Here is a 144179-nt window from a genome sequence, read left to right as displayed (position 1 = left end):
GAATAGAATTCTTAAGATTACTTATCTAATGAAGAACTCATTTCTCAGGATAGTGGACATTCAGACAGCCAACTGATTGGTTTAACCTGTTTAAACAATGACATAGACTAACTTTCCAACACTAATTTTCATGCTAGAGTAAAATGACCTCTTTAGCCTGTTATTTTGTGGGTCAATTTTGTGTAAATACATAAAAAATAGACTTTGATTTTTTTTTTTTTTGGTACTGGGATTGAACTCACAGGCACTTGAGCACTGAACCACATCCCCAGCCCTATTTTGTATTTTCTTTAGAGACAAGATCTGATGAGTTGTTTAGTGCCTCGCCATTACTGAGTCCGGCTTTGAACTCGTGATCCTCCTGCTTCAGCCTCCCAATCCCCTGTGAATACAGGCATGCACCACCATGTCTGGCTAACCTTTGCATTCTTTACCAATTAAAAAAGATTGTTATTTGGCTCCAGCTCAATGTCCCTAGAAAGAGGGTGAGAAAGAAAGTTGTAAGACACCTGGTATAAAGTCAAATTTTGTAGTTCCATTTCTTTAAGTCAGATAGGAAATACTTTTCTAAATGTATTATTTAAAGCACCACAGGTTTTCAAAATTGGGGAGGTCATAAGTTAAATGGAAAAAAATAAGAGAAAAAGAAAAAAGCAGTAACAATACTGACACAAGTCAGGAAATACAAACTTATATTTTGGCAGAACCATCTGTTTCATTGCTCTGAAATGAATTGGTATCTATTGCAGTTATGCAAGAGAAACACTTCATTACCTCCACGAGTACTGGCTGAGTGACTGTGTGGTTGCGTGAATTGATAGGTGGAATACATTGGATATTGTTCTGTTTACTGTTACATTTCTAGGGATCCATTGAGATGCTGGATAGAGATTCTCTGATGCAGTCAGCAGAATAAGCGAGGATGGTTTAGAACATAGAGAAATTTGACTGCCTGTCATTATTCTCCACTGGTTCAGAACAGAAGAAATCTGTTAAAAGTCACAGGGGAAAATTGAAGTACTAAATTTCATTTGGCTTCAAAGTTGGAAAAAATAAAGTATTAGTCACACAGAGAAAAAAGAGAATGTAGGATGAGGAATGGTCACATACACAGAAAAAAAATTCTTGGGGATTACTAAGGCTGATGGATCTGAAGGTTACTAGATGCAATTAAAAGGATATTTTGTCAATTTAGTAGAGAAGACAAATTTGAATTTTATTCATCTGTAGTTAAATTAAACTACTGACCCAAAAGAAATTTCCTTGTATTTCTCAAAAATATGAACATCAGAAATATCTGAATAAGCATGTACATTTATGAAAGAAACAATTTTTCCCTCCCTCCCTTCTTTCTTTTCTGCTTTCCTTCCTTCTTCCCTTTTCTTTCTTCCTCTTTCTTTTATATCTCTTTTAGCAGGAAGTCTATTTGTTAAGGTCATGGCCTCTAGTGTCAATTTAAACTGAACTTAAATCCTAGCTATTCCATTACTAGTCAAACAACCTTGGGCAATTAAATTGACTTTCTTATAGTTCTAATATGTAATTAGTTAGTATTTTTTATTTCTAATTCTACTGTTTTTAAAGGGATATTGTAAGAGTTGAACAAGTACATGCACAAGAGGTATTTATACATGTTTATGGTGTATACACACTAACCTTAGTCTCTACTTGACCCAAACCTTATACTTACATAAATAAATATGGTTGATCATCCTGATCTCCACTGTTAATAAGAAAATGATGTCTTGTTAAATATTTTAGTAAATTATATCTTGACGGTTTTACTATAACCTAGTAATAATCTGATATAAGAAGCACGGTCCTCTGAATAGCAGCAAGTTTACAGAATAATCTTTCAGTAAGTCCTCATCAGAATTAAAGCTCCCTCTATCACTATGAGAAATGTCTTCTCACTCAGAGAACACCTGGATTTCTCCTATCAGAGGACATCTGACACTTCACCAAAATTACTTTAGTTGCAGTGTGTCTTTATGAGAAGTCATTGTGTCATACTGTGTTCACTGGGCTACAGATTATTTTGTGATTAACTTTGTGAGATAAATGTTTATCATGATTACAGTGAAATAACTCTTCAAGAGGGTATTTGTGTAAGAAATGCTGCTAAAAGTCCCTGGACACAAAAGTATTTACTGTATTAACTACATAGTCTTCAAACATTTTGGATATTTATATGTAATGGTACCTGAATAGAATTCTTCAACTCCAACCAAAAGAACAGACGTCTAGTGTATCCATGCTCAGTAACATAACTGAGTGCTAGGTACCACAGATGCACATGTATTCCAGAGTTGTACTTGCCACATAGCTATTAAGCACCTTTAAAATGTTTTTCCAGGTGAAAATTATTCTAAATATAAGATACACTGTAGATTTTTAATTATATTTCAAAATAAAAAAATGTAGAAAAATAATCTATTTTACACGCCAAAAAAATATTCTGATCATTTTGAATTAAATAAAATGTAAAAAATAGATTCTCTTGTTCATTTTGCCTTTTTCACAATGTGGCTACTACTAAATTTAAAATTGTGTATATGACTCTCATTATAATTCCATTGGACAGTGCTGCTTTTGAGGATAAAAAGTGGATTTTGATACCAATTACCATTTCTCCTTCACTTCAGAATTTAAAGCAACACTTAAGCATTAGAGCTAAGAAGATAGCTTTGATGTATGGTTCTTCAATTCTGTCTTTCTAACTTGAAAAATATTTTCTTCAATCTTTTCTACATTTACATTATCTTTAAAAGTTCACTGGATTCTGTGTAAAAAAAGGGGGGGCTTAAAACTTTACTATCATGATAGGTTAATTTCTACTTGCAGTAGGAGCTGAAACCCATTTTCCCTCTCAGAAGGACCCTGATGCTTTCATAAAATAACAGCAAATGTTCTCTTATAGATGAAATATAAGGAGTTTTCTAATTATTATTCCTATCATCATTGTTACCACTACCACTAGCACTATTAAAATTAATAATAATACTTGCCATGTATTAAATATTTAAGAACTTATTGTGTTAAATACTTTAGATTATGTTACTTACAACAATGTTATAAGGTAGTTATCCAATTTCTGTCACAAGAAAATAAAACCAGCTTGCATAATTTAAATAATTTGCTCAATATCACGAAACTACTATACAATAAGAACAAAAATAACCCCTCAAATCTATGCCTTTAGCAACAATTATTTCTTTTTCACTATTACTGTGATGATAAAAGTGATTGAGATACTGAACTCTAACTTTTAAGACTATATGCTAAAATTATCAATTGTAAATGTATTTCCATTGTTAATGTCTGATTACACATCATAAAAAGGTTTTTTATATTCCTAATTCTCTATGAAAAGTTCTAATTGTTGAACATATATTTATTTATCTTTCTCACTGAATTTATTTATTTACCCAACCTGAATATATTGAGAACCGCATTATAAGTATGTAGGATACTGAATTCTTCAATTCCAGAATAGAATATATGCCAAGGTAATCCTACTTAATTTTAAAAGTGCTTCTGCTGCAGTCTGGCTGGGCACAAAATCACGAGCTACTCACAGCCTTGTAGATTCAAACAGCAACTCTTTATTCCCGAACTCTACACGCACATTCTGCTAAAAATACACTACCTCCACCTGGCTCTGCGTACCAAAATACCCTCTGAATCCCGTGAGAGCTCAATGGGAACTCAAGGAGTGGGCGCCTGAGGCAGCAGGATAGGCCCTATTCCCAGCAGGATCCACCTTAAACCTGGAACCGCCCTATTCCCAGCAGGATCCACACCCTAAACCTGGAAACGCCCTAAACCTGGATCTGCCCTGGTCCTTGAGCAGGGTCACCTTTCTCAAACATTCATGCAATGTCACTGCCAATGACCTGGGTCCATGGCAAGCCCACTTCCACAATGGAGAGTCCTCCCTCTAAGCAACATGGGGTAGGCTGACAAGGAAACTGCCATGCGTCATTCCTACTTGGCTATGGCTCTCAGCATCTCCCCCCTTCTGATTAATTAAACAACAAGCAATGTGGCTTAGGGACCTTGCCTGTTAGGTTGTCCAATTCAACATATGGTTCTTACCCATCATAGGATGAACTGACCTCTAGGCGTCAGCCTCCTGTCTTAGGTTGATACCACTGCAATTGGATCATACCCGACACTGACTACCGGTCCAGCATATAGCCATACTTGTGGATAGGCCTATGCACCAGTTGGGGGGTGAGGTTCTTTGCCTCACTTCTGTTGGCCCCAAAATTTGGCCTTGGTGCCAGTGGGGGGGGTGAGGTTCTTTACCTCACCTCTGTTGGCCCCCAAATTTAGACCATCACTAGTAGAAGGGAGGAGGATACAGAAATGCCATGATACCAAGCCAATTGACGGCTCCTTTGGAAAAATTGGATCAATGGTGACACCATCAGCAAAGATACGCCAGCACTACCACAATTCGCTGCACCAAACAATAGTTCACAATGCATATAAGTGATACATAGTCCAGGCAAGTTCTGCAAGCAGTTCAAAGCAGAGGAATCAATCAATATGTCCATTTCCTCCTAAAGTAAATCGACTCCTTGATTGAGCATTACTTGTTGAGTTATTATTCATTGATGCATCAGTTTATACAGTTTACTGTGATAGCTATCATAGAAGCTGTAGTTTGGTTTTATCTTTGTCTTCACCGGCATCGGGATGAAGATGGGAATTCTGGCAATGATGCTAAAAGGTAATTACGTAATATTCCAACAGGTACTAAGAAAACCATTTTTTGAACAATTTACATTATCCTGAACAGAATTATTAAATATAATGAAAACGAAAGGTGAAAGTAAACAAACAGATCTGTTAACCTCCTTTTTAGCATGCAGGCCCCAAACATCTATGTATTTGTCCATACCCTGGTGTTAGGGAAAGAAGCAGGGAAAGGGGTAAGTCTACATTGATTATCAATGAAGATCTGATTCAAATATTCACATTTAAATCCTTATATTCACAGTCTTGCTCTTACAGCTGAACACACGTAGACATATTCTTAGCTGGCTTTCTTAATTTCTGCTTTACACAGAATATAAACCAAGTCCACCTGGGAAAAGTTCACCACTTTAACTTTCAGATTTTTTTTTGTCTGCTTTTTAAACTTTGAAGCAATTACAAACTTGTAGAAAATTTGTAACAGCAGAAAATCTCTATTAAATTATTTTCCTAAACTATTTTTAAGCTGTCAACACAATTCCTTATCACCTTGAAAATGGAAATAATGAATTGCCCATATGTGATGTCACTACATTACAAAACTAGAGTACAGCTATTAAAGTGACACAGATTTTATTTCCAAAAGATGATTGTAATCCAATCCTTCTTCCCTCTCAAGTGTTCCTGGTACCAAGCAAATTTCTACTCTCTCACTCAAATATATGGTTTTGACTTGTGGAAGAGCAGGCAGGAAGGTTTTTGCCCCCTAATCTTGAGGGTAGTGTCTTCTGCAGCTAAGTCACAAATAGTGATAGGACCTCTGCCTGATTGCCATGGGACATCTCACTCTTAAGACCCTGAGTCACCATGCTGTGGGTGAACCCAAGCACTGACATGGAGAGCCAGATTCTAAGTCCACAGCCAGTATCAGTCATCAGACATGTAGTTAACCAACCGTGAGATGAGTCCCACTCTTAGTAAGCACAGCTTTTCAGCTGATGCCTCCAGTATCATGGAAGAGAATCAAATCACCTCTTCTGAGCTCTAAGTTCCTAACCCACAGGAACTGTGAGCATGATTATTTTATTCCTTTGGGTGAGAAGTAATTTCATATACAGAAATTGAGAATTAGAACAATGCATTATTTTCATCTAGTCTTCAAACCTCATTTCTGTTTTGTAAATCATTGCCCCCCCGCCCAGAAGTATTTTTTTTCTAACAAAAGGATCCAGTTTGAAAAATGTGACAAATTCATCTTTTGAACTCCATCAAGTTGGAATAGTATTCACTTTTTCTTTCTGTGATCTTAATATTTTAGAAGATAACAAACTAGTGACAATAATTGGATTTCTCTAAGATTTGCTTGCACTAGGGTTATATATTTACTATATATTTAATGCCACAGGAGTCATGCTATCTTCTTATCATCTGACACACAAATTCTACTTGTCCCCTTATTGGTTATATTCACTTTGATACTTAGAGCCATGTTTCCTTGGCTTTTTTACTCTATTTTTTTTTCCTTTGGTGATTTGTGAGAAAATAAGTTAAAACTATATAAATGCCTCGTTTCTCATCAGACATATATTCATGTTGTTTAATTTTTACATGCATATGGACTCATGAATTTTATTTTTATCCTTTGATCTAATCCATTATATTTATTCATTTTGATGTCTAATTTGTTCTGAGACCTTGCCCATTTGATTTCCTTAAACCTGTGTTCTTCACACTTTTGAAAACTCTCTATCATTATTTGAAAGTGTTGGTTTATTGATTCCTTAATTTCAAGTATTTCTGATTGGTTCTTTATCAGAACTATATTTCCTTATCAAAGTGATTTTTCACTTCCTGTATTTTCTCTCTGATTTCATTCCTTAAATCATCTTTTACCTTGAAGATCAGCTTAACTATGAACTTTCTAAATTTCTTCTCTGACATTATTTCCACTGAGGTGTCAGTGGAGTCTCTTATTGAGGCATTCTTGGTTGTTTGGGATGGTTTGCTCCCTTGCCTTTCATATTGTTTGCGTGTCTACCCATGTATCAGTAAGAATCTGAGGCAGCAGAGTTTCTCACTTATAATTTATAAGTGAAACTTATAATTTCCCTGACAGTTTCCAGTACCTTGCAGTTTAGGGAGAGAAAAAAAATAACAACCACCAATGCAAACAATATCTATTGTATTGTGAAACTAAATATTTATGACATATACAATGTTAATTGACACAATGAACAGAAATTATATGATAAGCAGTTGTCAACAATATACACAGTAAGTTGCAAAAGGGATTGCAATTTCACAAGGTGAACAGGGAGGATGTAGAGCATATATAGAATGTGACAATTATGGTGGATGAGGAGAGAAAATAGAAGTAAAAAATTAAAGGAACAGAAATCAGAACTCTGACATTGGAATGAATCTGACATAACATTCCTATGTACATATATGAATACACCACAATGAATCCCACCATTGTGTACATCCACAAAACTGAGATCCTATTTAAAATAAGACATATTCCATGCTCATGTAAGTATATCAAAATAGATTCTACTGTCATATATAACTAAAAAGAATCAATAACAAAGACGTTTGCAGAAAAAATATGTTTTTTCTCTTTTAATCTATAGATCATATAACTCTATCCAGATTAAAACACACACACACACACACACACACACACACACACACACACTTCTTATGTCACAGGTTATTTCTCTGACAAAATGAAGAGCAGTGTTTGGTTAAACACATTTTGAAAATTAATATCCCAGGAGAGTCAATTGTGCAAATCAGTTTTATGTGATAATTGACCACGTATACAACAGTATAGATTGATTTAGAATTTTATTTAGACAGTCCCCCAGTGTCAACCAAAAGGGAATTAGAATTACTCAATGGAATGTTAATTTTCATAAAAATGCAGGTTCCTAACTAAGTAATATTTTCTAACACAATTCAGAATGAGGTTATGAATACAAATAGTGAAAGATTTATTGAGTTGAATTTTATGTCAAAATAGTGTGAGGTATTGGGAACACATAGATCTAAGCCACGTTCCCTACATCAAGGAATTCACTGTTGAGTGAGAAGTTAACTATACAAAGAATTATAAATCAGTGTGATAAAAAATGAAGGGTGTAAAAATTCCATCTTCATCCTGTTAGGATACTGGCTGGCTTTCAGAATTAAATTGAAATAAGTTAATAGGAGAAAAACACAACACAAGTTTTACCTGGCAAGTGAGTCCTAATAGGGAAATGAAGACCCAGTTAAGTAGTTGGAGTCTGTTACTGATATCTGAAATAGGACATAGAAAAGTTAGTTGTGAAGAAACAAATTATGTGGGTAGGCTTAAAAAATATGGGATGTACAAAATTGTCTGAGTTTTGACTCCTCACCTTCTAGGATGAAGATGTTGCATCTTTCTAGTATCAGGATCATCTCTCACATGGAAGTTGTAGCTTCTGCTTCTAAGGAACAGAATGGAAATTAAAGTGATTCTTTTGCACCTGATGTTTTTCAAGTGTCCTTAGCTTAAGCCTTCAATATGCCCCAATAGTGAACTTTAACCCCTTTAAAGGTAACAGTAGTGAGGGGCACACTGTGAGTGCATACAGAGAGGCATTTGGCAGGACAAGACTCCCAACTTGCTTCTGATACTAGACTAAGCAATACAAACACTTCCTACAGAATGCAGTTTTCCTACTATGGGTGTGTTTTTTACCTAAGCAAACTGATGCCAACACAATCAAGTTGTAGAGTCAGAAATAATTTCAAGAGCAGCCAGATTCATAAGAAGGAGAATAATGTCAATGTCTGAGCTAGTAGAGTCTGAGGAGCTCTTGTTTTCCTTTAGTCCAAAAAATGCAAAAGCCTTTTAATAATTTCTCATCAGAACTATGAGTAAAACAAAGAAGGAAAACAAAAATGGAATAATTATTTTAGCCTAAAAACAGATAATTCGGCAATAACTTATCTTCTGCTAATGTAATTCATGTTCAGATCAAATCATTTAAGGATTTATTTACTTGTATTTCCATACCAGCAGAGTGTATAACATAGTTCTAAAAACTCAGTTAAATGAATTGACCACATGAGCTCAATATGGTGATATATGCCTGTAAACCCAATGGCTCGAGAGGCTGAGGCACAAGGATTGCAATTTCAAATCCAGCATCAACAAGTAACCCAGGCCCTGAGCAACTTAGTGAAACCCTGTCTCTAAAAATAAAAATAAAAATAAAAATAAATAATAGTAAAATGAGCTGGAAATGGATATCAGTGGTTATGTGCCTCTGGCTTCAATCCTTTGTACCAAAATAAATAAGTAAATAAACAAACAAATAAATAAAATAACCAATAAATAAATAAATAAAATCAATTTACTTTGTGTCCTTTCTATGCTTGTGAATTACGTATAGTGATGAATTCTATTTAAAAGACTTCTCTATTTTTCTACTTTGGCTTTTATAAATATGCATATTTCTTTAAGCCTGATAAATTACACATAGCCCTGATTTTAAGTTTGACTGTCTTTCAGAAGTGTTGTCTATATTTAAATTGATGCTTTACTGCATTCTAAGACAAGAAGAAGCCATAAGATCTTCTGAATTAGTTTGTCACAAATTTAAATAAAGTGAAGCTGCAGATTACTTTTTAAAAATAGTTGTTGTCCTTTGTTATACCAAGTCCCAGGACAAACATCACAGGATAAATACACTGTAAACATTTATATTTCTTTACATTAACAGGAATCACAGACTAAATCCCTCTGTATTGTTCTAAATATTTACCCTCCTGTGTTAGTAAATGCACTCAAGGACAAGAGCAATCACTCCCAGTGTTCACAAACAATAAGAAGAGTTGCTTAATGTAGAAGAGGAGATATTTCTTTATATAACAGGAGAATGAAGAAAAATAGAAAAAAAAAACTGAATGTTTCAAGTTTTGTCCCCATGTGCCTATTATTAATTCTATGTTCATAAAAAACAAGTTAACTGATTAATTTTATGTAGGTTTTGTTTATTTGTTTGTTTTTATATTTTAAAAGACCAAGTCATGGGAAAATTTTAACTTCTGCTGCTGGTGAAGAATGTGATGAAGAGGGAAGTCAGGATAAATCAGAATCTGCATAGAAATGAGAACAGGGAGATTTAAGTCACCCTGACAAAGACTTTCTCACTCTTTGGAATATCCTAGCAACCACAATGAAAAGAAGATTTTCCTCCTTTAAAAAGCTGATTAACTTTGATATCAAGATCTCTCTCTCTCTCTCTCTCTCTCTCTCTCTCCCCCCTGCCTCCAATTCCTCCTTCTCTCTCTAATTATAATAAATACCTTTCCAACTCCTTCTTTTGTTTTTTATAGTGTATCAGTATTATGTGGGCTTCTGTTGTAAGTAATTATTCCATTTGTAAACTCCTTTTTGCCCCCAATTTTCTGAGTCCAGCTAATCAACAAAAATTAATGTTTAGAATATCCTTCCTGTATTCACTATAGATGTGTTAGTGAGATTTTCATCACTGTGACCAAAACACCTGACCAGAAATTCAAAGAGGAGGAAAATTTCATTTCTGTTCAGGGTTTCAGAGGTCTCAGTCCATGGTCAGATGACTCCATTGCTCTGGGCCCAAGTGAGGCTCCTGGCAAAGTCAGGCAAGGAAAGCTGTTCGCATCATGGCAGTCAAGAAGCAATGGACATCGGTGCAGGGGAAGAAGATATAATCCCTAAGGTACATCCTCAGAAATCTTCTTCCATCTATACCCCACCTGCCCACATTTATCACTCAGTACAATAGTCTTTTCAAATTATGAATCCATTAAATGGATTAATGCATTGATTAGGTTACAACTCTCATAAATCTAGTCATTTCACCTCTGAACCTTCTTGCATTGTTTTTATGAGCTTTTTAGGGAACACCTTACATAGCCAAATGCACTGCCATTTACAATGTGCTTTTAAATGTCTAGAATTTTCACAAATCAGTATAAATTTCACTAATCAAACCAAACATAAACAAGTGTTTGGAAGAAAGGAATTAGTTTCGGAATACTCTGTACCTTAAAATATGAACTAAATTTATTCTTTTCGATAGTATACCCAGTCGTGGGTTTGCTGGATCATGTGATAGTTTTATTCCTAATTTCTTTGTGGAAATTTCCACACTGCATTTCACAAGGGTTGTACTAATTTATATCCTGCCGGCACTGTGTAAATGTTTTCTTTTCTCTACATCTCCACCAACACATGTCAGTTGATCCTTGGCTGGACAATGTGCTTAATTATAATGATAAAAATTATTAATTTTAAGAGTTTGTATTTGCACCAGTTCTTTAAGGGCTTAGTCTACATTATTCATCTTATACTTTTTAGTGCTGAATATAAGACACATATCATTTTACCAAGAAAGTCTTCCTGAATAGAGCTTAATTGAGAACCAAGTTATCATTGGTTAACTTTTCTACATACATCATTTTAAAATCAATACTGCGTTGGTGTGAAATGGAATAAAATAAAATAACAGATAACAGTTAAACCACAGTATATAATTAATTTTTCATTGATTTTTTCTACCATTATTACAATGTAGCCACAAATTTCTATTGAATATCTATCTACTCTATGGCAAGCTCTATTCTGCATGCTGGAATACAGTGTTGACACAATCTTGGATCAGTGTCTAAAAAGCACAAAAGTCTAGTTAGGGAACAGAGTAAGAGGGTAATTCTAACACAGTGTTTCACATTCTGAGATAGAAGTAAGTACATAAGCACATTGAATTTTCTCTAATTCAGTACAGGAAAGGGGAGTAAATACAGGTTTCCAAATAAAATATATGAGATAACACGTCTTGCTCTATGTATCTTTAGATTCTTATAAAATGGCTAGTAAAAAGACATATTTAATGTGTTGTTGAATCTTAAATAAGATGATCATTTCCCCTGTTTTGTCCTTTGTTATTCTGCTTGAGGGTTTTTTTGTTGTTGTTGTTGTTTTTTTTTTTTTTTTTTTTTTTTTTAATGGATGGTCCTGGTGATTGAAACCAGGTCTTATATGTGCTATGTTAAGCAAGTAGTCTAGCCACATCCTCAATCTCTTCTTCAGCTGGATTTAAAATAAAAATGTTCCATTTACTTTAAATCAGGAATGGTTTAAACTCAAAATATCATCTGTCCATGAACTATGAATGTCTTTTAAATGTGCAAAGTAATTTGTGATACAGGTTCAAATTTAAGAATTTTTAAAAAAGACATCTTAAGAAATAATTAGAATAAAATTAATATGAAAAACCCCCACATAGAAATTTCCTTTCAAAAGGATTCACAAAAATATTTGTAAAATGCCATTATTTAGTCTCTTTTATTAAGAGAATCAATTTTAGTAAAATTGAGAATTAACCCTGCCCTCTAGTGGTGACTAATAGATGTTAAAACATGCTGAAAATGGTGAAAACACCATTTTCTTGTTGTAACAAAACTCACATGGATTCCTATTTGAATAACCCTGTCTTCAACAAATTATTTAATCTAATGGATTTTGGGGTTATTTACCAACTTTGTTCCCCTAGAAATTTAATAGATCAAATTTTACTAAATGAAAAGTGTCACCATACTGTTGGTGGTATTACCAATGTAGAATTAGATTCTTCAAAGGAATTCTCTCCCCATTTCAACTTTGATTAAAAATCCACCATCTATTGAAAAACATAAAATGTTTAAATTTTTTTTTTATTCAACTGCCTGTCAATCTGCCCCACCATCTAGTACTCTGGATGCCCCAAGAAGCCCTCCTTACATACAGATTATCTCTGCTCAAAGCGTGGATAAGCCACTTTTTTTTTCCTGACATAGAACTCTGAAGGATCTGGTTTTAGAATGTAATTTATTATCCCTAATTTAAAATTTCTTTTGATACTTGAAATCTCTAAATGCCTAACTATATGTAGGGTGCCATACATTTGTTCCCAAGGGCTCTTAGTATAAAAAAAATACCCTCTCTTCAGATAAACATACCATAATCATACATAAATTAATTCATGAAAGAAAATACATGTGTGTTGAGATTTTTAAAAATCTTAAAATTTAGACTGTTTTAAAAATCAGTGACTATTTTTTTTACCTGTCATAAAATAAAATGTTTTCAAAAATCTAAGATAATCTCTATAGTTAGAGAATCACAACAGTAAGAAGGATTAGATACTTTAGCTACAGCTAAATCCATTACTCTATTTACCATGAGGTAGGTGTTCAAAGATGTCTGTGGACATAGTGAAGGATGCCCCATTGGTTGTTCACTTAAAAGTCAAAGTTAGATGGAACAACATGACTTATTGTTGCTTTCAATTTACCATGATATCCAGAAGTATGATTTTCCCATGGTTCATAAATATGACATGCTGTGTCCTAATTTGGCCAATCTCTGAATATGATAATTTGCATAGAAAAAAAAATCAGGCATTTTGCAAGATTATTCTGGATTGTTTGCTGGGTCCAATGTAATTACAAGGTAAGTGAAAAGAGAAAGTCTGGAGGATCAGAGTGGGAGAAGGAGATGTGATGACCAGAAGCAGAAGGGAAATGGGGAGAGACAGACTTCAAGGCACAGCACCTTGGAGTTGAGGCCATGAGCCAAGGAATACAGCAGAAAGTGTGTCTTCTGCATATTGAAAACAAAGTCTCCCCTAAAGCCTACAGAAGGAATACTGCCTTCCTATTTATTTTTGATATCTGACCTGCAGAAATGTAAGGTAAGAAATTTGTGTTGTTTGAAGACACTGAATTAATGGTAACTTGTTACAGCAATGGAGTCCTAATGGGAACATAATAAGGTTTTAAATTCCATGAACAACGGAATTATTTCCTGTCATTTTATTTTGGTGATTGCCATTATATGGCCCCTGAATTCATAGTCTCAACATCAGCTGCAAATTTCCTGGGCTCCAGCATAGACTTATAGACACTATGGGAGTCCTTCAGAAATCTGTTGTTTAATAATTCTACTAAGTTATTAATGCTAAATTTGAGACCCACTGACTTCAAGCATTTCTTTTACCTGTTACAAGAAAGAACAGAGTAGGAAAAAAATGCTTATTTTATTGCTGAATTTTTAAAGTGACAACTCATTCTTAAGTCTGGCCTTACAACATGATTGCTAGATTAGCACAATTTAAGTGTCCCAAAGACTTCTTCAATAAAAAACTGTAGACCAAGAAAATTACTCTCTTTAGATTACCCAGCAAGCTTTCTTTGGCCCACGTCCTCTTCTGAATGGGAAAATGCATAGTGCAAAGGTCAAAGTAGTATAGGTAACTCTTTGAGATAGGAATTTGATTCTTCTAATTAAATGCCTAGAAGTGGAATTGCTGTATCTTTTGGTGGTTTGATTTTTAATTTTTTGAAAAATCTCCACACTGTTTTCTATACAAATTCACATTCCTACCTCAGTTTCCCCTTTCTCTATATTCTCAACAACATTGGTTCTCTTGTTACTTTTTGATAATAGCCAATATAAGAAATGCGAGATGGTATTTCATGATTTTTCATCTGTATGTTCCTGATTTACCTTTTACCAGTTTGCTTGTATCCTTTGGGAAAACAAAGTCAGTTTCTTTTCACACTTTTTCATATATTTTCTTATTGAATTGTATAAGTTCTCCATATACATTGGACATTTCTTTAATTTCATTTTTAATTTTTAGATATCCGTGACATATATGGGGTGGAACCCATTACAATTTGATCCCATTTTTGTGGTTGAACATGATGTGGGTTACACTGGTCTGTTCATGTATGAGCACAGGAAAGTTATGTTCAATTCATTCTACTGTCTTTCCTATTTCCATCCCAGCTCTCTTTCCTTCAGTCCTCTTTATCTAATCCAATGAATGAATGTAGTTTCCCTCCCTAGCCTCTCTTGTCATCATAGAGAACATTCGACCTTTAGTTTTTTGGGATGGCTTATTTCACTTAGCATGATAGTCTCCAGTTCCACCCATCTACCAGAAAATGCCATAATTTCATTCTTATTTATGGCTGAGTAATATTACATTGTGTGTGTGCGTGTGTGTGTGTGTGTGTGTGTATCACATTGTCTTTATTCATTCATTTGTTGAAGGGCACCTAGTTTGGTCCCATAGCTTATTTTTGTTCATTCTCTAGGCTCTTTTCATATTGCTGATTTCTTTTTTGCTTCCCAGAAGCTTTTTATTTATTTTGATGTAGTCATATTTGTTTATTCTTGCTTTTTTTGGCTACATGTTTGGCATTATATCCTAAAAAAAACACTGGGATCACCTTTATGAAGCTTTTACTCAATATTTTCTTCTAGGAATTTTATAGTTTTAGATGTTGTGTTTAAGTCTTTAATCCATTCTAATATGACTCTTGTGAATGGAGTAAGACAAAGACCTAATTTCATTTTTTTTAAAATATTGAAATCTGTATTTTCCAACACCATTTATTGAAGAAATTATCCTTACTATATTATGTATTTTCAGTGTCTTTGTTTTTGACACTTTGGTAGCACATGGGTGGGTTTATTTCTGGTATTTCTATGTTGTTTCGTTGGTTATGTATTTTTATTCCAGGACCATTCTGTTTATTATTATGGTTTGTAGTAGATTTAAAAATCAAGCTGTGTGATTCTTCCAGCTTTGTTCTTCTTGCTCAGATTGCTTTTAACAATTTATTATCTTTTGTGGTTCAATATGAATATTACAACTAATTTTTATCTTTCTGTGAAAATCTTACTAGAATTTTGACAGAGAATTTCCTTGAATCTCTATATTACCCTTCATAATTTATATATTACTTTTGGACATTTTGACAATATTTATTTCTCCAATTCATCAATATAGGATATCTTTCCATTTGCATTTGTTTTGTTCAATTTCTTTCATTAATGTTTTATAGATTTAATTATAAAGATCTTCTACCTCCTTGTTTAAATTTATTTCAATGTTTATTTTCTTTTTGATGCTATTATAAATGAGATTTAAAACATTTTTTTTGATAGTTTCTTGTTAGAAAATAAGAAGTGCTACTATTTTGGCAGTTAATTCTATATCTATATCTTGCAATATTACTATTTTGTTAATTGGTGTATGTATGTGTGTGTGTGTGTGTGTGTGTGTGTGTGTGTGTGTGTCTAGTCCTGAGAATTACATATCTATAAAATCACATTATTTCAAGCAGAGATAATTTTGCTTCTTCCTTTCTAATTTAGACAAATTTTATTTCTTTTAACTTTCTGATTGCTGACTAAGATTTCCAATAAAATATTGAATAGAAGTTGCAACAAGAAGCATCCCTGTCTTCTTCTGGCTCTTGGAGGAAGCACTTCCAACTTTTTAGCCTTTAGTATGTTGCTTTCAACTTTTTAGCCTTTAGTATGTTGTTAGCTATGGGCTTATTATATGTGGATTTTACTGTGTTTATTTTATTCTGTTGACATAAGTTCTTATACTTATTTTGTGAGTTTTTTATCATGAAAGGATGTTGATTTTTATTTTCTTGTAGTGATTCAAAAGGTCATTTAATTTTTGTTTTACATTCTATTATAGTGAGTAGTGTATCACTATTATTGACTTGAGTATTCTGAACCTTCTTTCTTTCCAAGAATAAATTCCATTTGATCATGGTGCATTACTCTTCTAATGTTCTTTAGAATTTGATTGGCTAGTGTTTTGTTGAGGACTTTTGCATTTCTGTTCATCAGAGGTATTGACCTATAATTTTCCTTTCATGTAATGTCTTTGTCTTTGGTATCTATGATGCTGGCTGTATGAAATTAGTTTGGAAGTTTACCATCTTCTTCAACTTGGGGGGACAGTTTGAGATGTCTTGGTTTATTGTTCTGTGAGAATTTGTTAGAAATGACCGGTAAGCCACCATGTTTTGTGCTTTTTCTGAAACAGATATTTTTGATTACTTACTCAATCTCCTATCAGTCAGTGAGGATTTCCCATTTCTTCATGATCATTTTTTATATTTTTTCAAGGAATGTATCCATTTCTCCTAATGTTATCCAACTTGTGGGTACATAATTTTTCATAGTAGTCATTTAGGATTCTTTATATTTTTGTGGTACCAGTTATAATAACTTTTCTTTCATGTTTGATTTTATATATGAGACCTCTTAAATCTAGTTCAAAGTTTGTCAGTCTAATATTGTTTTCCTTTTCAAAACCAACTTTCAGCTTCATTGATTTTTTTCTAACTTTTTTCTAGTGTCTACTTCAGTTTTTTCTGCTGTGATCTATTTTATTAATTTTTTCCTATTAACTTTAGCCTTAATTATATTTATTTTTTTCTAGTTCTTTGAGATGTAAAGTTATGTTGTTTGAGATTTTCTTTTTTCTTCACTTAGGTATTAATTATTGTAATCTTTTAGAACTGATTTTGCTAAATCTAATAAGCATTGACATGTTGTGTTTTCAGTTTGTCTCAAAACATTTTCAAATTATTTTCTTGTTTATATTATAGTATTTTATGATTGTGTTTTTTAATTTTTATGTATTTGTGAATTGTTGAGATTTCTCTTGATTTTGATTTATAATTGCATGCCAATTTTTGTTGTAAGAACTATTTGATAAAATTTGAATCTTAAATTTTCTCAGAACTGATTTGTGGCTAACACACGATTGATCCTGGAGAATATTTCAGGAAGTCTTTGGAGGAATGCATATTTTGCTGCTGTTAAATGGAATGTTCTCTATTTGTCCATTAAATTTATTTGGTCAACGTGTACTTCATGTTCCCTATTTGCTTCCTGACTTTCTCTCCATATATCCACTATTGAAAATGGAGCATTGGGGTTCCCTATCATTTTATTGTGGACTTTCTCTCCCTTCAGATGTATTAATATTTTCTTTATATATTTAAGTAATTCACTGTTGAGTGCGTATTGTGTTTATAATTGTTATATGTACTTGGTGATTTGGCCCCTTTATTATAAAATTATCATTCTTTGTCCCTTTTTACAGTTTTTGAATAAAACTACTTGTTTGATAGAAGTATAGCTACCTTTGCTCCCTTTTGTTTTCCATGGTGTCCCTTTTCCATCCCATTACACTCAGTCTATGTGTATTCTCAATGATGAAGGAATTATCTTGCAGCATAAAATTGGGTATTATTTTATTGATCTATTAATCCCACTCTATTTTTTTTTTAGTTTATATTCAAGTAATCAGTGGTAGACAAAGAATTCCTATTGCTATATTTTTTGTTATTTAATGGGTGTTTGTGGATCCTTTGTTTCTCTCTTGCTAGCTTTTTTGGTAATTTGTGGGTGGTAGGCTTAGTGATATGCTTTCTTTTCACTCTCTTTATTATTTTTATATATTTTACACACTTTGCTTTATGTTTACCATGAGAGTTATATGAACAAAAGTATACTCATAGCATTCTGTTTAAGCTCATAATAATGTAACTTCAATCACAAACAAAAAATACTGCTCCCCTCCAGACGCACATATATTTTCTTTTTGGTGTCTTTGTTTATGTTTGTTATATTGTGTATCCATTATCAAATTATTAAAGCTATAATTATTGTTGATATTTTTGTCTTTTAACCTTTATTCTAAAGATATTTTATTTGGACATTGCTCTTACCATATTAGAATGAGTTTGAATGCATACTTCCTGTTACAAGTGAGTTTTGTTTTATATATTTTCATGTTACTAATTGTAATTTTCTCAATTTAACTTAAAAAACTTCATATAAGTTTTCTTAGTAGGCATGATAATGATCTCTTTAAATTTTCATTTGCCTGCTAAAATATCTTCTTCACTTCTTATGAATGACTCTGACAGGTTAACTATTCTTGATTGGAAGAGCGTTCTGATATGCTTTGCTTCTTTTAGTATTTTGGATATATCATCACTACTTTCTCCCAGATTAGAAAGTTTCTGCTGATAACTTCATGGATTTTCCTTAAATGTGAGAAAATTCTTTTCACTTCTTGCATTCAGGATTCCCCTTTTCCTTTGTTTTTTGACAGTTTGATTATGCTGTCTTGGTGAAGACATTTTTGGATTGAACCTGCCTGGAAACTTTGAGCTTCATACTTGGATGTTCATATATCTTCCTTCATTTGGAAAATTTTCAGTCACTATTTTTAAATATTAACTCTGGCCTCTTTTATTTTTTTGTTTCCTGATCCTTATAACGTTAACTGTTATCGCCCTATACGGTATCCGCCAAATCCCATCAGCTTTCTTCATTTCCTTTTATTTTTTAATTCTTTTTTCTCCTCTGATAATACCTCAGTTTTCCTGTCTTTGAGTTCATAGATCAATTCTTCTACTTGATTAAGGTTGCTGTTTATTATTTCTATTGATTTTTTTTCCTCACTAAATTTTATTGTTTTAAAAGATCTCAAAATTCTATGATAGATTTTGTTCCAATTGTATCCCTTAAAAAGTGCTGTTTCTAAAAACAAAAGAAACTGCTTTTGGCATGACACACATACACACAAAATGGTCCACATTACATTCTCCTTCCTCTTTGAAGGTTTTATGATGAATGTCATCATCAACTGTACTTTTGCTATTAAAACTCAATGGTCTTTGAGTCATACAGTTTTAAAATAATTCTTCTACCACTGAATAAATTTGGTGTGGGGAGTATCAGGGGAAATATCCATTATTGTACTATAGGTCAAAGAGCCTTCTGGGTAGAATTGGGGACCTTGACATTGCCAACAAACTCCTTGTCCACTGCTTTTATAGCATTATCATCAACTATAAGTCTCATCTTACAAACAGTAAAATGATCCAGTAAACCACCAGACTCTCCATATGCATGTGCTTGCCTGAAACCAGTATCACTAATGGCAATATCACCTGACTACAAAAATTTAGAGAACCTTTCAGGTTTTTATTTTAAAGAAGACTTTATTAATTTTTTTGGTCTGATTATCCTAAGTATTAGAGATTTTCTTTGATAGTATCAGTCAAGAAGATAATTTCATTCTTGTGCTTTGATATCACTATGAGAAATGTCTCCTATTGTTATATACTTTCTTTGTATCCATTGAGGGAATGGTTCCAGGGCCCCTTGTGGATACTAAAATCAATAGTCATTCTAATCTCCATATAAAATGCTGCAGCATTTTAATTTAACCTATACACATATATACTTAAGTATAGTCTGTATACTTAACTCTTCAGATTGCTTGTAATGTATAAAAAATATAAATGCTATGCAAATTACTGTATTACTCAGGAAATAATAACAAGAAAAATATGTCTGTGCTACTCAATGCTGATGCAACTATTTTTTAAAAAAATACTTTAGGTCAGAGTATAGTTGAATTCATGGATGTGAAACCTGTGTATACAGAGGGCTGACTGTGATTGAATTCATGCGAAGGGTGAAAATATATACTTTTGTTTATATATAAATATGTTCTACATGTAATTTTCTCATGTTAAAATATTTATGTTTTATATCTACTAAGGTTTTATCTTTTTAAAATGTTTTAGGTTGATTCTTGTAATTCTTGAATGCTCTAGGTAACAGTGCTTCGAAGAATACAACTCCCTCTTTGAAAGTATTCTCAGTAATAACTGTATCATCATAGACAGACACACTGATTTGGGAGGTGTCTAGCAAGGCCAAATTGGATAAGATGAATACCAGTTCATGTGGATATACAAGTACCCTATCCTACAAAAGAAGACCAAAAATTTACTTTTTTATTTTGTTAATTGGTATAACAGTAACTGCAATAGACATAAGGCTGGCTTTGTAAAATCTAGTGAGAAAAATGTGAATGTGTCTGCTAGAATATTTTAATCTACAAGAAGATTAAAAAGATTGTTTTTTGTTAGATGAAAACATCTTTGGAAAGATTAGGGAAAGTTGTGAAAAAAATAGGCATAGATTTTAATTACTTGGATTCTGTTAAACAAAGAGAGAAAGTGTTCAACTAGAGGAAATCAATAAATATTCTAAAAAACTTAAAAACATGTAATCCATATTACCTCGGATAAAATTGAAAACTTCTTAGATCCCAAATGTGAACCAAGAGTAGATGCTATTTGGAAGACCCGTTAATCCAGGAAGGTCTTTGGGCATTTAAATTAAGGCATTATTTTTGTTATTTTTTCAAATATATTCCATTAGTCAAGTGAAATTCACACTGTGCTCAAATATTCAAAAAGGTAGAAACTCCTGAGGAGAGGGGCAAGCAAATATGGACCATCTTGGTGAAAACAAGTTTTCTAAACAATTTCATCCATAATAGTATTAGCTAAGAAATTGCACTTATATTTATCTTAATCACCTCTTCAAGATCTGTATGGGGAGAATTTAATTACGGTGGATCCTGTCTTTGTGGGAAAGGAGGATAGGTTTGAATAAATACTTAGTCTCAAGTGGGAGAGAGAGGAAAAACCTACCAAAGTGTCTTCCAATTTTCAATATTTTTGCATGAGAATGTTTAAGACCTAGTGAGAGTCTGATAAGTCCTGTAATATTTGGGGAATTAAAGTTTCTCTTAAATGGCAATTCAGAGAAATTTTTATGCAAAGAAAGCAGGGAGAGGAAGAAGAGATTTAACTGAGAGAATTTTTTCATTAAGTGGCAAATAAGAAATAAGGTGAATATTTCAACTTAATAAGTGTATAAAATAATATGTTGTGGGCTGGTGATTGAGCTAACTGTTCACATCACTAATCTCAATTTCCAGGGATTTTTTTTTTTAAGTAACATATGACAATCTTTGTCTTCTTGGTGTCCAGTTAATTTACTTAATAATAATTGTTACTTTAACCATTAATTGTGGGGCTTTATTGTATTAGGTCTTAGAGGAAGTAAAAATTACATATACATTTATATTCATGTACTTTAGCTTGTTAACCCAAAGCAACTTATATAATCCTTCAAGTCTTTTATTACTTATTTGTAAAATGAGGAAAGTTATATTTTCCTATAGGACTGTTGAAAGGATTTAAAGAAACAGTATGCAAACATGTAGCACAGTATAGGCAGGTATAATATAGAAAGAAAGAATTTTAGATTATGTACTTGAAATTTAAAATTAACTTCTTTGAAATAAATATTTCTCTATACATTCTCTTAAAAATGTCCATTGAAAACTGGTCATTTTATATTTTATATAAATATTTTTATTAAATATGGAGTTTTCAGTTTATGTTTATGGATTCTGTTTTTGTTGTAATATTCAAAATATTAATTGCCTAAGTCAAATCCACAAATGTTTTCTCCACTTTTTTTTTTCCTAAAAGAGATAAGATTTTAGTATTATATTTAAGACTATGATACATCCCAAGTTAATTTTTGTATATGGTTGAAACTATGGTTCATCACTGACAAATTTGGAAGCAACTAAGATATCCTTCAAAGTGAATGTATAAACTAAGGTACATTGAGACAATGAAATGCTATCCATTTAAAAAGAAAGTTATCAATTCATGGAAAGACATGGAGGATCCCTAAATGCACCTTACTAAGAGAAAATCGACTATCTATAAAGACCAAAGACAGTGGTTCAGTGAGTTATAGCATCACTGTGATCAAAGTAGCTAACAAGAACTTCTTAGAGGAAGAAAAGTTTATTTGCCAGTGTCTTAGAGTCTTATGCTAATGTAACAGTGTCTTTTCCAGGAAGATTCTTAATTTTTATTATACTTCACCTTGTAAGCTATTTATTTCATTCTTTTCATACTTTAATACAATAATTCAAGAATATAAATATATATGTGTGTGTATATATATATAATTATCTCAAGATTATAATATATTAGTATTCATGGCAGAACATCATAATATGTTTTATGTCTTTTTCCTTAATACTGTGTTTAAAAATTAAATGTCTTTCTAAAAGTAAAAAAAAAAAAAATTCAGTACTGAGTCCTATCATCTAGATTTTTTCCTACTTGCTATGAGTTTAGTTTTGTGCTTTAAATTTGAGTTAATGGCTTATGATGAGTTAATTTTGTGAAGTGTGTGAAGTCTATGTGTAGATTCCTTCTTATTTATCTTTAACATTTGCATGTTTTTGTTCCACCACTGTTTGTGAAAAGGATTATAGATTTTCCACTACTACTTTTCCTCTTTTGCCAAAGATAAACTGACCATATTTATGTGAGCCTATTCTGGGCTCACTATTCTGGTCCATAGATCTGCTTGTACATTCATTCTTTCACTAATATCATGTTGCCTTGATATCTATAGGTTTATCATAAGTCTCAAACGCCCTCTGGGTATTTTTATTGTGATTGAATTATATTTTGTGATTAATTTGAAGAGATTGATATTTTGACAATATTTAGTCTGGACCTATGAACTCAATAAAGTTTCCCATCTATTTATGTCTTTTTAAAATTTTAACAAAGTGATGTTTTATAGTTTTTGCGCATAGGACTTATGTAACTCTTGTTGGATTTACAAATATGAAATAATTTAAGGTAAATGAATGATATGCAAAGTCTACACATTAAAAACTACAAAATATTGATTTGAGAATTTAAACAAGATCTAAGTAAAAAGTGACATTTTACCAAGATCCTGGTTGAAAAGACCCAATCAGTGTATTTCTGAATTTTCATTTTTTTTTATATTTACAAAATTTCTATTTCTAATCATTCATTGCTATTACCTAAACAATCAATGATTTTTTTTTATCTTGTACGTCTATAGTTTCTATGAAATTTTTGTATATTTTGTAGATTTTTTTATATAAAGAATCATGTTACCAGCCAATAATGATTTTTACTTTTTCCATTCCAATCTCAGTGTTTCCCAGTCTCATCTTTTCTCTCTGTGCTTTTTCTCATATATCTGACTTTGGTTCCTAACCTTCCACTTTTCTCTTGTTTTTACCTTATTACACCGAAGAAAAGCTCCAGTACAAAATAAATAGAAGTGGGAAGCGTTGACAGTTGATGTGAACATCCTGTCTTGTTCCTGATATGTGGGGAAGTTCAGCAAATCTCTTACTCTTCAGAATAATATTAGCAATTGGGTTTTCATAGATGCCCTTTGTCAGTTAGAAGAAGTTCCCTTCTATTCTTAGGTTTCTGAGAATTTTGTCAGGAGTATTGTAAGACTTCATCAAATGCTCTCTCTATATTAATTGTGATGTTCTTGTATGTTTTTTTCCCCCTTCAGTTTGTTTATAGAGCAAAGTCTGAAGTTTCACACATTTTCAGTCTCTTTCATAATCTCATCGGATTTAAGATCAGGATAAGGCTGACTTCATAGAAAGATCTGTGAAGTGCTCTTCTCTTTCAAACTCTGGAGAATTCAGAATAGAATTAATATTATTTCTTCCTTAAATATCTCATATAATTCACTAGTGAAGCCATCTGAAGTTCGAGTTGTTTGTTGAAAGGAAGAGAGAGATATTGTGTTGGGAGTCTGGGAGTGAATGCAGAAGTAAATAAGAAGTAAGCTGAATGTTTAGGATTGACATGTGTATAATAATATTTGCTCTCTGTTAGTCCGTGTGCTGACAGTTCAACCAATTACTAAGCTCTGTTTCTGCTGGTTTATCAAGTAGCCAGACCAATCATTTTCCCCTTGTGTTGTCCAATTTAATTATTCAATCATTATTTTTACATCTGTCATTAGTTCTAGGACAGGTGTAATAATATGATTACATTGTTAGTATTTTTGCTTCAATAGTATTTATAGTATACATTTTTAGTTTACATAATATAACAATTTTTAGTCATCTCCTACAGAGAATTACTGCCACAATAACAGTTTTCAATTTTTGTACTTGAAAAAAGCATTTCATCTTAATTTTCATAAGACAATTTTGTGGTATGCTATTCTAGGCTGGCCTTTCTTTTCTTTATTTCCAAAAATCCTTTATTTATCCTATTGCATTATTTCCAGTAAGAAGTTTTCTATTGTTACGTCTTTCCTTAATAGGTAACACAAATTTTGTTTCTCACTGTTAATGATTTTCTATCACTGATTTTGTGAAATTTATGTAGTTGTAATTATCATGTACTTGTAGTTATCTTCATATTTCTTACTTTTGAGATTCATTAAATTTCTTAGATCTATGGCTTTATATTCCCCAAAGTTTTGGAAAATATTCAGAAATTATTAAAATGTTTTCTTTCCTCTCTCCTCTCTACGTAGAGACCAAAGTATGTTAGGTTAGTTGTCATTATTCCATGAATTCTGATATTTTATTCTTTCTTCCTCTGCTATCTTAATACTTTATTTGACAATTTTTATTCCTACATTCTGAACATAATTAATATTTTCTCCAGTAATGTTTAATCAATATGTACTCCTATATATTTTTTTTCCTTACACATCGTAGGTTTCATCTATAGAAATTCAATTTCAGTCTTTTGTTTTCTTTCTTACCTTTCCTCTCTCTACTTAACTTTCTGAACATGCATTATGGGTTCCATAACTTTTCTAATGCCTTTGTCTACAATTTCTAACCTTTATTTCAGTTCTGGGTGTTTTTTGATTGATGCATTTATCTTGTAATCACTTGGGATGTAAAATAAATTACTTGGGATGTAAGGTAAACCTAACATTTAAAAAAATAAAATTAAAAGCCAAATATTGTGAATTTTTTTATGAGCTGAGTATTTTGCATCCTTATAAATATTCATATTCTGTATTTTCTGCATTGTAATTGATATTTGGCAACAGTTTAAACCGGTTGCTTGAATGATTTGTAAGATATGGTAATAGAAGTCTTCTGTCTATTGTAGTAGTAGTTCTCAGGGCATTTTTTGGTTTTATCTATGGAGACATGCAGCAATGTTGGTCTGAAAACCAATACTAATTTTCCAAATTTAGGGATGGATGTTATTAATATGTAGAGGTTAGATTCCAGGGATGCTGACAAACATAATGAATGGGGTAGAGCCCCCACAAAAAAAAATAATTATGTCCCAAAATATCAAAAGATCTGAGTTTGAGAAACTCTAGGTTAGGGCTATTTAGTCTACATTTCTGAGGCAAGACCTTTTTCTGTATCCTATGCACTTGGAGCAGTTTTCTCAAAAGTATGTAGATGGTCCACTCAACACTCAGGATTTGAGGAGTGATTCTTGTGGCTCTTTGGAGCCTTTTCTGTTCTAAACCTCTCACCTCTAGTAATTTGTCATGCAAATTCTAGGTTTCTTATCCAAACACTATGACCCTCTGTGTAGAGCTTTATTTAAATAGGTATTTTAGAGTTTCAGGATGTTTACTTTTACTGTGCATAAAGTTCACTTTAGGTCAGCTCAAACAATCTTTATTAAATCTCGTTAAAACGATCATGTGGTATAAACAGTTTTTAAAAATAATAATATAAAGGTAAATAAATGAAGGCACATTGTAGTTTTAATTTTTGTAATATTTTCACTTCCCTTGAGTTATTATATCCTTATTTACACTAATGAATTTATTAGTATATCTTTATCTTGCTAATGCATTCACTGATACCTTTTTATCAATTTAAATCTTCACATTCTATTTATTAATTAAAAAAATTGAAACCAAACAACTTTGTCAATAGGTGAGATATTATTGCTATAATAAGGCTATGTCTTTTCAGAATTATCTAAAACTTACAATGAAAAAGAAAAGCATCGGGATAATTAGTTTTTACTGGAACAAGGGGTTGCTTTAATATTTGTAAAATAATATCTTAATATGTTCAAGGAGCCTAGTTAAATACTTTTAACCTAATAATACACTAATGTGACTAATATTTTAGAAAATGAATGAGCATGGGAATATCTTGTAGCTTACTATTTCTCAAGGGGACTCCATTTACAATGGTAAATATCCAACAGTTTCAATATTGGCCTTGAAGAGGTGATTTCTCCAAGGAGAAATGAAGAGTGTGTACATGTGTGTGTGTATGTGTGTGTGTGTGTGTTCATTTATTTATGCATAATAATGATGCAATTCTGTGTATAAATACAGGAAAATAAATGTTGTTGTATTTTTTGAGCTTGTCAACCCAAGGAATCTTCTTCGGGAAGTAGGGTGGGATGACTCCAATGGTTATAGATAACTAAATGTGACATTATTAGAGATAGAAAAATACATTTCATGTTTATGATTTGAGAAACTTGTCAAAGTTGTTTAAATGTTCATGAGTTTTTCTGAGAGTCATGCAGAAGTGCGTATGGACGTGTGTTTATGCATGCATGAGTGGGCACTTGTGTGTGAATGTGGTTTTTTAAAAACTCTTTTAGTAATAATAATAATTGTATATATGAAGAAAGTATCCAAAGTACAGTTGGCTTGAAAATATTTATTTTTAAAATTCATATTAGTATTGTATAGTGTGATGTAGTTCACAAGAGTTATAACTTTATGATTAATTCTAGATATCATAAAGTCAAGTAGTTGTTAAAGATAGTTCTTTGAATACAGCAAAAAACTAATGATTGTGTTGCTTGTTTAATAATAAATATCATATGGAACAGAACTAGTATTCAAACTGAGATATAATTAGAGAGTGCTTATTAATCATGCTTTCAATGATAATCTTCTTGAAACTGCTGAGAGCCACAGCCAAGTCGGAATGGCCCCTGGCATTTTGCCAGAAGTAATGGTTGAGAGGCCAGCCATTAAGATGATGCTGGATTGATTCAATTGTATATTAGACCTTTACTGTCCAGTAATAGGATGGCTCTTGCTGCGAGGGGCACCCGCTACTTTGGAGTTCCTATTGAGTTCTCCCGTGGGTTCCGAGAGTGAGAGTGAGTGCATGCGCAGCCCGGAGGAGGGAGTTGGAGAGAGTTCAGGTTGGTGTGTGGTGTTCCTGGAGGAGCCGTGTGGGTGGCGTTCTGGAGAGTTCCCAGGAGCGTGTGTCAAGTGTGCTGGTGGAGTTCAGAAATAATGTTTGTTCCTGCTTGAGTGGCTTGTGATTTGTGCCCAGCCAGACTGCGGCATGAAACAAGTAAAAAAGCTAATAAAAAGTGAATCTTGAATATACTGAGACACATTTTCCTATTGCTTCTTAACGTCCTAAATACAGGCTTCCAACAAAGTGCTTATTTCACTGGCAAAGATTTTTAATAACAACATTTGTCCCATTATTTGATATGAAGTGAGTGCTTATAGTTAGCTAAGGTAGCTCATAATTTCCAAGCAGAAGCAATATGTTTTTATGCAACATTTACCATAGATACCCTTCTTGGTTATTTTTCACTCTACTTATGATAATCCAAGTGTTCTTAGTTAAGTAGTTTTGACAAAATACATTGTGTCAATATCTCCCTTCCTTGGTTTCTATCAGTCAGTTTTGTGTTTCTGTGACAGAATATTTCGGACTGGGTGATTATAAAGAATAGAAACTTATTGACTTGTAGTTTCGGAAGCCAAGAAATCTAAGATTCATTAGCTAGCATGGTGAAGGCCTTTATGCTATGTTGCAGCTTAAGAGCAAAGAGAAAGAAAGAAAAACAGGGCACAATTTTGTCCTTTATAATGAATTCACTCCAACTAAAATGGCATTAATCCAGTCATGAGGGAATAGCCTTCATCACTTAATCACTTCATTTCTTATAAATCCTATTAATACTTTTACAATGAATACTGAATTTACAACATGTGGGCATTGGAGAACACATTCAACTGTAACATTATACTTTGGCTCTCAAAATTCATGTCCATCTCAAATGAAAAAAAAAATGTGTTCACTCAATCTCAAAGCCCAAAACTCTTAACTCATAGCATCAACTCAGAAATCCAAAGTCTCATATAACTCAGATATAGGTAATATTCAAGTAAGATTCATGCTGAGGTAAATTTACCTTTATCTCTGAGTCTGTGAAATACAATTTATTTACTTCCCAAATATAATGATTACATATGTATCACAACTTTCCATTCCAAAAGAGATCAATAAGAAAAATCAATATGTCTAGATCACAACAGGGCAAACACCACTAAACTTATGTTTCCAGAATAATCTTTCATTCCTCAAAATTCAATTTTCTCAGAAAAATAAGAGATAACATTTAATATGGAAAAAATCTTGATCTTCATTTTCTTATTTATAGACATAATTTGTGTAAAATTTATAGCATTATTCCTGTATTTCTTGAATTTTATAAGTAAATTATAGGCATACCATACCTTATTATACTTCATAGATACTGACTTTCTTAAAAATTGAAAGATTGTGGCAAACTTAACATCAAGCAAGTTTATCCAGGGCATTTTCCCAATATGATTGTGTTCACTTCATATTTCTGACTCATATTTTTCTAATTTTCACAGTATTGCAACTTTTTAATTGTTATTATATTTATTGTAGTTATTTATGATTTACCATTCTGGATGTTAATATTGTGATTTTTTTTGTGGGTGTCACTAACCATGGCCATATAAGATGGTGTCAATAAATGTTGCATATGATCTGACTGTTTCTCAATTGGCCATTCTCCTGTTTCTCTCCCTTTCTTTGGGCCTCTATTAATTGGGACACAATATTGAAATTAGGAAAGTAATAACTCTAAGTTTTTACATGGAAGGAAGAGTTGCTTATCTCTTATTTTAAATCAAAAGTTAGAAATGGCTAGGATTAATAAGGAGAGTGTCAAAAGCTGAGATAAGTCAATGATAGATCTCTTGCACCAAACAGCCAAGTTGTGAATGCAAAGAAAAATTTCTTGAAGGAAATGAAAATGACATTTTAATGAATATATGAAATGATATAAAAATGAAACAGCTTTAATGTTGATATGGAGAAAATTTTAACATTTTGGTTAGAAGATCAAACTAGCTACACATCCCCTTAGGACAGAGCCTACTCTGGAGTAAGACCCGGACTATGGTCTCTTCTCTGAAGATGGAGAGATGAGAAATTGCAAATAAATAAATGAAATAAAAATAAAATAAAATTGAAACTATAAGAGATGGTTTATGAGGCTTTAGGAAGGTACCAATATCTAAATTGTGAAAGTATAAGATGAAGAAGTAGAGCTGGTTTAGAAACTGCAAGAGGGTATCAGGAAGATCTAGAAAAAAAACACTTAAGGGTGGGATTGTGGCTCAGTGTCAGAGAGCTTTCCTCACACATGTGAGGTACTGAGGTCAATCCTTAGCACCACATAAAAATAAATAAATAAATAAAGGTGTTGTGTCCATCTACAACTAAAAGAAATAAACAAATAAATAAAAATAAGAAAACACTTGAAGAAGGTTTAAACAACATATTTTTAATGTTGATGAAACAGTGTTCTATTTGAGGAAGATGTCATCTGGGACTCTCATAGTTGCAGAGGAAAAGCCAATGTCTGCCTTCAAAGCTTCAAAGGACTGCTGAATGTCCTCTTAGGGGCTCATGCAACTGGTGGTCTTAATTTGAAAATAATGATTATTTAAAAAATTTGAAAACTTTACTTTCCTTGAAAATTACACTGAATCTATTATGTCTATGCTCCATAAGTTAAACAACTAAGCCTGGGTGACAGACTTCTATTCCAACATGGTTCACTAAATATTTTAAGCCCACTGTGAAGGCCTTCTGCAAAAAAAGAAAATTTTCAAAATATTGTTAATCATTTATAAAATACCTAATCACCCAAAAACTTTGATGGAGATTTATAATAAAATTAGGGTTGTTTTGTCATGTCTGTCAAAACAATATTTCTTCTGCAGATCACAAATAAAAGAGTCATTTTTACTTTCAATTATTATTTCAGGAGCTCATTTTTCGAGAGTAGAGCTTCCATAGATAGTTATTCCACTGATGGACCTTAGCAAATTAATTAAATCTTTCTGGGAAGGATTCAGTATTCTAGATACCATTAAGATTACTTGAAACTCATTAATTTGTATAATTAATGTGCACTAATAATTATAATAGTAAAATAATATTAAATTTAAAATAAGTTCTATAGATTTGAAAGCTTGCTCTATTGTCCCCCAACAGCCCCCCCCCCCCGAAAAAAAAAAAGATGAGGAAGAAAATGGAGGATGAAAAGGAGACTTTTTTCATTCATGGGAGGTGGTAAAAATATCAACACTGACAGGATTAGTAGATGAATTTGAAGAATTCAAAACTTTAGTGTAGGAATTCATTGCAGATTTGATGATAATAACAAATAACTCGAGTTAAAAGTGGTGCAGAAGATATGACTGCATTACTGCAATCTTGTGATAAAACTGACAAACGAGGAGTTGTGTCTCAAAGAAGACCAGAGAAAATGTTGTTTTGAATGGTTTCCTCTCCTGGGTTGAAGATGCTGTGAACATTGTTGAAATGACAAAAATGGATGCATAATATTACGTAAACTTTGTTGATAAAAGTAGTAGCATGGTTTGAGAGAAATGTCACCAAGTTAAAAGAAGTTATACCTCGAGCCAAATACTATCAAATAGCATCACGTTCCACAGAGAACTCTTTTGTCAAAGAAAATGTCATCATTAATGAAGCAATCCTCACTGTTGACTCTAAATTTCTACATCCACTTTAGTCTTCATCAACCACCACCCTGATTAGTCAGCAGCCACACACTGGGACACAAGATCTTCCAAGAACAAAGGGATTCACTGAAGGCTGAGAAAACAGCCTTTTTTTTTAAGCAATAGATTACTTTAAATTAATTTATATAAATTTTAAGCTATAACGGTATTGTGTACATAATAGGTTGCAGGATAGTGTAAGCATAACATTAATATGCCCTGAAAAAAATTTAAAGTGTATGCTGTGGCTTATGGTGATAGTCACTTTATTATTGTGATCTTGAAACAAACCTGTACCATATTTGAGATATTCATGTGCCATTTTTAGAATTTAAATTGTTCTTCATTTTACTTTTAAAATGATGGTTCACCAGATTAATAAAAAATCAGGTCAGAGAGGTCCTCTTAAAATATTTATTTAGTCATGTACATTGACTGATTATTAGAGTATGCTTTTTGCTTAAAACAAAAGAAAAAGTTTATAGAAAAAAGAGGCAATTTATTATCATTTATATCAAGCAAACTTTGCAAAAGACCTAATTCTAAAAGACTGCTGATTCATTCAAGTATTTATTCTCTCTCTCTTCTTTTAATGATAGAACATCAACTTATTCCTCTAAAATGTTTTAGCTCCATAGTAAAAAAGAGAGAAGGAAAAGAGAAGCCAGATGTATCTATTTGATTAATAATGGGTATTTGTGTGACTTCTAGGTAATAGAATTTAAAAATATATTTCTTTTTCTCTGTTCCTTTAATCCATTCCACTGTAAAATTAACAATAAAAGAGCCACCATAAATCCAAAGTGAAATATTCACGTCCAGGCTGATGGAGCTACCTCAACAACATGGAAGGCTCATTTCTGGTCTCTTCTATGTGAGAGAATCATGTGCCATACTAAACTCAGTGATTTGGAGTGTACTTATAGAAGTTTTACCTATACTTAATGACTACACTTAATGTGTGTTTAATCTATTCATTAACAATAGGATAATCTACAAAATAATATGATAATCTACAAAATAATATGATAGCAAGCTATCATGAGAAAAATGCATACTTAAATTACTTAGTTTTCCATTTAAACAAAAAGTTATTTCATTGAATCTTTCCTTCTTGTACCCCTTAAATAGGAGCTGTATTTTAGAGGACCATAAAACCCATGGCAAAGGTTATATCATTTGTTATCCCTGGGACTTGGAATAAATTACATCACTGATTTTTCTAGTCCTCCAACTTGATGCGATGTCATGAGAGCCTCTATAATTGCTTGAGCCAATTCCCATAACATATCATAATATAATAACTCATGGAATATATTATAAATTATATTTTCTATTGAGATAGAATATATATATATATATATTATGTTGATTGTTTCTCTGAAGAAACTTGACTAATACTATAGTCTGGACAGGAGATATAAGTTTAGAATATTTAACATATAGATGATCACAAAGCCATGAATAAAGATGAGGGCTCTCCAAAGTCTTCCTGAATAAAAAAAAAAAAGGTTTATGATGTGCCCTTGAGGAAGTGCAATGTCTGAAAAATAGTGAGTCAGAAAAGTCCATAGAGTGGCATTATCAAGGAGCTTCCACTTACACACCCCTTCGGCATGCTAGTGACATTTATATGAAGAAAAAGTTCTGAATTCATTAAGAGAATTGTAGAGTAGCAGGACACTAGAGAAAGAGAAACATAATAATTGATTACTTTCTTTCATAAGTTGTGAGTAGTTGGTGTGTTACCTAAGCAATGGAATATAAGATACCTGAACACACATGAAGTAAGAGTCAGGGTTTTAATCAAATGCAATTTACAGAAAACTTATCTAGAATATTTAGTAATATAACTAAACTTTATTGTGCTTCATGGTTACTAGGTACAATGCTAAGCAACTTGCATAAATGAATGTAATTAGCATCATAATTCTCTAGTAACACTTTATTTTATGTTTTACCAATTAAAGAATAGAAGGACAAAAACATGGAAAGAAGTATGACCTTTGGAAACTTCTTCTATACTCCTTGATAAATAGCCTGGTAATATTCTTTTCAGAGAGTAATAAACCTCCTTATTCAAAATTCTTCCTAACAGCCTTACAAGAAAAATCAGTGAGAGTAGATGCCAAGTTTTATTTCTTATTGTGCTTTAAGTTGGATTATCTCATTGATAGTTAAATATGCTACAAAAATAAGAAGAAAGGGGCTGGGGATGTGGTCCAAGCGGTAATGCGCTCGCGGGGCACTGGTTTCCATCCTCAGCACCATATAAAAATAAAGATATTGTGTCCATATTGTATCTGAAAAATAAATATTAAAAAATTCTCTCTCTCTCTCTCTTTAAAAAAAAAGAAGAAGAAAATAGTTTTAGTGTAATTGGAACAAAACATTGTGTCAGGCAAAGCTAGTTTATAAAACAGAAAAACCCCAAATTAGAAAATCTTCATAATAAAGTAAATGTTAGGTTAAAAGAACAGTCATCAAAGTCAGAAATTATTTAATTTTTGTCTCTCAAAGTACAATCAAACTCATTTCTAATTTTTTAGATGAATCAGATAAAGTTATATTATTTCTATGATTATTAATGTAATTTATTAAAATGCATTTAACTTATCTAATTTATACTAGAGAATAATAAATTCTACAATTATTTTCATTCATGAAAATTTAACCCTATTAGAAGTTAATAGTACGAGTACAAATAATTAATTAACATTTACAAATTTATTTAACAATAAAGCTTTTCCTTTGTCCTCAATTTGGTCTTTGGAAGGATATGCACTTTAGATAAAGAAGTTACAGTAAACTTTTCTCTTTCCAGACTAATTTCTCTACATGCTGCAATCCATGCTGTTAACTATTATTTTTAATACTTCAGTGTTGGAAAAAGGGAAAGCAAGATCTATGGAAGACAGAATGGTCACTGTGTAAGAGTTATGGATGTGACCTGCTATTTAGAGTTGACTCTTTGTTTATCTCAATGTTTTTTTCCAATTTCTATTCTCAGAAATGTTACCATCATATTCAGTTCAACTGTAAGTTCTATTAAGATAACTCTATTCAAACATTAATTATAATAATAAATAGAATCATTTAATCTATAGTACTGAAAAATCTGGAAGGAAATCAGGAGAACTATTCCATTTGCAAAAGTACCATTTATCAAAATATTTAGAAATAGAATCGTAAGAAAGAAGACAAAGGTCTTGCAAACTTAAAGCTACGAATAATTGCTGAAGGGAATTACAGAAGGTACAAATAAATGTAGATGTACCATATTCAGCTTGGAAGACAACATTTTTAAGATATTAGTACAATTCAAAGTTGTTCATAAATTTAGTGAATTTCTTCTAAAAATGTCAATGCTATTATTTACAGAAGTAGAAAATAAATCAATCATAAAATTCATAATGACTCTCAAAAATACCTGAATATCCAAAAAATTTAAAAAACTTGAAAATACTAAAAGCTTTAAAACTTATTTTTCTATATTTGAAAATATTACAAAATTACAATAATCAAAACAGTGTAGTATAAAGATTGACATAATAGTGAATAGAATAGAATAAAGATGATCTAATGAATTTTAAGAATTCAAGAAAATTCTATGAGGAAAAATAAGTCTTCAACACAGGTGCAGGGAAGGATGCTAAGGAATTAAGATGGACTCTCACCTTCCTCCACAGAGGAGAAATTAACTCAAAATTGATTAATGATGCAAATGCAGGATTAAGACTATAAAGCTCTTAGAAAAAAAAACATCTGGGAAAAAATCTTTATCTCATTGGATTTGGCATTGATATGGTAAACATAAAACACAGGCAACAGTGTAATAATAAATAAGTTGGATTACATCAAAATTAAAAATTATGCATCACAGCATCCAATAAATACATCCAAAGGTAAACTATGGAATGGGAGAAAAGTCTTACAAATCATATATCTAATAGAGTTGATCACCAAGATTACAATATACCACTTAATACCAAAAAACAACTATCAAAAAATTGTCAACAGGCTAAAATTGACATTTCTGCAGAAGGCATACATAAATGGACAAGAAGCATATTAAAAAGGTACTGAACAGGGCTGGGGTTGTAGCTCAGTGGTAGAGCATTTGCCTAGCATGTGTGAGGCACTGGGTTGTATTCTCAGCACCACATAAAAATAAAAGAAAAATATCATGTCTATACAACTAAAAATATTAAAAAACAAAATGTCGTTAGCTATGAGGGAAAAGCAAATCAAACCCATAAAGAGATATCATCATACATCTAAGATGTCAAAGATAGCTGCTCTAAAACAAACAAAACATAAAATAAGTGTTTGCATGAATGTAGAAAAATTGAAAGCTTTGTTCCAATTTATAGGTGGGAATGTAAAATGTTATAGTCACTAAAGAAACAGGAAATAGAGATTTAGCTTTTCAAAATGTAAAATTTATGATTTTTTATTCTACAACATTGTGAATGTGTTTATTATTACTGAATTACACACAGAATTGTTACTAAAGCACATTTATACATAACATAAAGCAATTAGGGGCTGGGGTTGTAGCTCAGTGGCTGAGCACTAGACTCACATGTGTATTTCGATCCTAAGCACCACATAAAAAAATAAATAAATAAAACAAAATATTGTGTTTAAACAAAAAATTGTGTTCATCTACAACTAAAAAAATTTAAAAAAATTAAAATAAATTTAGTATATACAACCCCACGCGTCATAAAAGGTAGAAAATGACCTCAAATTTAAAATTTTATAACTCATTAAAAGTGTCCCTGACCAAACCAGAATTTGATTTTAAATAAATACTTGGTACATTTCCCAAATATCTCCTATATTTACGTACAAACAGCATGCTTTCTAATAAGCATGCGTCAAAGAGAATCTGAAAATAAAAAGGTTTATAATTGCATGAAAATAAAGAAACAGCTCATCAACATGGAGAGAGTGCACAGTAAGCCATCTTTCACATGAAATATATGGCACAAACATACATATTGAAAATGTCTGAACTTCCACATTTGTTTCAGTACTATTAATCATATCCTTGTCACAGAATCAATGTTGGTGTCCATCAACAGATATATGGATATTTTTAAAAGTGGCATGTATATACAATGGAATACCAGTCATTCTTAAAAAAAAGAAATTCTATTATTTGTGGAAACATGGATGAAATTGAAGAACAATATGCTAAGTGAAATAAACAGACACAAAAAGACAAATGTTGCATGTCTTACTTATACGTAAAAATCTAAAATAGTCTTAACTTAGAGAAGCAGAGTCTAGAATGGTGGTAACCAGAGGCTAGGTGTAAGAAAAATAGTCAAAGGCTTTCAAACCTCAGTTACACATAAATAATAATTTTTCAAACTGTGAAAAAAGAAGTAAATTGATTTTACTCAAAAGTGCTAAGATTTTTTAAGTACAAAATCATTTTGTATCCATAAAAATTTATTAGAACTATTAAGTGAAATTAATACAGTTGTAGAATTGTATATCAGTAAAATATAATAGATAAAATTTTTCTCATTGGTGGTGATAATGGTAGTGGTGATGGTGGTGGTGGTGTGTGTGTGTGTATTTCTCTCTCTTTCCTCCCCCTTCTCTCTCTCTCTCTCTCTCTCTCTCTCTCTCTCTCTCTCTCTCTCTCTGCCACAGTCCGGCTGCAGCAAAATAACCGGGGGGGTGATGAACAACTTGTGTACATTGATATAGCAGGAGTGGGAGCCCTTTATTGTAGGACAGTATGGGGTATATATACATTACACACAGCTTATCTTAATTAACATAAACTAGATACAGCAGTCAACCAATAAGGAATCTCCACACTTAATGGCTCACTGGTATTACTTCACAAACCACTCCTTCTGGCAAAATGCCAGGCGCCATCTTGACTTGTTTACAGACCCTAACATTGCTCTCTCTCTCTCTCTCTCTCTCTCTCTCTCTCTCTCTCACACACACACACACACACACACACACAGAAACAAAACCAGCATAAACAATGGAAGAGGAAAACGGAATTGCAGTATTGAAAAGTCCCTAAACTATTCTTTAGTGTATGCTGTATTATTTGTAGGTTGGTATTATTGATATTTAGTGATGTATATTTTTTTTACACCTTCATTTATTTATTTATTTTTATGTGATGCTGAGGATCGAACCCAGTGCTTCACACATGCTAGGCTAAGCCACAACCCCAGCCTTAGTGACATATATTTTAGACCCTTAAGCTACCAAAACAACAACACTAAAAAACATAAAGCAAAGGCAAAAGGAAATCCAACAACAACAACAACAAAATAGTTAAGATAAAATATATTCATAAAAACACCTTCATTTATAAAAATAAGAAAAGACTAAATAATATTTAATGATATAGAAGTAAGCTTAAGCAAATCAATTATTTGTTAAATTGTATTAAAATCTATCATTCAAAAGTAGATATTGGGCAACTTAAATAAAAAACTAATTATAAAGTGTAGTTAGGATAAAAGTTAAAATATATGAAAGGATATAATATGGAAGTATTTATTTCAAAAAAGGCTGAAGAGTTCATTTCTCTCTCAAAGTTTACTTTAGAACAATGACTCCTATATTTTCTTGGTCTTTTTTGGCTAAGATCCTGTGTAGAACAAGGAATGTTATCAAGTTTCCAAATTTATATTTGTAGCTCCTCACGTTTCTGTTTTATTCAGCTTTGCATTGCTGACTAACAACTAAATACCTGCCGAGAACAACTTAGGTAAGGAAGATTTTATTTTGGGCTATGGTTTCAGAGGTTTAGTCCTTGGTTATCTGATTTCATTGCTTTGGGACCAATGTAAGGCAGAACATTATGGTAGAAAGGAAGCCATGCAGGGAAACTGTCCACCTCTCATGGTAGTCAGGAAGCAGAGAAAGCAAAGAGAACAGGATGCAAGGAAGAAGAAAGTTACTAATGCACAGCCTGAGGGACCAGCCTCCTTCAGCCATATCCCACCTACCTACAGTTGCCACAAAGACAGTCCATTCAAACTAGGATGGACTGATTATATTACATCTCTTACAATACAATAATTTCTTCTGGGAATATATGTGCATTAACTTAAGAACTTTTGGAACCCCTCATATCCAAAGCATAAAAATATTCAATAATCAAAGTGAAATACACTACTGAATTTTAAGAAAGTTATACTTCCAGAGATTCTTCAACCTGAGAACATGGACTCCCCCTTAAGGAAAACCCAAGTTCTTCAGAATAAGAGGAATTTTGCTAAAAACCTATGGGCTCCACTTCACCCCTCTCAGATATGGGTATATATAAATTAGGCAAAATAAATCTTTTCAGGAGATAGAAATACAAGCAACCACATATGAAACCCAGAATTCATGCCACTGCTAATCCTGAGAGAAGCTAGTCCCTACTCCACATAGGCAAAATGGTGCAGAACATTGCACACTGTGAGATGTTTCTCTTTTATGTACCTTCAAATTATCTTGATGTAAGTTTTCTTCTGTCCGTTGTTGGTATTGTTGGTGTTTCTTTACAATCATATATTATGTATTTTGTGAGGTTCAAGTTACTATTTATCCAAGTGTCTGGACCACGATGAACTATATCCACACCCAAATCGAGGACAAACATTGTGAATTCAAAAAACTTTTGTCCCATGACATGGTATTTAGTACAGGGGAAGACTTTAGGTTGGTATTTAGTACATGGTAAGACTTGGGGTTGTTTTTTGTGTGGGGGGCATTGGGAAGCACATTCTTATTGCATATGAAATAATTATCATATAAATTTTGAAAAAAAAACATTTGTTGTTTACTAATATTTTCAGGCATGTCCTAGGCTTTCAAGTTTAGTTATCTCATTTAGTCCTTCAAACAATTCTATGAGTTATATTCTATTATCATCCTCATTTTTAGATATTGAAAAGACTCTTCATGTAAGTTTCTGTTTTAGAAAATGAGCTCAATTTTTCAAAAATGACACATGTAGAATATAAATGAAAGTACTTCAACTCTTGCCTGTCATGCCTTTCATAAGTTAGGCATAGATGTTCTAGATTACACATATTTAGAAAGGATGATTTGTGTTTATGTGTGTGTTTGTGTGAATGGCCCTCTTTGAGCTTGTTGCAAATATTTTCTAATCAGATACTGAGACTAACAACCAAATCTGATTCTTTTCATAAATCTGTGCCTATTTCCTGACTCTTGACTTTTCAATAACATTAACTGCATGATTTCAGTTCTTGCTTCAATTTGAGATTTGTTTGCACTACACAGATAATCAAAGAAGAGCTTATTTTTAACATCATATTATGTAGGTTCCACAGACTTTTTCCCCCCCAAAAGTCTTCTTTTTCAATAAAGAACTTAGTTGCTTTGTATTTATTACAAATAAACTTCCATGATATTTTTTTATTATTTAAAATTTCATGTGTTTGTGTCCTTTTTGAGGAAACTGTAAACTCATAGGTGGCAGAGTCTTTAATGTTCTGTTTTGTATCCTATGTCTTTAACTTTTGGTGAATAATTACCAGAAGTTTTTCTCAAGGAAAAATGAGAAAGTAGAAAGTTTTTGCTTAACAAGTTACCTTTGGCTAAATACTTACTGTGTTAAGTCTTTTTTCTTTTGTAATGACAATGAAGATATTACGTAGGATTTTATTAATTGATTGATCTAGCACATACTTGTTCAGGATCCCTTTGTAGTAAGCTGAAGAACTGTCAATTTATTTAAGAGGCAACACATTTTAGCCCCATTTTCAAGTCTTAGGTGGAATGTAAGATTTTAAATCAGAATCAATCAGTGATTGTTGTATAAATTCAGTATTTCTCAACCAAAGATGTTGAACTATATACAGTTGGACACACAGTTTTCACATTCAATTTTGTGCAAAAAAACCAAAAACAAAACAAACACTAGAGTTATGGTAGAGATTTAAAAACATAAACTCAAACATTTATTTTTATTTTTTGTGACCTCATTTGTAGTCTAAAACCTGACACAAGGAAAAACTATTTTATTTGAAATTTGACTTTTTAGATTTAGGACAACAATCAAATAAATGAGCAGAGAGTCTTTTGAAGCCAAATGTGGCCTAGATTTTTTTTCTTTTAAGAAATCTTTCTTTTTCTTTTTTGACCTGACTTAAAACTCACAGCTTCTACATCCAGAATAGATAATATAAAATAGTATGAAACAGGCATTTACTTATGGACCAGCTTCTCAAAGTCACGATTAACCTCAATTGCAGATTTTGTTTCTAAGTTATGCCCCTTTTTTTTCCCTGTGCCCAATCAAAGTGAACATTTCTGAAATGCTATTCACTGGGGCTTAAATTCTGTGGTACTTCAAAATAAGTATCAGTTGGCCTGATTTTTCAAGATATATGAGACTCAGGCAGGTTATGCACTGGGTGCTTATGTAAAGTCATCGTGTTTAAAACATAAAGTTCATCTGTTTGCACCTTACATCTTCACCTGAGCTGACCTGAAATGATTGAGCTGCCATAGACAAACATTGGGGTTACTTCCATTTTATTGTTTGTTATTAAGCAACTCTTAAAAGAGTAATAAAATTTATGTTGACAAAAGGAATATGAAATGTAGACCCCTGCTTCTATAAGGTTGAATTTTGTCTAGAGACAAGACTAGTGTGTGACTGCTACAAAAATTGTGGTGGATACACAGGTACTTGAAGAGCAAAGAGCTGAGAATGGGTGATGAGCAAGAGAATGCTGCTATGAGACTGGAAATTCCCAGTGTAGAGAGAAATGTTCTGCAGAAATTTATTTGGAACCTAGAATTTAAAGGTAAAAAATAATATTCCATATTTTAATTTTTCAATGTAGGTTCAAAATCATCATTATCATCATCATTTTTATGCTAATAATTATTTATCAAGCACTGGGAATGTTCTGGGTCTTGTTCCAAGAACTATATACATATGAATTTGTTGATTCTTACCAAAGCCCTGGTGGGTTAAGTGTAGTCACAGTGCCCATTTTAGAGATAAGGGAGGTGAATCAGAGTGAGAATAAGAAACTTCTCCAACCCCAGAGTGGAATAAATCCTTAGATTGAGTTTATGGAATCAAAAGGGACCACTGAGCTCATATTTCAACATTTTTTTGGAGGCATTAATGCTGCCTGTCTTGAGAATTATTTATATTACCTCCTATTTTATTTAAAAGACTTTCTGTTCTTTTGTACTTTGGTGCTCAGAGTAGTGTTAACATATAAACCTTAATAAATAGGAAATAATAAGATTATATAATTTAGATTAATTTGCATTAACTCTCTTCTATGTTTAATGTACAATTGTAGACACTTTGTGGGGTATAACATGTAATTTAAATATTGAAAAATATTATAATTTGTCCTCAAGGACCTAATGCCTTTCTGAATTTTGTACTTGACTTGACCAGAAAACAGTTGAGAATACTTAATTTAAATTTTTGTCCCATAAAAGTACACAGATAATAAAATTTCCCATGTCATAAGGTTTGAGAATAAATGAATCTGTTAGAATGAAACATGACACACAGCAACAGTTCAGTATAGACACCCTGATTCCTTCATTGTTGTCTTCACGGAGACTTCCTTATTTCTTCAAGACCCAGATCATGTACCGATTTGGGAAGCTCTTTGCCAGTTCACTGAAAAGATGATTTTTCCAACTTTATAAGTTTTATGATTATAATTCACTTGTAGAAGTAACTGGATGAGACAGTTGATCTGATGAAGTACTAATCTCCATCTTCAGCTTTCTCCTGACTATACATCTCTGTGATGTAGGAAGAGGAGAGCTCAGCATCCAGGAAGAAGAGGTAGAAGACTGCTCTTCTCAAATCCATGTGTGTGTAGACTTGTGCACGTGAAGATACAAACACAGTCATACTTCAACTAGCTATCCAAGGCCAACTTAGCAGACCTCTAAGTAGTGATTTAAAATTGCATCTGATTTTTTGTTTTCCCAAAGTGTTGAAGACGCCAACATGGTCACAGTCAAGCCACTCTGAGGGGAAACGAGTCCTCAGCAATATTTCACTGGAAATGCAAATAGATGGTCTATGGTGAGTAGAAAGAAAACTAACACTTCATTAGGGGATAGTTTTCAAAGCAACTTTCTCTTATTTCCAGCTTGAAAGGAAGAAACAAACACCTTGATTTCTCTGGAGTAGTTTCCTATAAATTTCATTTCTTTTTCTACCTGTTTTCCTAACAAGGTAACCAGATTTTTCTACAGCAATATTCTCATGATTTATTTAATTTCTAGAAACAGACTTTATTTTGGCCAAGGTCAACACCAGCTGAAGTATAGGTTTGGGCTATAATTTATGCACATTATGTATACATGATGAGCTGTACACTGCATTTACACATGCCTTGTTTGTGTGAGTGTATTTGTTTGGTTTGGTTTTCAGTCAAGGCTTTGTATGACTTGTCACCTGCCTATCTCCAGATTCAATTTGTGCCACTCTCCACTCACTCACTGTGTATACTTTCAAAGTTCTTTCCACCACAAGTGCTTACTACATGACACTCTCATTTTCTGCTACATTCCAGGTTTCTTTGTCAACAAAGTCTATGCTGAGTTCTCAGCATAAATGAAATTCCCCTTAAGACACCTTTAACTATGTTAAAGGAAGTTCCCTGTAATATGTTTCTTAACACCTGATCACAGGTCAATATACATTTGTGTCATTGTTTGCTTGTTCTTTACTTATCCATTTATTTCCTATTTCCTTTACTAGGCCTTAAATTTTAGTAGACAAGTTCCATGAATTTCTTACTAAGACTGATTTTTCCAGAATACAGCACAGGGCCTAGCTTTTTAATGAGAAAGTTTAAAATGGATGAATTAATCAAAATATCTAATGTTCTTTCTAAACCCTCCAAAATACAATAACATTTAAAATTTTGAATTAAGAGAGCAGTTATAAATAACATTAAAAAAGAATGATTTTTTTTATAAAAATTTTTTTTGAATCATTGGATTTACATTCTAGAAATGTTGCTTCAAAAACATATATATTTAACAGACTACTGCCCTAAACACATACAAAATTTAGCCATATATATTTAGTTACAAAGAATATTATATTTTTAGTCTATAAATTTAGTTCTTTACATATTTTATAAAGACTTAGTTTCCTGAAGATATCGAGCATAAAACTGGGCTTTCAAGAGCTTATCAATCAGTTGGCATTTTACCAATGTCTTTGATGTATTTGATTGCATAACAAATACACATAAGATTTAATTCACAAGGATCATGCAAACTTATTTATAATAAAAGAATAAAAACAAATTCTAACCTTCATTATATTCAGAGAATTAATTTCAGAGAAATATGCTCAAATAGTGCAGTGCATTAAAGTTCTATTCAAGTAGTTGGGAGATTTGGAAATCAAAGGTTATATTTTATCTTTGTGTTAAAAGCCGAATCTTTTCAAGGCTAAACCCAGCAGTACTGTTTCTCTGAAGAGGAACTTTGACTCCTGAGACTGTCCTGCTGGCCAACGTTTTTACTTTGTTTTCTGTTTTTAAAATTTAAGTAAGTTCCACATGTGTAGTATTTGGTCTTTGGAGTTTTAAATAAAAATTTCAAGTACCCAAACTCTTTTTCCTGCTAGCTGAATGACTGTCAATTCTGAATACCCACAAGTAGTGTACCTTTATCATTTTTGTATTGAATTTTGTTCTTGCATATCTTAAGAAGATACACATATGCATGTAGGTATGTATTTGGAAAATCTAATGAGAATCTTGGCTTGTTAATAAGTTATCACTTTCTTTGCAGAAAATTTACTTTTAGTGACAGCTATCAACCAAGTCCTCTTGTTATGGTTTGGATGTGACATGTTCCCCAAAAGCTCACATATGAGACCTTGCAAGAAAGTTCAGAGAAGAAATGATTGGGCTGTGAGATCCTTAACCTAATCAGTAAATCAATCTCTGATGGGATTAACTGAGTGGTGACTGGAGGCAGGTGGGTGGTATTAGGGTGTGGATTGGGATATATATTTGTACCTGGCAAGTGAAGTCCCTGTTTCATAATCATCATGTGAGTTGTTTTCGTCTCCATACTCTTTGCCATGATGTTCTCCCTCAGCTCTAGCCCAAAGGAATGGAACCAGTCTTCTATGGACTAAGACCTCTAAAACTGTGAACACTCAAATAAGCTTTTCCTCCCCTAAAATTGTTGTGTTCAGATCTCTTAGAGCCAGCAGCAAAAAAGCTGACTAAAACTGAAATTGTTACCAAGAAATGGAGTTGTTGGTGTGACTAAACTGACCATGTGGTTCAGGAGATTTGAGCTTTTTGGAACTGGTGCGAGAAATTTTGAGATGCTTAGTGGTATAAGCTGGAAATATTTTAGATTCTCATGCGGGGAGATTGATGGCTGTTTCTGGTGGGAGGGACTGTGGACAATGAAGACAGAGCTCAAGAGGATTTAGAGGAAGATTCTATTGGAATTTGATAGAGGCATTCTTGTTTTGTTCTGACTGAGAAGTTTTCTGTATTTTGTTGGTGCCCTGAGACTTTCTGTGAGGCTGATTTTATAAACAATGGACTTCTTAATCTGGCAGAAGAAATGTCTAAGTTGCGTAGCATTCAGGCAGTGGCATTGATATTGCTGATGGCTTTTAGCCAAATTTATTTTGATATTAAGGAGCAAAAAGCAGGGCAGAAAGGTTTGAAAAACTTGGACTTGCAAGATGGGAGTAAAACTGGGGTTAAGGAACTTGAAGTTGTTGAAGACACTACTAAAGAAATGCTAAAGAATTTGCCTAGAAACCATAAGACAGATGCCTTGAGGGCATCTCAGGAGCTGGCAAGACCACACACATCTCAGACTGAAGGAAGTAAAGTAAAAATTCTCTTGAGACCACTGTGTCACCTTTCTTGCACAAGGGGGTCTAGGAAGTTTTCTCAACATGTAAAGATACTCAGAGGCTGCAGCAGTCAGGGTCCCTGGAGGCTTGGCTACTGCTGGAGATGATTACAGATGTTGGTACCAACTATGTGGTGCTGGTTCTGCAGGAATGCAGGACATTGCTGTTATGGGGTCATGAAGGCTTCCACCAAGATTTCAAAAGGAGGCAGAGGAGGGCAGGAAAAGTGCAGCAGGGCCAGTGTTCCTGTGGGCAGCCCCTGAGAAAGCAAAGGATGGAAATGTAAAGAGGAAGATGATAGGACAGACAGCAGAATGCATCAGACACTAGAAAGGCAATTTGTCAATCAATGGAAGGGTAACTGATGTGATACAGCAATCTGTATACGGGGTAAAATTGGGAGTTCACAACCCACTTGAATCAAACTGTGAAATATGATGTATTAAGAACTATGTAATGTTTTGAACGACCAACAATAAAAAAAAAAGAGGAAGATGAAGCTGCATTGGAGAACCCCAAGATTAAGAAATGCTGGGACAGTGGAACATCTGCTGAGGAGAGGTACGAGAATTGAACAGAGACAAGCCAACAGAAAGACCACTTGGGCTGCAACCAACAAGGCGACATGAGGGATCTACACAAGCCCTTTGGAAAGAACATCATGATAAAACATGCATGCCAGATGCTAGACATGGAGCTATGGGACTTGTTTGCCCCATTAGATTTTGCTCTTGCTTTGGTCCCATCCCTCATTTCTATACTCTTAATTTTGTGAATGAAAATGTTTACTTTATATTATCATATACTGGATACTTGTAAATTGTTTTAATTTACAAGTGCTCACACTGTGAGAGTGCTTTGAGCCTCAGAGAAGACTTTGGACTTGAAATTTGAGCAATCTCAGAACTTTTGAGACTATTGGGACTCTTGGGACTGGACTGAGAATGTTATGGCTTGGCTGTGAGATGTACCCCCAAAGGTCTTGTGTGAGACCATGCAAGAAGGTTCAGAGAAGAAATGATTGGGTTGTGAGATCCTTAACCTAACCAGTTAATCAGTCCCTGATGGGGGATTAACTGAGTGGTAACTGGAGGCAGGTTGTTGTGCGGTATTAGGGTGTGGTTTGGGATATACATTTGTACCTGGCAAGTGGAGTCTCTCTCTCTGATTCATAATCATCATGAATTAGATGTTGCTTTCCCCTCTGTACTCTTTGCCATGATGTTCTGTCTCACTTATAGCCTTAAGGAATGGAACCAGTCTTCTATGGACTAAGACCTCTGAAGCTGTGAACCCTCAAATAAACTTTTCCTCCCCTAACATTGATCTGTTCAGATCTTTCAGTCCCAGCAGCAAAACAGCTGACTAAAACGCCTCCACTAGATATTGTATATAGAAAAACCTCTTGACCTTTCACATTTCTCCTTCTGTTTGGCAAAGGAAAAGCTGCACATCAAGTAAGCTAAGAAATTATTCTATTGCAAATTGATTTAAAATTGTGCTTTTGTAATGTATCTTATTCATTTTAAATGAATTGATGGAATAATACTGCTGATGCTATTTAAAACATGTACAAGGTTATATAAACCATCATTGAATGGAAAGAGTTTTAATTAGCTTAGCAATTGTCATTTTATCAATGTCTCTGATGTGTCCAGTTGCATAACAAAAACACATATGATGTAATTCATGAGGCTTATAAATGCTTATTTATGATCAAAGAATAAAAACAAATCTTAATTTCTATTACATCTGTCAGGACTCTGATAGTAATAATGGTCCAGATGGGAGTGAACGTTATTAGTCCAAACTGGGACAGCCCTATGGACAATGTCCTGACAAGATATGGTTCCCTTAAGAAAAAATGTTGGAAAGGGTGATCTAATTTTTGTTCTTTCAGAGTTTTCCAAAAAGATCCACGACCCAGCCTTCCTCTTACAGTGCAATTGAAACATCCCTGTTATTGTATCCATTAAGTAATCCAAAGAATAAAACTAGAGTAGGCTGGCTTTCTAATCAAACTCAAGTCTATTTTATTTTTCTGTCTTATATTATGTTTAAATTTATTGTAACAAAAGTTAGGATCACCAAAAATGAAAATCTATTTTAGTTTGATTGAACTATTATTTACTGTTAATCTATCTGGATTTTGTTATGATCTCCTGGAATTTCTCTAAGTTACATGTAAGAAGTAAGACAGTTTTCTAATAGATATACTTGTGGCTTTGGAACATTTTTTTTCCCTCGTCATTTAAATTTATTTTCTGACTTTAAGGTAATCTTATTAAAGATTAGAGTACTTTGACTGGTAGGTACACTTTTAGATCTATAGTTGATGTTATTCTAGTTCTAAGATTATACACTGCAGGAAGCTGCAGGTCTACAGAAGCCAACTCACAGTGATTTTATTAGTAAATGACTATTCAGAATTTCACTTCTGGACTTTACAAGAGCTTTCCTGTAATATGAGAAGAAACATTTGACATTCCAGCTGTAATAAGTCACTAGATTATTTTTGGGAATAAAGCATAACTACTGGTATTTCACCCATCCATTTCTTCTACGGTATGTCATACCATAGAAGACCCTAATTCTTCTTGAGCCTTTGAGAGCTGGAGTCCACTAGGCTTATAAAATTCACCACTTTAACACTTTAACTGCATCACTCACCAAAAGCAAGCTTATTTATGCTTCCCCAAATCTCAACAACAGAAGGTAAGAAAAATATCTTTTTTTCCTAATGACAAAAGCTTATTGAGGGTCAAAAGTGGGTGGAAGAAGAACAGCCTCTATCAAATATTTTTAGATGCTATTCATAACAAGTAATTTCTAAGTTTTCAAATATTAAGTTAGTGCTCGTCCTGGAAACATCAAGCATGACTTCTGTTTTTCACTCATTGACCATAAGTTAAATGTCCCCACACAAACACAAGAAGCACCAGAAACAAAATATTACCATTTTCTTTCAAACAAGAAGGGATTATATATACTTGGTGAATAATACAGAGGACAATTAGAGTTCCAGCTATCAAAAACTCTTACTCGCCCTTCTTCCTATGCTCAAAACATTTCCCTCTTCAGCAAGAAGTCTCACCCAATTCCCGCTTTTAGCCTAATCTGTGGTATCAGGATTTGCATGCTATTCTGATCATGAATTATGGGTAATATATTATGCCCAAAATATTGAGCACAGGGTTGTTTTAAATTTTAAAAATCACTAACACTTTAAATTCATATTTCTATATTTTGGGGTGCATCCACAAACTATGCCTATCTCTATTTTTTATTAAAATGATGCACTTAGCCTTGCAGTCTTCAGAATGAAAGTGCTAAACCCTTCCTTTGACAGAATTTACTGGGAACCACCTCAAACAATTAAGAAGTTTTCACAATGTGTAAGAATATAACTGTATACTTTGGATTTCACTCATGGAAAATTATACATTTTAAGCAGATATTTTTTCTCAAAACCTTCTTAGTTTTGTATTTTAAAAATTGGAGGTGAGAAATAGTTTCCTCTTCCAACCTATAACTGCCAAATTTTGGGATTTTCTTTTCATTCTTTTTTTGTGATAGCAGCCAATGATTTCATGTTCATCTCTTCCTTGCAGCACTGTGCTACATGTAGATAGTCATAAGAAGCAAAACTGCTAACATTCTATTTTCAACGTTCTTCCAAATTATAACTCCTTAAGTACATTATTTGCTTGTAACACTATTGCAGTCAGCAGTTTGCAAAATATTCTGCACTTGCATAACATGAATTCTGTTCGTCAAGCTTTTATTTACAGCTTTTGCTTTTCTTGTCACATGGCCAGAAAGTGATTTTGTCATAGTATCATCCCTTATCTAGGTGACAATTTCTATGAATAGGATGATTTTACATATTAGCAATTTTAAAAATTCAAAATTTTAGTGTCATAATAACAAAAATTATTTCTCACGTAGAGACATCATACTCAACAGTAGAAAATTCTTTCAAGATGATGGAGTAACCATAATATTAGACATTGCTAGTTGCTATAACAAAAGAAGGAAAAAGATATTATGAAAAAACATGAATGAGTAATTATATTCTCTATTCGAAAGTGACATTCTCATTAGCCATAAATAATAATACCATTACAATATTCCATAAGAGACCCAGAAAATTCAAGACTATTATTTGACCAGAAAGCAGAAGAAGTGGCATTTGCCCAACAGACACAATTATCTTTAGAAAGTGCTTCCCCAAATGACCTGAACTGAATATTGGTGGAAATGTGGAAATGTTGATTATGAAGTACCTGTGAATGTCAAAATGGAAATATCCAGTATATGTTTGATATTTCTAATATTGATATGGACTGTAAGTATTTGAAGCATTAAAAAAAACTTGATTGAAAACAAAGATTTAGTTGTCTTCATTGATGAATAGCATTGATATTTTCCTAGATAGGATAGGTAGAGTTGAAGCAGAAGGAAAACACATAATGGGCAGAATGAACAGATATGATTATATTAAATTACTGACAAAATCATATCTACATTTAATCAAGTCACACTTGCCTCCTCAAAAGTCATATTAATTTTACATAAAGATAAATGTCAACATTAAATGCAATGTTTATGATGTATGTATTATTATCTCATTATGGCTGGCAGTATAGCTCATGAAGGAGTAGGTACCTAGCATGGACAAAGTCCTAGGTTTGATCCCAAGCACTATGAGGAAAAAAAAATTGACATGTATTTATGGAAAAGAGAAGCCTGTCAAAATATTCTCGTTAAAAAAATGGTAAAGACATTAATGCCATTTTTTGCATCACTCTATCATTAATACAATTACTGCAATTATTTTGGTAAAATATAAGATTATAGTTTAGCATTTTACTTTTTACTTATTTTATTCTAACTAATGATTAATGCAATTTAGTTTAAAAAACTAAGAATAAACAAGTAATATGAAATATAACTTAAAACAGCTTTTAGTATCCCCTATAATATACATACAAAATTATATATTCAAAAAGTCATGAATAAATGGCACATAGTGATACATATGCGGGGTACATTTAATTTTTCTAAATATAGGATTAACTTATTACTCCTTAATCACTTTTTTTCTGGAAGAAAGGTTTTTACAATTCGATAAAATTTCATTAAATGAAGAAAGTATACAATTTGTCATCATTCAGTTGGGAAATTCCAATTAAAGCCACAGTCAGTATTTAAAAATCTATTTTAGTTTCAGTAAGAATTGTAGCCAAGAGTTGCTGATTCATTATATATTTGATTTTAATTTACAATTTATACAGTTATACTATGGATTTTGTTTTTATGATATTAATTTTTTGTATAGAGAGACACCTCATTTTACTTCTAGCTGTCATACATTGAAAAAAACATTATTGAGAAAAAAATACATCCACAACATACATGTTTGCAACATAAAGTTTTAAGAGACTTTTCTTTCTTACTGGCACTCCGAATAACCTATATATATATATGTCCTTCCATGAGCTAATGGTAAGAATCATTATCTAGGACACTTGAAAATTTCATTGAGTCATAGTTCAGTATTAAACTATATAAGTTATGTAAATATGTATGTATTTCATAACAATATATTTTATACTCAGTTTTAATCCATAGCATACCTCAAAGTTAATACAAAAAGGAAATTGTCTTAAATCATACCTTTGTGATGACTTGGAGGACAAATAATCATAATTTTTTTCAGGTAAAGCATAGACAAAAGATTCTTAAGATATTTTTCCTCAATGATTGGTATAAATATAAAACACATCTAGATTCTGGAGTTTCACTGGTCAAGTTTTCTATCATCTATCTATCTATTTATTTATTTAGACAAGCAGGAACTTCTATTAAATCTGATTTAATTAATATCAAGAATTGATATTAATTAATATCAAGCATATATATTGTCTTTTGTTTGTTTTCCCCAGCTCCCAGAGTCTACTAATAGTGTATACACTGATGCACAACTTTTCTTCTGCCCTGTTCTGCATTAGTGTTAAAGTGAAAGATGTTACTCCACTTTACTCATAAATACCACTGGGGGCTTATTTCTCATTCATGTGTTATAACTTCTGGCAAAATGTCTCTTCAAAATTTGAAAATCTGATCATGACCAAATTCTTCAATGAATCATCTTGGCTAATAAATTTTTGAAGAGAATAATTCCACTCTGCATCATCAATAAAAACTCTTTACATAACACAATTAGCCCATATTTTTTTCTATGCCTGTTTCATACAATATTGGGAATTTATATTGATCATATTGTCTTTTGCAAGCATAAGCAAATTCATTCATTTTGTTCTATGAATTGATTCATTTTACTGAATTAATTGGCTCAATAAGCTATTTATTAAATGGCTTATGGGGTACTTCTGAACTTGGACAACATAGTAAGTTTTGGGCATTGAATTTGAACAAAGTCTCTCATGGTTTCTGTCCTGGGAGAATTTTTTAATTTATTTAAATGATGAGAAAGGTAGAAATATATAAAATAAAAAGTAAATCACATAGCCTTTATTGTATTTGACCTTAGATTCTATGTAGGCATATGTGAGGGAATAAGAAAGATTTAGTTGCTCACATTTCTTAATAAATAATTGACCTTAAACTTATTAACCATTTTTTTAGAAAGTGGTTTAATTACTGCACTGCATTTTGAATATTTTATTTGTAATATTTTCATTCAGTACAATACACTACATATATGTAGACATTACTACAGATGAAGCAGACTAAATTCTACATTTATCTGTTTTTACCTTTACTGGGAGAAGTTAAAAATTTAACTCAAATTTTTGATACTTTTGCTTAAAATATTTAATTTTCATTTTAAGGAGTTTGAAGGATTTACATATCGTTTTTTTTCTTTTAAGCACAAGTGATTGCATATTGTTTTCATTGAGCTGATTTCAGAAATTTTCATGCTTCAAATGTTTCTATAATTATATATTTGGTCTATCTCATATTAATTTTGCAAAGATATTGATTTTAATTTTTGTCAATGACTAACCACAAATTATTGGGCAGAATACCAATCTGAAAATCTCTAAAAGTCTTAGTTCCACACTAATGAAAACTAAAAGACAAGAAAATTTTAATGGAGTCTAAGCTTTAGTCTGAGAGAAATGATAACCTAAGGACTAACTGAAAAAAAACGGACTTTCTAAAGGCATGATAAATATGAACTGTGTTGAGGGATGAGAGGAACGTGATAGTTTCTCAAGGGAAACTGAACTGATCTTCAAAGTGAGAGACATTTATGGGTCCAAAGACATAGGAAGCCGTCATCCTCTAGAGCAACAGACCAAATTTGCTATGCTTAATAAAATGACATGGATTGAAAAGCTATACTGTAAAAAACAAATAAAAAAAACCAAATATTAGTTTGAAATAGGCCCCATAATTTATGCTACTCAGCCTAAATTGTGGTGTTGAAAATTATTAAATGAAATAACTTTCGCAAATTGGAATTTAATTCTATTTATATATAGATGTATATATATTGTATATGTATACAGAAGTATGCCTCACACACACCAAAATAGTGTTGAAAGAACATAAAGCAAATCAGTTTCTTCCTTCTGATAGAGTATAAGCTCCACAGTGGAAGAAATACTGTTGCCACATTATTTTAGTTGGCTTTTGTACTTGTGTAACTGGAAGACCTGACAAGAATAATTTAGAGGAGAAGAGGTTTAAAACTTGGTTAGCCTCACAGTTTCAGAGGTTCAGTCCATGGTCAGCGGATGGCATTACTCTATGCCAGAGATGAAACAGGACATCATGACACAGGGGTATGGTGGAGAAAAGCAGCTCAGGATGTGAAAATCAGGAAACGAAGAGAGCTTTGCTCACCAGGGACAAAATATAAACCTCAAAGGCTCAACTCCAGTGACCTACTTCCTCCAGCCATACCTTACTTGCCAACAGTTACCATCCAGTTCATCTATACCAGAGCATTGGTCCATTGATAAGCTAAGGCTTTCATAACCTGATAATTTCACATCTGAACATTCTTGCATTTTTTCACACATGGAACTTTTTGGTGACCCCGCATATCAAATCCATAACGCTCACTTATCTCTATAACCTCTTGTCCTGAGCAGGGCCAATCATTATAAGGAAGATTTTTTAAAATGATCAAGACACTCTTCTGTCAAAAGGCTAGAAATTCAAATAAGTGCTTTTGTAATCTTGATGGTAAGACACAGAACTAGTGGTTACTATTAGAAACATTCAAGTATCGATTTGTGGTTAAGCTACTCTCCATATGAGCTATCCTGGTAGCAGGAAGAATTACTTTTCATATAAAAAATTGTAGAGTAAGTAGGTTTTAAAATACAACATATAAATAAAATTTATACAAAGCTAAACATTATAACAAATTATTAATTGAAAATTTAGTTCAAAGGTTAAAAATGATTAATAATTATGTTAAGTAAAACTTCAGTATATACTGTTAGTTTGTAAATAATGTACAAATCAAATATATTCAGTAAGTATTTAAACAGAGGAAAAGCCCAAATAATAATTCATTGAGGCAGGTTTGAAAGAGTAATAATAGCTAAAAGAGGATTAAGTTTAGCACTTAACTAGCTTTTCCAATGATATGGAATCAGGTGATATCTGAGATAGTTTTGCTTTTTTAAATTCCTGTAATCATAAATGTTCTTAATCTTTATTTCGTAAGTAAAAATAAATCTCAGGTAAGATGAATCTTATAACATCTTAGAGTTATTCTACCAGTATCCTGGTATGAGTTCATGTTGATGAAATTCACGGCTTTAGAAATTTACATCACAATATAGATACTAAAAACAGTTTTCTACTTTTCCATTTTAAAAGCAAAAACAATCAAACAAAGAAGAAAAAAAAAGAATTGGGACTGATTTCCATTTACTGCCTACCCACAAATATCTGGGTGCCCCCCATTTGAGGAATAGGAATACTTCTGAACTTGGCCTTTTACATAGGGACATACTCATAGACCCAGAGTACCCTGCCCTACTCTGTTTACCTCTTATCTGTAAATAAATTATTTATGGCATGTTTACATGGACTACTCAGTTCCAGCTTCTGAGAAAATAGAGATGTGGCTAATAAAGCATGGGACGATCTATATGGTCCAGAAGACATCACCATTTATTGTTCAATGTGCAAGAGCTGTCAACTCACAGAAGGCAAGGATGGCAACCTGGGATGCATTCTACAGCAACTGACTTACAGGAAAGTGCACAGCTGCAATTAAATATTTAGCCCCTTAGCTAACACCAATCCTATTTTCTTAAGCACCTATGAGTTCATTATGTATACACTTGTAGACATCAAAATGAAGTCACTACAGTTTCCAGTCACCTTTTAATCTAGAACAAAGATTGGGCTCTTTCCTTCTCTGTGATGCTTTCCCTCAGTCTGGAATTTTTAGTCACCTTTCCTGTGGCTATATTGTTTATGTTCTTCTCATATCTGTTATCTAATCATGTGTAGATCATCATGTATAAATATTTCTATTTCACTAGGTTTTGTGATCCATGATGGAATAGTTACTTTTTTTTTTATCATTCTATGACATTCAGATATACCTAGCATATGTTTGTTCAAAATTTATAAATGTCTCGAAATGTTTTTAAATTCCTTAATGTGAAATCTTAGCATTGGAAGTATAAGTCACATACAAAATAAAAATTTAGGAAAAGGATAAACGTACAATCACTTTGTTCACATATAGACATATGTGTATACAGTTATATGTATTTGTAAATATATTAACATATTCATATGCAAAAATTTTAATATTAGTTTCTGTTTTTATTTTTATAATTCATCAAATTTTAAAGATTTATGCCCTGTATCCATGTATTGTATATACTAAGTAGTAAACATGAACCTACATAAAAGATTGTTATGACTTTCCTGAAGTTATTTATTCATCTTATATTTATACAATATGCTATTGACTATTAATTATTTTATTAGGGGAATTTTCCCCATTACATTGCTTTAAAATATTTCTGTGTATATTTTTATAAATTCAAAACTACAATTATAAACATACTTGTATTGGACATTTTTATCATCAGTGGCTATGATCAGAAAATATTAATTTAGCATCCCAAACTGTCTTGTCACAAGAGTGTTGTATTCTTTTCACATTTTTTAATGAGTTTGAAAAAGCAAATTTATTTTAACCAAATTATTCATTTAGTTTTCTTCCCAGAAATAGTTGAATCAGGGCAGTTTCTGTCATTTCTGTTTCTGCTTGTGGTTTCCTCAGTTGGCAGTTTGTATGGATTACCCAGCTTTCCCTGGAGAACAGTGAGTCTTGAATACAAATGAAGTCCTAGAGCATTCTCTTTCAAGTGCAGGATCCCTGGGTTAATCTGTACATGAAACAGACTGGTTGCAGAATGGAAGAATTGCCATGTGGACAAAAGCTGGCAAAGTCAATATATTTTAGGAGATTTATCATGACACACTTCTCAAAAGTTTCTTCACAGGAACTCTGTGTGGTCTACACTAATCTAATGACTTTGATTTTCTTTGATATTTAATTGAAACACTGTATATCTTGTATCTCTATGTTTTCTGGCAAACAAAAAAAAAACTAAAGAAACTGATCCCTTTGGACCACAGCTTTTGGAAACCGATCAGACTCACCATTTTATTATAGTGTTTGTTTTATTTTAGGTAATTATAACAAGATGGCAACAGATGTGATATTAGGGTATTTCAGGATTAAAGGAATAGTTAGACGTTTTTCAAAGAAGACTTAACTAAAAATACCTGATGAATGATGTGGATTATATAAGTTCTTCCTTTAGAATTCCAGTTTTTATGTTGGTCAAAGGATGGAAAATTTCAAATCAAAGAAATACATTCAAGAGATCATTACACAATATGGTGACTATAAAAGCAATATATTACATATTTGAAATTTATGAGTATATTTTAAGTGTACTCACTGCATCAAAAATAAGTTTATAAGTTAATGAAATGTTTATTAACTTGATTTAACCATTCCACAATGTCTATATATTTTAAAATATCATTCTCTATTCTGCATAATCATGCAATTTTTGGTTGTCAAAGAAATAAACACTGGAGGCATTAAAATTTATATTTGTGGATATGAATGTTAAAAAAAAAAGAAAAAACGTTCAGAGACCATGTAGAACACATTTACAACAGTAGGATGTGACTTGGGGAACATCCTGTTATGCACAGAAGTCACTGTTTAACACAATGTTCACTGTTTTTCTGTGTTTCTACTGGCACTATTGCTTACCTATGGGACTAATAAATGTAAAATTTAATATCATCAGTATTTTTTATTAGTAAGTAAAGGAAATATCTTATATGACCTTGAAAAGTTATTTATAAGATAGTAATAAGTCAAACTTGTCCTGAGCATTTTTATGATACTCAAGATATTATTTCTTTGCCTGTGAATCATTGTGACGCAAAGAATAATATCCTTAATCAAAATACACTTAGAAAAATTTCTCCAGTAATTAAAAAATTAAAACTGTAGTGTCATAGAAGGTTTCCAGTAATAGTTTAAAAAGTGAAATTTTAAGAAGTGATTGCATGGAAGAACAGAGCTTTATACCATATTTTATGTGATATGCTGCTTATATGTTTAAATCTTCAAAATATTTTCTACACCATTTTCTTCCATTGTTCTGATATATTTGTTCCTGGGTCTATGATTATGTTTTTTTTTCCTCTTTCTTCATTTTTTTTTCTTTCTACTTTGCTTAGCTTTCCATGGTATGTTTTGAAAGACTTTGTTGTTTCTGTTTTAATTAAATTAAATATCTAACCCCATTTCTCAATTAAAATAAATTAATTTAAAATATGTTTTCAAGACTAACGTTCTCCTTAATATTTTTTTGGTTGTGTTTTTTTTCCAGTGAAATGCAAAACAACAGGAAGTTTTCTTATCCTACATGTGATCATAAAATCATTATTTAATAGGATTTATAACATGGATGTCTTTTTTTTCTGGTTAAATAACACTTAGCATGTTTTTCACAGATGTAAATTTAAAAATAAATCTTAATTATGGTTTCATAATGCTATAGCTACATGAGAATATTGCTATGTGAAACAGCATACAATGCATGAGAGTTGTCATGAATTTAAATAGCATTTCTACAAGTGAATATGATAAATTAGAGCTTGCAATTGCATTATTTTCTCATTTTAATGCATGAATGTAATTATAATCTTGTAGCACAAGTAAAGGCTATCACATTATATTATTGTTTTATAAAATGCTATTTTTCCAGAGATGAATACTAGCAAAAGCTAAGGCAGAGAATTTGAATGGATTCTTCCTCACAGTGCTCAGAAGGAAGCAACCCTGCTAACAGCTAAACCAATAGAACTGTGAGACAAAACATTTTTGTTATTTAAATCTCCCTGTTTGTGGCACTCTGATATAGCAGACTAGCAAATTAATAAAATTATTTAGATTCCTCTCTAAAGTATTAAGTGAGACATCTAGTACTCTAAAGAATAACAAAGTGAACATAGAAATTCATGCTTTATTTCTGATCTTAAAAGGGATGGTGAAATGTCTTTTATACCCATTGAGTTTTGTTATAAGGCAGTGAATTCAGCTTTCCTTATGCTTTAAAAAATTTTACTCTGAATTAGATTTTGAGAAATTCATATTATTTTTCTATAAATGTTAAAATTTTATTTCATATTTGTAGTGAATTGATGTGCTTGCATTTGTGGTACATACACATATCATTTACATAATCATTTTTTTTCAATCCCTTCTCTAAACTGCCTATAATAAGGAAATATTTAAAAGGATATTTGAAATTTTTAGAATTATATTAATACAGAAAATCAGGTTTTGATTTTTTCCATCATATTATATTTACAATCATCTTGGCCTGAATTAATTTGTATATATTTACTACTTTTAGGTCCTGTAAGTAGTCTTTTTCTTTTGTGGCACTTTAGCACTTTGTGTTGGTCAGGAACATTTTCATTGTTTCTGTATCTTCAACTTTATTAGTATATAACTGCTTATAGAATTATTTCATAATTTGATTAAACTGTTATAATTTTCATAATTTTCCTTCTCTCAATCTGAATTATATTAATTAAATTTTACTCTGTATAGAAAAAGAAAACTCCCCCAAAGCTCAGTGACTTAAAAAATAAAAAAATAAAAACATTTATCTTTCTCACAGATTTGTTGGTCAGCTATAGGTTACTGTTTCTTGATTAGGTTTTGATTTTTCATGCATCTGTGATTAACTTCTTAGTCATCAGTTTGGAGGTTAGCTGGCTGTTATCTAGCTAGTGTGGAAAAAAAGCGTCTTACAATGGGAAAACAATTTTCTTTCCTTTTTTACTAATATTTTAGTGTTAAGCTACACATAACTTGATTATAGAAAAAGTTTAGATATTTTTAGCATCTTCATAAAACAGCTAGTGCCTCTTAATATGTGATTGCAGACATTGCTGTATTGCTAAAGGAAATAATGTAATCTTAAAATTATTTTGTTTTTTAATTTTTTTGATTAGCATAATGGTCCATGTTGTGAGATAATATACATATATATTATATATGTACATATAATATATATGTGTATTTTCATATATTATATATGTACATAATATTGATATACTTTGTACATTCTACATTTGTTATTATTTTTATATATTATTTACATAACATATAATTATAGTGTATAATATATTGTGTTTTGTGTTTGAACACACCAAACTTGTATATTATGTATAATATATAAGTATACAAAATATATAATATAAAATATAAAAATATGTTGCATATTTTACACATATAATATTTGTAGTGTAAAAAATTATGACAACTTCTGAAGCCGATAAAATGTAGCACAACTTTTTCAAATATTAAATTGTTACAATAATTGTTATAAGGCTTTCTATAATAGTTTCTATAATTTCAACATTTCCAAATATGAATAGATGTGCCACTTAACAATTTGAATATACTCAGAAATTTGTCATTAGGAGGTCTTGTGGTTGTTTGAACATCACAAATTTGTGTTCTTACACAAATCTATGCAGCATAGCCTACTACACACCTAGAATGAGGTGGAATTGTTTGCTCTCCCAGGTTGCTCTCAACCACATTTGTTCTAGCAAGTAATTTTACTCCACAATCTGTTCATCTAGAGTTTCCTTCATATTAGTGCATACAGACTCATTTCTCAGTTTCATATTATATAATGAATGATGATTCTTGAATCACTTAATCCACCCAGAGCTAACAGTAAATTCATCATCATAGTCAGGTCCAGCCTTTTCTTTGAATATCACAAGAAATATTTTGCTTTGGCCCTGATTATCATGGGACCGGGAGGGGCAAGCTTCTGTGTCTGGTCTTCAATCCAGGTCATCAGAAGTTTCTCCATGTCAAAGCTAGACCATTCTCAAAGGTTATTTTCATTACCTTCAGTGAAACAGCATTTTAACAGTCTCTGGCCCTTTGTGCTTGATGCTCAAGGTCATAGCTATAGCAGAATGGGATATGCTTGACTGGTGAGCAGTAACCATCATTAATTTTTCACATTTGCATGTAATTCATAATGAATTTAACTTTGTTTCCAGATCAATCACTTGACATGGCCCATGATTGGCAAATTTGATGGTGGGTTATATATACCAAGGGCCCTTGATGATCACAGTAACATGAGATTAAGTTGAGCACAAGAAGAAATGATGTAATCAATAGATAAAAGGGACACAGGACATATGAGACTTCTTCTGACATAACACAGCGTGTTATTTAGCTATTTTTATTTCCTCTCTAAGGAGATATAGTGTACTCTAAAGTGATGATAAGTATACTATAGTAAAATATATAAACCAAAAATAGTTATACATAATCTTTATCAAGTAGTATGTACTGTTTATGTAGTTGTAGGTATATGTAATTTTATACAACTGGAAATTCTATAGGTTTGTTTATATCAGCATCACTAGTAAAACATGGACTGTGCGTTGCATGATGACATCACAATAGCTATGACATCCATTTCAGCTACATTATAAACCTGTGGAACTACCATTATATATAAACTCCCATCACTCACTGTTTACAGTGCAAGAATGTGTTTGGAATATATGTTTTTATGGAAAATATAGAGCAAGGAAAAATGGTATAAAGTTATATACATAAATATTTGGCATGACAGCATTTTCAATGATCACTTTGCATACTTTAAACTTAATGTATGACAATAAACATTATCTCTTCTTTACTTGCTTCGTCTTTCACCCAGTGTAATAGTTTCTTAGCGGTACTATATCAATGTATATATCAATGTACCATAAACTCAGTAATTAATCAGAAATATATTGCTTCACAGTTCTAGAGATGATAAATCCAAAATCAAATTATAAGCAAAGTCATTCTCATCCTGAGACTGGATGAAATTCTTCGTTGCCTCTATCTAGTATCTGGTAATGACTATCAGTCCTTAAATCTCCTTGGCTTGAATCTTGCTGATCTTCCCTTCTATTATTACATGGTATTTTCCTGTTTGTCTTTGTCTTTGCAGTGGCTCTTTATAAGGATGTCCACCCTATTGGATTAGGGTCTGCCCTAATGACCTTATATTACCTTGATTATATCTGTGAAGAACTTTTTGCCAAGCAATTTCACATTCTGAAGTATTGGGAATTAGGACTTCAATATATAATTTTAGAGATACAATTCAACATAAAATACTCTAATAAAAGGTTTCTCAACTTTAGCACAATTCCATTTTGACCAGAGTAATTCTTTGCTGTAGAGGGTGTCCTGTGGCTCATAGTGGCTCATAGCAGCTCATTCCCTTAATACCAGTAACTTGGGAAGCTAAGACAAGAGTATTGCAATTTTGAGACCAGACTCAGAAATTTAGCAATGTCTTAAACAATTTAGCAAGATCTTGTCTCAAAATAAAAAAGATTGGGGATGTATGTAGCTCAGTGGTTAAGCAATTCTATGTTCAATACCCAGTAACAACAACAACAACAAAAAAAAAACCTGTAGGGAAAACACCCCTCAGTTGAAAACGTACTCTAACACAGCACATTTTTGTCCCTTATTTTTGTTTTATTGTCTAAAGTTGTTATCTAATTTAAACATTTATATCTTAGCTCTCATACGATTCATATTCAAGTTGTTTAATTTTCTGTTCTGTATTTTCTACAATGTGTTGCCTTTGGAACATGTTCCACATTGCTATTGTTTCTCTCCCACCAATGGCAATCTTTGTCTTTGCTGTATATTATTTTCTGTTGCTACATATCTCCTTAACTTTTACATATGGAACATCTCTTTTATGTGGGATTTTATGTATCACTATTTTAAAACATGCTATTTTATAGGTAAAGTAATTGAGTCACAATAATATTGAGTAACTATTTTCAGGCTGTGACACCAGTCAACAATGACAAGGCACCTATCTCCAGAGACTATACTCTTACCTTTAAGCTATCAGCCAAATTCATAATAATTCTGATGTTTATCTGAAAATAATAAATATTTTCCTTACAGATAAGTTTCTTTTTAAAGAAAATATATATGCCAGGCTAATATTAAGCACAAGAAAATATCTATGGTTGCATTATAAGATAAAGCAGAGTTTAGAACAATAAAAATCAGTGTAGAGAAACACGAGCAATTTGAAAAATCAAAATATGCAAACTCAGCAACTTAAGTTTTCCCTTCATGTATCAAGAACAAATAATTAGTCCAAATGTAAAAAACACAAATGAAAAAGGTATATAAATTGCCAAATGGTGTTTCAAATATAGAAAAATAAATAATTTCTCTATATATCAAAAATTAAAAACATAATTGAAAACTTACACAATGGAAGTTTTACTCTCAGATGGGTTTACTGGTGAGTTTTTAAAAAGCTGTTAAGAAGAAATACTGCCAAGGTCACACTAATTGTTTCCAAAAATAGATGACAGGCACATATTTATGTACATTTTTTGAACTTAGGATTATTCCAATACGAAAATTCACAAAGACAATTCAAAAGTATAAAATTGCAAATATTTAAAATTATTTAATAAACATTGCAAAATTAATCCCAGAGGGTGATATATTTGAAGCATTCATCAATCTAATTCACAATCTTAAAAACATATGGCAATTTCAATAGATAAAGCAAAATCAATTAATAAAATATCAGAATATCTCAGAAAAAAATTGCTTCTGAAAATCTGCAGCTAACCTCTTACTTTATAGTGGAATAATTAATATTTTTCACTAAGTTTTAAAACCAGGTAAATGTTCTTCACATTATCTCTTCTGTTTAATTTTATATGAGAAGTTCTAGTTACTGCATTAGAAGAAGAAACAATAAAGAAAGCAGATGTATATTGATTGGAAAAAAGTAAGGATTGTTGTGTTTTTTACCCCTGAAAATATCTTAGTACCAGAAAATTCTGAGAAGTCAAAAAGCTATAAAAATTAATCAGCATATTTTTCAAGAACATAGGACCTAAGTTGAATATACAAAATCAATTCCCTTCAACATCAGAAAAATCAATTAATGTAATCCATCATATTAACCTGAATTCCACTGTGGTATATTTATACATGTATATAGCATAATTTGGTCAATTTTGTTCTTCAGTTCCTCCCTTTTCACATCCTTTATTTTATTCCACCAATCTTCTTCCTCCATTTTTTTTCCTATGTCATATAGCTTTTGCATATGAGAGAAAACATTCAACCTTTGACTTTTTGAGTCTGGCTTATCTTACTTAATATAATGTTGGATCCATTTCTCAGCAAATGACAAAATTTCATTCTTTATGGCTGAGTAAAACTACATTGTACATATACACACAGTTTCTTTATCCATATATCTGTTGACGGGCTTTTTGGCTGGTTCCTTAACTTGGCTACTATGAACTGCTATACTATTATCTCCATTTTTTTTTTTTTTTTGGTAATGTGGATTGAACTCAGGGGCACTCCACCACAGAGCCACATCCCAAGTTCTATTTTGTATTCTATTTAGAGACCGAGACTCTCTGAGTTGCTTAGTGCCTTTTTAAAATTTTTATTTATTTCCTTATTTATTTTTTGCTGAGACTGGCTTTGAACTCGTGATCCTCTTGAGCCGCTGAGATTACAGTTGTGTGCCCAACTTCCAACTTGATTTTGGCATACATTGGCATAATTTGTCATGTATCAGATGACTGTATCTATGTGGGTTTGTCTCTGTGTCTTCTATTCTACTCCATGGTCCTCTTGTCTGTTTTGAGGCCAATATCATGTTGTTTTTGTTCAACTCTGTATTGTAATTTGGGATCAGCTACTGTTATGCCTTTGGTATTGCTCTTCTTGCTTAGTATTGCTTTAGCTATTCTGGATCTCTTATTCTTACAAATAAATTTTTGGACCCTTTTTCTCATTCTGTAAAAAATATCATTAGTATTTTGGTGGGAGTGGCATTAAATCTGTATGTCACAGTTAGTAATATGCCCACCAGACAATATTAATTCTGCCTATTTAAGAATATGAAATATGGGAGGTCTTTCGATCTTCTAAAGTCTTCTTCATTTTATTTTTTTTTCAGTGTTCTACAGTGTTCATTGTGGAGCTGTTTTAACTCCTTCATTAGATTTATTCCCATGTTTTTTCTTTAAGTATTGTGAATAGAGCCGTTTTCCTGATTTCTTCCACAGCAGAAGATGTATTATTAGTGTATAGTAAAGCAATTGATTTTTGTAGGTTTATCTTGCATCCTGTCACTTTGCTGAATTTGTTTATCACCTGTTAGAAGTCTCCAGGTAGAGGGTTTTTGTTTTGTTTTGTTTTAAAGGATAGGGTCTCTACTACATTTTGAATAATTCTATCAGCAAAAAGAGACAATTTCACATCTTAGTTTCCTATTTGTGTCACTTTAATTTTCTTTCTTTGCCAGATTGTTAAGTCCAGAATTAAAAAAAAAATAGTTATGGATGAGCAAAATAACTTTATTTTATTTATTTATTTTTTATGTGGTGCTGAGGATCGAACCTAGTGCCTCACACAGGCCAGGCAGGCACTCTATCACTGAGCCACAACCTCAGCCCCTGCTGTCTAGAATTTTAAGAAATGTACTGAATAGGAGTGGTGAGAGTAGATATCCTTTCCTTATGCTTGATTTGAAAATGCTTTTAATTTTTCTTCATGTAGTATGATGTTAGTTTGGAGCTTGTCATATATAACCTTAATAATGTTGAGCTAAGGTCCTTAGGTCTCTAGTTTCTGCAGTTTTTTTTAACATGAATGAATACAGAATTTTATTAAACACTCTTTGCATTTATCAAGAACATATGATTCTTGTCCTTAAGTCTATTTGTGTGATTAATAATATGTTTTGATTTGTGTATATTGAACCAACCTTGCATCCCTCAGATAAAACCCACTTGATCATGGTGCATAATTTTCTTAATGTGTTTTGAAATGTGGTTTGATAATATTTTATTGAGGATATTCCCTCCTATCTTAACTCTTCTCTGTTTCCCTGGATATTGTAATTGCTGAGTTAAAAAAAATGAAATAAAATGTGTACATAAGGGGAAGAAATAAAGCAAACTTCATTTGTTGCACATCTAACAATGGTCAAAGTATGTGACAAAACAAAAACAAACCCCCAAACACATGGAACTATTAAGAGATCTTAGGAAGATTGTATTGTTGCATTCAAATTTAATATAAAACATTAGTCATTTTTCTGTATGCCCAATATAAACTGGCAGAAATTGTCATTAAAATAATAAACTTACATTAGAACTTCAGAAATGAAATGGTTGTAAATCAAACAAAATAAGTGTAAGATACAATGAGGAAAATTATACAACTCTGATGAAATATACCAAAGAACTAAATACATGGGGAGATATTCCATGTTCATGAAGAGGAAGATTCAACATTACCAAGAAGTCAGTTCTTCTCAATTTGACCAATAGGTTCAATATAATCCTAACCCTGCAAGTTATTTTATGGATATCGGTTAACTGAATCTAAAGCCAAAGACCCAAAATAGTTTACTCAATATTGTAAAGTAGGAGTACTGAGAGCCTTTATCAAGAATCCCTGTAAAACTACAGTAATAAAGTCTGCATGATAGTTGAGAAATGTAGGATAAGTAGATCAAAAGAACAGAATAGCAATTTTATAGGAAGATCCACATAAATACATTATTCTGACTTTTAAAAAAGAGAAAAAACACATAGGAAAATAAATGATGCTGGGACAACAGGAAACCCATATGCAACAAAAAGGATTTATCTATATATACATATTATACTCTTTACAAAGGATAATACAAAGGGATCATGAAAATAAATATAATATTCCTATAGAACAGTATAAAAGAAACTCTGTATAATCTTAGTTTGGGCAATGATTTTTTAGATATAATACCTCTTATGATTTGATGTAAGGTGTCTCCAAAAGTTCATGTATCAGTCAATGCAAGAACATTCAGAGGTGAAATTATGATAGGTGTAATCTAATCAGAGGAGTTATCCACTAATATGAATTAACCGAGTTATAATTCTAGGCAACTAGGGTATGACTGGAGGAAGTAGAGATTTTGGAGGATTGTCTTTAAGGTTTATATTTTGTCCCTAGTGAGAAGAACTCTCTCTTGTTTCCTGATCACCATGTCTTGAGATGCTTTCCTCCAACATACTCTTCTGCCATGTTGTCCTACCCCACCTTAGGTCAAGAGCAATGGAGTCAGCCATCTATGAACTGAGACCTCTGAAACCATGAGTGCCAATTAAACTTTTCCTCCTCTAAAACTGTTCTCATCAGATCTTTGAGTCACAGTGGTGAAAAAGCTGAATAAAACAACATAAAAAGCCATGATTAATGAAAAATTGATATTCTAGACTTTACTAAAATCAGAAATTTCTGCTCTGGAAAAGACTGTCAAGAGAACTAGAAGATAAGGCATCCTGGGAGAAAATATTTGCAATATTATATGAAAAGATTGCTATCTAACTATACAAAGAATTTTTAAAACTCAAAAAAATAAAAATATAATGACCCAATTTTAAAAATGGTAGTGGCTTCAACAGAACTGTTACCATAGATGCTATATAGACAATATATAATGCTTAAATATGCTTATCATTATATGCATTAGGAAATTAAAGCAACAATAAAATACCTCTACATTCTTGTAAGAATGTCCAAAACTCACACAGTAATAATGCTAAATGCTGGTGAAGATGTGGAGCAACAAGAATTTTCATTCATTTCTAGTGGAAAGGAAAATGGTACAGACACAGTTTGGAAGACAATTTTGCACCTTCTTGCAAAACTAACTATACATTTTTTTTTTCTGTTTTGGACCAGGAATTGAACCCAGAGGCACTTGACCACTGAGCCACATCTCCATCCCATTTTATATTTTATTTAGAGTCAGGGCTTGCTGAATTGCTTAGGGATTGACTTGCTGAATTGCTGAAGCTAGCTCTGAAATCGAGAGGCTCCTGCCTCAAGGCCTGCTGAGATGCTGGGAATACAGGTATGTGCCACTGTTCCGGAACCTAAATGTCCTCTTACCATATAATCCAGCAAATATACGCTTTACCAAAAACATCTGAAAACTTATGTCAACACCAAAATCAGCAAATAAATGTTCATTTATTTAACTGCCAAATTTTGCAAGAAGTCTAGGTGTTCTTCAGTGAATGGATAACAAACAGTGCTACATCAAGACAGTGGTAAAGAAAAGCAAGTGTAGATAGAAAATCCCTTGCATAGCAAAATGATTTTATTTTGATTATAATACTATAGCAAATTAAATAGTAGTGAACACATTTTTGAGAGTTTCTATTGAAGTGAACCAAGAAATCAAAACTCTATCACATTTAAATTCGAGATCTATTTACCTTTCACATTTTAAATAAATGTTCACTAGCACATTTTACTAATTGTTTAAACATTTCATTTTCCTACGATTTCATTTCCCCCAAATCTATCAGTCTTTGTATTTGCTATGACATTGTTGTCACAATGTTGAAATTCTAGCATCACAGCAGATGGTTTCAGTTCCTATATCACCAGCTTCTAATATTTAATTCAGTGAAAAGTCAAGGAGTAAGGATAAAATAAGTTGAATTTAGTTTTTTAAAAAGAAAAGTATAGCTTATTTTATCTTTTTTTAAGATGAAAATTATGGTATGAGAAAAGCTAACAAATTATTTAAATCAGGATGATTTCATATTAACCATTTTTATAAATTTCTGTGGCTAAAATCAAACCTTCTTGCTAATTCTAGTTACAGATTAGAACTTGGAAAGCATGTGCTGATCTGGAGGCAACTGTTGAAGAAATAAGATATTCTGACATTATTTCTTTCAACTGACCAATACTTATCCATAACCAGCAATGTTATAAAATAAACTCATAAAAATGATTTAGCTCTTAAAATGGTGTGGCAGAATTTGAGAACATATAGTCAAATAAATGAGGTGGATGCTCTCAAGGAATTTACTCTGTATTTAGGGTGAGAGATGTGATGCAAATATTACAGAAGATTATAAAAAGTCACAATGGATACATACATGAGTGTAATTTAGAAATACAGTAGAAAAGAATTTATTCTCACCAGTGAGGGAATAGGATAGGCATATAGCATAGGAACGTGATTTCAGAGGAACAGTGGGTGTTAGATAAGAAAAGGAAAAATGCATTCTAGGGAAAGGGAAGATCATGATAAAATGTGGAGGTGAGAATGTTATTGTGCATTTGGAAAAGCAAGCTCAGGAACCGTGGCACTCAGAAATGAAGCATATGTAAGGGAAAAGCAAAGCATGCATTAGAGTGGTAGGGAGGAACGAGTTGATGAAGCACCCCATATGTCAATCCAATGTATTTTTACTTCTGGATAGAAAATGTATAAGGAAATTTCTATGCAAAAATATTGACTTAAAAAAATAAATCTCTAGTGACAATTAAAAAGAATGATAGGAAGATAATCATATTGGAATTAGGAGACTCATTGGAAGATTATTATAAAGAATATTAAAGGAAAATATGATCTTGAATTAAGTTATAATGGAGGAAAGGGAAGACAATTTTAGCATGGATAATTGTTATGATCAGCACGACGTGTACTCAGTTTCCCCCAACCGGGATGATAAGGGAATTGGAAAAAGATGAACAAACACAAAAATAGACAAAAGCAGGACCCAGTGGTTCAGCCAACCTCTGAAGGAGGAGGACTGACAATATGTAGGCTTCCTACATTTATTACAAGTGTTCATATTATGGCATTCACTGTGAGAAAGTTACTTTAAAACAGAACCAAGGTCAAAGTCTGAACTGCCTAATTACAGTCATCAGCTTGCACCCACAATTTTCTACCCCCAGGTGCTGGTGCTTGAAGTGAAAAACTCATGGCAACCATGGAATTTCCCCTGGAACAGGGTGTTACCATACATCTGGGTGGTTTTATCTGTGCTGAGGAATTCCCAAGTGAGGTGTCAGCCTCCGTCTCTGGGCAGTTCAAAGACCCATAATTCATTCCCAGCTCCCAACAGATAATGTCATGACTACTTTATAAATTTCATTTGAATGGAGAGAGAGATAATCTCCCAAGTTTACATCTTATGCAGCCACAATGATCTTTGCTCATTACAGTATAAGGAAAACAACAGTCACACGTGAGGAATGGTGGAACTGGAGAAGACTTTAGTTTGAGTGCAATGGATTTGGCATTCTTTTGAAGTATATTCAAGTGATGATGTCCATTTTTATAGACACACATTTGCACAGACACGTGAGTTGAAAACTCAAGCACTTTTATAACATTTTTTAAAAAATTATATTTCTTAAGCTCTATTCTGAGCAAGTGAGCACTTAACCAGGATGAATCAGAACAAAAAAGCTATGATCTGGGGCTGGGGTTGTGGCTCAACAGTAGAGCGATTGCCTAGCATGTGCGAGGCCTGCATTTGATCTTGAGCACCACATAAAAGTGAATGAATAAAATAAAGGTATTGTGTCTAACTACAACTGAAAAATAAATATATAAAAAAGCTATGATCTAGTAAGTACTAATCTTTGCATGGCAAGTGTTCATATTATGGTACAAAATGTAGAAGTCAATGGCAAAGCAATTCTTTTAATGTAACTGTTACAAAATACAAATAAGTTTTAAAATGTCATGCTAAATAAAGAACTATGAGATCTAGAGGGGAAGAGGAACTTAACATTTTTCAGCCTTTGCCATTTCTATGCATAGGCTAAAGCCCTTTCTTGGCCCAGGCGGAGAGATCTTATTTTTGGAAAAAAGCAATAAAGGTTGGACAGTTTAGTAGGGCTACTATAGTTAGTTGGAACTAGGTAGACCCAAATTCACATTGTAAAACATTTCCTGATTTCTGGGGCTGTAGAGAAGGGTGGTAGTCTGGGGTTTCAAGGTAAAGCAGTCTCCCACTGTCTGACAGCACTTATGAGGCAAACTTCCTTTAGACAGAAGGGGGCTACTGTCAGTATAGTAGGAATAGAAGTACAATATTCTTAACATAAGAATATTCTTGTATGAAATGTTACTGTTATCATCAGTACTTAATGATGACAAACTGAATATTTCCTCTAAGATGAGGAACAGGCAATTTTATGATGAGTAATATAAACTAACAGCAGAAAGACAAATGCAGCAAGATCTCACTTATATGTAGAATCTATTATAGTCAAACACACAGAAGTAAAAAATAGAATGGTGGCTGCCAGGAACTAAAGAAAGGGAAAAATGAGTTGGTCAAAGGGTATAAAGTTTTCAGTAGGCAAGATGAATAAGAACTAAAGATCTGCTGCACCATATTATGCCTATAGTTAATAATTTTGTATTGTATACTTAGAGAGTAAGAGGGCAGATATCATGTCATGTGTTATTTCCACAATGAAAATTTAAGAAAAAAAGAAGGAAGCAGTGAGCCATAAATTCATTTATCCTCTGTCAGATTTTAAAACAGTAGGGATCATGAGGATGAAAGGCCAAACACAAAAATCCCCAGGAGCAGAACTTAGGCTCCTGTACTCTCTCAGGCTCAAAGCATTGGAGACATAGTAGAGTCTCATTTGAAGTTATCAGAGGGGCAAACTAGAGGCAAAAGGAGGACTGGGTCATACTCTGTTTAATGGGAAGGACTGGACTATTTGCCCATCTGTATAACAAAACAAATGAGAACTATTTCTGGGAAAAGACTTGGATTTGCAGCTTTTCTGGTTCTTTAGTCACATAATAAAAACATCATGATATGTGCAAAAGGTCAGGAAAATATGATCAAAAATCAAGGGAAAAATAAAAACAAATATATAAAAAATCCAGACACTGGAGTTAATAGAGAGGGACTTTTAAATTACCTGTGATTGGTATGTTAAACAAAGTAGAGGAAAAGATGGGAGTAAATTATGAAAATAGATAATTTCAAGAGACAATTACAATAGATGAAAACAACAAATGTTCATTTTAGTACTGTACAATTATTTTAAGAGCAGTATTTATATGAACTGTAACCTTAATCTTAAAGGCTATTCAATGTAAAACATATACATGGGAGTACTAAGAAGAAAAATGAGAATAACAACAAAACATTTAAAATGTGGGAATAGAAGACAAAATAATGATTAGATTTGGAGGCTTATTGGCTGAGAATCAACCAAATGGACTTCATATTTTGTTGAAAAATTCTGTATTTCAGTCTTTGCTATTCCTTGTGAAAAACCATGAATAAAGTTAATGAGCTATACATTCAAATTTGCCTAATGTCATGCATTTTTTCTTATTTCTATGTTTTTAACTTATATTTTAATTATCACACAACTACATATTTGTGGGGTATCATGTGTGTTTCTATACATGTATAAATTGTGTAATGTTTGAATCCTTGTAAAAACATTTATCTTCTCACTGATCAGCTTTTTGAGATAAGAACATTCAAAATCCTTTAGCTTTTTTGAAACCTACAGAACACCATTCTATATCTATAGTCACTCTCTTATGTAATGTACACCAGAACACACTTCCATTGAATTACCACTTAGTACCCATGGACTGTATGATCTTGCCCTGTCTCTCTAGCCCCATGATTTCCCCATCTTCTGGAAATCACTGTTTTACTCACAGTTTCTATGAAATCAACTATTTTAGATTCCATGTGGAATTTGTCTTTTGGAGCCTACTTATTTTAACATAATGACCTCTAATTCATCCCCTTTTATGGCTGAGTAGTATTCTATGTGTACATACACAGCATGTTTTCTTTACCCATTAATTTGTTGATGGACTTCAGTTATTTTATTTCTTGACTTTTGCAACTAGTACTGCAATAAACATGAGAGTGTAGGTGTTTCTCTGACATTCTGATTAGAGTTCCTTTGAATATATACCTTGTTGTGGCAATGTTGAATCAAATCCTATTTTTAATTTAAGAACTGGCTCTTCAAACGTTTTTCATAATGGCTGTAACTAATTTTATTCCTACCAGCACTAGGGAAGATCCCCTCATTTCCACATTATCATCAGCAATTTTGATCCATTCTCTTTTTGATAATAACCTTCCTAACTACAATGAGGTGGTGTTTCCTTGTAATTCTGATTTGCATTCTCCTGGTTATTAGTGATGTTGAGCATTTTTCATATTTCCTGTTCATAATTTGTGCAACATTTTCCCCCATTTTTATTCAAAAAGGTACTAGAAGTCCTAACAAGAGCAATAAGTGAAGGGAAAATATAAAGGGCATTCATCTAGGAAATAAGGATGTCAAAATGTCATTGTTTGAAGATGATCTCATACATTGAAAACCCAAGAATTTCCCCACCCATAAAAAATCTATTAGAATTATAAAACAAACTTAGCAATTGCAAGATACAAAATCAACATACAAGTATTAGCAACATTTCTATATAATGACAATCATGAGGCAGCCAGAACCTCATCAGGGTAAATTTTCCTGCTCAGAAGGTGATGAGCCACCTGAGAAAAATGAAGTCTGAAATAGTGAAGAATTAAGAGACAGAGACAAGAATTAGTTTTAAAAGCAGAGTGTCTGATAGATTCTTCCAGCCCAAACCAGCTAGAAATTAGCTCTGGTTGTTTATTTAAAGGAATACATCAAAGGCAGGGGCAAGGTTTCAGTGGGACAAATCTTGCTTCTTGATATGGTAAGGACTTGCGACAAACAGGTTGATTGTCATCTTGGTAAGACACACTCATTTCTAAGAGGTTGTGAGTCTATGTGGCTGCAGCAAGTCACCCCATCTCTGGCGTTATGAGGGACTTTTGGTGGAGCGGGATGAGGATTCACGAGTACTTGGGCCATGTCATCAGTAGGAGTGCCATTGTGAGTTTCCAAATACCAGACTTTACCACTCAATGGCTTCCATGATGACCTGGTCCACTCACATTTCATGGAGGGCTCACCACAAACAATAGCAAATTATCTGAAAACAATTTTTAAAAAATCAATCCCATTTGTAATAGTTAACCACACACACAAAAGTATAATGAATTAATAAAAGAAAATGAAAAGGATGAACATATATAGATGAAAAGACTCAATATTTTTAAAATGTCTATACTATCCAAAGTGATCTACAGGTGCCATGCAATCCCTACCAAAATGCCAGCGACATTCTTCACAGAAGGAACAAAAACAATCCCAAAATTCATGTACCCACAAAATACCTTGAATAGCCATCACAGTACCAGACTTCAAAATGTAATGCAAAGCTATAACAATCATAATTCTATGATATTGGCAAAAAAATCCCAGAAATATTAATCACAGAAATAGAGAGCCCAAAAGTAAACTACACACTGATAGCCAATATGCTAAGAACACATATTGGGGAAAGAAGACTCTCTTCAGGAAAATTTATTTCTCATATATAAATAGTAGTAAGTAAAATTGATTTAACCAACAGACTTCTTAAATGTATCTCTTATAATAGATAAACCCATTAGTAGGACTAGAATTCAATGGAGGAAGGGTATGTGATGGAGTCAAGTACAATGTTACAGTTATCTATTAAACTTTACAGGTGCAGTAACGTGGATGCAAAAAAAAAAAAAGAAGATTATGCATTAAAAGTGGATGGATTTACTTTAATTTTCTGTTTTTGAAAGTTATTCTTAATAAGAAATGACTGAGACAGAGCTATTTTTCTAAAGTTTTATGTGTTAATAAATTGTCACAGTTAGTACATATCTACTGGATAACTTACTAAAAGAATTTACCCAATGCTTTATAATACAATAATTTGAGTTATTCATTTTAAATACATGGAAAAATGCAGGTCTATACAGTTTTCCACTGTCACTATGGATCTTTCAGAAAATGCTTTCAGCCTGCAGCGCTGCGGGGAGTGAGGTGACAGGTTCAGTCTGTCAGCACTATCTGATATTCAGGGAGGAAGACGACTTCTAAGAATGACAAAACGGAGGGTTTGAAATGTGATAGGCTGTTTTATAAAGTGTCTTCATGACTGACTGTGACTAGTACTTTTATGTCACTTTCTGACATACCTAAAAGTACAATTGTTGGAAATGCTAATAATTCAGCTCAGTTGAGAATTTTCTTTTTTTTTTTCCTTTTCAAAGGAGTACTACAATCAGTTGGTTAAGACACACACAAAAGTATATTATGAAGACATTATCTAGTAAGATAATCATATTTGCTTTAAATGACTGCTTTGTATCTTCCTTATGAAGAAAAAAGGTAATACATTGTATTAACTGGGCATTCAAGAACACAAAATTAAATCAATTAAAAATTTTTAAATATAAAATAGGTAATTATTGACCTGTTCTATATGTGGTTCTTTAACAAACTACTCAAGTATTTATGTAGATAGTATTAGATGGCTGTCCCTATATTGCTGAATAGGGTTTTAGGAAATATGTATTTGTAAATGTATACATATATTGTCAATTAATCACCTTGTAAGAGGTTCTAATATTTGTATTGCCGTCTTTGAGGTGAGTGCATGGCTTTGCTTCACAAGCAGTCATCTGTATCTCTACAATTCCTGTATTTTCAACATTCTGTCTTTCTTACATAAGATGCACTTTTCACACTTGAGGCTTGCATAAAATTGGGTGAAGGAACATGAGGTCAGGAAACATAGGGCAAAGATTCCTAAGGCATGTATACTGTTCTATGATCAGTTCTGGGTCTTCCACGAAGTTAGTTCCTTGACCTTTCAAACATGATGATTCCCAATGTCTTGAACATGAATTGTACCCTCACTAAGTTCCTATTCTTCCCACAGTTGCTTCTGAATATAGAGGATGTGGACAGTCCATTTTACACAACTGGCCATGTTTTGAACTGTGCGACTCTGCTGTCATGGATACAACATGTCAGTCTAGACATTTCCCCCAGAAATTAAAGGCATTCTGTGTTGTTTTTGGTGTTCCATTTGGAGAAATAAGTCCCTCGGGGTTATTATATTTTGGGTAGTACGTCAGGATTTCTACAGATGAAGTCGCAGAAACATGACTAAAATTCATAGAGCCCCAAATAAATGAATTGTTGACTTAATTGTATGTGATTGCGGACTTAGTACAGTCACCCAGGAATGGCACTGAGGACACAGGATCATTACACACTACCTTTCTCAGTATATTGGCTTCAGATTCCTAGCTTGAATCTTAGTTCAATAAGACTGTCACAGTTTCAGACATTTATGTGGTCCCAAGACAACATGTAGTGCAAAATGGAAGGGAATAGGAAGCAATGTGTTCTCTTCTCATGATACCCTCACTTTTTATTAGAAAACACATCCTTTCCCAGAATCTCTCTAATAGACGCCCTTAGTTTCTTATTGACAACCAATTTCAGGAGAAATCATACATGCATGGCTGATCTGAACAACCACATGTAATTATCAGAGCTGCCCTTTGTCATCTTAATAAAGCAGAGCTTCTGTTAGCAAGAAATACTGGCTGTGGCTATCAGGCAACCACAAATATGCTAAGGATGTCATCATCTGCCACAGACACTCATTGTGCAGTCAAATCAGTTTATCTCTTTTGGAGAGTTTAAATGTAAGGGAAAATTGCCAACACAGTGGAAAGCATAGTTAAGAATTACGAAACCTAGAAATAATAGCAGACAAGGGAAGGAAGCATTGCAAGTGTGGCAGGATACTAGATCAAAAAGCAATAGATACCGGATGCAAAGCAACAACAAAATTACTGGCTTGCCATATTTACTTTCTGGGTCATGAGAGTTGCTTATGGGTGAATGGAACTACTTTTATGTTCTGAATGGTGACAAATGACTTTCCATTGTTTTTTGATACTATGCCTTTTTGATACAGTGTTGGCTTTCCCTTTGCTTATTTTTCCGTATTCTCTTAAGATGAACACTGCCACCTGAGTGACATGAAAATATCTGGAACTGTTGAAAACTTGAAGCACTAATATAGAGGTGACATATGATGTGAGACTGCCTATCTTACACAAATAATTCATTCAATAAATATTTACTGATTCATCAGTACATACTGATATTCTACTTGCATTCACAGAAGTTCATTCAACAGCAGGATAAAGATAATCTGCTGGAATACCTGTAAATAAATGAAATACTCTTTGAGTAGCTATGAGAAATCTTTCAGCACATTTATCATCTGCTGAGAAAGATTCTATGTATTTAGTTATTGCTACATTTAATTACCATTGATATAGATACTGTCTGTTCTATTTTGCATACGAGAACATGATGCACTGAAGAAACTGATAATTAATAAACAGAGTAATGGGATGTTCTTTCAGTTGATGCTGAAATAACCACCAATATGTGAACCTGTGAAAGAGGAAAACAATTGCACAGAAGAATAAAAGATGTAGATAAAGTTTCATTAAGCAGAGAGAATATCAAGCAAGTCTATTCAACCTGCAGGGAGTTTTGCAGAGTTTGGAGACCAAAGGGGCTGAAGCCCAGAGAGGAAGGGTAAAAATCTAAGACTAGGTTCCACAGTGAAGCAGTAAGGGATCATGTAAAATTTCTTAGGCCATGACAAGGGGTTTAATTTTGTACTTAGATCACTGAAAATTCATAAATAAGCTTAGAACAGGAGATGATGCTTTAAAAAAGATCATTCTGAGTGCTGTGTGTGAAATAGTCTAATGGCACAAATTTGGAAGCAAGAAAACCAGTTAGATACTATGGTAGTGCTGGTGACAGATGATGCTATGAAACAGGTGGTGACAGGAAAAGGGAAAGCAAGGAAATAAATTGAGGATTTTTTAATGATAATCTGAAAAGTACTTGCTGATAGATTGATTATGGTGTAGGAAAGAACGGAAGCCATAATAAATACTAGCTTAGCACATAAAACATTGGTGAATGGTAGTCCCCTTTTACTGATCTGAGAAGAAAGAGGTGAACCAGCTTTGTTTTGGGAGGAAATAGGGAGGAGGTGTGTAAAAGAGCTTTTTGAGATATCTATGAGGCATTTAAACTGAAAAGCTAATTGGACAAAGAATAAACATTCTCTGTCTTTACTAGCATTGATAAGATGCTGACTGTAATTGCTTTTCTCACCTCTGATGACATCATCAAGTTTTATTTGTTCACTTACTCATCAAGAAAATAAGTATCAAGTCTGATTTTAGTCTCTGCATAATAGCTCCAAATATGTCAAGGTGTTTCTTTTCAATGTGCTTCATTTCACTATCTAAAGTACACATTCATGAAGACAATGTACTAGTAATTTATCAGGCTGAACACTGTTGTAATTTGAATACTCCCTCCTGTCCACAAGTCAGTTTTTACTCAGGCACCATTGAACCTAAGCCTTGTGGTACTTGAGAACAACAACAACAATAACAACAACAACAACAAAATACCCCTCCTCTTGGGGTCTTGAGAAATGTCTTATTACAAATACCCATCCTCCCCTCTATGAGTTATGTGAGACTCAGGTGTTCCCTTGTGCATTTACCAGAAGGCCAGATGCAGATGTCCATAATGCCCACTCTTTGCCACATAAATAATTACTGAACTGTTTACTCTCCATTAGTCAATCAGAACACAATGCTTATTAAATAAACTTTGGCTGATTATTTTTCTCCAGGTTCCTGAACTTTGGCCTATTCTTGACCTAGGACATCATAAAGCTTTTCTGGAAGGGTCAAAGTAATTTTCCAGAAACCAATTCTGCTTTTCAGATTTTTCTAAATGGATTAGACATTTTTGTCATTTACAAGTGAAATTTTCTGTCCCATTTTGTTGCATAGATTTATAAATATAGGTTATGGAATCAGATGGCAGGATATAACTTGTCTTATAATTAAACAAATGGAGTTAATTGAATTGCTTTATCTTGCTTTGCCAATGTTTCCTTTTATACAAAATGGGGATACCGATAGCATCTGTATAGTAAGATTGGGGTAGAAACTGAAGAAAATAAAATGCCTTTCATCAATAATTTCAATAATTTTCAAAAATATGACAATGAATATTATTGTTATTCATATGTTTTAACCTTTGGTTCAAATGAAAAGACTCAGGTCATAGAGTTACTGAGACTTTGATTCCTCATCATTTTAACACACAACTTCAATGCCATAGTTACCTGAGACTCTCATCATAAACATTTTATTATGATTCAAGCAAAAAAATAAATAGAGAAAAAGAGGAAACAGTACTGTTACCAAAGTGGCAAAAATATGAATTATAAGGAGGGAATACATTGATATCAAGCACTTCATATATTAAAAACTTTTAAGCTTCAGAGAATAAACCACATATCTTATTTTCATGTATTCTAAAACCTAATTTGAGAATAGACACCATATGAGTGTGTTTGTATAACACAACACTAACATATAAAATCAACAAAATATGTAATTTAAAGGTCACAATTCTATACCAAAAAAAGTAAAGCAAGGGCAAAAGTGGAGACAGGAAGCACAGAGAGAAGAAGGCAGTTGGATCTTTCTATAGTGAAATTGAAGAGCTAGGAAAGCCTCCTTTGAGGTGACATTGGTTTAAAGAGCTGAAGGAAGTACTCAGTGAGTCATACTCTGTCCACAAGAAAAGCTGGCCAGGCAGTGGGCGTAGGAAGAACAATTGACTGTAAAGTAGTTATGTCTCTACTGTGTTTGAAAGAGCTGAGTAACATATGGGTAGAGAAGCAAGAGCTTTGGTGTGAGGGGAGAGAGGGACTGAATGATAACCACTCTTCAGACCAATGTGAGACTTTTGACTTTCACCCTTAATGTGAACAAAGGAATCTGTGCATTTTGAGCAGAGTAATAACATGCCCTTACCTGGGCTGCTCCGGGTTTCTGGCTGCCAGTAGATGGACAAGGGAAAAAGCCAGGAGGCCAGCTAGAAGTTTTGATATAACCACCATCAATCAATCTTTAGGAATTGAGAAATGGAAAAATAAAACCTTCTCATTGCTAAATAGGGAGAAAACAGGTAATATCTCAGAGGCTTTCAGCAGGTAGAAAGAACAAAAATAATTTTCCTAGAAGAAAGCTCCAGGCTTCCCTTTCATCACTGTCCTAATTCTTTCATTATGTAAAACTTTACACGTGCTCTCCTTAAATATGTGTGAAATGTGAATATATTTTTTCTCTTCATTGTGTTCACCTTTTTGTTTAAGGTAATATAGATAATAAGATTCAGTTTTCCTTTTATATATTTTAAGACTTTGTACATTAAGCTTTGTCTTTATATCATACATCAAAACAATTAATGAACAGTGCTGAATTATAAAGTTGAACTTAAAAGGAACTTCATAGGTATTTGATATACAAATGTGCAAAATTTCCAGTTGAATTAATGAAATTCATCTATGAGCTTTGTGAAGAAATGTTTCAAGAGATTTTAAAAGATTCATCAGAATATATGTATAGCTCAATTTCTCTACAAGTCTATTGACTTTTTTTACTTAATTGGTTAAAAAGAGTGCTTACAAATTGACCTAACTACAAAAGTCTCAATGTTTCCGAATAAAACAGTATATTATGATGTAATTTCTGTAAGGTTAATTGTCAAATGTATTATTCGTGCAGAAATGATTTCCATTCTTATGATTTTTTTTCCTAATCTTTCACTTAGATCTTCTAATCTCCAGATGCTTACCTTTTCCAATACTGTTCCATTTGAATGTCTTCTTTCTAATGCTAGGCTATTTTGGGTGCTAGTCTACAAAGTGACCATGATCTCTGTTCTGAAAGTCCATGTAATCAGTCATTTCTATGCAAATCTGTGTTTGGTAACTGTTATATTCCAGGTATGGTTTATAAAATTTTCTGTGCATATAACAATTGATTTGTACTTGAATAAAGAATGAGTTCAATAATCACACATGGAAGTACTCCTTATTCACTTCCCTAGAGATAGCACATTGCTTTGGTGGCCTTACACAAGCTAGGCAAGTGCTGTACCACTTGCCTGCCCCAAGCCTTTGCAATTCTTAAAACACCTCAGCATAAACCATTATTTTTTTATAGTTCTCATTTAATATTAGGTAGTATTTCAAGGGTATTACATATATTTATTCATCAAACTTATGCAATTTTCAAAAATGGCTACTATCTTGGACCCATTTTACAGATGAATCTTTTACACTGTTCCACCATCATATTTTTTTTCTACAGCTGTTGAAAGGTATGTCTCCTCTGCTCAAAAGCCTCTTGTGGATTCCCAAAGAATCCAGCTTCCTACTGTGATCCACAATACATTATGTAATCTGCTCTGTGCCTGATTCCTGGTTCTTTTCCTCTTATACTCCCTCTTTCAAAACTGGATCCTGTTATGCTTGCACAAACCAATCTTTTGCCCCCTAGGATTCTGTACTTACTTTCATCTGCTCACAATCATAGCCCCATAGATGGTCCTATGTCTTGTTCTTCTTTTCCCATCACCAACATCTCAATAAAGCATCAAATCAAAGAGATCCTTAGCTTCTACAACCTAAATAGATCTTACCACATGTTGCCTTAGTGCTTTCAACAAAATAACTAAACATTTGTTTGTATGATATTACTCAATCTTCCCACTTTAGAGCTTTAAGCTTATTGGAGGCATAAATTTTATTTATGTTATTCACAAAAATCCCTTGTGGTTTTGAGAATACCTGGCACAGAATAACTAGCTATTTTATGAATGGATGGGTATGCAAACTATCTATCCATCTTCAATTGTTTTCATACTTCTCAGGCCTTGCCTTCACTTGATTTTGAGCATTGGTAACAGCATGCTCACTGTTTAAGAGAATTATAGAAATAATCACTTTAGATCTAATAATTTAAAAATGTTGTTATTTCTACACATATTGCTATGGTTAATCTCAATTACTTGTAAAAATTACTTTAGTTACATATTATTGTAAGTGCAATAATTCTTCTGAAGATAGCATATAGTCTGATTCATTCTGTCTTCTTAAAAATTCATAGTTGAGGTCCTAACCCTCAAAGTAATGGGATTAAGAGATGGTTTTTGAGGTCATGGTCTTCATCAGGTCATGAAGAATTAGCTCTCAATGTTGGGTTAGGGCACTTATAAATGATTTCCGTTCTTGTGAATTTTTTTTTCTTTTTTTATTATGTGACCTTTAGAGTGAAAAGACAGCTATCTATGAAGTCACCATATACTTAATCTGCTGGTACATTGATCTTGGATTTTCTAGCATCACAACTATGAGATAAATAAATTTCTGTTATTTTTAAGCCATCCAGTCTATGGGATTTTGTTATAGCAGTCCAAATTGACTAAAATAGAGAGGTGAAGTATTGTTCAAGAATCCACAGGCAAATTATCACAGTTGATGCTACTTTCTTCATCTTATCTTTTTTCATTTTTTTTTTTTTGGAATTAATGCATAAAAGCAATATATACTAATGAGGTAACAAGTAATGTCTTTATACAGATATACATTGTATAATACTTAAATTTGACATTAAACATATCTATCTCCTCAAATATTTATCATTTCTTTATGGCAAAAACTTTAAAACTTTAGCCTCTTCAACAAATGGTGCTGGAAAACTAGAAATTCATATGCAACAAAATGAAATTAAACCTCTATCTCTCACCATGCACAAAACTCAACTCAAAATGGATCAAGGACATAGAAATTAAATCAGAGACCCTGTATCTAATAGAAGAAAAAGTAGGCCTAAATCTCCATCATGTCTGATTAGGCCCCAACTTCCTAAATGAGACTCCCTATAGTGTAAGAATTAAAATCAAGAAATCAATAAATGTAACGGATTCAAACTAAAAGCTTCTTCTCCGCAAAAGAAACAATCAGTGAGGTGAATAGAGAGCCTACATCTTGGGAGAAAATTTTTACGACCCTCACATTAGATACAGCAATAATCTCTAGGGTATAAAAAACACAACACACACACACACACACACACACACACACACACAAAGAAACAATTAAATGGGCCAAGACCCTGAAGAGACACTTCTCGGAATATGATATACAATCAATCAACAAATAAATGAAAAAATGTTCAACATCTCTAGCAATTAGAGAAATGCAAATCCAAACTACTCTAAGATTTCATCTCACTCCAGTCAGAATGGCAGCTTTTAAGAATAAAAACAACAATAAGTTTTGTCAAGACATGGGGGAAAAGGCACACTCATACTTTGATAGTGGGACTGCAAATTGTATGGAAAGTACTATGGAGATTCCTTAGAAAACTTGAAATGGAACCACCATTTGAACCAGCTATCAATCTCCTTGGTCTGTACCCAAAGGCCTTAAAAACAGCATACTACAGGGACACCGCCACATTTATAGCAGCACAATTCACAATGGCTAAATTGTGGAACCAACTTAGATGCCCTTCAGTAAATGAATGGATAAAGAAAATGTGTTATATATACACAATGGAATATTACTCAGCAATAAAAGAGAATAAAATCATGGCATTTGCAGGTAAATGGATGGAGTTAGAGAAGATAATGCTAAGTGAAGTTAGCCAATCACAAAAAACCAAATGCCGAATGTTTTCTCTGATGTAAGGAGGCGGATTCATAATGGGATAGGGAGTGGGAGCATGGGAGGAATAGAGGAACTCTAGATAGCGAAACCAGCAGGCATGGAGTAATTAATTATGGTGGAATGTGATGATCATTACTATCCAAAGTACAAATTGGTGTGAATATACTATGTATACAACCAGAGAAATGAAAAATTGTGCTCAATATGTGTAGTAAGAATTGTAATGCATTCTGCTGTCATATATAAATTAAAAAAATACATAAATTTTTAAAAAGTTAAAACTATAATGTGAGCCCATAAAAAAATGTAAGTATGAAACATGTCTGTTAGTAAAAGTAACACATCACAGCCAAACTAAGACTATCACTATCACTATCATTCCATTGTTTTCCTAAGTCAAAGCAGGCTAACAGGCCATATACACTAGTTAGAGTAGCTTCCCATACTTAAAAACAGCAAGAAATGAACCTATTTTTATATATAATATTGTCTTGATTAATCTGTTACCACAAAACCACAATAGTAACATGGGCAGATTATAGATTTGGAAAATATATAATTTGGGCTGGGGATGTGGCTCAAGCAGTAGCGCACTCACCTGGCATGCATGGGGCCTGGGTTTAATCCTCAGCACCACATACAAACAAAGATTTTGTGTTTGCCGAAAACTAAAAAAAAAAATATTAAAATTCTCTCTCTCTCTCATTTAATATATATATATATATATATATATATATATATATATATATATATATATAATCATCCTTAAAACTATGTTGTAAGAAAGCTACATAATGCTACAATCAGGTTATACATAATTATTTTCTAAATCCCATGTAGTATCTGAATGATAGAGCTCCATGCGAGCTTACACAATAACTATTGAGTAATGTTATATATTTCCAACTCTACCATTCAGTCTTTTGTTCATTTTTGGTGACATGGTTATTATTTGCCTGCAAGAGCAATGCAAGGAAGCACATTAAAAATATGGTGGTGAGGGGCTAGGGATATGGCTCAAGCGGTAGTGTGCTTGCCTGGCATGTGTGCGGCCTGGGTTCCATCCTCAGCACCACATACAAACAAAGATGTTGTGTCCGCTGAAAACTAAAACAAAACAAAACAAAAAAAATTTAAAATTCTCTCTCTCTCTCTCTCTCTCTCTCTCTCTCTCTCTCTAAAAAAATATGGTGGTTAGCTCAAATCATGTAAGTCAGACTTTTGTATTCTGAAAGTAATACTATAAAATAAACATTGGCCCTAATTCTATTTCACTAGTCTTAAAATGTTCAAGTATGAACTAAAAAATATGTTTTAAGCATTTACTAGATAAAATAATTCAGGTTAAAAACAAAACAAAACAAACAAAAAAAAAAACACCTCAATTTCTTTTCTAGCTAGAAGTAATCCCTAGTTCAACAAGCATTTTAAATTTTAGGAATAATAATTTGTAAGATCTGAATAGTGAATTAAATATATGTTCAGTAATTACACTTGCAGTTAGAATAAACTGAAAGGTTGCAATGACACAATACTTGTAATTACAAAGCAATCATTATTTAGTCAACTTGACTTGAAATTTGCAAATCAAAAAAAAAAAAACCTCCATGAATGCATTTATTAACATATGAAAGAGAACAAAATAGCCATAACTTCTTAAAATGACAGTCCTACCCCCAAAAATTTAATTTCAATTTTTGTATTTTTTGTTGGTTTTTAATATTTATTTTATTATCAAATATTTTTATAAGTGCATCATAGTTACACACAATATTAAAGTTCATTTTGACATAATCATACACATAGAATATAATTTGCTCCATTTCAGTTCCCAGTACTTCTCTTTCCTTGCTCTCTTCCCTCCTGTTTCCCTTCTTCTGCTGCCCTAGTCTTCCTTGTTTTTTTTATTTATATTTTTTGCTTTAAATTGGTGTGTTATATACATAAAAAAGGCAAAATTCACTGTGGTATATTCATGTATATACATAACATGATTAGGTCAATTCCCCATGAGACTAAAATGAACAGGAATTAAAAATCAGAAGTCCACTGGATTAGATAAAGGGGAATGAAGGAAGGAAGGAGAAAGAGAATAGGAAGGACAGTAGAATTAATTGGATATAACTTTCCTATTCTTGTATTTGAATACATGATCAGGGTAACTCGGCTTCATGTACAACCACAAGAATGGGATCCTAGTTAGAATAAGTTATATTCCATGTATGTATAATATGCCAAAATACACTCTGCTGGCGTGTATATCTAAAAAGAACAAATAAATCAAATGTCATAAATTTATTTGATAGTATTAGCGTATTCTAATTTTTAAAAGTTAAAATTTTGTTCAATGGAGTATAGACAATTTAAAAGAACAAGTAAAAGGAGAATGGATGATGTGCCAATGTGAAATTTGACCTTATTTTTCTAAGAAAATGTCGCGACCCCTTGCCCGCAAGGAAGACGCAACTCGGGAATCTTCTCTCAGCAGTTTATTCAGGTCCTTGATACTTTTTCTTCTTTCAGCTGTTTATTTAGGCCTTTGTTTTGACATGTCTTTTAGCTTCTACTGCTACTCCTACTACTACTTCTACTGCTACTCCTACTGCCACTACTACTACTGCTACTCCTACTGCCACTACTCCTACTCCCGTGTGCCCCAGCCTTAATAAAGCAGATAAAGCCCCAATGCACAACTGCCACGTGGACCTTTCTCATAGGGTGCCAAGTCACAGCGTGCCAACTCATTCTGATAAGGAGTTGTTTGTCACAGACTACAGGGGAAACCAGTGCCATCTTGTAATGGCGGCCACAGTTCACAGAAACGGCTCACCACAAGAAAACATTTATAATAATTCTGTAATCATGCAATGACTGTGAGCTCCAAGGAGCTCCTGTACTGCAGAATGCAGGAATGTTCAAAAGTGAAACGTTTGTATTATGAGAGCTGTAATCTCAGTGGTGGATTAATTCATTTCATGGATTGATTAGTGGTATAATATTTTGTGGTAACAGTGAGCAGGTGGGGAATGGAGAGGTCAGTGGAGGTGTGCCCTTGGATTTTGTCTGTCCCTGACCCCTTCCTTTCTGTCTTCTTCCCAGCTATGACAAGGTGAGTAGCTTTACTCCTCACTCCCTTCTACCATGATGTTCTGTCTCACTCAAATTCAGAGCAATGGAACCAGCCAACCAGGGACAGAAACTCTGGAACTGTGAGCACAAAATAAAATTTCCCGCTTTTAAAGTTGCTTTTTTCAGCTGCTTTGATCACTGTGACAAAAAGCTAACTAACACAAATTGTATTCGTGTATATTAGGTAAAAATCTATGAATAGCTGCATAAAGTATGTTAGATAAAAATAAAAAACCAACAAATAAACGAACTCACACTACATCTCAAAACCCTAGAAAAGGAAGAGCAAAACAACAGCAAATATAGCAGAAGACAAGAAATAATTAAAATCAGAGCGGAAATCAACGAAATTGAAACAAAAAAAATTGAAAAAATTGATAAAACTAAAAGTTGGTTCTTTGAAAAAATAAATTAGACAGACCCTTAGCCATGCTAACGAAGAGAAGAAGAGAGAAAACTCAAATTACTAATATACAGGATGAAAAAGGCAATATCACAACAGACACTACAGAAATACAGAAGATAATTAGAAAGTATTTTGAAACCCTATATTCTAATAAAATAGAAGACAGTGAAGACATCAATAAATTTCTTAAGTCATATGAGCTGCCCAGATTGAGTCAGGAAGACACACACAATTTAAACAGACCAATAACAAAGGAAGAAATAGAAGAAGCCATCAAAAGACTACCAACCAAGAAAAGCCCTGGACCAGATGGGTATACAGCGGAGTTTTACAAAACCTTCAAAGAAGAATTAATACCAATACTTTTCAAGCTATTTCAAGAAAGAAAAAGAAGGAGCTCTTCCAAATTCATTCTATGAGGCCAACATCACCCTAATCCCAAAACCAGACAAAGACACTTCAAAGAAAGAAAACTACAGACCAATATCTCTAATGAACATAGATGCAAAAATTCTCAATAAAATCCTGCCAAATCGAATACAAAAGCATATCAAAAAAATTGTGCACCATGATCAATTAGGATTCATCCCTGGGATGCAAGGATGTTTCAATATACGGAAATCAATAAATATTATTCACCACATCAATAGACTTAAAAATAAGAGCCATATGATCGTCTCAATAGATGCAGAAAAAGCATTCGACAAAGTACAGCATCCTTTTATGTTCAAAACACTAGAAAAACTGGGGATAACAGGAACTTACCTCAACATTGTAAAAGCTATATATGCTAAGCCTCAGGCTAGCATCATTCTAAATGGAGAAAAACTGAAGGCATTCCCGCTAAAATCTGGAACAAGACAGGGATGCCCTCTCTCACCACTTCTATTTAATATAGTCCTTGAAATACTAGCCAGAGCAATTAGACAGACAAAAGAAATTAAAGGCATAAAAATAGGAAAAGAAGAACTTAAAATATCACTATTTGCAGACGATATGAGCCTATACCTAGAAGACCCAAAAGGGTCTACAAAGAAACTACTAGAACTAATAAATGAATTCAGCAAAGTGGCAGGATATAAAACCAACATGCATAAATCAAAGGCATTCCTGTATATCAGCAACAGAACTTCTGAAATGGAAATGAGGAAAACCACCCCATTCACAATATCCTCAAAAAAAATAAAATACTTGGGAATCAACCTAACAAAAGAGGTGAAAGATTTATACAATGAAAACTACTGAACCCTAAAGAGAGAGATAGAAGAAGATCTTAGAAGATGGAAAAATGTACTCTGTTGATGGATAGGCAGAACCAATGTCATCAAAATGGCGATATTACCCAAAGTTCTCTACAGGTTCAACGCAATGCCAATCAAAATCCCAACGGCATTTCTTGTAGAAATAGATAAAGCTATCATGAAATTCATATGGAAAAACAAAAGACCCAGAATAGCAAAAGCAATTCTAAGCAGGAAGTGTGAATCAGGAGGTATAGCGATACCAGATTTCAAACTGTACTACAGAGCAATAGTAACAAAAACAGCATGGTACTGGTACCAAAATAGGCAGGTGGACCAATGGTACAGAATAGAGGACACAGAGACCAATCCACAAAATTACAACTTTCTTATATTTGATAAAGGCTCTAAAAGCATGCAATGGAGAAAGGATAGCATCTTCAACAAATGGTGCTGGGAAAACTCGAAATCCATATGCAACAAAATGAAGCTGAACCCCTTTCTCTCGCCATGCACAAAAGTTAACTCAAAATGGATCAAGGAGCTAGATATCAAATCAGAGACTCTGCACCTGATAGAAGAAAAAGTTGGCTCCGATCTACATATTGTGGGGCGGGCTCCAAATTCCTTAATAGGACTCCCATAGCCCAAGAGTTAAATACAAGAATAAACAAATGGGACTTACTTAAACTAAAAAGTTTTTTCTCAGTAAGAGAAACAATAAGAGAGGTAAATAGGGAACCTACATCCTGGGAACAAATTTTTGCTCCTCACACTTCAGATAGAGCCCTAATATCCAGAATATACAAAGAACTCAAAAAATTAAACAATAAGATAACAAAGAACCCTATCAACAAATGGGCCAAGGACCTGAACAGACACTTCTCAGAGGAGGACATACAATCAATCAATAAGTATATGAAAAAATGCTCACCATCTCTAGCAGTCAGAGAAATGCAAATCAAAACCACCATAAGATACCATCTCACTCCAGTAAGATTGGCAGCCATTATGAAGTCAAGCAGCAATAAGTGCTGGCAAGGATGTGGGGAAAAGGGTACACGTGTACATTGCTGGCGGGACTGAAAATTGGTGCAGCCAATATGGAAAGCAGTATGGAGATTTCTAGGAAAGCTGGGAATGGAACCACCATTTGACCCAGCTATTGCCCTTCTCATGTATTCCCTGAGGACCTTAAAAGAGCATACTATAGGGATACTGCCACATCAATGATCATAGCAGCACAATTCACAATAGCTAGACTTTGGAATCAACCTAGATGCCCTTCAATAGATGAATGGATTAAAAAACTCTGGCATTTATACACAATGGAGTATTACGCAGCACTAAAAAACGACAAAATCATGGATTTTGCAGGGAAATGGATGGCATTAGAGTAGATTATGCTAAGTGAAGCTAGTCAATCCTTAAAAAACAAATGCCAAATGTCTTCTTTGATTTAAAGAGAGCAACTAAGATCAGAACAGGGAAGAAGAGCATGAGGAAAAGATTAACATTAAACAGAGATGAGTGGGGGGAGAGAAAGGGAGAGAGAAGGGAAACTGTATGGAAATGGAAGGAGACCCTCATTGTTACACAAAATTACATATAAGAGTTTATGAGGGGAAAGGGGAAAAAAAACAAGGGAGAGAATTAAACAATAGCAGATGGGGTGGAGAGGGAAGATGAGAGGGAAGGAGAGGGGGGATAGTAGGGGATAAGAAAGGTAGCAGAATACAACAGTCATTAATATGGTATTATGTAAAAATGTGGATGTGTAACCGATGTGATTCTGCAACTTGTATTTGGGGTAAAAAATGGGAGTTCATAACCCACTCGAATCAAATGTATGGACGATGATATGTCATGAGCTCTGTAATGTTTTGAACAACCAATAAAAAAAATAAAAAAAATAAAAATAATGTATCACTATTGGTTTATTAATAGTGATAAACATATAGTAGCACATAGTATAGGAAATTGGTTATGTGTTATATCAGAACTCTGCATTATTAAAAATTTTCTGTAAAATAAAATTATTCTAACATAAAATGATTATTTTTAAAGGTGACTTTTAATACTGAAACAATATAAATTTCTAAATAACATGGTTTTAATCTTAAGATGAAATTTATTTTTTTACCCAAAAATCATCTTATCAATTTCTTGATAGCAATATTTTAGTGTTTTTGTAATTCAAAATCAAATTTAAAGTCAATTTATTTATTTATTTGTTTTTAATTGGTTATTCTTAGCTATACATGACAGTAGAATCCTCTCTGATAAAACTATACAGGCATGGGATGTATCTTATTCCAATTAGGACCCTATTCTTGTGAGTGAGCACTATGGTGTGATTCACTTAGGTATTTTCATGTGTACATAGGAAGATTATGTTAGATTCATTCTACTGTCTTTCCTATTTTTATCCCCCCTCCTTTCATTCCCCTTTGTCTAATCTACTGAACTTTTCTTCTTCCCCATATCCACCTTTATTGTAGTTCAGTTTTCTTATATCAGCAAAAACATTCAACTTTTAGTGTTTTGGGATTGGCTTATTTCTTAGTAGTGTAATCTCCAGATCTGTATATTTATTTTGGAATGCAATAAAGATAAGAATTTTGAATATAACATTTCTTATATCCTTCAAAATAATGTGTTATAGTTTATTATATATATGTATATATATATATATATATATATATAGAGAGAGAGAGAGAGAGAGAGAGAGAGAGAGAGAGAGACAGAGAGACAGAGAGAGACAGAGAAAGAAAAAAAGAAAGGTATAGAGATATATAAATAGGTATGGATGGGTGGGAGGAAGAATTTTGCAATTAGTATACCTATACAATGAACAATCAGGTTACAATATAGAAAACTATCAGTATTCTATTACAAAAATATTTTTTCACATGAAGTTCATCATATTTTCCTGGAAATTTTATTTTTTTGTGTTTTTCATATATGTTCATGATCCACAGATAATTGACCAAGGTTACTTTTTTAATACCCTTGTATCTATCTATCCATATTTGTATGTCTAGCAGCACACATTGGAAAGATCATGTTTTCCTTCACTCACTACCTTGCAGTGGTAGTCTTGTGATTAATCACTTGATTAAATAGATGTGGATCTGTTATTGGGTTGTATATGTGGTTTTTTTCTTTGTTTCCCTGTTTCTCTAGAATATTAGGCTATGCTTCTGTGCTCTGTAAATTGCTGTGGATTTATGAGTTCTGACATTTGGCACTAAATATCCTCAAATGTTGTTCTTCCTTTTCAAGTTTGATTATTGTTAGTTTCAAAATTCCTGCCTCCTACATACCATGTATTGTTTCATTGACCACATTTTCCTCTCCTCTGTGTGTTCCTTTCCTCACTGGGTTGGGTTGGTGATATAGATGAGGGTACAGTACATGTTGAGGGTCATTGCTAGATATTTGCTTTGATCATACAAGTAATTTGTCTCTAAGTATAATGTAATTTGTTTAAGTACAATTTTTTTTAAGTACATGCAACATGCTGAAAAAAGGAAATTTTTCAAGATGGATTTTCAACCACACATATGACAAGATGTTGTCCTTGACCAAATTCTAGTCAGGCTCCTCAAATTCCTCTAGGCCCTCTGATATTCTGTCCTTTTTATACCTACATCCTGCTTAGCCAATTAGCAATGAGAAAAAAAATACCTTGCCCATGATATCTGGTCATCTTCAATATCTGCTCATCTCATCTCCTGCCATCCCACCAGTGATACCTTATCATCCTGGTCTGTGTAACCCGAATGTTCCCTTATGTCATATATTGCTGTTTATTAATATTCCTTCCACTTGCCCCTCCCTGCTAATTGACTGGTTCATTTTGTGTCCATCTCTGTTCAGTTACATAATGAGATCTCTTACCTTCTATTGCAATAGTTCCTGAATTAACTCTGATTTTTACTGTCCAATTGAGGCTTTCTATAACAGTTAATAGCATAAGTACACAAATAACTTTTGCAATAAAAAGGATAACTGAATGACAAATGATTTTAATATAAAAATAAGCACTAATTAGTTGAATTAAAGCTAATTTATTTGGATCTAGAAAGTGGAATATGAAAATAAAACAGTTGAGAATAGGATGTATTTGAAGAAGTATAGAGTACAACATAAATATAAGTGTGGAAAAATGGTTAAATGACATTCAGGTGAGCATTAAAGGACTGATCAAGTTGACATTGCAGTTTTTGTAACAGAAATAATCTTATTAGTTTTAGTAAGAATTAAGATTCATTGAGTATACTATTCTAAGTGCTTTGTTGCTATAAAGTTTTTAATCTTCTCAAGCATATGTTATATGGTAAAGACTACCGTTATCCCCATTTAAGATTGGATTTTAGATATAGTATTTGAAAACAAAATTTAAATCACAATGAAAAAATAGAATATTGAAGTTCATAATCCAAGTAGTTTATGAAAATCAGGACTGAGAGGAGGTTGGGAAGAAAAGAGAAACCAGGGCTTTAGAAGACAACTGGGGCAGTGATGTTATATTCCAATGCAGTCGTATTTTCTGATATCAAATAATTCATTGCCACACCTCTCATTATTAGCTTGTCTAGCTTGCTTTACAGCAACCTCTTTTTAAATAACAAGTCTTCATTTGTGGTTTCTCATCTCATTATATAATTCTTATTTCATGTAAACACATATCTCTGTGGCCCGAGTGATAGTAAGAGCTCCTTTATTAATTCTAGCAGAATAATGAAATAACCTCTCTAGTTTTCCTGCATACTAAAAATAGCTCTGTACATAGTGCCTCCACCAACTGGGGGCGGGGCAAGGATAGAATAACAATAAGTGTTAGAAGCCACTCCCTCAATCTTGGGACTCTTCTACAGTAATGTCAAGAAGTTTCCAAATCTAATCTCATTAACTATAGGTCATATGGAATCTAAGCCTGAATTTACTAACAGGCTTAGTAGTGACTTCTTAGACTGAGTGACTTCTCTTCACAACTCATTAAATCTAAATCCTGGAAACCATACATGTGGCAAGGACTGTGGCCAATCTTATGTTTTGTCCACCTTGCTTTATCATGCGACTTATACTTCCCACCTGTGTGCCTCAGGCCCCTGCAGAAGTGAGTGCAATGGATTTTATCTTCCCCCCATGGCTGTCAACTCATAATGATGGCAATAGACATTCATCTCTCATGCTAGGCTGTGCTGGGTCAATCTGTTAAAGGCTGGCAACAATCAGTGGTGAGGAAAGTCAGCTTCAGTTTTCAATAAGAAAATTCTTCAGGTGAAGATACAAATACCTTCATGCACAGAAGAATCTAGGCAATCTTTCTTCAGTGGCGAAGGAGGGTTAGGAAAATATGGAACTTGAAATTCTTGCTGTTATCTATATTTGCCTAAATTTCCACTTCCTAAATTTCAAAATCCTAATTTTTTCCCTACCAGTGTCTTTAGCTTAACATGAGACATGTGGAGCATAGAACATTTACTTGGCTACCTAACTCTACATCTCTTACTTTCTGATTCACTCTGATATTCATAGCTGTTGCAGGGGAAGATGGCCTCCTTTGTTATTAATTGTACATCAATCTCTTTTAACTTCCTCTCCCCCTTGAGTACATGTTTTAGCAACTTCAGGTGACTCAACATTAAAAATACTATTTTTATGTAACAACTATCATATGCACTTGCTTTCATAATACCCGGACCCCAACCTATGCTATAACTATACCTGTTCCTCTTCTGTTCATCATTCTATTGATCATGATTGTATTATATACCATGAAATCCTGTGTTCCATTTCCCCCCAGGCAAGTGTTTATCTCTGAGCTCCTTTAATATATGAACATTCTAGTCCAAGAATTCTATCTAGAGATTTTTTTTAAAATACCTGGGATCAAAATCAATCAAATCATAAATTAGATGCCATGTCTTCATTAGGATGATTTACTCTTCAATTGCTGTCATGCATAGTACCAGTAAAAGATATTGGTTATACCATTCAAATGCATGAGTACATTTTAACTCTGACCACTTGCTACTTTCTTCACTACTACAATCACCCTCTAGACTGGTACTTTTAGGGGCACTTGTCTTTGCTTAAGGAGGGGAAAGCTGCTGTCCCTTTAAATGGTTCCTAATGTTCCTTCAAAGTTCTCTGTTCTTGTTTCAGATAAAGTACTCAAAAAAAAAAAAAAAAAAAAAACTTAAACGAAACCAGATAAAGGCTGAGGTATAGTTCAGTTGGTAGAGTGCTTCCCTCTTTCCCTCTATACATACAAGGCTCTGGGTTCAATCCCCAGCACCACAAAAACAGAAAAAAAAATTAGAAAAAAAAACCAGCCAAACTTTCAGAGTCATCCTGACCCTCTCTTAGGTGACCTAGAGTAAATGTCGCTCGCTATAATACTGAATTCTCCACCCAAAGACATTCCTGTCTACCAATTTTTGAACATGCAATTCATGAAGAAGTGTGATCTCCATCTGAAACTTCTCAGGAAAGGGTCCAACTCTCCAGTATTTCTGTATGGGATAAGTATAAATATCCCCCTTTGCTGTCTGGGCTTGGAGAGAAACTGCTTTGGGAGATACATGCCCAGTGCTCTCTTTGGTGCAAATAGTAAACCTGACTTCACTCTTGTCTCCTGGGCTGAGCTTCATCAGCTTTGCACTAACTAAGGGGCATTCCATAGTGTTCATTTACATTACCACTCTAGTTAAAGTCACCATGGAAATAGCTTTCTTGCTGCTCTCCTACTTTCCACCTTACACATTTGGAGATTATAATATTGTGATACTTTATGTGATTCATATCTTCCTACCTTTTCCATGTTTTAAATCCTTTAAAAACATTCCATCACCTTTAAAATAAAACTCAGAGTCCTTACTATGATTATAAAGCCCCAGATGACCTAAAATCTGATTACCATATGTCTTTTTTTTTCTTTTTACTTAATTTCACCTCAGGTGTTCAACTTCAGTTACTCTGATCTCCTCCCTTACTCTGATGACTACCAAGTAGATTCCTGCCTCTGGGCCTTTGCTGTTCTTCTACCTGGAATTTTTTCTTTACAGTTACCCAGATGTTCACTAAATTCATTCACATCTCTGTTAAAATATCAGAAAGAACATGTTGGCCTTGGGTTTTTTGGGATTGGCTTACTTCGTTTAGCATGATATTCTCCCACTCCATCCATTTACTTGCAAGTGCCATAATTTTATTCTCTTTTAAGCTGCATAATATTCCATTGTGTATATATTCCACAGTTTCTTTATCCATTCATCTACTGAAGGGCATCTAGGTTGCTTCCACAGCTCTTCAGATCTCCATCCCCAATCATATTTTTTAAAAAAATTACATGTATATGGGTGTCTGTGCTAATATTGATTGAGATAGTATGGTTTGCAACAGGAATCTGAAGAGTGATCATCCAGCATTTATTATAATTTATGAAGTTATAAAAGATAGTTTTATAAAAATTCTTTCTTTGCAATGTGTAAGTAAAATTCATAATCCTATAACATGCTTAAAATATAATTCCAAATGAAGCACTACATAAATTATAAGGTATGACCAATTGGTAAGAATTTGATAAATATATTTTACTTACATTCTAATTATTTCTTCTCTAATAATAATTGCCCCCTGTTTTTGAATTGTAATTTCAGTAATTTTTATTTCTTTGAAGCACTGGATTTCACCAGAGCTGAAATTTACCCTAGAGCTAAAGTAGAGGTAAAAATTATTTTTTTGGCAATGGATAATGACTATTTCTTTAATGCAGCCAATTGTTTTATATCACTTCTTAAAGGTTTGTGAGTCTATTACATTGAAAACACTACTTTATGCTCCAAACTTTATAATTCATATTTTGTTTTGATTGCAATATAGAAAATAAAGAAGATATGCAAAGCAAACACACAAGAAATTCCATTTATCTTTATTTTAAATGTATTTTGAAAATTGTCTAGGTTTTTTAAAAACATTCATATTTTTAATTATCATGAACTCTGAATCTTATATAAATTTTATCACAAAATAAATCATACCCAGAGTCTCTTTTCTAATACTTGAATTTTTTTTTCTAAGATTCAGGAAAATGTCAAGTCAAAATTGTCATAGAAATACAATATTTACAAAATCTTTAAAGGACTTGCATTTTCTTAAAGTAAGCTATGTTAAATCATGTGAAATCTTTATTGGTTTTATGGTAGTTGCAAAATTATTTTTCTTATTTGGTTACCATGACATTTTTCTTTTAGGGTTGGTTTTAAAGTTTAGACAGAAGATGGAATTTCCTGTTATGCTAATATTGCTATCATACACATGATGATGATAAAGGGAGCAAATTTCACATTCAGATGTGAAGTAAATGGAAGCTGCTCGGTTTTTCTGATGCGGGGTCTTCTTTCCATTGTGCTAATTATAAAACAACAAATATCAAGTAGCACTGAGTCTTTGCCTGGGTGGTGGTGACTCAGCCTTGCTTGGTGAATGTGAAGTAGGTTTCAACTCAGATACTCTTTTCATCCCATTGTGTACTCTCTAGTGGTCTGACTCACAATTTATTTTTGTAGGAGTAAAATATAAAGGCAGTTGTACTCACAGTTCCCATCATCTCTAATTCTAGCAGCATTCACAGTTTCTGCTCGGCTCCTTAAATAATATGAAATGTTTAGCCTCCATCCTATTTACAAAAAAAAATAACAGAAGTGTAGATAAATATATTCATAAAGAGATTGGTTTAGCAAAAATATGCAATGGCAGATAATTAAATTAAAATAGAAAATATTTTTATCTATTTCTTTTAAAGATTTTTCAAACACAATGGTAGGCTTGAAAGGTCTTTTAACTGTGTAAAAAACAACTTGCAATATGAACATTTTATCCACTAGATTCCTTATTGCTTTCTTTTTCAAGTGAAACAGACAATATTTCTTTTTTAACATATATAGTTTTTTAACTATATATATAACTATATTTAACTATATTTAATATTTATAGTTTTTTCCCTTTCCAAAACTGAAAGACAACTTAAGAGAAAACCTGAAAACTATATATTAGGATATATGTGACAGTGTATAAGAATGTATCCTATGACATGGTGGCGAACACCTATAATCCCACCAGCTTCAGAGGCTACTAGTTCAAAGCTAGCCTCAGCAACTTGTAAAATATTTTTCATATTTTAGATCTCTACTAAATTCATTATGCTTGTATAAAGATAATTTACAAAATAAAATTTAAAAAATAAAATATTACTTGTCTAAATTTTTAAAAGATTCTAACTTTAAGTTGATAATACCAATAATGTAAATCACATATCTTGTTTAGTATATTGGTTCACAAGATGAAAGAATTTTCCAAAGAATCTGGTGGTGGTTTTTTTTCAGTGTGTTATAAAAAAGTATATATGTATATATAATTTAAAATGTATTATAATTTAAAAATCATCTCACCCTCTAAACTAATTTTCTACAAGTTCTTTATTTTAGACATTCTGGTAGTCATTCACATCTAATGGTTCTATTTGAAATAATAGAATGATATTTATTTATTTATTAGGGTCAATCATCCAATATATTTTTAAAATTTATTTATTCCTTTTAATATACATGACAGCAGAATCAATTGTGATGTAATTATAAAAGTATGGAATATATCGTATTCTATTTAGAGTCCCATTTTTATGAATATACATGTGATGGGATTCACTGTTGTTTCTATATAAGTACATGGGAAAATTATGTTAGATTCATTCCACTCTCTTTCCTTTTCCCAATCCCTGTCCCTTCCCTCCATTCCCCATCATCTAATCTACTGCATGTCTGTTCTTCCCCTCACCTCCTCCACGTGTTGTGGATTTGCTTCCACATATCAGAGAAAACATTCAAACTTTGGATTTTGGAGACTGGCTTACTTCACTGAGCATGATAATCTCCATATTCATCCATTTGTTGGCAAAAGTGATAAAATCAATATTTTATGGATGAGTAATACTTCACTGCATATATACACCACATTTTCTTTATTCATTCATCTGTTGAAGTGTACCTAGGTTGGTTCTATAGCTTAGATATTATGAGCTGCTAAAAACATTGATTGATGTGGCTGCATCACATAATATCCTGATTTAAAATCCTTTGCTTAGATACCCAGGACAATTGCAACAAATGATGGCTTCATTCCAGGTTTTCTGAGGAATCTCCATACTGTGTTCCAGAGAGGTTACACCAATTTTCAGTCTCCCAACCCCTGCAATGTATGAGTGTACCTTTTTGCTCCACATCCTAACCAATACTTATGATTACTTTTATCCTTGATAACTACCATTGTGACTAGGGTGAGACGTAATCTCAGAGTAATTTTAGTTTGCATTTCTCTAATTGCTAAAGATGCTGAACATTTTTTCATATATTTGTTGATCGTTTGTATTTCTTCTGTGAAGTGTCATTTCAGTACCTTTGCCCATTTATTAATTGGGTCCTTTGGTATCTTTCTATTTTTTTATTTATTTGTTCATTTATTTATTTATTTATTTATTGGTGTTAAGTTTTTTGAGTTCTTTATGTACTCTGAAAATTAATGCTCTATCTGAGGTGAGTCGGCAAAGATTTTCTTCTATTCTGTAGGCTTTTTCTTTACTCTTTTGATTGTTTCTTTTACTATGAAGACATTTTTTAGTGTAATGCCATCCCATTTATTGATTATTTATTTTACTTCTTGTGCTTTAAGGGTCTTATTAAGGAAGTCAGTTCCTGAGTGGATATGTTGGGAGTGTCAGGTTTAACTTTTCTTCTAGTATGTGCAAGATTTCTGGTCTAAATAACTAGGTCCTTGATCCACTTTTGGCCTGGATGTTGTACAGGGTGAGGGATAGGGATTAAATTTCATTCCACTACATATAGATTTCCAGTTTTTCCAGTACCATTCATTAAAGAGGCTACCTTTCCCCCAATGTATGTTTTTGGAGCCTTTGTTGAGCATGAGATATAGTTGTGGGCTTGTCTCTGTGTCTTCTATAGAATAATATTAAATGACATTTTGGGGCATAAATATGTTTCTCAAGAAGGTTTCATTTTTTAATTAAATTAATATAATTAAAATGAATACAATATTTGTCATAAAAATAGCTCCTATTCTTGGAAAATTTTAACTCTACATTATTTAATCAGTAGTGCTTTCATAACATAAAAAATATTGCAGGAAATTATTTATATTTGTGGGTCTGTTTATAACCTATATAAATCATATATCTTCTCTTGTCATCTTTTCTATTATTTTGGGATGTACCATTTAAAAAATAAATATATAAAATATGTAAATTTCCCCTCTGAATGTGTGATTAGTTTCTTTCTAGCCAAAGGAGATTTCCCTCATGATCAAATTCAATCATTTTTCTATGTTTTGGAATTCTGCCTGAAATATGCTTATTTTTATTTATGAAAAATGTGCCAGAATATCTGCAAGTGAAATTTCATAACACTTATATAAGCATATTTTTTCCAATTTAAAATTGAGTTTACAGCTAGAAATAGCAGAACAAATGGAAGAAATATCATTACGAATTTATAAATGCTGTGAATTCAGTAGCTTAGCTAAGAAAATGAACGACAATACTTCGGCAATATTTTTATTTTAAGATCATACTAGGAGTGGACAGAATGTGTTTATTAAATGAAACCGATATAAATCTGGAATATATCATTCCAGAAGTGTTTTTTTTTTTTTTTTTTTTTTTTTTTTAACTTAGCATGCAAGTGAAATGCTAAAGAATACCAGAAACTGAGTTTGGATAAACTGGGAATTGAGATGATCTCATGGTTTTCATTTTTAGCTTTTTGACATAGTGTGCCAGTTATTGATTTATTGTCTCTAAGCTATGAATTCACCCTTTTTGCCTACTCTGTGAAAATGAATCTGACCTCTCTAAATACTTTTCAATTAACACCTGACACTTCAGCTTTGTCAGTAGAGGAGTGTGGACAGACATCAGAGAATAAAGTTGAGTTTCCTGTCATTGTGTTAATTTGTCATGCCCCTGCACCATACCCAGCTTTCGGCTTTCACAGAAGTAGTCTCCTTCAGTTCTCACAGCTTCTCCACTGCTGGGCTCCTGCTGAGTATTCCAAGGCCAGCAACATCTAGCACCAGGTGCTTTACCTTGGTACCTAGTTAGGTGGTTTTGTACCAAAGGGCATCAAGTAAGACAATGCTTCTCATGAATAGTTTTCCACATTCCTTTCAGAGCACACTTCAGACAAGTTCACTGTAGCCACTACTCTGCCTTTTAGTCAGTCGCAGTTGTGTTCTTTCTAAGTAGATCTCATAATACCCGTATGTGTGGCAAAGGATGATATTCGTTGAGTCCTCAATCTTAGCCCTATCACTAGTAACTGTTCTCTTGAGCTGTGTTTCCTATAGCCAGTGAATTTACACATTACACATTCTGGAATAAGCACATTATCCTAGGTAGATGTGTTTATACCATGAATGGATTGATTGACTGAAACTTGGACTCAGCAGAAGAAAAACGAGACTGAATTGCCATATCACTTATAGTATCTTCAGTGGAATAAATCAACACAATTACCATTTTATTTTTTTTATTTTGCTTTAACAATTTACCAAAAACTTTATTAATAAAAACTACATAAATACATCATTTTATTGATCAGGTAATACTAACTTCAAGTTCAGAATAAATATGCTAAAATCCATAGGCCCAAGTTTTTCTGGGGGGTCCTAGGGGAAAATTCATGCCTTTCCTTTTCCAGCTTATTAGTGGTCACCTATATTTCTTGACCATGGTTTCTTTCTTCAGTGAGCAGCATTATCTCTTCTAATTAAACTCTGTTTTTGTCATCACATCTCTGTGATTCTGATTCTTCTTCCTTTTTCTTATAAATACCCATATGATTAATATTGAGTCCACCTGGATAATTCAGGATAATCTCCCCATCTCATTAACCCTAATAATCACATTTTCAACATCTCTTTTATCATGTAAGGCATAGTATAAGCATGGCTTCTGAGATTAAGATATGGCCATCTTCAGGGGTCCATACTTGGTTTACCACAATTCTGTTATGCACTTAGTAGGCAGCCACCGATGTGACTAAACCTTTTGGTCCATCATAGTCTGCAAAGATGATCACAAACAAGTTTGCTTTTATTTGCGAGGAACAATAGTCTAGTTCTAGAAAGAAATCTCAGGGATATGCCAATTATTCTTTTCCATGAAATATACTGTAATCTAATGAGATGTTGGTCATCTTAACACTTCACAAAGTATTTCAGTGGTTCACAGCACTGAGAACATGGTGAGGATTCGATTGAATGAGCAAGAAATATCAAGTGCATTATGTAAGAGAGGAAGATGCAGCCAACGAAATTTTATTCATTTGTCTCCCTAGTCTAATTTCTGAAATTGGGGTATTTTGTGCATATTAAGGTGATCCCTCCAAAGAAAGATTCAAGTTGTTGCTCTTTTAGCCATCTGTTATGAGAAATAAGCACAATTTAAGGTATAAAATAACATTTTAGTGGGCTACTGTGAATTATCTACATAATTACACATGAGGCTGCCAGTTGTGCTTGGGGACCAGAAGAAGAGAACATTTCACAGCACATTCAAGCTGCAATATAAACCATTCTGTGACTTTGAATTTGTATTTAACAGAATAAATAATGACTTCAATATGCATAGCTTGTAGGAATGCTGGATTGGTCTCTAGAAAACAATAATAGGAATATTGGAGAAGAAAATCTCTAGGATTGTGAAGAAAATTCATGCCGTCCTTAGCAGATAGCTATTTTCCTTTTCAGAAACAGATTTTTACTTAAGGGACATCATGGGACATCAGGTGACAAGGTACCTGAGCTTCCTGTCGTTTTGTCCAGTATTGAGTATGATCAGGAACTCATATTAAAGCAAAGGAAATAAAACAGTGGGCTCATACTTATGTAACTATTTGATTTTACTACAAATTATATCACAGGGAAAAGCTGGCTTAATTGAAAGGTACAATGGCATATTGAAGATTCATTTTGATGCCAGCTGGGAGAGAGTTACCTTGAAGTAAGAAGTTAATTCACTACACAGTGCTATTTCTTCTACTGCCAGAATTCTTAAGTCTGGGAGAAAAGGTGTGGGGTGTAGATTCCATCATTTTGCACATAAAAACTTACCAAAATATTTGTTTCCTATCTATAAGTTTGACATCAATTTCTCTCAAGATATTAATGTTCAATGTAGGCCAATTCAACACATGGGAACCAATAATTGTTCCACTAAATTGAAAAAGAAGAGTATCTCCTGGAAGTTTTTACCCCTTGTATCACTAAACTAACAGGTAAAAAGGGAATTATTTTACAAGTTAAGATGATGGACCCTACCTCTTAAGTGGAAATGTATTACTTCTCCCAGTGAAGTCAAGTTAGACGTATAACTTAACCCCAAGGGTTTCTCTGGCACTTACCAAATATATCCATAGTAATATTGTAAATAAATACAAAATGTTTGGGAAGAAAAAGTCACAATATTGAAGGTTTCAGACTTTCTGAGAATAAAGATTTCAGTTACTATACAAAAAACCTTGATTAGATGAAGTTCTGCATAGAGGCAGGGAAAAGTTTATTGGCATTTAAAAAACGAAGCAAGATTTCAGTGAAGTCCCTGTGAACAATTTCAGACCTTTTCATATATTCTATTTTGTCCTATGTATTTATTGTATATATTACCATCATATTCTTCTCTATTGTTTACATTTTCATTGTATATGCAGCAGCAGAATTTTTCCATTAAAAATTCAATATGCAGAATTCTCTTCAACACCATATAAGTTTCTGGCAAGTTCTAGAGGATAGATTTCCAGAAAATTTCAGCAGTGCATGCCCCTAATAACTGCTCTGTTATACAGCAAGTCATAATGTTACCATTTCCACCACATTCTAGATCTTTGAACTGGTAGGCTGTCCTTTCCCTTTAACACTACGAGAAGTGACTCTCCTCAATCAGTCATCCCAGTATTTTTCAGAGTTATGTTTATTTCTTACTAGTCATTTTGCCATCACTCCAACTCCTGTTGTATTAACAGTTCTCTACAGTAAGCAATTAAAATATCATGTGCTTATCATTTCTTGAATGGTCATATATTAATACATATAATAATATTCTAGCCTGCTGGCCTGTCCTATAAACATCAGACTTTCCAGAACTCTCCACCTCTTGAGCCACTTCCATAAAAAAAAATATATATATCTCTGTCTCTCTCTCACTTTGTCTCCATACTATTACTTCTATTTGGGGGGAGGGAGGTAAATCCTGACGTACATTTATTTTTTGAAATTTTTACCCTTACAAGGATTTAATATTTTTCATAATTAAACTTCCTCATTATTTTATAGTTTAGTTTTTCTTTATGTTTTATGTTCCAATATTTTTCTTGTCATAGTTTGCCTTCAAGTGATAAAATATCTTTTCAAACCTGGTATTAAACCCTTAAAATTAAAAGTACAATGCCATTCTTCTCTCTCTTGGATTTTGTGTGGTAACCCTTCCTACCTTTTACTTATACATACATTATAAACCTCACACAACATTGATACTAATTGGTGGGAATCTTTAATGCATTTTAATTAGATTTATGTAATATAAAGAGCTACCATTTTGACAGTTTTTCTTTTTTTATAGAGTAATTATCTTCATTAGTATTTTCTCTTGTCTTGGGGAAGGAGTTCCTTTAATATTTGTTGTAATCAATGCCTGTTGGTGATAAAATATTTTGGATTTTTATATCTGAAAAATACTTCATTTCATCTTAAGGTTTAAAAGATATTTTTGCTGAGTATAAAGTTCCAGGTTGACATGTCTGTTTTTCCTCTTCAGTGCTTTATATAGCTTTACTGCCTTTTCACTTACATTTATTTCCTAATAAGAAATGACTGCTATTGCGATTTTTGTTCCACTATACCAAATCTCTACCTTTGTGTCTACTTTAAAGATTTTTCTTTTTATCCCTGGTTGGGAACTATTTCATTTTTGTATGTCTTGGTGTAGTTTGATTCATATTACTTGTGCTAAGACTTCATTGATATTGTACATGTGGATTTAAAATTTTCACTTAATTCAAATAAATGCTGTATAATATATTCCCCTTGTCCTTTGAAAACTCCAATTGCATATGTAATAGTCTCATGATGTGGTCATATAGCTCACTGATACACCATTAATTTTATATTGACTTTTGTAATATTTTAGGGAAATTTTTATGGCTATGTTCTCAAGTTCACAAATCATGTTTTGAAAATATATTATCTAAAATTAATCCCATGGAATGCATTTATAACTTCACATATTACAGTTTTCATGTCTAAAATTAAATTTATCTCTTTTGTGTATATTCAGTGCCTCAACAAATTAAATATTCCCCAAGATTTGTAATTTGTTATATAATTATTATTGCCCTTTCCAGTCACTAAAAAACTTCAATTATAGAAAACATTTGTACATTTGGTCAAAACCCTATAAAGATTTATATTATTAAGTTTTATTATTAACATAATTTGATAAAGTTTTATTAAATAAAACAAACTTCACTTGAAGAGATATTTTATAATATATCAGACCATGGGGGGTAAATTTTTGTGACATTACATATAAACAGTCTTTAAGAAAAATTATATTTCATTTATAAAAGAAAACAAATAGTGCTTTAAGATTATTATATAGTTTCAGGAGAATGTAGGGAAAAATGTTATCACAGATATTGTTAGTTGGACTGAAAATCAGCACAGCCTCTCTGGAAAAAAAATATGGAGATCCCTCAAAGACTAGGAATGGAGGGAACACATGACCTAGCCATCCTATACCTTAGTACAAATCCAACACATCTAAAATTAGCATACTGTATTGATATAGCCACATCAATGTAGCAGCACAATTCACAATACCTGAGTTATGAAACCAGTCCAGATTTCTATGAACAGATGAACAAATGAAGAAAATGTTATATATCTATATGTATACACATACACACACATACACACACTATGGAGTATTACTCAGCAATAAAGTAGAATGAAATTATGGCATTTGCCAGTAAATGGGTAGAACTGGAGAACATAATGCTAAATGAAATAAGCCAAACCCAGAAAGTCAAGATTCAAATATTTTTTTTTTCTCATGTAAAGAAGCTAGACTAAAATAAAAGTGAATAAATTATGATATTATGATAATTATTCTATTATGATAATAAATTATTCTATTATGATAATCAAAGAGAGATCAGTGGAAAAGGGGAAAGAGATTGAGGGGGAGGAAGGAAGGATAAGAAAAGGAAAGAATGTTACAATGATTCTGACCAAATGTTCCTGTGTACATGTATGAAGATACCACAATTATTTCCCCTTATGTATATCTATAGCTAATCAATTAAATTTAAAAAAAATTCAAGTAAATAAAAGAAAGGAAACAAGAAGAGGGAGAAGACAAAAGAAAGGAGAAATACTGGGGACTGAATTGAAGCAAATTTTGCTCCATGCTTTTAGAATTATGTCAAAATGAACCTCAAATTTCATAAAATATAATAAACTGATAAAAATAAATTGATCGACTAAAATATGATTATATAGCTATTAGTTTAAATGTAGATATAACTTAAGAATTTAAAAAAAATTAGCCTGAAAAGTAGTGAAATACATAACTATATTGTTATATATAAATTATTATTATTATTAATTTTTTTTCAATTGCAAACAAAACATCAGGGAACAAAACACATAAGGATATAAAATAAAAATTTGCTGTAGAAAAGAAACATGATTAAATGATCCTTAAATATAAATTAGTTATATGAGATATAAGTAACTTATAGTTAGTAGTAAGTTTAAAATGTGTAACTGAAAATATTAATTAGTTAAATAAGTGATTAACTAATTAGTGATTGCTTAAAATTTTATTTATTTGTGCTTCTAGACTTTTTATTCTCATACAACCTCAATTGGATTACAAGTGCATTGAAGATATGCCCATTCACGCTAAATTGTCATTACTGGTAGTAGCCAGCAACTGATTCCACTATCAGAAATATTTTAAGTACTATTCATATTTTTACAAGTTTTATATTTAAAATGTTAAATCCAAAGTAACTTCACAGAAGAATAGTTTACTTTTAACAGTGATAGCTACTTTTCAGGCTTAGTTTAAGTTTTACTTTTCAACTCAATGAGCCTATCAAAACATTCCATATTTAATCCTGAATTGATAAAATAATTATTATTGTAATATTTTTGTGAAGAATCATAAGAGTAATTATTTAAACCAAATGGAATATGAATCAAAATAAAACCTTTATTCACATCACCAAATAAGCAGGAATTGAAATGTTACAGATTAGGTTGCATCCAAAATAAAAGAATCCTGCTATTAAATTCAATAAATATGTAGTTATTTAAAATAAGGTTTTATTGGCAAATGTTCTCATTCATTCACTTATACCCAATTGTAGGTCTATAGCTGGTTTAAAGCTTCAGTAGCAGATACTGCATGGTCTTAAAAAAACTAAAATATTTTCTATTTTGCTTTAGAGCTATATTTGACCAAATAATTTTCTTGGCAGTTCCCAAGTTGCTTAATATGTATTTTATTTTATTTCATTTTCTCAGAATATTCTCATTGTGCCTTTATTGTCTGGGTTTCATAATTTGTAATGGAGTAGCCCAGTGTCTAAAGTTTTAGACTTACTTATCTCTGAGAAAATCAGTGAGATTTTAGAACTGACTAGGTCTCATTAAAATTGAGTAATGATAGGTCTACTAAGTAAGTAGACACAAATGAAATCCTTGGTGGGTGATTTGTGGTTTTTCTGGGAATGCAGTTCATGAGAACTGAAAAAAATTTGGTAACTCAATAGTAGAATATTTCAATAGTAATGGCAATATGCATAAGAAACCAAGGTTGTTTTCTCTACCATGGTTACCTTCTTTCTCTTGTTATTAATTTTGCAAACAATGCAATGAAAATTAAAACATTTCATTTACTGGTCTTTTAAATGAAGTCTGGGAAATTAATTTTTTTAAAATGTGAATTAACTAGGATAAGTTAAATTTTGCTGTATTAATAAAATGTTGCCAATTATTATCATATTACAAAAACTAACATTTATCATTCATGTGTTTACTGTGAGTCAGTTTTTGCTCTGTTTCATATTGTCTTTATTCCATGATTGTGATAGGCAGACCAGTCCATATCTGGAATACTATAGGCCTCAAGAAAAATGAAAGAAGGCAAATCAGGGGCCACTTCTTAAATATCTGGCCACTCCTAATTTAAGAACATGGGGAAGTAAAAGGTCTGCAGACAGGAATATTAACAAACCTGCTTTAACTCAATATTCAGAGAGAGAAGGCTTACATAATTTAAACAACCATATTTTGAAACACTGTGTTAAGCGTATAATCTTGGATTTTTTTGTAGATTTATATGTGGATTTTTTTAAAAAATCTGTAACAAGCAGTTAACAGAGAATTTAACAGAAAATCAAATTTGGGCAATAGGAGAAGATTGTAAGCAACAAGTGAGACATTTAGGTCTGATTCTAATGAAAGGTTGAAAAATATGCACAGGTAAAGTAACATTCAAATGTAACGAAAAACAAAAGAAAAAGTTGGAAAAATGTAAACACTTAAAAGTTAACAGTTCAAATGTATCTCCTAAATAGTATGTTATCATTGCATTTCAATTTTCGTATCTCAAATTATTTGGATTTTTGATAATACTATTATCACATACTTAAAGTGGTCAGAGACACTTTAAATTACATGGGTGGACAAAAATATAGCTTCAGTATATAATTTTAACTCTGTCTCTTTTCCAGCTTCCTCCTTGGAGAAAGTAAATGTCAGCATATTGGTGGAACCACAATTTTATGTGAAAAGCAGCAATTTTCTGAGATATTTGTGTAGAGAGTGGGTGCTTGTGTACCCCTTAGCAGCATGCTAAAACAAATGTCCACGTGAAATATGATTGCCTTTCTTTGTTTGAAATTGGAAGCCAGCAGATACCACTGGATTCCTTTAGATGAAGAGGCTTAATGAACACACATGCAGGATGTGGTCATTAGAGAAGGAGTTGAATTCTCTTGGATTTGAAATATTTATGAAGGACAGTCCCCATGAGTTAAACTCTAGTGAAGCTGCTAAACTCTAGGGACAAAGAAGATAAATTATAAACTTCCAGAGGGAAAAAAACAAGAATTTTAAAAAGAAAATGAAATAGAAACTTTCAATATATCAGCAGTACTACAATGTAGAAAATTGTGAAATAACATCTATAGATTATTGAGTAAAAAGAAAAACTGTGATGCCCGAAACCTACACTCATCAGAAATAGCATAACTCTTGAAAGGAACAAAGACAGATTTCAGTGGGACAATTTCCGCAATGAAATGAGAAGTTCAGTAAATCTCCCCTAAATGTCATGATAAAACTGGACCAACCCTGGTAATTGACAAAGACATACAACCCACTGAGAAATATTTATTGATGAACATTACTAAGCCTGGGTATAAACAGAATGACTCTGTGGAATTCTAATCTCAATCTCCTTTCTTCCTTCCAACTCAGTTTCAGTGGCTGAAATCTCTCTCCCAAAGCACAACTATCCATGAAAACCAGCCTCACCGCTAGAGGGAGCTCAGCTGAATTGGAGAAGAGTAGGTAGGAATTATGAGATTGTAAATAAGCTTCCTAATGTTGGGGCACATTAAAGGAAAAGACAAGCAGATCCCTGAGCCAGAGCTTGTGAACTTGATCAAGGTAAGTGATGGAACAGCAGACTAAACCTAGAAAATTAAACAGCTTCTTGGAGTGGAGCTTGTCTCCTGTATATATCCCTGGATGTGAGAATGTGAACAAGCTCAGAAAGTCATTAATGGCCAGTCAGAAATAAAGGTGGGGAATGCTTGAAAAAACAAACTTCAGTAAGGATGGTGACCATTTGGACCTGAGGTGATTGAGCAAAACTTAAAACCCAATGACCACCTGAACTAAGCTATGGAGATATGGGAGAGACCTCTATGACCCAGGCTTAAATTTTTCTAATTAAATTTTTAAAATTATTGGAAACCTCTGTGGACAAACACCATGATATTCTTCAAATTCAAATCAGTTAGGGTGTTAAAAACAGCAATAATCATGACAATAGCAAAGCAATCAGCAACAAAGTACATGTAGAAGAGAACCCAGAATCCAAACTCACTAGAATAACATCTAAAATGTCAATTTAAATATAGTGGAGTAGGTGGCCCATCGTTAAGTTAAATGTAGTCAATAGAAATTTTTGATATTTAAATTATTAGATAAGAATTTCAAAATAGCTATTATAAATATGTTTTAAAAAGGAATGGAAAACATCTTCAAATTATTAAAGGATTATATTAAGACAACTCAACATACAAAAATGTCCATGAACAAAATATTATTAAAATACGTAAATGAAAATTCCTAAGTTGAAGAAGATAAAGACCAAAGTATGAGATTCTCTAGAGCATACCAATAGTCAATTTGATATGGTAGAAAAAAGAATCATTGTACTTCAAATATAAAAATAAGAATCTGAAGAACACAGAGAAAAAAAGAAAAGAAAAATTAAGAGTGTTTCAGAGAACTGTGAGCAAAAGAATCCAATTTAAAAATCTGGAATAAAGACTTAAAGAGGTAGTTCACTGAAGAAGATATTTCAGTCTTAATAAGCACATGAAATGATGTTCAACATCATTTGTCCTTAAGAAAATGGCAAATTTAAACTATAATGAGCTAGCAGGATTCAGCCACAAGATTGAGACACCAGAAATTTTCCAAATGTCTATTAGCTGCTAAACATACAAACAAAATGTTCTATTTCTAAATAATGGAATGTTATTCAGGTATAATGAGAACAAATTAGGTATATGTTGTACTATATGAATGAATCTTAAAAAACATTATACAATAAAGAAGCTTGGTGCAAAAGATAATTCATTATATAGCTCCCTTTTCAATAAAATGTCCAGAAAAAGCAGATTCATATACACACGAAAGGAAAATAATAGTCACCTCTGGTTGAGAATCAAACTACAAGGGAAATCTACTAGAAATCGACTACAAGGGAATGAGTGTTTCTGGAGATAGAAATTTTGTACAAATGGATTATGAAGATGTTTTCATAACTGTGTTTGCTAAAAACCAATCATTTATTAATAATTTTATGGTATTTAAGTTGTATTTCAATAGATAAATGAAAAAATAAAAACATGCAAACAAAAAGAAAGACAACTTATACATGCAAGGGTTCTGAATCTCTCTCACATATTCTCTCTCCTCCCTGTTTTTATATCCATCCATTTATCTATCTCAGTAGTGTACTTTCAGTAATCCCGCATTATGCTCATATGACTACCTTCAAAAATAATGTGTCAGGCAGGGGTTATGGCTCAGTGGCAGAGCACTTGCATTGCACCTGTGAGGCACTGGGTTTGATCCTCAATACTGCATAAAAATAAATAAATAAAATCATGCTGTCCATCTACAACTACAAAAAAAAAGTGTCACTATTTCCCCCACTCTTTAATAAAATCTTCAGCAGATCCTATAGCACCTGGATTAGTTTGAACTACATAGATTGATTTTCTGGAATAAAAATGCACACAAAATGTTTAGTAAAATCTTAAATTTCAATCCCTTTGCAACTTCTGTAAATTTAAAGATTGTGGTAAGAATAATAAATGAATACAAAATTCAAAAATAGCATACTCAACTAAAATTATAGTAGTACTTTTGTGTATCAAATACTTTCTACCATAGTGAGCCTAGATCTAATAACATGTCAATAAATATTGGTGAGTTTGAATTTAGTTGATTAACATTTCATAATAGAACTGGAATTTTTTAATGAAAACATTTTTCCTTACTAGAATTCAAGAAAATGATTTGTTACGTGAAATTACTACTTTTTTTAAAAAAAGTAAAAGCATTTTTTAATTTTTTAATTAGTTATCCATGACAGATGAATACATTTTGACACATCATACATAAATAAATATAACATCTCATTCTTCTGATTGTACATGATGTAGCATCACACCCATTGAATAATCATATATGTTCACAGGGTAATAATGTCCAACTCATTCTGCTATTCTTCCTACCCCATACCTTCTACCCTCCCTTCACTTCCCTCTGCCTAATAAAAATTACCTCTATTTTTCCATACCCCCCACCCCTGTTTGTTTTGTGAATTAGCATTTGCATATCAGAGAAAACATTCAGCCTTTGGTTTTGGGCGATTGGCTTATTTAGCTTAGCATGATATTCTTCATCTCTATCCATTTATCTGCAAATGGGTGCTGTTAATATTGAAATTACTATTTTTAAAACAGGAGAATAGAGTTGACTGTATTCTATGCATAGTATATAGTAATGGACAACTTAGAAATAGCCTATTTGTTTTAACAGAGAGTAAATGGATCATCACAGTGTTACAAAAGTTAATAGCCTCTTTAGAATCAAGCAAAAGCATGTAGAGAATGAATTTTTTTTTTTTTACACACTGGTTTTGTATCCACGACCACCAGACGCTGGTAGCAACATAAATTAATCTTGCTTCAAGCAAGAGGCTTAGGGAAACCTATGCTAAAGTACAGCAAAAGAGTGAAATATGGATACTGAAATCTCTTCCACTCTCTTTTAAATTAACCTCAGCTACCCACCTAAACTTTTGTTATATATTTTTCCTGGATTTAATGGAAAACCAAAGTAAAGGAACATTGTATTTGTTATCTATTAATCAATAGCTAATTTACCCAAAATTTAGAGGATTAAAAATAAATCACATTGATTTTCTCCCCATTTCTATGGATCAGGAAACCACACATGGGTTAGCAGCGCAGTTCTGCTTTACAGTTTCTCACAAGGCTACAATAAGATGTTGGTTGGGCTATTATCTCACTGGAAGACACAGCAAACTTATTCATGTGGATGTTGTTCCTCAAGGGTTGTACTGAAGGACTCAGCTCTCACTTGCTCACAATTTGGCTCTTTGCATAGGACAGCTCTCAATACACAAACTCATTTCTTCAGAGAAAGCATGTATCAAGAGGCCAAAAGTGTATGTAAGACAAAGTTATGGATTTTTACAAATGTTATCTCAGAAGTGACACTTTTGCAGTATTAAAAAGAAAAACAAAAAGAAACTCACTAAGTCTGGCCCATGAGTAGAATGAATTATGTGAGGACATGGATAGCAGGAAGCAAGACTATTTGGGAGTCATTTTGAAGCTGACAAATTACTATTATCACCTATTAAATTTGATTTCCCATTTCCTAGGCATCCTTGAAACCTGGGTTTGTAGGAAATACTTTAGCCTGCTTGGTATGCTATAACAAAAATGCCATGGAGTGGCTTATAAACAACAGCAATAACTTTCTTACACTTTAATAGGGTGAGAAGTCCAAGAACAAGGTACTGGCAGATTCCTGACTGGCGACAGACAGCTTTCTGGTTCACACATGGCTGCCCTCTTGCTACGTCATCACATGGTAAAAGAGAAAAAAATCTCTCTTGAGATCTCTTTTCTAAGATCACTAATCTTACTTATGAAAATTCTACACTTATAACCAAATCACTTCCCAAACGTTGCGTCTTCAAATTTTGGGGTCATACAAATGTTTAGTGGATAGCAGGAAGGGTAGAGTTAGCTATTAAACAGAAAGCTATGGATATGATATAGACCTACATATATATCAAGTGAAAAATATTCTGACATAATTGTATGAGTTAATTTTTATATTGATTAGAATACTGTTTTATTGTGTGTGTGTTATGTTCATATATAGATCTAATTGATTTAAAGTTTATATCATGGATTGAATTCTTGAAATTATTTGAAACATCATATTTCCATCATAATCATTCTTAAGTTAGTTTGTATATGATTTTATCTAAAATAGATACAATATGCTTTCTGGAGATCTATAATTTTTCTCAATCCTCTGGCATTTTTATCATCTAGCCCTTTTATTTCCAAATGAATATGCTTAATTGGAAAAGTTATACTTCAATAGTACAACTATACACCTGTATGATGCACTTTAAACATGTAATTTGGGATTTAAATAAGTGAAATGAAAAACAGGAATGTTAAATGAGTAGACACCATTTGGTATCATTAATTTAAGTTTTAGAATGTTAGGCAGAATAACATCGTTTAAAAATGATTTACATATACTGATCATGTAAATTTAGAGTTTATTTGTTAAACAATAAACACACACATACAAACACACACACACACACACACACACACACACACACACCCTAAACACATTGACTCCTAAAAGCATAACTTGTCTATATCATTTCCACAATATCAAGCCAATAAAAATTCTGTTTTCTATTATATCCAAAGGGTACATAACTTTCATTTTTAATACTTCAAGAAAAACAATTGATTATAAAATCACATTAAGCATTTGAAAAATATACTATGCTCCCAGCTGTATTATTTTAACAGATAATCTTGGGGACAAATCTCCTAAAAAGAATCCTAAATGTTATATTTATGTTTTATTCTTAAGTGAGAAAAATAGAAATAAATATTGTACCATAATAGTAGTCAAAGTAGATTAGTATAACTCATTTAATTCTTAACAAACCAATGATTACATTGAATTATTTTATTTTGAAATATCTCTACTAACCTGTCAAGGAAAAAAAAAACAGTTATGAATCAGTGCTAAATCATAGCTCTACAAATATGATAGATTGATAAAAATTATTTTCAAATACATGTATATGAGTGCTTTCCTATCTATATATGCAAAATGGACAGATTCAAAATACCTATTAGAAGTAATGCTTCTAGTTTTTTCTAGAATCCTTAAAATTTATAATTATCAATATTTTCTTATATAATTGTGGAAGACTTTTCAAACAACATTTTATAAAATTAAATATATAACAAAATCAGAAAAATATTCTAGTAATAAGCTTTAGTGATATAATAAAGTTTTAAATTGTTGTCTTTTATTCACATTGAAATTTTAGCAGTGTTTACATTTTAACAAAGCAATGCTCTTCCCGAATTTTGATATGGTTTTTTATAATTTTCGCAATTACTCAAGAAAAATTTTCATACTACTCTTATAAATTTGTGTTTTCTTGAATTCATATCGAGATGCTTTGTATCCCTAAATTTGCACATTTCATTAATATAACTAATTTTACTGGATTTTAATTTTGTTGGTCCTTAAAGTTACTATAGTAACTACTTACCTGATTTTAGGTCATCATAATCCTAATGACTAAAAGTGATAGGTTAGGTCAAGGGATCAGTTTACTAAACCAAGAAGCCATTTATTTATCCATTCTTTTTCTTTTTTTGTCCCAAAGAATAATTCAACTGCTTCACATGTGTGAAATCTAGAGCTGCTACAATGTGGATGTTGCTGTTCCATCTCAACTGGGAAATTAGGGCTAGGAATGTTTTCTTCTTTGCAAATGATAAATTAATCTGCAGACAAATGTTTCAGAATCTGGAGAAAATTGGAACCTTGGAAAAGACTGATGAACCACAGACATGAGTTTCATGAATCTTTAGGTATTTTTCTTGGACATTGTATGCTAAGGAGGAGCTAGATGGTGAAAAGATAAATGTTAATTATTACTAATGTATGTAATATTAATAACAGACTATGTACAGACTCCCAGACAGAAAGATGGCAACAGCACAGGAAACAGAAGAGATGATAATTTATGAGTCACTAGATAAATCCCTAAATATGTTTGTGCTGCTTAAAATTTACAAAAATATAACTTTTATTTAGAATTATTTGCTTAGACTTTAGAAGATAGGCAATATATTTTAAAAGAAAACAGATAAATGTATGATATTAATGAAATGGGAGAAATACATTCTAAATATGATTCTTTCAACTCTGTGTTAACAAATGTTAAACCCTACAAAGTATAAATTACAAATATAAAGTGATAATTATAATTTGGATTAGATTAAAAAATTTGGATAAAAAAGTTGAAAAGCTAAGGAAATTGTGATATCTTAGCAAAATATATATAAACAAATTTGATCCTTCACATGCTCTTACCTTTAAATTGACTAATTAAATTTAAAAATAAAAATATTAAGAGTCAATATTTTAATGTAAGCATTTGGAACAGATATTTCCAAAACTGAGTTTGAATTGTATGACTAAAGATAAAATAATTCAACATTATTTCAATGATCTCTGTCACTTTAACAGAAATCTTTCACCTACTTACATGCAACTGTATCATATGATACTTTTATTTTATTTTATTATAGCATGTAGAATGGATATTGTTCCCACCTTGGTCCAATATCTCTTCAACAAATTTGAAGACTTTGCTCCTTCAATTATGCTTTGTTTCCTGCATCATCAAATTTTGTTTCATTATAGAGTCAGTTCCTGCAGCAAAATCATGTTGTTATTATTTTCCAACCAACAAAATAAATTACCCCTTTAACTTCTTTACTTCTCAGAGTTAGTTATATTTCTTATTGTTCTTTAGAGCAACACTCCTGTAAATACCTCCCTGCTTCATCATATGATTTTCTTTAGGGCTAACTCACTACAGATAACCTTCAGCCGATAATCAAACTCTATAAAATTACCTAGGATGTCAATATTGCTTAATCTGTTGACAACATTATTCTGCGTTTTAATTAATTTCTTAGCAATATATGATGATAACTCATTTCTTCTGTTTCAAAATATTTTCTTCATTTTCCTCTTGGATTCTCATTTTAAATAATTTTTCCTTATGCTCAGTGGATATTAATTCATTTTTCTGATTCTTCTCTTATCCATTTCTAAATTTGAAGCATTTGTTTTTGTTGTTGGTTTGCTTTGTCTATCTAGGTCCCACTATCTTTTCTACCTTTATTCATAACTTGGATGATTTCACCTAGTCTCATAGAGTTAAATACCATCTCTATACTAACTTAGATCAAAATTCATCCTCTGAACAGGCTTATAGATACAAATGTCTGTTTGATAACTATCCTTGGATAATTTGTAGTAAGGATATGATCCTCAAATCAGACTCTACATTTCTTTTCTACTTTCTTCTTCACTAACATCCCCAACCAATGAATTTGTGTTTTTGCTCAAGTTCTTACTAAACCCAAAATTTGCAATCCTCTGTAGTTCCTTTCCTTTAGCTCATCAAATCTATCAGCCAATTTTGTAGATCCTTCTTTTTGAAATGTGATAATTCTCTAACGACTCCACCTTGGCAAGTTTGAAATAGATGGATATCAGAACTTCTGACTTGAAATATCTCAGTAGCCTACTATTCTTGCTTGCTAATAATAGAGCATACAAATTGATCACATTAATCAGGTAAATAAAAAACTTCACTTCTTATAAGATGGTATATTTGCCAACAGAGAAAATGTACCTGATGAACAACTAGGGAAAAAAATACAAAAACAAGCAAAATACCAAAAAAAAATTCTGGACCCAAAATATCTGAAGTTAAGGAATCCTATACAATCTAACATTCTAGAGAAATAAAATGCTCATGTTAAAAAGTTACATCTAATTTTCTCAGCGCAAGCTATGAGCAAAAGGCTAAAGTAGAGAGTCATTTCTGGTAGACAGAAAGAAGCAGAGATATAGGACATCATGTGAAAATGGAGAGATAAAGTCAGAAATCTGTGGGAACACCAACATAAATAAATTTTGACCAAACATATATAAACGAAGAATGCAAGAGAAAAACATAGAAAGCACAGAAGAGTTATTGAAAGACAATATGACACATTCAAAAATATCTAAGTCATATTTGTGTTTTATTCTGCTCCTGCTAAATTAATATCTTTGCTTTCCTTGAAAATCACTGGATTCTGCATCACCAATTCAAATTCTTGAGTACTGACTACTTTTTTTAATAAAGAAAATTACAAGAATGTTGACTACTAATGCTGCTCTTTATCTCTGTTTTGGATAGGTTCATTCAAAATTAAATACTTCACATAAATATTGGTATATCAAACAAAATTTCTTTATTTTGATTATCATCAGCCAGACAATTTAACAGATAAAATGATCTATATGATTAGGAGAATATTTAGGGTCATATGTTCATAATAAATAAAAATAAATCAATTGTTTATACTGTGAGCTAGCATAATTCTGAATTTTTAACCTATAGAGCAAATATGAAGAGGTAGCCCAAATTAAGCCAGTTATTCACTAGAGGCTTATAGAACATCAATGAACAAATTATAAAAAGGATCTCAATTGCAAATTACATTTGAAACCAGGGTAGAAATAGAAATCATAAATAGATAAATTACATGTATATAAGAAAGCAAAAAAATGTCATAGGGAAAGAAAATTCAGAAGTAGATTAGGGTGAGTGCATTTAATGCATTATTACAAAAAGCAATATGATGGTGCAATTTTGTAACAATTCACTCTTTGCATTCAGATATTAAGATCCCTAAAATGAAACTTAGCTATGACAGTCATTTGCTAATCAATGTATTTATATTCACAGAACACCAAGAATATGCTAGAAATGAAAAAAATAAGAAGAAGAAAATCAGAAATTATACAATTGAATCAATTAGCTATGATTTTTTACATTTGATTTATGTATTCCTTACCAAATTTGGTAAATATTTTTTTAAACAAAATAGGTGAAGCAATCAGAAGATTGTATGACTATTTATAGACCTGTAAGAATTTATTAGCAAGTAGGAAAGATTTCAAGATTTCAATAGCATACAGTATCTATTAACTTAGTATTAGGGAACCTATTAAATTTTAATGAGGTATTAACATAAGATTCAGATTAATCATTTCAATCTACATACTATATATGTGAGTATTTGCACAGAAACAAATAGGTGTGATTTGTGTGAAAATAAAACCTGGATTTTTGATGGGAAAAATGCTGAGAGAACAAAGTCTCAACATCTGAATTAACTTAAATCTCATGTAAAGAATAATGAAAATATTTTTACTTATCCTGGCTGTATTTTTTTGTTATTGAGTATTCTTTTGTCTATTATTCTCCACATTCCAAAAACTATAAATAATTTAAAATTGATTCTTAGTCCTATGAGTGAGACATATGCTGCTGATGATAATTACAGCTATTATTATTTTAAATTTAGAATAAGGCAAGAAGGGTATAGCTTTCCGTCTTCTAAGGTCTTCTTCTATTTCTCTCTTTAGGGTTCTGTAGTTTTCATTGTATAGATCTTTCACTTCTTTTGTTAGGTTGATTCCCAAGGATTTTATTTTTATTTTTGAGGATATTGTGAATGGGGTAGTTGTCTTCATTTCCATTTCAGAGGATTTGTCACTGATATACAGGAATGCCTTTGATTTATGCGTGTTAATTTTATATCCTGCCACTTTGATGAATTCATTTACTAGTTCTAGAAGTTTCTTGGTAGAACCTTTTGGGTCTGCTAGGTATAGGGTCATGTCATTAGCAAATAGTGCTAATTTAAGTTCTTCTTTTCCTACATTTATGCTTTTAATTTCTTTTGTCTAATTGCTCTGGCCACTGTTTCAAGAACTATGTTGAATAGAAGTGGTGAGAGAGAGCATCCCTGTCTTGTTCCATATTCTAGAGGGAATGCCTTCAAATTTTCTCCACTTTTCTCTGTTTAGAATAGGCAGAATTAATATCATTAAAATGGCGATATTATCAAAAGCACTTTACAGGTTCAATGCAATTCCGAATTGCCAAAAGCACTTTACAGGTTCAATGCAATTCTGATCAAAATCCCAATGGCATTCCTTGCAGAAATAGAAAAAGCAATCATGAAATTCATTTGGAAAAAAAGAGACCAGAATAGCTAAAGCAATTCTAAGCAGGAAGAGTGAAACAGGTGGTATAGGGATACCAGATTTTAAACTATACTACAGAGCAATAGTAACAAAAACAGCATGGTACTGGCACCAAAACAGGTGAGTAGACCAATGGTACAGAATAGAGGACACAGAGACCAAACCACAAAATTACAACTACCTTATATTAGACTAAAAGCATGCAATGGAGAAAGGATAGCATCTTCGACAAATGGTGCTGGGAGAACTGGAAATCCATATGCAACAAAATGAAATTGAAACCCTTTCTCTCACAATGCACAAAAGTTAATTCAAGATGGATCAAAGAGCTAAGAATCAAACCAGAGACTCTGCGTCTAATATAAGAAAAAGTTGGCCATAATCTCCATTACGTGGGGTCGGGCCCCAATTTCCTTAATAGGACACATATAGCACAAGAGTTAAAATCAAGAATCAACCAATGGGACATATTCAAATGAAAAAGTTTTTTTCTCAGCAAGAGAAATAATATGTGAGGTAAATAGGGAGCCTACATCCTGGGAACAAATTTTTACCCCTCACACTTCAGATAGAGCTCTAATCTCTAGAGTATACAAATAACTCAAAAAGTTAAACAACAAAAAAATAAATAACCCAATCAACAAATGGGCCAAGGACCTGAACAAACACTTCTCAGAGGAGGATATACAATCATTCAATAAATACATGAAAAAATGCTCACCATCTCTAGCAATCAGAGAAATGCAAATTAAAACTACTCTAAGATACCATCTCACTCCAGTAAGAATGGCAGCTATTATGAAGTCAAACAACAACAAGTGCTGGCAAGGATGCAAGGGAAAAGGTGCACTCATACATTCCTGGTGGGACTGCAAATTGGTGCTGCCAATTTGGAAAGCAGTATGGAGATTCCTTGGAAAGCTGGGAATGGAACTACCATTTGACCCAGCTATTCCCCTTCTTGGACTATACCCAAAAGACCTAAAAAGAGCATACTACAGGGACACAGCCACATAAATGTTTATAGCAGCACAATTCATAATAGCTAGACTGTGGAACCAACCTGGATGCCCTTCAATAGATGAATAGATAAAAAATGTGGCATTTATACACAATGGAATATTATGCAGCACTAAAAATAACAAGATCATGGTATTTGCAGGGAAATGGAAGACATTAGAGCAGATTATGCTAAGTAAAGTTAGCCAATCCCTAAAAAACAAATGCTGTATGTCTTCTCTGATATAAGGGGGAGTGACTCAAAATAGGGTAGGGAGGAACAGCATGAGAAGAAGATTACACTAAATAGGGAAGAGAGGTGGGAGGGAATGGGAGGGAGAAGGGGAATTGCATGGAAGATAGAAGGAGACCCTCATCATCATACATATACATGTATGATGATGTGGGGGGGGAGAAATTATCACATTAGATTGGGTAGAGAGAGGTGATGGGAGGCGAGGGGAGGGAAGCAGAATAAAATAGACACTAGTATTGCTGTATGTATATACTTGGCCATATAACCAATGTGATTCTGCAACCTGTACACTTGGAAAAATGAGAAATTATACCCAATTTGATTCAAATGTATGATATGTCAAGATCATTGTATTGTTATGAGCAACTAATAAATAAATAAATAAATTGAAAAAAGGCAATTAAAAACAAACAAAAAAGTATAAGGCAAGCAGATATGACACAAAGGAGCAAAGTATAATTGTTTTCAATTAATTCTGTGAATTTCTACTCTTTGTCTATAAGTATATAAATATTTTTACAAATGATATTTTTTCTAAGTCATGTACCACATATTTGCAATGTGAAATTACAAAATATGTAAAGTAATTCAAATAAGAAATTAAGTGGAGTTACTTGTGTATGATGTGCAGCAGCATTTCAGAATATTTAAATTTTCATAAATATTTAAAATTTCAATTTACTTTAAATTTCCAAAGAGGACTTAGTTTAAAACATTCTTTGGATGGGACTGCCTTCAAAATCAATCTATTTGGGACTACTGAAGAAGATGGCAAATAGATTGCTTCCCCAGTGGTTCCATGGCATAAAACCAAGAAAAGCAGACAGGAAGCTTTTCAGCAAGGTGGATGAATGAACAAAAGTTATGGAGGACTTTACTGACATTTAATACTGGGCACTCAAAACAAATCAGGGGCTCAAGAGATTGAATATAATAAAATAAGAAATTCTAGTGTCACAGCCTCATCAGTGACTAGAGGCACAAGCCAGAATGGTCCCTCCATGAATGCAGTAAAGCAATAAGGGAATCAAAGGATCCCCCATTCTGGGGAAGACTGAGGCATGCCAGGGTATAGAGTGTATAGGGATCAGAGTCACTGCCCAACCAAAATAGTAAGGTGCACTGCGCAATATCACTGTCCAGGAAATAAGCTGTCATTTCTCCCAGCAGCATGTAGAAGACAGGGGAAAGAACCATTTTCCAGTTGCAGCACAGAAGCTGGCAGCTAAGGGAGCCAATTTCTGGCCGACCCAATTCTCACTCGAAAAACAAGCCAGGCAAACCCATGATGCATGACAGAGTTTTTCTATGAGACCAGGAGAAAATCAATACTGAAGAGAGGTTTACTCAGGGGAATACTGGTTGTGGAAACCATTGGCCTCCCCTCCCCTTCCAATCTGGCTGCTTTCAGGACCTACTGCAAGAGAAGCACCTGACCAAGAATTTGAAAGCATAGGGACAGGAGAGATTGAGTTTGGAGACTGAATCAGAGACCAGGAACTGCAGGGTGCACAGGTGACATAGTGGGCTAAGTCATATGGCACTGGTTCCAACACCACACGAATGGAACACAAAGGAGATCCCTAAGGTGTAGTCTTCCAGAGTGGACCAACAATTGTTGGGTCACAAAGGTGCACTGATTTAAAATCTCCAGACCCATTGGAATTCAGCAAAAAGATTGGAGTGTAAGTAAACCTAAACCCTGACTCCAGGAGTTCCATCTCTAGGATTAACCTTCTCACCATAGAAACCCCATCCTGAGAGTAGAGTAAGCCTCCTACTTCAGACAACCCCACCTAACTGCTAAGAAGAGAAGCTGAGACTCTTTTGAACCCCAAGAAAACAATTGTTCAATTTTTCATTGAGATCTTTTCTTTTTTCTCTCACATTTATACCATTTTTGAAGCCAATTATTTTTCAGGCATCAACTTATTAAGGACTAGAAAGTCTGATTAATATATTTCAGTTTTGTTCTGCATTCTTTTATTCTTATTTTTTCTTCCTATTTTTAAAGATATTTACTTTATATATCTTTTCACTCACTCATCTATTTCCCTCGGTTGTCTTCTTCTCTTTTCTCTTGCTAACGGCTAACATCTATAATTTGCTCTTTCACTTTTTTTGTTTTACTTTTATCTTTTCTCCTACCTCATAAACATCACATCCAACAGCACCTCTGCTCTCTTTGTCCACTATTTGAAATTGTAAATCCTTTTGCAAACTTATTCTTTTTATTTTAGATAATGACAGACATATCATTTCTATTTATTGTGACAAAACGGTGGATATATTAGTAGGAGCTATTTGGTTTAAGGTTGTTAATTGTTTGCATCAGATGCTGTTATTATTTGTCTCCCTGTTAACAGCATGTTACTGGAAACCTTCAGGGACACAATAATTCTATAAGGTAGAAAATGTATTCCCTCAGATCCACACTGTTATATGGGTAGACACAAAAACAACATGAAAAGACCAGGAAAAAAATCACCACCAATAAACCAAGATGCTTCAATAATAGAGTCTCTTAACACCACATTGGAAGAAATGTCAGAGAAGAAGTTTAGAATGTACATAGTTAAACTGATGTACATGAGCTGAAGGATGATGTAAGGGGTGAAATCAGAGAGAAAATTCAGAAGGTGAAAGATCACTTCAACAAAGAGATAGAGATTCTGAAAAGAAATCAAGGAGAAACTCTCAAAATTAAGTGATCAATACCAAATTAGAAATTCAATGGAAAGCATGATCAACAGACTAAACCACTTTGAAGACTGAGTATCAGACAATTAAGATAAAATATATAATCTTGAAAATAAAGTTGACCATGGAGAGAAGATGTTAAGAGACCATGAGAAAACTTCCAAGAAATATGGGATAACCTGAAGAGACAAAACCTAAGATTTATTGGGATGGGTGAAGGTGTGAAGATACAAACCAAAGGCAGTTCTAAGAGAAAAGTTCAGTTCATTTAGATCATTCAGGAAAAGAACAGAAAATAGTCAATTAAATAAACTAACACTTCAAAAAGATCTAGGAAAAAGAAGAACAAATCAACATCAAAAGAAGTAGAAGACAGGAAATAATTAAAATGAGAGCTAAAAAAAAGAAATTAAAACAAAAAAGAACTCAAAAAATTGACAAAATAAAAAATTGATTCTTTGAAAAAAAATGGATAAACTATAAGCCATGCTAATGAAGAGAAAGCAAGAAAAAATCCAAAGTACTTAAAATCAGGATGAAAAGGGAAATGTCAGAATGAACAATACTTACCTACAGATGATAACCAGAAACTTTTTTTGAAAATTAATGTTTCAATAAAATAGAAAATCTTGAAGACATCAATGAATTTCCAGAGACATAGGATGTACCCAAATGAAATCAGGAGGACATAAACAATTTAAACAGATAAATTTCAAGCAATGAAATAGAATACACCATCAAAAGCCTACCAACTAAGAAAAGCCCAGGACCAGATGGATTCTCAGCTGAGTTCTACACGAGGTTCAAAGGAGAATTAATATTAATTTTCCTCAGATTATTTCATGAAATAGAAAGGGAAGGACATCCTTCAAACTCATTCTATAAAGCCAATATTACCCTGATACCAAAACCAGACAAAGACACATCAATAAAAGAAAACTTCAGACCAATAACCCCAATGAATACAAATTTAAAAAAAAACTCTCAATAAAACTCTGGCAAATCACATACAAAAACTTATTAAAAACATAGTGTAGAATGAAACAGACATTATTATTACTTTATGTATATATGTGAATGCATGACCAAAGTGATTCTGCAACCTGTATACTCAGAAAAATGAGATATTATATCCCATCTGATTCAAATGTATAATATGTCAAGGTCATTGTACAGTCATGTGTAACTAATTAAAACAAATTTAAAAAAGAAAAATAAATAAATTAATTAACAAAAATATAGTGTACCATAATCAAGTGGGGTTCATCCGAGGGATGCAGGTTTGTTAAATATATAAATAAACATAATTCATCCATCAATAGGTTTAAAGACAGGAAACATACGATTATCTCAATAGATACAAAAATAAAAAAGCTTTTGAAAAAATAGGGCATCCCTTGATGTTCAAAACACTATAAAAACTAGGGATAGTAGGAACATATGTCAACATTGTAAAAGCTATCTATGCTAAATCCAAGACCAAAATCTCCTTAGTGAAGAAAAATTAAAAGCATTCCCTCTAAAAACTGGAACAAGAAAAGGAGGCCCTCTTTAAAAAAAAAAAGAAAAATATACACACACACACAAACACACACACACAAGCACACACACCATTGTAGATGGACACAATATCTTTATTTTATTTATTTATTTTTTATGTTGTGTTGAGGATCAAACCTAGTTCCTCACACTTTCTAGGCAAGTGTTCTACTACTGAGCCACAATCCCAGCTGTAGGATACCCTCTTTCACCACTTTTATTCAATATAATCCTTGAAACTTTAGCCAAAGCAATTAGAAGACAGACATTAAGGGGATTAAAGAGGAAAAGAATAACTCAAACTATCCCTATTTGTCAATGACATAATTCTATATTTGGAATGCTGAACAAATCCCCCTGGAAAACTTCTAGAACTAAGATGAGCAAGTTGGAAGATGCCTGTCATCCCCATGGGTTGGGAGGCAGATTCAGGAGAATCATGAATTCAAAACCAGACTCTGCAACTTAGTGAGGATCTAAGCAAGTCAACAAGACCAGCCTCCAAATAAAATATTTATAAAAACTTGTAGAACTCATAAATGAGTTCAACAAAGTAGCATGATATAAAATTAACACCCCTAAATCCAATGCATTCCTAAACATCAGTGATAAATCTACTGAAAGAGAAATTAAAAAAAACTACTCCATACACAATAACATTAAAAAAATTTGGGAAAACAATCTAACAGAAAAGGTGAAAGACTTCTACAATTAAAACTTCAGGATATTAATGAAAGAAATTGAAGATGACTTTAGAAGATGGAAAGATCTCAACTCTTGGATAGGCAGAATTCATGTCAAAATGATCATACTACTAAATCACTATACAAATTTAATGCAATTCCTATTAAAATCCTAATGACATTCTTCATAGAAATAGAAAAAGCAGTGATGGAATTTATTTCAAAAAATAATAGACCCAGAATAGCCAAAGTAATCATAAGCAAGAATCAGAGGCATCACAATACTAATTTATAAATTATACTACATAACTATAGTAACAAAAATTACAGAGTATTGGCACCAAAACAGACATACAGACCAATGGTATAAAATAGAAGACAGAGACAAATCCACATAAATACAGTTATCTCATCCTAGACAAATACATGGAAAACGTGCATGGCAGAAAAGAACCTCTTCAACAAAGGTGCTGGGGATACTGGAAATCTATGTAGCAAAATGAGATTAAACTCCAAAATCTCACCCTGCACAAAACTTAACTCAAAATGGATTAAGGGCTTCAGTATTAGAACAGACACCCTGTGCCTAATGGAAGAAAAAGTAGGTTCAAACCTATGTCATGTTGACTTAGGAACTGACTTCCTTAACAATACTCTGAAAGTATAAGAAGTAAAATCAAGAATCAATAAATGGGTAAATGGGATGGAATAAAATTAAAAAGCTTCTTCATTGCAAATAAAACAATCAAGAATGTGAAGAGAGTGCCTATAGAATGAGAGAAAATCATTATCACCTTCACCTCAGAGAGAGCATAAATCTCCAAAATATATAATGAACTAAAAAATTTAACATGAGGCCTGGGGATGTGGCTCAAGCGGTACCGCGTTTGCCTGGCGCTGGGTTCGATCCTCAGCACCACATACAAATAAAGATGTTGTGTCCGCCAAAAACTAAAAAATAAATATTAAAAGACTCTCTCTCTCTCCCTATCTCTCTCTCTCTCTCTCTCTCTCTCTCTCTCTCTCTCTCTCTAAAAAAAAATTAACATGAAAAAAACCAAATAACCCAGTCAGTAAATGGGCTTAGGAACTGAACAGAGAGACACTTTATAGAAGAATATGATTGGTCAACAAATATATGAAAACATGTTGAACATTTCTAACAACTAGAGAAATACAAATTAAAACTACACAGAGATTTTATCTCACTCAGTCAGAATGGCAACTATCAAGAATAAAAGCAATTATAAATGTTGTCTAGGATGTGGGGAAAGAGTTACACTCACACATTGCTGGTGGAAATAAAAACTGGTGCAACCACTATATGGAAAGCAGTATGGAGATTCCTCAGAAAACTTAGAATGGAACCACCATTTGATAACCAACAGTTATACCATCCCTCCGTACATGCCCAAAGGACTTCAAATCAGCATACTATATTGACAGTGCCATATCAATGTTCATAGAAGCTGTATTCATAATTGCTAGGCTGTGAAAATAATCTGGGTGTCTTTCAGTAGATGAATGAACAAAGAAAATGTGGTACATATACACAATGGAATATTACTCTGTTATAAAAAAGAATGAAATTATGGCATTTGCTGGTAAATGGATGAAACTGGAGACTATCTAGCTAACTGAAATAATCCAATCCCAACAAGCTAAAGGCCTAATGTTTTTGGTGATACGTGGATACGAATTCACAATATGGGTTGTTAGGGAAGAGTAGAAGTACTTTGGATCAGACAAATAGGCATGAAGGGAAGAGAGGGGGAATATGAATAGGAAAGATAAAAGAACCAATTGGGCAATACTACCCTATGTGCATATATGATTACATGACCAATATAAATCTACACTATGTACAAGCAGAAGTATGAGAAGTTATACTCCATATATGTATCTTAAAATACATTGTACTATCATGTATAAGTAATGAGAACAAATAAAATATATTAAGAAAATAATCTATTTGGAAACAATGATTGTTAGAGCTAGTGTTTGTAATAAAATTGGTAGCCAGTTATATGATTTTCATCCAATTACACAAAAGATAAAAGAAACAGAAAAGACTTATCAACAATAAATAACTGAGTAATTTTGATAACAGAACATAGATAATTTTTTAGGTGATGAATATGTTTATACCTTAATACTGGTGATAGTTTCACAGGTATGTATATATGTTTGAACTTATCCAATTGAAGACATTTCATATGTACAGCCTTTTGCTGACCAATTTTGTATTTCTAAAGCTTCTATAACAAAAAGTAATTTTAGAGAAAATGAATTCATAATTCAAAATAAATAAATATAAATATAAAATTATATAGAATTGTCATCAATTCTGAAGGCATGAAGAGAATAAAACAAGGTGTACTTTCAGGATTTTTTCTCAGTACAAAACATTGAAAACCATACTGAACATTGGCTAAAATTAATTTTATTTATTTTACATTAGTACTTTATGCATGTGTATATTTTATTCTTTTCATGCTACATTGAACAGTTGTCTAATATAGTCTCTGGTAACATAACCTGCCTTGTCAGAAAGTAAAGTTGTTGGGTGTCAAATTAATAGGTTGAATTCACAAGATCTTACCATCTGTCCTTCCTTATGTATTTTTTTTTAAATCAGAAATGTTTATGTAATAAAAAAACAAATATCCTTGTAGGTTTTCTGCTTAGCACATAATTTCATAGCAGAATTCCATGATAGCCATCCATGACTGAAGTCAAAACAGAAATGTACAGGTAGGTGCTTAGAAGAGAAAGTTAATATCTAACATGAGCACCGAAGGTGTGTTTTTAGTCAGCTTATTCATTCCTGTAATCAAAAGAACTGTCAAGAACAATTTTAGAGGAGGGAAATTTTATTTGGGGGCTCACAGTTTCAGAGGTCTCAATCCATAGACAGCCAGCTCCATTCCTCAAGGCACCAGGACATCATGGTGGAAGAGTAGGGTGGAGCAAAGCACTAATGATCAGAAAGCAGAGAGTCAGAAATTCCATTCACCTTTTACAAAATATATACCTCAAAGGCATGCCCTCCAATGCCCTTCCTCCTTTGGACACACCCCAACTGCTTTCTATTACTTCTTAGTTAATCCTTATTAGGGGATTAATTCACTGATTGGCTTAAGTCTCTCATCACCCAATCATTTCACTCCTAAGCCTTCTTGCATTGTGTCACACATGAGCTCTCCTAGGACACCTCACATCCAAACCATAACAAGGTGATAATAGGGAAGGTTCTCTAGAACAAGCAATGCAGATATTTATCCCCCAAACCCACTTTCTGCCATAATTGTGAATAAAGATGTATGTTTCAATTGTATGTTTGAGAGTTGATTTATATAAACTACCTGACAAATAAATGGAAATTGATATCATTATTTATGCAGTGATTATCTTTATTAAAATATAAGACAGAAAAAACATTTTCAAAAATACAGTTGCAAAGAGCAGAACTCATTATTTGATGATTTTGAAGATAAATTTTACTATATATAAACTTATTCCATTTGCCCCTTTTAGAAATTGCTTAATAATAATAATATGTTAAGTTTATGGATCATTTTTGAAACTTAAAACCTACTAACAACATCTGTTTTTTTCTATTTTAAGCTGAAATAATAATATTATTCTTTGAAATGATGGTTTTGGAAATCAATTCTATTTTGTCACTTTCCTAGGGAAGCTGAAATAGGAGAAAATTGCTTTATAATAGAAACTGTTCAGAAATTCATCAAGTAAAGTAAATTGTATCCCATTATAGTCCTTTGTTTCAGGACATGGGAAACCTTCCATGTGATCTGTAAAACATTTTGTACTGTTTAACTTGTCCTACTTGCAATTAATCTCAGTGTAACAGAGCAACAGGAAAATATTTCTGAGGTATAAGAATGTTTTCTTTTTTCATTTTTTTTCTTATAATATGTAATCTGGAGATGTCATAAGAAAATTAGTTTTTCTAAAATTATAATGCAATATTCTTGCCATTCCTGGCACATTACTAGCAAGTTATTCTTCTCTAGATTTCTTTCAAGGTTATTACTATAGTGAGATGACAATTATTTCCTGACAGAAAACCCTATTTTTATGGCTGCTTTTACTTGTATTTTACTGTCTTAGTGGGTATCTTCTCCTGCTTCTTTACTGATACCTTAAACTCAGCGTGTTACAAGTTTTTATTCCTTCTTAATAATTTGGTTTAGACAGTTCAATTCCCTGAACCTTGATTCCTTAATATGTGGAATCAATAAATTAAGCAAGTTTATTTCTAGTCTTTCTCTTAGCCTTTAGATTGTAAGAGGTTTTGTTTTGAGTCTATTCTCTGCATAGACAAGCTCCTGATGATTTTCTTCTTTAAATCACACTATTAATTCAGGTATTTTAAAAAATAAATTTTCAATTTTTACCCCTTTCTTTATTCTTACTTCTTCACACAAACAAAAATCCTACAGATTCCATTTTCTTTTTTTAACATCAGTTCCCTTTTCCTCCTTTGTATTCTTATTGTCATGTCAGTTTGGATTCTCATTAATTCGTTCCTGAATTTGTGGCATAACTTCCTAATTATTCTTCTTTCTAGGTTCTTTCTTTTCACAGTGTCCTTCTCACTAATCTGCCAGAACAGCTTTAGTCACATTCAACTCAATTCGATGATCCCTGCCAAACAAAGTAAGTATAAGCATAATAACATTCTGGCATTCAGAATTCCTGCACTGATCTCCAACTCTCATGCAATTTCTTATCAGTGGACTACAGGTAGCTGGGCTCTAACTGAACTGAACAATATGTTTACTTAAAGAACATCTTTTTTTTGTTCCATTATATGTTTGATGTTGCTTAGATTTATTCAGCTCAATTTAGATTGTGTTTATCTCTAGATATTCTCTGTGTGTCTTATAGTTTTATTTTATTTTTTTAATTTCTTACGTTTTTTCATCAAAGAGTGTATTTTTCATGAAAGTGTTATCTAGTTGCTATGGCAATTTTCTCCTCAAAAGTAGAAGCTGAATGGAACATAGGACCAATGAGTTTTTTGTTTTTTTGTTTTTTTTTTTTTTTTTTAACCAGGAAACAGTACCAAATGGATCAATGATTTGATTGTAATTTTGGGTCTATGTATAAGTCATCAACCTCTTGATATGAAGAATATTGAAATGCTGATTTATTTTATTTTGTTTTCATGCATCATAGTGTTTCCACAGTTTTCTATTTGTAGTTATTTGATTCTTTCTTGAATAAAAGTATTAGTATATCTGTAGTTTTTTCTAATAGATTATCATCTCAATTACAGAGAATATTTCTCATTTTTTCTTTCTTACTGATTTTTTAAATAGAAAAAAATAATTTGTATAAAAATATCTTCAGGTGACAATATCATAACCAATGATTTCAGATAGCTGGACTACTTTTACAATGATTAGTATTTTGTACATCTATGTCTTTATCCATATATCAATATCTGTATGTATAACTATGTTTATGGCTCTATCTACAAATTTTCATATTTTTTTTAAAAAATAGCAGAATTTAATACTTTCATTCAAAGACACAACAAAGACTATTGAAATGCTAGGCTATGAATCATTTCCTATAGTCTTTTATAATTTCAGAAATAATTGTTAAATTTGAAAAACAACACAAATGTTTTGGGTAATTTGATGTTTAATTGAAATCAGATAAAAATATTTTACCAGTTCTACATGAAATGAGATTTATTCATAGGTGAGCTCCAAGCTAAAGACTACCTTTGATAAAAATAACCTTTGAATATTAACTAGGTACAAATCCAAAATCCCATTTACTGGTTTTTTTTTTTTTTTTTTTTTTTTTTTTTTTTTTAGAAATTCTCATCTCTTATCAAGGCTGTGAATTGACTGACTTTACCAAAACCAAAACATACATATTTACTTACATAGAGATTAAGTAGGTAATATTTCCCATAGAAATCTCTGAAGAGAGGTTTAAATTCTCACTCTTGTTTTTCTTTGTGTACGTTAAAATTTATATATAAAAGTACATATATAACTGTGTGCTTTTATCATCTGACATGCTTCAATATCTTTGTTACTTTAGATATATATTCTGTATATGATTTAATATTAAGTATTAATATTAAAGCAGATATTATAGAAGCTTGCTAAGGATGATCCAGTGGCATTTTTCAAAATACATTATAAAAAATAGAAAAAGAATTTGAAGCAATGAGACATTTTTAAATAATGCAAACTTTGACATTCTGCATAAATTAAGGAAAAATAATTTTTTTGTTAAAATAAATTTAAATATTTCTTTTATATATGCACACATATGGGCGCTTGGTGAATGATAGTGAGAATTTCCTTATCCTGTGTTTGAATTTTTCTTAGTAATTCTTTCTATATCTGAATTTGACTGCAAGTTAGAGACTGATTCTGAAGTATGTAAAAATGATGCCAAAACATTTAGTTAAATGAAAAATATCACCTTATTAGGTAAAAATACAATCACTCAAATCAGTGTCATTTTTCATTATGTGGGGAAAAAAAAGTATTGAGATAATTAGCTGAAATTCCCAAGTAAACAAAACACTTCATCATTTTGAAGGCATAGTCAGTGTAACTAAAATATTATCCGGACCAATTAATCTCCCATATGAACTTCAGACTTTGAATCCTGGCATTTACAAGGAAAGTGATTTTAGCAATTTGTTTAATGTCTCTGATACTCAGTTGTCTCATTTGTACAATGGGAATGAAATGTCTGATTTAAAGAGCCTTACTAAATTCAATATAGAATGGAATAGTTGTAAGGGACCAATCACATATTAGAAATTTCCTCTTCCTTTCCCTATACCAGGTTCTCTTGTTTTGTTTTGTCAGGTATGTTGATTAAATCACATTCCTATGAATTTTATATTTTACTATCTTTACATATGAGGAACATCACAGGGTTTAACATGTGCAAACTGGCTAAACGTATTTGAAAATAACTAAATATGATGCTGGGATTTTATATGAATTAAGTGTGTTTTATATGACTGATGCAATTGATATGGCAGCACAAATATCATTTTTAACATATTGATATGGCAGCATAAATATCATTTTAACATAAAGTCCTAAATCCATAAGCACACACACGAGTTGTAAGAGTTGATATTGAGAATGCTGTGAAACAATTTTACCACCTGTGGCGCTTACTCAAAAATCATCCCAAAGATAATTAAGGGGTATATACTGTGGGTCAGCAAGAGCATAAAGATGCAGCAGGCTTCTACTATCACGTGGTAAAAAAAAAATAGTGTTCATTAGACAGTTCTGCCACTTCTGCCACTGAGTAAAGTGCCATAAAGAGGGGTTGCAGAGGAGTTGATCTCTGCAGTCTCCATGCTGGAGCACTGGGGTAGCAGAGGGGAAGAACAGGCTAGGGATGCCCAGAGTCCACATTGTGCCCCTGGATAAATTGGAAGAAGGTGCCTTTTCCTCCTGGGCCAAGGAGTAATGCTTGGTAAGTTGAATGCCAGCTGGATTTCAACTCGTATTGCTCTATAACTGCCAAGATTATCTTGTTCCACCAAAGAGCTGTCTACCTCTCATTTGTTTAAGCTCTGGTTTTCCCCCTAGGATCTCTAAAAATATGTAGCTAAAAATCCAAGATTAATGCTATCTCCACACTACAGATTATTTCAACAAATGTTCTCAATGCCTTACCCTAAAATTAAGTGATATGGGGGAAAACCATACATTTAATTCACATCAAAGTGATGATTCTTATACTATTTAGAATTGTTCTTCCCTGATCCTGTCCAAAGAACCTTATGGAAATGCTCAGCATCTGTGATTGATCAAATTAGTTAGCATATTAAATCTGTATGCTAACTCTTTGATTATTATAATTGATCATCCAGTATCTACCTTGATAACGATGTAAAATAGTTTATTATTATTCTTATACTAGTAACTGAGGCTCATACAGGTTAAGTGACAATACCTAAGATCATTCAGCTAGACATTAAGGGAAATAATGGACTGATCCAATGTCTTGGATCTACTTTTCTTCCTCTCCTTTTAATGTATTTCATTGAGCTAACTATAACTTTCAGACAATTAAAATAAAATATTGATATCAAACCTTAATCCAACTTCAATCTTGGAATATGGCCTATATATTGGTTATGCAAAGCTCAGTGGTAGAGACAATTCTTTTTAAATTTACTTCTATGTGAGGTTTATAATGAAGTAATCTTCACATTTACCAATATATTTTAAGTGGATTGAAATATACTTTTAAAGAAAGTTACTCTTTATTTGAAAAATTAACATGACAATAGATTCTAAAACATCTATTTTCATAAAACTTCATATGTTACAAACATGTTGTATTAATATTTTCTCTGGGGCTGAGGTTATGGATCAGTGGCAGAGCGCTCGCCTCACACGTTCAAGGCCCTGGGTTCAATCCTCAGCACCACATAAAAATAAATAAATAAAGTTATATTTAAAAAAAATTTTCTCAGTCCATGTCCCTTTACTACTTATTATACAATGTCTCAGATTACTGTTCTCAACAGTCTAGAATAGAATAGAAAGAAGTCATGAATATATATTTTGAATTATGTCGTACAGTTCTAAGATAATTGTACATTTACCTATCCCTGCCACCTTTGGATGAATACCATAAAATAGATTGATAAAACCACTATTAATGAATTTTGTTAAACTTCACAATTTATGGCTTAATAATATTCTTTTCCACACATAATTTCTACAGTGAAAATACAGAGGAAAAATCATTTATTTTCAATGAAATAGAATGACTTTACAGGTTAATGTGCTTTTATTCCAAAGGTAAACTCTATCATTTTAGTCAATTAACTTTTTGTCCTTTGTTCAAAATCCAGAAGTGATAAAAAGCTACTTTGTCACCTTATCCAGTGTGAGAATTTCCCTGAATTGTAATTACTGTACAGAGAATTTTAGGTTTGTTGCACTTTACCAGTCCTGAAGAGGCAACATGGTCCACAATATAAGTGGAATTTCTAAATGGATTTTATCTGGTGGTCAAGACCTTTTTAAAGGAAAGAACTAAGGTCTTAGTGTTCATCTACTGCAAATAACTACACTGAAAGGAAAAGGAGTTTTGATTCATACACTTTTACAAATGCAGTATGATTGTACTTTCACTGTCAATGTAAAATCGAAAGATAAAATCTAAGTTGGCAACTCTACTAAGTATTTGGCACATACCCATACAGGCTTCAGGTGACTCTTATCTGCTTTATGGACACTGCGATTCATTGTAAATTACATAGACATATTAAAGAAATTACTAATCTGAATCTAGATTGGTTATGAAAGCTTGTATTGGAGTCCATAGTCCTGAGTTTCACTTACATGAATAAAATCCATTTCTCAAACATTTTTCTACATCTGTTTCTACAAAGTTTTCTCCTATGGTCTCCCCAGTGTGACCTTACTTTGCCATATGACTCAAGAAATGTTCTTCCCTGAACTTCAATAGTATTTATCTTGATTCACCAGTCATTTTGCATGTATCATATACATTCTTAGATTCTTACAATGTAGCAAAGGTTGTGCATGCCTGTTAGTAGTCCAAGCCTAATGTTAAACACATTTAGTAGGGGGGAAAATCAGAACTTAAAGATATATTTGCAATTAAATAAACACCACTTAAGGCTCTTTTTCTCTTGCAGTCAAAGGAAACAAGAGCCATCCTGTGCAGGGCAGGAAAATAATGGCCTTTCAAGGCCTTGGGTCTAATATATTTTTAGTGTTTTTCCTGAAAACAATAATGATATCTGTTAGTGAATCTAAGTGAACTTATTTTTTTTAAAATCATAATTAGTTATTTAAAAAGAAAGTGTTGACAGCTATGTATCTATACAATAAGGATATTAAACTGATATCCCTAAAGAAGATTCCACTTCCTGTTAGTTCAATAGTAAACAATAATATGCACACAAGACCTACCATTTACTTTATGAATTTGAAATATAATGGATAAATTTGTAGCCAGGTTGTTCTTAATGTCTTTCTCAGTCATAATGTTAAACATAACTGTAACTAAAAATAATATTTAAAAAGACCATTATTTTATATTAACCACCCAAATAATAAGTTCACTGTAATTTGTAAAATAATACCTAAAACTGAAAAAATATTGCAATGAAATAGAACTTTGAAAACACAGTATTTTAAGCAGGTTTTATTTTTAATATTTAGGAAATTCTTGGTAAATTTTAACAATTAATACTTTGCTTGTGAAGCATATGAAGAAATATTTTATTTTATTCACATTATAGGGTCACAAAGATGAACATAATATGCACAAACCATTCTCATGTAATTGCAATATGTCTTAGAAATTATGAGCAAAACAATATAGATTCAAAGAAAAGTAGTAGTACAGGGAGTTGAAGGAGTATCTTGAAATACAACACACTTAGATAATTGGATGAAGAATTTTTCCCAGTTTAAAGCAACTGTTCTATGAATGTGTATTGATTTGAAAAGAAGCTCCATCAATATGTGCATGTACTTTTTATGTTTTTTGTAATGGTTAAGAATAAATCTAAAGAAAAAATGTAGGCAAGCAAAAGTAAGCACATAATAAATGATTAATATATGAGAAATGCATATCGAATAAAATCAAATTCAAACCTAAGTTAATCAAGAAAGATAAAGAAGGGCACTATATACTGTTAAAAGGAATCATCCACCAACAAGACATAACAATTATCAATGTGTATGCACCAAACAATGGAGCTGCAACGTTCATAAAACAAACCCTCCTCAAGTTCAAGAGTCAAATAGACCACAACACAATAATTATGGGTGATTTCAATACACCGCTCTCGCCATTAGACAGATCCTCTAGACAAAAATTGAATAAAGAAACTATAGAACTCAACAGCACAATCAACAACCTAGACTTAACCGACATATATAGAATATATCAACCATCATCAAGTGGATACACGTTCTTCTCAGCAGCACATGGATCCTACTCAAAGATAGACCATATATTATGCCATAAGACAACTCTCAGTAAATATAAAGGTGTGTAGATTATACCATGCACCATATCTGACCATAATGGAATGAAATTGGGAATCAATGATAAAAGAAGGAAGGAAAAACCCTACACCACATGGAAAATGAAAATATGTTATTGAATGATCAATGGGTTACAGAAGACATAAAGGAGGAGATGAAAAAATTCTTAGAGTCAAATGATAATACAGACACAACATACCGGAATCTATGGGACACAATGAAAGCAGTTTTAAGAGGGAAATACATTTCTTGGAGTTCTTTTCTCAAAAAAAGAAAAAACCAACAAATAAATGAACTCACACTACGCCTCAAAAACCTAGAAAAGGAAGAGCAAAACAACAGCAAATGTAGTAGAAGACAAGAAATAATTAAAATTAGAGCAGAAATCAACGAAATTGAAACAAAAACAACCATTGAAAAAATAGATAAAACTAAAAGTTGGTTCTTTGAAAAAATAAATAAGATAGACAAGCCCTTAGCCATACTGACGAAAAGAAGAAGAGAGAGAACTCAAATTACTAACATACGGGATGAAAAAGGCAATATCACAACAGACACTACAGAAATACAGAAGATAATTAGAAAGTATTTTGAAACCCTATATTCCAATAAAATAGAAGATAGTGAAGATATTGATAAATTTCTTAAGGCATATGATTTGCCCAGATTGAGACAGGAAGACACACAAAATTTAAACAGACCAATAACAAAGGAAGAAATTGAAGAAGCCATCAAAAGACTACCAACCAAGAAAAGCCCTGGACCGGATGGGTATACAGCGGAGTTCTACAAAACCTTCAAAGAAGAATTAATACCAATACTTTTCAAGCTATTTCAAGAAATAGAAAAAGAAGGAGCTCTTCCAAATTCATTCTATGAGGCTAACATCACTCTGATCCCAAAACCAGACAAAGATACTTCAAGGAAAGAAAACTACAGACCAATATCTCTAATGAACTTGGATGCAAAAATTCTCAATAAAATTCTGGCGAATCCAATACAAAAACATATCAGAAAACTTGTGCACCATGACCAAGTAGGATTCATCCCAGGGATGCAAGGATGGTTCAATATACGGAAATCAATAAATGCTATTCACCACATCAATAGACTTAAAGACAAGAACCATATGATCATCTCAATAGATGCAGAAAAAGCATTTGACAAAGTACAGCATCCCTTTATGTTCAAAACACTAGAAAAACTAGGGATAACAGGAACTTACCTCAACATTGTAAAAGCTATATATGATAAACCTGAGGCTAGCATCATCCTAAATGGAGAAAAATTGAAGGCATTCCCCCTAAAATCTGGAACAAGACAGGGGTGCCCTCTATCACCACTTCTATTCAATTTAGTTCTCGAAGTTCTAGCCAGAGCAATTAGACAGACAAAAGAAATTAAAGGCATAAAAATAGGAAAAGAAGAAGTTAAATTATCGCTATTTGCGGATGACATGATAATATACTTAACAGACCCAAAAGGGTCTACAAAGAAGCTGCTAGAGTTAATAAATGAATTCAGCAAAGTGGCAGGTTATAAAATCAACACGCATAAATCAAAGGCATTCCTGTATGTCAGCAACAAAACCTCTGAAATGGAAATAAGGAAAACCACTCCATTCACAATATCCCCAAAGAAAATAAGATACTTGGGAATCAACCTAACAAAAGAGGTGAAAGATTTATACAATGAAAACTACAGAACCCTAAAGAGAGAAATAGAAGAAGATCTCAGAAGATGGAAAAATGTACCCTGTTCATGGATAGGCAGAACTAACATCATCAAAATGGCGATATTACCCAAAGTTCTCTACAGGTTTAATGCGATGCCAATCAAAATCCCAACGGCATTTCTTGAAGAAATAGATAAAGCAATCATGAAACTCATATGGAAAAACAAAAGACCCAGAATAGCAAAAGCAATTCTAAGCAGGAAGTGTGAATCTGGAGGTATAGGGATACCAGAGTTCAAACTGTATTACAAAGCAATAGTAACAAAAACAGCATGGTACTGGTACCAAAACAGGTGGGTGGACCAATGGTACAGAATAGAGGATACAGAGACTAATCCACAAAGTTACAACTATCTTATATTTGATAAAGGGGCTAAAATCATGCAATGGAGGAAGGATAGCATCTTCAACAAATGGTGCTGGGAAAATTGGAAATCCATATGCAACAAAATGAAATTGAATCCCTTTCTCTCGCCAGCCACAAAAGTTAACTCAAAATGGATCAAGGAGCTAGATATCAAACCAGAGACACTGCGTCTGATAGAAGAAAAAGTTGGCTACGATCTACATACTGTGGGGTCGGGTTCCAAATTCCTTAATAGGACTCCCATAGCCCAAGAGTTAACAACAAGAATAAACAAATGGGACTTACTTAAACTAAAAAGTTTTTTCTCAGCAAGAGAAACAATAAAAGAGATAAATAGAGAGACTACATCCTGGGAACAAATTTTTACCCCCCACACATCAGATAGAGCCCTAATTTCCAGAATGTACAAAGAACTCAAAAAATTAAATAATAAGATAAAAAAGAATCCAATCAACAAATGGGCCAAGGACCTGAACAGACACTTCACAGAGGAGGACATACAATCAATCAACAAGTACATGAAAAAATGCTCATCATCATTAGCAATCAGAGAAATGCAAATCAAAACCACCCTAAGATACCATCTCACTCCAGTAAGATTGGCAGCCATTATGAAGTCAAACAACAATAAGTGTTGGGAGGATGTGGGGAAAAGGGTACACTTGTACACTGCTGGTGGGACTGCAAAATGGTGAGGCCAATTTGGAAAGCAGTATGGAGATTCCTGGGAAAGATGGGAATGGAACTACCATTTGACCCAGCTATAGCCCTTCTCGGACTATTCCCTGAGGACCTTAAAAGAGCGCACTATAGGGATACGGCCACATCAATGATTATAGCGGCACAATTCACAATAGCTAGACTGTGGAACCAACCTAGATGCCCTTCAATAGATGAATGGATAAAAAAAATGTGGCATCTATATACAATGGAGTATTATGCAGCAATAAGAAACGACAAAATCATAGAATTTGCAGGGAAATGGATGGCATTAGAGCAGATTATGCTAAGTGAAGCTAGCCAAGCCCTAAAAAACAAATGCCAAATGTCTCCTTTGATATAAAGAGAGCAACTAAGAACAAAACAGGAAGGAAGAGCATGAGGAAAAGACTAACTGTAAACAAAGACGAATGGGGGGAGAGAAAGGGAGAGAGAACTGAAAGGATTTGCAAATGGTAGGAGACCTTCAATGATACACAAAAGTATAAGAGGCTATGATGGGCAAGGGGGAGGGGGGGGGGAAAGGGAGAGAGTTGAACAACAGCTGAGGAGGCAGAGAGGGAAGGTGGGAGGGGAGGGGAGGGGGGATAGTGGGGGTTAGGAAAGGTAGCAGATTAAGACAGTCACTAATATGCCATTATGTAAAAATGTGAGTATGTAACAGATGTGATTCTGCTATCTGTGTTTGGGGTAGAAATGGGAGTTCAAAACCCAATAGAGTCGAATGTGTGAAGGATGATTTATCAAGAGCTCTGTAATGTTTGGAACAATCAATAAAAAAAAAAAAAGGAAGAAGAAAAAAAAAAGATTTGAGAAATGATAAACAAGAATTTTCATAGACCAAGGCAACCCAAATAGAAAGACTGGGGGCATATTTTAACATATTTGGTAGATTAAAATAAAATATTAAAATAAATTAAAATAAAACATGAAAATCTGTTATTCATTTTGCACACAGATGAATGTGAAGAAAGCAATAATTTAGAAATTTTAGTTTGACAGTACAAATCATACTAATATTAAAGATTTCCAAAGGCAATAAATGAAATACCAAAGAAAATAATACAAGATAAAATGTTAAGAACTGTGAGAGAAAAAAAAGAATGATATGCTATAGGTAACCCTTAGAATAATCTGTATCTGTTACACAACTATCTGAGGAATGTTAATTCTTATTGGAAACACAAGTATCTAGTCACATATAATTTGAGACTACGGAGTACATAAGAATACATCATTTAATTTATTCTTTGATAAATCTCAGAAAAAATAGATGAATTTCATGTTTCATAGTAAAAGAGACTTTTCATTTCCTATAAATAAAAGTTTGCTCTTAAAGGTAAAAAAAAATAATAAAGAAAAGAATAAAAAAAGAACTGGGAGGGCAACAGCAAGGTTAAAAGTATTGTTAAGAATCAATATAGAAGGTTAATATTATCTTTACAATACACATAATTACATGACTATGATGACAATTAAATGTAGAACAGAAAATGAAAAATATAATTATTAAGTACTCTAAATAGTTACAAATAGTACAAACAAAAACTGAATTTGACCTGGGATTTATTTTGTTGAAAAAGACCAAGATGCTGTTAGTTGCAAATATTGTGTTTGATGTGACTATGAAATATTCAATAGAAATTATATTAAAGAGGAATACATTTGGTGATTGAAATACATCTTAATATAGCTTTAAACAATTTGAAAGAGCTGTATGAAACTGCCTTGGGGTGATTTTCAGAAGTTGTTATTCAATGAAAATAAGATAGTATTAGATAATACATACTGTATATAGATTTGTTTGTAAAAAAGATGTGAACGTAAGAAAGTATCTGCTGTATTTACAAAAAAAAAGAAAAAGAGAGTGTTATCCCTTCTTACCAAAATATCATGAAAGTAGAAATTAAAAAGCTCTTGATCAATCAAAGAAAAATCACGAGGGTAATTAAAATATATATATATATATATATATTTATAATATATACATATATTCACCTTAAGACAAAAATTAAAGCATAACATGCCAGAACTTATGTGATATAGCAAAGCAGTACTGGGAGGCGAGTTTATAAAAAGGAATGCCTATATTAAAAACAAGAACCATCTAAACAAGCAACTCAACATTTTAACACAAGGAAGTGGGCAGGGAGGAATCAGTAAACCCAAATATAACTGAATGACCAAAATAACAAAGATAGAACAAAGAGCAGAGCTAAACAAAATAGATACTAGTAAATAGAGATGGTAAATGAAACAAAAAGTTTTTGGAATAGATAAATAAACTCAACACATCCTTAGTATGATTAACAGAGAAAAATAGAGAAGAATCAAAAAACAATATTAAATTTAAAAAGAAATTACAACTGGTAAAGTATGTGTAATTCTATGTGCATGTGTGTGCCTCATTTCCCAGCTCTGTCCCAAGAATGGGCAAAGAAGCAAATATACTTGCTTGGTATGAGTACCCTAATACTTGTATCTTTATTTCTAATAACATACATTCTTAAAGACCTAGCTGATTCTTAGACTGAGGCAGGTTAGGCATGAGATAAACCTAAAACATATTTTAGTTTCTGTAATCCTATGCCAGAAACTAAGAACTAGAGCAAGAATCAAAGAAACATAAGTTATCTTGTTTAAAGGGAATCTATTATGCTAATAGAAGCTATTTATAAGCTTAAATAAGTAAATTATTATGAAACATTGAAATAATGAATTTTATTTTATATAATTTTTTCTATATCAAATATGTATGTAACTCTATTACCCTTTTCATATCACATATACACACACATGATACACAGCAGAAATTAGGGATGTTTTTCACAGTAGAAAGCCAAAAGTCATTTGCAAATGTGAGGGGAGGCTGTAATTGAAAACTACATATTTTTGCAACCATCACAGTAAAGAATGGATGATAAATCTAGAGGGAGGTTTAAAAGCATGTCAAGATACTGCAGTCTCTCTAAAACAGCTTTGTAGTTGAAAGAAAGAAAACAGGATTTATTAAAAGGTGAAAACAAGTGTGCAATACCCTAACCAGGTTATTGAAATAACACTATGAGTGACAGATGGACAGTATTTGCTCCGAGATGTGATACCTGAGAAGGCACAATTACCTTACATATATTCTGATCAAAAATGCATAATCTCAAAGTAATTATAAGGATACATTTGACAAACAGAAAATGAAAATTGGTCTATTTATAAAATTAGTAGAGTGCTGTTTTCCTCAAAAATGTCAACGTCAAATGACAGATACAGGCTGTAGAAATGTTCCACATTAAATGGACTAAAAAAAATCACTAACTAATTATAATTCTGACCTGATTTTGGATCCTGTACTGAAGATGTAGAAATGTTATAAAGGATATCAATAAATCAATCAACAAATTTGAAATATGGGTGATTAATTAGATAAGGGTAATTGTACAAAACATGAAGTTAATAAAGTTTCTCAATGTACTTTGGCTATATAAAAGAACATTAAAATTCTTAGGAAATTCATATAGAATATTTATGGGTAAATGTCTGTAACATATGCAACTTATCATTAAACATTGAACTATTATGTAAATATAAGTCCATAGGGAGAAAGAGAATTAGCAAACCAATAAGTGATACAGCAAATGGTACAAAATGCTAACAATAAGTGACCATGAATTAACAAAATCACGGTATTTCTTAAAATCCTTGTTTTTGTAATTTTCTGAAGGTTGAGGTTATTTTTAAAGTATATTTAAGAATGTATATTTTAATTTTGAAATGAAAAGTTTTATCAATTTTTAGCCTTTTAAGTACCTAACACTGAAAATTTCAAGGTCAAAGAAGTACAGAAGAAACGTGTAAGTAAGCTTGTTGAAAGCCAGTAGCTGTGGCACATTCCTGTAATTCTAGCAATTGAGAAGTCTAAGGCAGGAGAATTGCAAACATTAAGGTCAACCTCAGCAATTTAGTTAGACTCTGAGCAATTGAGTGAGACCCTGTCTCAAAATAAAAAATATGTATGTAACTACTAGGAATGTAGCTCAGTGGTAAAGTACTGCTGAGTTCAAATACTAGTACAAAAAAAAAAGAAAAGAAAACAAATATGTACATATTTTGTAAGGACATATACACAAACATACACATTATCATGGCTAAATCTATGTTTCAACTGGGTAATGCAGTACTCAGATATCTGGTCAAAGACTATTATTTATGTGCAAGTGTTTGGGGATGCATTTAACATTGAAATTGGTAAACAGATTAAAAGAATTTGTCTTTCCTAATGTGAAAGTGTTCCAGCCAAGTAAATGAAGATTTTAATAATAGCCAAAGGCTATATTCCTGTAATCCTAGCAATTCCTCTGTAATTCCTGCAAATCCTGTAATTCCCTGGCCTGAATGTCTTCAGTTTGGGATATCAAATTTGGGACTTAAAGTAAAACATCAGCCCTTTCTGAGCTTCATGTTTGCCAGGCTAGAACAACTCTCTTGAATCTCCAACTTGGACATCTTGAGACTTGTCAATTTTCATACTTATTTGACCCAGTCCTTTAAAATCAATATTTATTTATCCATTCATCCATCCACCCTATTGGTCTGTTTCTCTGGAGAGCTCTGATATATTATTATACACTAATGTAATGCAAATTATTTGACAGTGCAGAATCAATAAGTATATTAGAGTTTCTAGTTTAATAAGAAGCAAAAATGATTAATCTATATTGTTGGAATATTTCATAACGGAGTACTTTAACTTTGATATCTTTTATCTAGAATTATTTGTTTGGGAATTATTGAGTTTTATCACGTAAAATAGATATTAGTCAGCAACTAAATTTCCATTGTCAAATTTATCTGTAACTCAAATCATTTTGTTAAAGTACAAATGTCATATCCAATTCCCTGCTCATCATTAATATATATATATATGTGTATATATATATATATATATATATATATATATATATATATATATATAAAATTTGGCTCTTCACACATTTGTATCCTTTTAAAAACACACTCTGAAGTAAACTCTTGGTTTTCATATTTTTTTGACTTCTACAAAGAGAGGGAGAAGGAGATGGGGGGAGAAAGAGAGAGAGAGAGGGAGAGAGAGAGATAGAGAGAGAGAGAGAGAGAGAGATGGAGAGAGAGAGATGGATGCTTTGTGATTCCTATATACCCTATAACCACATAACTTTTCTTATTTGCCTTATATTTTCTTTCGGAGTTTTGACATAAATAAACTACTGGGTGTGTTGGAGCACACCTTTAATCCCAGTGACTGAAAAGGTTGAGACAGGAGGACTGCAAGTTCAAAGCCAGCCTCAGCAACTTGGTGAGATTCTGTCTCAAAAATTAAAAATTAATAGATAAATAAATAAACAAATAAGAGCTGGGAATGCTTCAGAGGCATCAGGAAAACTACAAGGAGAAGCAGTGAGACTATGTTCTGGTGTATTCTTGAATGGTACCCTGGTACTACAATTCACTACATCTGCACTAAAGTAACTTGGGCTAAGTTGAGTTGGGCCACTGCTCTGCTACATTGTTGAATGCAGAACTCTGATGCTCTCCCCTAAAGCCAAAGATTTCAGTTATTGTGGCATAAGAAATTACCTCAAAACTTAGTGACTTAAATGCAATAATTATTTATTGTTTTATATGGGAATGATTCTGGTTATTTTTTCTAGTTTAAGTTTTCTGTGAATTTGCAGTCAAGATCTTGCCCTGGGCTATAGTATTTTACTTTTTCAATGGACATTTTGTATGTACACATTACACTTCCAAAAAATGAAGACAATATTGAACAATCATATAATGAATGGTATGGGGAAATATCTGTCAAGTTATCTAAGTATTATACTGATAATAATGATTACTTTTATTTAGTCTCTATTACATGCAGGAATGAAAAATGTGTCTCAGTAATTTTTTTGCCTATTATATTTCTCATAATTACCATGAAACATAAGTATTCATGATTTACTTTTAGGACATATCAGTCTCCTAAGGTAACAAATTTCTCACGATGACAAAGGTTAATAATTAATATAGACTGGGCATGGTGGCCAATAAATGTATCTCCAGTGACTTGGGAGCTGAGGCAAATTTGAGGTCACCCAGGGTAACTTAGTGGAACCCTGTCTCATAAATTTAAAAGTGTGTGTGTGTGTGTGTGTGTGTGTGTGTGTGTGTGTGTAGTGGGAGGGAGTTCTGGGGATATAGCTCAATGATACAGCACTCCTGGGTTCAATATCCAGTACCATTTTTTTTTTTAGAAAATATAGAATTGAAGCAATAACTAGCTAAGATATTGAGATAATAGAGGCTTTTCTTAAAGAAGAGATATTATAAACTATTTAT

Source organism: Urocitellus parryii, chromosome 11 (genome assembly GCF_045843805.1).
Source record: "Urocitellus parryii isolate mUroPar1 chromosome 11, mUroPar1.hap1, whole genome shotgun sequence".
In the NCBI taxonomy this organism is placed as follows: Eukaryota; Metazoa; Chordata; class Mammalia; order Rodentia; family Sciuridae; genus Urocitellus; species Urocitellus parryii.
The sequence above is the reverse complement of the archived record's forward strand: the minus strand, read 5'-3'. Positions refer to the sequence as shown.